The sequence below is a fragment of the Henckelia pumila genome, chromosome 1 (genome assembly GCF_033568475.1).
Source record: "Henckelia pumila isolate YLH828 chromosome 1, ASM3356847v2, whole genome shotgun sequence".
In the NCBI taxonomy this organism is placed as follows: domain Eukaryota; kingdom Viridiplantae; phylum Streptophyta; class Magnoliopsida; order Lamiales; family Gesneriaceae; genus Henckelia; species Henckelia pumila.
In genome coordinates, this window is record NC_133120.1 from 113,132 (window position 1) to 257,310 (window position 144,179).

The 144,179-nt window shown below is 39.6% G+C and overlaps 7 protein-coding genes and 2 long non-coding RNA genes across 24 annotated transcripts in view; 4 read left to right on the forward strand and 5 right to left on the reverse strand.

The window, feature by feature from the left end:
- LOC140881590 (pentatricopeptide repeat-containing protein At3g51320-like) overlaps positions 1-1,132 on the reverse strand; it is a 4,998-nt gene extending 3,866 nt beyond the window's left edge. For all 10 annotated transcript variants that reach the window (XM_073287084.1, XM_073287026.1, XM_073287067.1 and 7 more), the window contains exons 1-2: positions 871-1,132; positions 1-59 (exon numbers count right to left, since the gene is read on the reverse strand). The exon at positions 1-59 is cut by the window's left edge and continues 119 nt beyond it. The gene's annotated coding sequence lies outside the window, so the exon portion shown is untranslated. The remainder of the gene's footprint in view (positions 60-870) is intronic.
- Positions 1,133-21,878: 20,746 nt separating this feature from the next.
- LOC140875409 (uncharacterized) lies at positions 21,879-28,075 on the forward strand. Its single transcript, XM_073279088.1, has 7 exons — positions 21,879-22,152; positions 22,249-22,457; positions 22,602-22,820; positions 23,714-24,688; positions 24,781-25,197; positions 25,288-27,488; positions 27,616-28,075. Exons 1-7 carry the CDS (start codon positions 21,879-21,881, stop codon positions 28,073-28,075), a joined length of 4,755 nt encoding a protein of 1,584 aa, XP_073135189.1.
- A 4,623-nt stretch (positions 28,076-32,698) lies between these two features.
- Positions 32,699-33,220, reverse strand: LOC140875442 (uncharacterized). Its single transcript, XM_073279127.1, has 2 exons — positions 33,148-33,220; positions 32,699-33,003 (listed from the first exon to the last, which is right to left on the reverse strand). The coding sequence occupies exons 1-2, from the start codon at positions 33,218-33,220 to the stop codon at positions 32,699-32,701; spliced, it is 378 nt and encodes a 125-aa protein (XP_073135228.1).
- Positions 33,221-67,343: 34,123 nt separating this feature from the next.
- Positions 67,344-69,146, forward strand: LOC140875476 (uncharacterized). Its single transcript, XM_073279164.1, has one exon. It carries the CDS (start codon positions 67,344-67,346, stop codon positions 69,144-69,146), a length of 1,803 nt encoding a protein of 600 aa, XP_073135265.1.
- Positions 69,147-69,449: 303 nt separating this feature from the next.
- On the forward strand, positions 69,450-70,331 carry LOC140875275 (uncharacterized). Its single transcript, XR_012148390.1, has 4 exons — positions 69,450-69,620; positions 69,777-69,894; positions 70,042-70,115; positions 70,207-70,331. It is a non-coding gene; the product is annotated as an uncharacterized lncRNA (long non-coding RNA).
- A 24,044-nt stretch (positions 70,332-94,375) lies between these two features.
- LOC140875236 (serine/threonine-protein kinase PBS1-like) lies at positions 94,376-97,017 on the forward strand. 2 transcript variants are annotated; one of them, XM_073278870.1, is made up of 5 exons: positions 94,376-94,810; positions 95,291-95,478; positions 95,625-95,814; positions 95,891-96,282; positions 96,376-97,017. In XM_073278870.1, the coding sequence occupies exons 1-5, from the start codon at positions 94,690-94,692 to the stop codon at positions 96,847-96,849; spliced, it is 1,365 nt and encodes a 454-aa protein (XP_073134971.1). In that variant the 5' UTR covers positions 94,376-94,689; the 3' UTR covers positions 96,850-97,017. The 2 variants fall into 2 exon arrangements, with proteins under 2 accessions (XP_073134971.1, XP_073134972.1); XM_073278871.1 differs by having other exon boundaries at positions 94,377-94,810; positions 95,297-95,478.
- Positions 97,018-97,483: 466 nt separating this feature from the next.
- LOC140875237 (zinc finger protein CONSTANS-LIKE 14-like) lies at positions 97,484-99,627 on the reverse strand. Of its 2 annotated transcripts, none has more exons than XM_073278872.1 (4): positions 98,862-99,617; positions 98,310-98,507; positions 97,958-98,220; positions 97,484-97,876 (listed from the first exon to the last, which is right to left on the reverse strand). In XM_073278872.1, exons 1-4 carry the CDS (start codon positions 99,510-99,512, stop codon positions 97,750-97,752), a joined length of 1,239 nt encoding a protein of 412 aa, XP_073134973.1. In that variant the 5' UTR covers positions 99,513-99,617; the 3' UTR covers positions 97,484-97,749. The 2 variants fall into 2 exon arrangements, 1 of the variants encoding a protein (XP_073134973.1); XR_012148375.1 differs by having other exon boundaries at positions 97,739-97,876; positions 97,958-98,206; positions 98,862-99,627.
- A 41,749-nt stretch (positions 99,628-141,376) lies between these two features.
- LOC140880137 (uncharacterized) lies at positions 141,377-142,157 on the reverse strand. Its single transcript, XR_012149594.1, has 3 exons — positions 142,089-142,157; positions 141,954-141,985; positions 141,377-141,494 (listed from the first exon to the last, which is right to left on the reverse strand). It is a non-coding gene; the product is annotated as an uncharacterized lncRNA (long non-coding RNA).
- Positions 142,158-142,865: 708 nt separating this feature from the next.
- The window catches only part of LOC140884068 (protein NEOXANTHIN-DEFICIENT 1), a 4,280-nt gene continuing 2,966 nt past the window's right edge, over positions 142,866-144,179 (reverse strand). For 4 of the 5 annotated variants that reach the window (XM_073290733.1, XM_073290754.1, XM_073290747.1 and 1 more), the window contains 6 exons: positions 144,173-144,179; positions 143,970-144,008; positions 143,565-143,733; positions 143,381-143,453; positions 143,246-143,302; positions 142,866-143,172 (listed from right to left, as the gene is read on the reverse strand). The exon at positions 144,173-144,179 is cut by the window's right edge and continues 48 nt beyond it. In XM_073290733.1, the coding sequence (XP_073146834.1) occupies positions 142,986-143,172; positions 143,246-143,302; positions 143,381-143,453; positions 143,565-143,733; positions 143,970-144,008; positions 144,173-144,179 (532 nt within the window). In that variant the 3' untranslated portion in view covers positions 142,866-142,985. The remainder of the gene's footprint in view (positions 143,173-143,245; positions 143,303-143,380; positions 143,454-143,564; positions 143,734-143,969; positions 144,009-144,172) is intronic. The other variant, XM_073290758.1, reaches the window with a different exon arrangement.

The following is a 144,179-nucleotide window of genomic DNA, read 5'->3' on the forward strand; positions in this document are numbered from 1 at the left end:
CATTTCCAATCAACGAGCACTCTTCATCACTAAATCCATTAAGAGCCTCATTGAAACCCCTGCGAACAGCCAAAAAAGCTTTTAAAAATCGACAAAATAATACATGAGGTAAACAGAAGGAAACAACCCCATGAATTAAAGCATTAGCATCTGCCCAGTTGTTATTCAAGAATCATTAGGAGTTAAAGAAAGAAGCATAGCATTGTTATGGCCATTGTCGTCTTATGAGCAAGCACTGTTGATGATTCCTAGATTGACCGCAACACTTCTGGAACTTGGAAAACAAATCGTTGATACCAACAGAATCGAATTACAAACAAATGTATCGTTAGTAGGTCAACTCCTCTACATTAAACCATATTGATGGCAACTGTCAGGAAAGGCTAATCCTTTTCCAGAAAAAAAATCATAACAGAACGGAAATGTTTCTGCCCATTATTCAACACACAAACACAATATGGAATTATTTTTTAACACATTAGGTGTGCTCTAAATAACAATATAATCACTTCATGAGTTGTCCAGCATTAGGACCCACTAGTCGCCTTGGCTCTCCCCAACACCACATGTGTTAGTGCCACCACTATCTTAATCCTATAGTTTAAAACTCAAAGTAACACACAAAGAAAATACCGACAAATCAAAGCTAAAAATTCTAATTCAAAACCAACGAGAATAAAAATTTTCCAAAAAGAAATAGAACACTTGCACGAAACCGCAGTGCAGACAAGCATGAAATCGAAACGGAATTAAGTGTAAATAAATTTTGAGCGAGAAACAAAACACCATAAATAAAGGCTGGAGAAGTGGAGAGACGATGATAGAGCAAATTCTCAAAAAATTACAGATCTATTAATTATATGGCATTACCTCAAGATCTCCATCACCCTCGTTCAATGTCAGACCATGGAGCAGCATGCGGCCGACCTTACTGCCACTGCCACTGCCACTGCCTCGTCGCTGGAGTCGCCAAGTACCCGAGAAAGGTAAATCCCAAAAGTCTGTGAATAAGCTCGTCGCCGGAGTCGCCAAATACCCGAGCAGCAAAAATCGACGATGATGGAAAAACAGAAAGTTGGAATCGAAAGAGAGCAAAAGGGAAAGGAAGAAATCGCGACTAAGGGTTTGGGGATTTTGGGCTTTTTTCAGACGTGAAGGGGTTAAAATAATAATTATTTTAAGTTTTATTTTAAATTAATAAAAAAATGTTTATTTGTAACACTTTTTAAAAAGTGTTGTTGTACATTTAAAAAAAAAATGCTCATAAACAACGCTTAAGCGTTGTCTTTGACCTAAAAAAACGCTAGTAGACAACGCTTTTTAAAAAAAGCGTTGTCGTTTTATGAATATAAAATATATATGGACAACGCTTTTCACTAAAAGCGTTGTAATATAAAAGAAGACAACGCTTTTTACAAAAAATGTTGTCTTTTAGGTGTTGTGATTGACCATTTTTGTTGTAGTGTTATCCTATTGCCCCGAGATTGCTGACAGCTCTGGGATGAAGTATAATCTGTTCCTTCAGGGCCTTAACCCTGAGATCCATGACCGTGTGGCGGTTGGTGACGACATGTCCTATGAGGGTTTGGTGAGCCGTTGTCACCAGGCGGAGGACAGCATTCGGCGGAACAGGTCTTTCTCTCAATCGAGACCTGCTAGTTCTTTGGGTCTCCGTGCCCAATCTTTCAAGAAGTCTGGATCTACTTCTTCTTCCTTTGGCTCTGCTGGTATTGTCCGTTTCGGAAAGAAGGACAAGTGTGATCACTGTGGGAAGAATCATCCATCCGACAAGTGTCGTAGAGCTTCTGGAGCTTGCTTCCGTTGTGGAGAGACTGGTCATATCCGGAGGGATTGTCCACTATCTGGGGGAGGTGGTTCTGGTTTTGGTTCAGGATCTGGTTCTCAGACCACCGTTCAGCAGAGGTCGCAGGGACAGCCTGCTGGGAGTTCTCATTTGAGGCCACGAGCTTCTGGCCAAGTGTTTGCCCTTAGACATGATCAGGCAGTGGAGGAGAATGAGAAAGTCATCGCAGGTACATTTCTGCTTTATGGTATACCTGCTCTTGTACTTATTGACACTGGTGCATCTCATTCCTTCATTTATGCACATTTTGTTAAGAGGCATAAGTTACCATGCATTGCACTAGACGTAGTGATGTATGTTTCTACTCCGACGGGTCAATCTGCTTTGGCTAAGCGTCTAGTGATGGGTTGCCCTTTAGAGTTCGAGGGGAACATTCTGTTAGCGAATCTCATGGTTCTTGCGATGGACGACTTTGATTGCATTCTGGGAATAGATATGTTGACTACCTATCGAGCTTCAGTGGACTGCTACCAGAAATTAGTACGCTTTCATCCGGAGGGGAGTGATAGCTGGTTTTTCTATGGTGAGGGAGCGCGACCCCCGATGCCTTTTGTATCAGCTTTGAGAGCCTGTCGAGCTCTAGAGTCTGGCGGGGAAGGCTATCTTATCTATGCAGTTGATTTGTCCGCTGAGAGTATTGGGATAGAGAGTATTCCGGTCGTGGATGAATTCCCTGATGTATTTCCTGATGAGATTCCGGGTTTTCCTCCTGTTAGGGAAGTCGAGTTTGGCATAGAGTTGATGCCGGGTACTTCGCCTATTTCTCGAGCACCGTATCGTCTGGCTCCGTCAGAGATGCGTGAGTTGAAGAATCAGCTACAGGATCTTTTGGACAAGGGGTACATTCGTCCTAGTGTATCTCCTTGGGGAGCTCCTGTTCTTTTTGTAAAGAAGAAGGATGGGTCTATGCGGCTATGCATTGACTATCGGCAGCTGAATCGAGTCACTGTTAAGAACAAGTATCCTTTGCCTCGTATTGATGACTTGTTTGATCAGCTGCAGGGAACTTCAGTTTACTCCAAGATTGACTTGAGATCTGGGTATCATCAGTTGAGAGTCCGAGATCAGGACGTAGCCAAGACTGCATTTCGTACTCGCTATGGGCATTACGAGTTTCTAGTGATGCCATTTGGTTTGACTAATACGCCGGCTATATTCATGGACCTGATGAACCGTGTCTTCAGGGAGTATTTGGACAAGTTTGTCGTGGTCTTCATTGACGACATCTTGGTGTATTCGCGTAATACGGAAGAGCATGTTTCTCACTTGCGGTTGGTACTGCAGACTCTTCGGGATGAGCAGTTATACGCCAAGCTGAGCAAGTGTGAGTTCTGGATGGATCGAGTGGTCTTTCTTGGCCATATCATATCTAGGGAGGGGATTTCTGTTGATCCAAGCAAGATTGAGGCGGTGCTAAATTGGTCGCGTCCGACGACAGTTGCTGAGATCCGTAGCTTTCTGGGTCTAGCAGGATATTATCGTCGCTTCATTCTGAACTTCTCTCAGCTAGCTCGACCTTTGATGCAGCTTACCCGCAAGGGTGTGGATTTCGAGTGGTCCTCCGAGTGTGAGGAGAACTTCTGTGAGCTTCGACGACGGTTGACTTCTGCGTCAGTGTTGGCATTACCGTCAGGATCTGTAGGGTATGTGGAATACACTGATGCTTCTCTTCAGGGGTTAGGTTGTGTCCTGACTCAGAATGGGCATGTGATCACATACGCTTCTAGACAGCTGAAACTTCACGAGGACAACTATCCAGTCCATGATTTGGAGTTAGTAACCATTGTGTTCGCTTTGAAGATCTGGCGTCATTATCTGTATGACGAAAAATTTGAGATCTTCACCGACCATAAGAGTCTCAAGTATTTGTTCACTCAGGCGGAGTTGAACATGAGGCAGAGACGTTGGATGGACTTGCTTAAGGACTATGATTGCAAGATTAAGTACCATCCGAGAGCTGCTAATCTCACCGCTGATGCATTGAGTCGCTAGGTGCGACTATCCGCACTTCAGACTTGTTCGATGTCTAGTGCGATCAGTGACTGTTGTACTTCAGGATATACTTACAAGCATAAGAAAGGTATGCAGAGTATCCAGATGTTTGCGATATTATCTGAGCCAGCGTTGTATTCGCGGATTCGAGATGTTAAGATGTCTGATTCGAAGACCCAGCGTTTAGCTCGTCTAGCTAACGAGGGTAGCTCGTTTGGATTTCATTATCAGTCAGATGGCTTTCTGTGTTTGTCTGGTAGGCTTGTGATTCCGCAGGATGTAGAGTTGCGAGAGGAGATTTTGTCTCAGGCGCATCGCACTAAGTTGAGTATTCATCCTGGGAGCAACAAGATGTACAAGGATCTACGTACTCGTTTCTGGTGGAAGGGAATGAAACGCAGTGTTTATCAGTTTGTTTCGAGATGTTTGGTGTGCCAACAGGTCAAGGCAGAGCACCGACGACCTGGAGGATTGATTCACAGTCTGCCTATTCCTGAATGAAAATGGGAGTTTATCACAATGGACTTTATGACCCATTTGCCGGTATCCCCAAGGAACTGTGATGCTGTCTGGGTTGTGGTGGACCGACTCACCAAGTCAGCGCATTTCATTGCCTATAGCCGGGAGTACAATGTGGATCGTATGGCTCGGTTGTACATTCAGGAGATCGTTCGACTTCATGGAGTGCCTGTGAGCATTGTCAGCGATCGGGACCCCAGGTTTACTTCTAGATTCTGGGGGAGTGTTCAGCGTGCGATGGGTACTACTCTCAGTTTGAGTACTGCCTATCATCCGGAGACTGATGGTCAGTCAGAGCGCACTATCCGTACTTTGGAGGATATGCTTAGAGCGTGCGTCATGGATTTTGGTTCAGCCTGGCAGGATCATTTTCCATTGATCGAGTTCGCGTACAAAAACAACTATCATACTAGAATTGGGATGACACCTTTTGAGGCGTTGTACGGACGACGTTGTCGTACTCCACTTTTTTGGGAAGAAGTGGGGGAGAGACAGGCTGAGGGGCCAGAGTTAATCCAGCAAGCTACAGACATTGATGATCAGATCAAGAAACGGATTAAAATTGCACAGGATCGTCAGGCCAGCTATGCTAACACCAAGCGTAGGCCTTTGCAGTTCGATGTCGGGAAGAAAGTGTTTTTGAGAGTGTCACCTTTCCGCAGGATTCTCAAATTTGGCCTTAAGGGCAAGTTGTCTCCCAGGTTTATCGGTCTGTTTGAGATCTTGGAAAGCATTGGCGATTTGGCTTATCGACTAGCTTTGCCACCACATCTTTCCAGTATTCACGACGTGTTCCACGTATCTCTGTTGCGACGGTATGTGGCGGATGAGTCTCATATTCTGCAGCGGTCTGAGGTTCAGGTGAGCAAGGATTTGACCTATGTTGAGAAACCTATTCGTATCCTGGATTATAAAGATAAGGTTTTGCGAAACAAAGTCATTCCTATGGTTTTAGTTCAGTGGCAGCGCCGAGGCACTGAAGAAGCTACTTGGGAGCTTTAGGACAGGATGCGTGAAGACCATCCTGAGTTGTTTTGATTTCATTCTTAAGTTGTATTCAGTTGCAAACTCTGTAAACGTTTGATTTGAATAAAGAATGTTTCTGATTTTTGTATTACATTCAGTACTTAAGATCTGATTTCGAGGACGAAATATCTTAAGTGGGGGAGAATGTAGTAGCCCATAACCAAAATCAGTGATTAAAAAATTAATCATAATTACTTGGGAAGGGTTCGGAAGCTCCGAAGGCAGGATCGGAAGCTCAGAAGGTGAGTTCGGAAGCTCCGAAGGAGCGATCAGAAGCTCCGATCGAATTACGTCAGGCATGACGTGTGGCAGGATCGGAAGCTCCGATCAGGATCGGAAGTTCAGATCACGTCTATCCGAAGTCGACCAGTGAGATTTTGACGTGTGGCAGGATCGGAAGCTCCGATCAGGATCGGAAGTTCCGATCACCTTTATCCGAAGTCGACCAGTGAGATTTTGACACGTGGCAGATAAGTGAGATCGGAAGCTCCGATGTCGGGATCGGACGTTCCGATCGTGATCGGACGTTTCGATCGAGGAACGGAGGTTTCGATCGTCGTCTATAAATAGGGGGTGCCGAGCTCACATTTGAGTGCACCAATTCCTCTCTTCTCTCTCAATTCCTTAGCCTTCTAACTCATATCTAGGGAATTCTAGGCGTCCCGTGGGGAATCCGGAAGTGGCATAGCGATCCAGACGTCGTAGCGGAGCTGTGGCCTAGTTTTGAGGCACTCGACATCAAAGGGCTAACGACGGACGAAGGTATAGCTTTTGCTTCCTATAAATATTTAGGAGTATGCAATAGCTTAGTTAAGGCTTTTAGAGCACTATAATGATAGTAGTATCATTTGGCAGTGTAGAGCAGACTATAGGTGTGGACCTAGAATTGGTAGAGCTTGCACTGATTTGAGGTACGAAAGTACTGTTCGAGATATCCTGACTGAGTATGCATGTATTATGTGACTGCATGGTTTATATGTCATTGATTTATGCTGCATTCATTTGCATACTGAGTTATCTCCTTCGAGATGTCTGTTAGTAGGGTTTTTCCCTATCCTGTTAGTGGTTGGACTTCCATCGATTTGGGTCCGGCATATACACTGGTATTATGGTATAGGAGCCACCTCCTGAAGCGACGGCACAACATGCTACATACCAGGGCCCGGTCTGTATCTGTTATCTGATCCTTGACCTCGAGTTTATAGGGAGTTCACTTTGCATGCATGTATACTCATACTCTCGTACTGAGTGTTTTATGCTCACGTCTCGTACTCTGTGTTTCTAGACACCCTATTCCATGGGGCAGGTTTGCGATTGGACGAGGCGGGTGGATCCAAGAGGGGCTAGGCAGTTGTTGGCCAGCTGGAGCTTCTCTTATGTTTTATTCTGTTGTTATTGGATTGATACAACTATTCAATTTGGTTGTATTATTTTTGGGTATTTACAGATTCCTTTACTTAGGATTGTATAATGTCTATGGTTTCCGCAGTTTTATTCTGATATCCGTTTAATTAAGTTAATTGCATGCCTAAGTTCTGTTTAGTAGATGATCCAGGTAAGGGTCACTACAAGATTAATTTATGAATAATTTTTGAATAATTTCTGTTAAAAAGTTATGCTAATAACAAATAATTGAAACATCATATTTTTAAACAATTACAGCTACTATATCGGTTCCTTGCAACTGCGTCTATTGTGTCTTCTTCGTCCTTCTGCGACCGGGCTGACTACGCACAGAAAGAGCTTGGATTATATCGGATTCAGCAACACATGACTCACTGATGTCAAAGGTTGGGATAGGATTAATATTTCCTTTGTACGCAGCGCAATACGCTTCGATCTTGAAATACTTGTCACAAAAATCATACACAGACATAGATTTCGCCTCAATGGCAGAAATGGCGTGCTTGCACGAAATCTTATTGATATGCCAAACTCTACATGAATAAGTCATATCCAATAAATCCACGGAAAATGACTTTTCACCATCAACAACCTCAATCACACGAACGCTGAACTCTTAATGTTCGGGATTCCATATATGCGCTTACAACAAACTTTTCTTTTCTTGGACTTAATTCCTTGGTCATGCGTAGAGTTTATTCACATTGTCGGTGCATCATTTTCATTATTTGCACGCGTATGTGATCAACCATAGCAACAATAGGCAGATGACGAGCTGGCCTAACCCAACTATTCCAACACTCGGCTATATTGTTATTTATAACACCTCATCTATTGCCAACAAACAATGCATTGGCCCAACTTTGTGGATCAGAATTTACAATAAACCCTCTGGCAAGTGGCATTGACTCTAATATATTGTTTATATGTTGCTCGTACTCTTGAAAAGACGGAGCATACACAGCTTTCTTGAATACCGAAGACCAATGTTTTTTGTTATGTCTGGGATAACTTCTCAACACCTATAAAGATTAATAAAAATTTAGATCGAGCTTAAAATGATCAGATAATATGAAAAAATTAAAGTAAAATTGCTCAGGGATTCGTAATTTGGAATTTACCTGCTTAACGAAATTATCCACTAAATGTCTCAAAAAATAAGCATGGTGACTCCCAACAAATACTTGATTCACTGCCTTGATGATACTGGGATGTCTGTCCGAGAAAAATGTGAACTCGTCGAATGGAATGCATTGATAGTAAAGGAGCACACGACTCAAATGATAACAAAACCAATCTCAGTTCTCATCATTCTCCGCATCTACTATGGCATAAGCAATTATGAAAAGATCATCGTTCGCATCTTTCGACACAACAACTAAGATGCATCCTTTATACTTATTCTTTATATGAGTACCATCCAAAAATATCAATGGCCTACAACCACTAACAAAATCGACGACACATGCATGAAAACAAATGAACAACCGTCTGAATTTTTTAGTCAAAGGTTCAATCTCACACTCTACAACACTACCAGGATTAGTCTTTTTAACAGCATCACAATACCATCTTAATCTATCATAACATCCTTCATCTGTGTCATGAATATCATGCATTGCCAACTCTTTACCCTTCCACACTTTGCGGTATTCTAACTCTACCCCAAAATCTCTTTGCAAGTCCATCTGCATTGTACACGGACGATAAGAGGGCTCTCATCTCAATTTTTCTTTCACAACATTCGCTATCCAATAGGCATCGGCTCTAGGATGCCCTCTGCTACGTAGATTATTCTCACCACAATTATGTTGCAGTTTACATTTTTTGATGGCAAAAAGATTGCCTCTTTTATGTTTCGAAGCATAAATTCTCCAACCGCAGCTCTTTTCACTACAAATCACAATAACCTTCTCGCTGTCATTTTTTACATACATAAATGAACGTCTTGTGGCAACAGAAAAGTTTTTCAAATAATTCCTAAATTCACCAGCACCCTTGAATGTTTGTCCTACACCATGAATACAATTAATCCAGGCATCTATAGTATTGGCGCAAGGGGGCTGTTCAACCTCGTTGTCACTCTTCGACTGCGTGTCTTCCTCATCAACCCTTACCAGTTTAATATACAATTAATAAGATAAAAAGAACAATAACCACAAAAACAAATTTTAAATTTTAAAAAATTAATCTTGGTTTCAAATAGCTAATTGATAATTTATACAAAACAATCTACAATATTTAACCTTTAATTTTTTTTATTAAACATGTTACTAAACATATCAAAATAGGAGAATGAAAATACGTCTAATAATAAGTAAATGTATTTTACCTCCCATCATTCAAGTTGTTGAAGTGTTCATTTCTTTTCTCTGCCCTCAATTCAATTGTCATAAGCTTTACATACATATGAAGATGAATCATATTAAGGACATCATCATCATCATTCAAAGACACAAGCATCTTATGCAGTGGAGCTACATATTGAAGCATAGTGGATTCCGGAGATATTTCTGCACATTTTTTGCTCAGACTAGCAAAAACATCCATCAAACTACAATCACTGAAGATTGAGATGACAAACAGCTGCTTCTTGAATTTACAGCAACTAAAAAATGAAAGATTGCAAGGACCATTTACAGATTTCATTCTTAAACTACAAAAGGGGAATGCTCTTCAAAACAATAAATCGAAGCAATAATATATTTTTTCATCATATATTACACACAAACAGTACAAAATAACAAATTCAGAATACTATATTTTAATTCAAATAATTTAAATCACATTATAAATGTAATAGTACAGAACTAAAACCCCAAAATTAAGAATTAAAACATTATAATCGAGATTAATACAAAATATAAGCTAATATATCACAAATTCTCATGAAATGAACTGCATTCCCAGCAACAGACGTAAAAATTGATATTGGTAAGCTAATCTGTAAAACTCCATTCTCAAACTATAAAAGGGGAATGTTCTTCGATACAGTAAATCAAAGCAATAATATATTCTTTCATCATATATTACACATAAACAGTACAAAATAACAAATTCAATTCAGAATACTAGATTTTAATTCTAATAATTTAAATCACAGTATAAATGTAAGATTATAGAACTAAAACCCCAAAATTAAGAATTAAAACATTATAATCGAGAACAATACGAAATATAATCTAATCTATCACAAATGCTCATGAAATGAACTGCATTCCCAGCAACAGACGTGGAACCTGATATTAGTAAGCTAATCTGTAAAACTAACGCGATGCCCGAAAATTCAACATCACCTCTATAATCATAAAAAAGCTCAAACAATTCCATCAATTCAACATTTTAAATTTGTAAGACATACATCAAGCTGTGACAATAATTTATTCGCTCAAAATTTAAAAGATTTCTAATCTAAAAACTAACCTGCAAATATGTGAAAATTTTCGTTTGAGCACAAAGATGGGAAATTCCCTCAACCCACGTCAATTTAGATCTTCAACATTAACCGAGTAAACACATATCTGCGACATTTTTGTTGATGGATTAAACGTTTAAGATTGAGAGAGAAAGGTTCGGGAGAAGAGAATCAAGAAGAAGAACAGAGGGAAAATAACGATTACAGCGAAACCATCATGTTTTTTTTTTCCGTAAATCATTTTATTTAGGGACATTTTGGTAAATTGGCCACAATAGGGAGTTCAAACAAAGAGCAGGCTTTTGTCAGGGATTGGGAACAAATAATGTCTGAAACGGGGACTGAAGAGAAATTCAAGTTTGCTATTAGGGATTTATCACAAATTCCCCCTTATAATATCCCAAGTTCGGGATAAATAGCCGATATCATATCTTCTTGTTCGGTTTCTATGTCAAGTATGTTTTTTTGTCACTCTCTAGTCTCTACTGCTCGTGGATCAAATAATATCAATATATATTAACCATAAGGATTCGTTTACTTGTCTTGATAAGGAAGAGATAGCATAATTAATAAGGGTTAATCCTATGTTTAGTTGCAAAAATAAAAATCTTCTTAAATCCTTAAACCTTTTAATAATGGGATTCACACATGATTTTTAGTCTCAAATTTTATAAGAGATTATAAATATATAGACTATGATAAAAGAAAGAAATCTATTATACCCTTCCATTTTCTCATCCAGTCTTCCTTCTCAATTTGTCCGCTTATTTTCTTTCGGTTTGCTCGATTCTTCCCCTTAAATTTGCCGCGTCGTTTGCCCAAATTTCACTGCAATATATTTCACCTCTGAGGTAAGGTCGTGCCTAATTTTTTTCTGAGCAAGTTTTTATCATTCCAACTTTGTAAGGTTTTGAAATAAGGGTTAATTGTCAATCACTCCCTAAAACACTTTATAAATTATTTATAAATCCCTACATAAATAAAACTTACTTTCAACTCCCTGAAGAGAGAAACTTTTGTTTCTAAATACCAATTTTACCCTTATCTCTTAAAAATAAAAAAAATAAAAAAAATGAGAGAATGGATAATAAAAACAAAACTAATCCAAATAGTATATATATAAAAATTCAAATTAAAATCAAAGAACATAAAACATATCATATACATGTTTATGTTGATACAGGAACAAGTATGTGTTTAGGAAGCAAGCATATACTTCCAAATCATTATTGGAAGAAATATGATAAAGGATTAAAAGTTCGAATAGGAGATGGATCAATAATCATGCTTAATACAGTAGCAGAAAAATTAAAAAATAGAAATAGAAGAAACAAAATTTGTAATACCCATTATATATCAAATAGAATCAGGAATGGACATTATAATAGGAAATAACTTTTTAAGAGAATATCTTCCCTTTACACAATTTGAAGATCACATAACTTTAAACAAAGGATCATCAATGATTTACATTCCCAAAATACGAACAACATTTCGCGTAGGAAATGAAGGATTTACAAAGAATTTTCATAAACGAAATACAAATCCAATAGAACTAAAAATAAAAAATATTTTAACGATTAATCCTGAAAAAGAAATCATGAGGAAATTTCATGATATATGTTCTGAAAATCCTCAGGACAAAATTAAGAAAAGAAAACAATTCATTGCTTCAATAAAACTCAAAGACCTTAATATCACAATCCGTGAAGCACCAAGAAGATGTAACATGGATGATGCAAAAATATTTGAAAAAGAAGTTCAAGAATTATTAAAACTTAAGATAATCATCCCTAGTAAAAGTCCACACTCTTCACCAGCCTTTTATGTCAGTAAGAAAGATACTGATAAGAAAAGAATGGTAATTGATTATCGAAAGATGAATAAAGCAACAATTATGGATGGATATTATATCCCAAATAAGAATGATTTACTATCTTATATAGGAGAAATAAAATATTTTTTCAGTTTAGATTGTAAATCAGGATTCTGGCAAATTCAACTAGAACCACAAACACAATTACTTACAGCATTCAGTTGTTCAAAAGGACAGTATCAATGGACTGTATTACCTTTCGGACTTAAACAAGCACCAGGTATCTTTCAAAGATATATGGATGAATATTTTAAATCATATATAGATTTTTGTTGCGTTTATATAGATGACATATTAATTTATTCAAAAACACTAGATCAACATTATAAAGATCTCATGACAGTTTTAGATATTTGTCATAAAGATGGAATTATACTTTCTGAAAAGAAAGCACAATTATTCAAAACAAAAATAAATTATTTAGGATTACAAATAGAAGATGGAAAACATTGTTTACAACCGCATATACTTAAGAAAATTCATGATTTTCCTAGTGAAATCAAGGATAAAGATCAATTAAGAAGATTTTTAGGATTATTAACTTATTCTGGAAATTACATTAAGAAACTTGCAGAAATCAGAAAACCTCTTCAGGTAAAACTTAAACAAGACTATAAGTGGAAATGGTCGAAAGAAGATACTAATTACATAGACACTATTAAAAAAAAATAATTAGTAATCTTCCTCAATTATATTTTCCTTCAAATAAAGATATAATAATAATTAAAACAGACGCTTCAGATGAATACTGGGGAGCATGTTTAAAAGCTTATACTGGAGAAAGAAATTTAGAAGAACTTACTAAAACAACTACTAGAAATAATGAAGAATTATGCAACTATACATCAGGAACTTTTCAAGGTGCACAATTAAATTATCATTCGAATGAAAAATAATTATTAGCTTTAATATTCACAATTAGAACTTTTGAAATTTATCTTATTTCTAAACCGTTTTTAGTAAGAATAGATAATATGAATTTAACATATTTCAAAACAAGGAAAATATCAAGAAATGCAGGGAGAAATGCGGCAAGGCTAATTAGATGACAATTGGAATTGAACCATTATCAGTTCGAGATCCAACATGTCAAAGGAACGGATAATTCATTACCCGACGCATTAACCAGAAAACTTCATCCAAACTATACTATCCGTAGTAACGGAATAATAAAGGAGATCCTAAGTGATCCAGAAAATGACTGTGAGTCATCCGAACATGCCTCAGAAAGCATGGGGAATATAAATTGATGAAATGAGATTTATATTCAGAAACATGAATTATTTTATGACTTTCAGTCATCCGAACATGCCTCAGAAAGCATGGGGAATATAAATTGATGAAATGAGATTTATATTCAGAAACATAAATTACTCTTTGAGTAAAATAATCAATTTAAGATTGATTCAATTCTTGCAAAAGAATTTATAAATTCAATGATACGCATAATAAAACTATCCGAATTACTCACGAAAAGAGTTATTTTACTAACCATTATATATATAAATATGTTTTCTTGTGCAGAGTATAATCAAGATGGAGCAACTAAGTCAATTAAAAGAACAATTGATTGAATTGCAGGAAGAAATTCAAATTCTTCAAACTAAAAGAAAGGAATTTGAGTAGAAAAATTCAAAGAACAGAAGAAAAGATGATAACTTCATCATAATCATCCTCACCAAGAACACCAATCAAAATGGCAACTCCATTTGACAAAATAATGGAGATAAAAGAGAAACAGTCAGTGGTCACAGCCAACACTGGCAAAGAAAAAGAAAAGAAAAAAGAACCGGTGGATACAGCCAGCACCGAGAAAAATAAAAAAGAAGAAAGGACGTTTAAAAGTGCGCTTGAAAAGAAAGAAAGAAAGATGGTCAATCTGCGACCACAAAAACCAATTTTTGAGAAAACAAATTTTTCAGAAAAACTCAAGACTGAATTCTTTGAAACACTAAACTATTTGAGAATAGCCAAACCATCTGCAGAATCTTGGCTACAAACTTGTGACACACAGAGCATATCAAGAGCAAGAACACTGCAAGGTGCTCCAGCGCATGAAGTCGCAAGATTCTTTTCAAATGGATTATTAAGTGGATTGGAAGTCAGTCCCAACAATCAAGAAATAGAACTATTTCCATATCAGTTGAGAAATAGTATCATCCAGTTCAAGAAAGCAGTCTTTAAGGACGATCCAGTATTAACATTGAGTATTCACTCAACCCTTCCAGATTGGGATGATAACAAATTCTATCAACCAATGGTATATATTCAATGTCGAAAACAAAAAGACAAGTTCTTATTCGAAGGATCAAATGAAGAGAAACCAGTAATGGATATCTCAACACTTCCTGAGATAAGAATAAAGACATTGATTGATATGATCTCAAAGACAGGAAAGATTGATGGAAACTCAAAGGTTAAAATAAATTTTGCAACCAGTAAAATTTTATTAACCACTGGACACAAGGAGACAATCCAAAAGAAAGAACAAGCCATGTTATCTCAATTCGAAGCTCCAATATATAAAGCAAGAGTTGACATGACCCGAGAAACCCAACAAATGTTATGTCAAAAACTAAGAACAATGATATCCACTCACAAATGTGGACATTGCCAACCCATTCAGACAGAAGAAGCAGATGTCAAAGAGGACAAACCAGCTGTCAAAGAAGACAAACCAATAAAGAAATGGTCCGAATGCACCAGTGATTCAGAGAGTGACACAATGTAAAAATAAATGAAATCGTGGACCACACCACATGTTAAAGGCATCCACTCAGATGTAAAATAAGCTGTTTCCATTATGTAGTGTCGGGTGGTCCCCCTCTTTTCTTTTATTTTTAATTATGTATGTGTTTCTCCACGCCTATAAAAGGAGATGTTTTGTGCTGTAAAGAGGTAAGTGAAGTTTGAGTATCTCTCTCTTTTTAAAGTTTCTTGCAATCTGGTTCATACAAGACGTATGAAAACTATCAGAAAATAAGAACATAAAATCAGAAACAAAATAAGCCTTATGGCTAATAACTAAACAAGCAGGGCGTAAGGAGGATAAGGTTGGAAACCAATCATTGAATATTCATGGTTAAGAGTAAACCTGGAGATCCATAGAGCAAGTACCAGTTGATCAAGTGATCGTTAAGGGAAAGCAAGGATTTGGCCTCTGCTCAAAACCAAGATTCATTCAAACAAGGTAACCTTCCTAAACCTCCTGCAACCCTTAATTCAAAGAAATAGTCAAAATAAATTAATCATGTCATCATCCTTTATAAGAAATGGAAGATTAATAATAAAAAACTGGTTCGAAATAGAAGATGATCATGAATATGATACATTTCGTGAATATCGTTTAAATACTTCTGATTTAACCATATTTGAATCAATTTATCAACTAAAATTTGTATTAATAATCCATGAATGGAACCAAACTAATATGAAAATATTTATCTGTTATAAATGAATCAGATCTGAAAATCCATGAATCAGATCTGTAAATCCATGAATAAGAAAATTCATAAGAATTTGAAGAATTCCGCAACCTGGTATCAAAGCTTAAATAAAGCAAATTATTAATGCCTGGATTAAATTTAGATATTGAGATTAAAAATTTATCTGATAAAATAATCTTACTAAAAGATTTACGTCAAATAGATCAATTATGGAATAAAATAAAAGATCTCCAAACCTTTTATTTCAAAAATCATAAAAAAAAACATTTTTCAAGCAACTGGAAAATGATAATTCAAATTTCTGAAAACGATGAAATTGAAGACATAACAATATGTTATGAATAAGAACAAACTTTGTTATCAAAATCCGATCAACAAAAACAAAATAATAAAAGTAACAATTTTTACTAAATGGAAAATGTATGAAAATACAAAAATGAATATCTTTAATTTATATTCTCAAAATATAAATTTTGATATAGAAAATTGTGAAAACAATTTGAAACATCTTAAAAATTGTCAATCTTCAATTGATAGTTTCGAAGATTTTCAGAATTTATTAGAATAGGTAGATTCGACAAAAAGGCTTTTAATAGCCTTAAGAAAATTAAGAAGTTCTATCATCTGTTAAAATGACAGAAGTAACAATTCCAAATCAAAACAACCTGGTCGATGAATCTGAAGAATCTAAAGAAAACCAAGAGTATAATTTGAATATTATATTCAATCAAAGCTAGTTTGCTGAAATACAGAAATTAAGGTTTTCTAATTCAAAAACAAATCTAATAGACCAACCAGGAATACTAAGTAAGATTTCAAATTTTATTAATCCCAGGAAAAATTTAATTTATTATTCGATTCGTACAAAAGAACGATCTTGTAAAATAAATAACGAATCAAGGTCTAATACTCTGAAGTTATTAACAACTCAAGATATTAATACCATCATGGCAAAAGCCAGTGAAAAAGAACGATCTGAACTGAAATATGTTCATATCGGAGGAATTGAAATAATAATATCAGCTCACTACCGAGAAGGAATAGATACACCAATTGAAATAACAGTTCGTGACAAAAGAATACGTAATTTCGAGGATTCTATCCTTGGAAAAATTGAAGGAAATTTATGTTACAAAAAGATGAAATTTTGTATTTATCCACAATACAATATATCTCTTTTTGATAAAAACATAAATAACGTTTTAACATTAGATTATTACTTTTATAGAAATAATTTTATGTTAACAGGAAACCATCCGATCAATATAAACTATGTTGTCGGTTTAGCAATAAGTAATAATTCTCAAACAGGAATAATTTCAACAAAACCAACTATTTCTGTTGAAAGAATGTTTGAAAATATTACAAGAATTGAACACCCTCGAAAAGCATTTATTGAAGAAATAAATCCCTATAAAAGATGGAGTTCAGATGTCCTCCAAATCACAAAACAGTCTGTACCAAGAAGATCATTATCATTTGCTAGAAATGATGAAGATATTCTTGATAAGATTGAAACCATGAATCAAAATATTCTTAAAATAAACAAGCTATTGTTAATGAGTCAACCTCATCGCAATGACGTTCTTAATAAAATTAGAAAAAGATCTAGGAGATTTAGAAAATAATATTAATAAAATCAATCTATCAATACAAGAATTAGAGAAGAATTTCAAAGAATATATTGATTTAGCAACGACTAGATTAATAATTGAACAAGAAAGACATAGTAATGAAATATTAAACTATCTTAAGGAAGTTCTTCCAATAGATAAAGGAAAAAGAAAAATGGAAGAAGAACCACCATTCAAAATTGAATCATGGTATAGAAATCGCCTTAGTTATGGCAAACATAAGTATGGAGATGTTTAGTGAAACCGACTCATCTGATTTTGAACAAATAGGAGTAAATACAGAAGAATTATATCATTCAGAATTATATCATTCACATCAGGACTCAGAACAATACAGAGATATGGATATTTCAGAATCAGAATCTGAAGATGATTCTAGACCACGATTAAATCTACGAACGAATGTAGAAGGTAGTGGTGGAAGAGATGATGAAGAATTTAAATATAACAGAGACTAATACTCTGGATCTTATAAAGATGTTAGAGATATTCTTAGAGAATCAAAAACATCAGGATTTGTGAAACAAAATATCTTAGATTTAGGATGTTCAACAGCCAAAGAAAGAAAATCAAAGATAGATCATTGGGCAAATGAACTATCAGTACAAATTCAATTAACACCATTATTAGACAAAAGTGAGAATATTCAAGTTTTAACTGATGGGATGATAAAAATGACACTGGTAGGAGCAGTAAGAACTTGGGCTGAAAACCTAGTAATTACTAATCTACCACAAGGAATGACAGGACATTGATATTTCGAACTATTTGTTGATGCCTTGTACCAAGAATTTTTAGGAGTTTCTAATAATGATGCTAATTTGGTAGCTAAGAATATAGAACAAAATAGAGCAATCTTTATATTAGATAATATTAAATTATGCAATTTATTTACTTAGAAGAATTTATTTGTGATTATGAAACAAACTAGTATCAATTAATAGATGCTGATAAAAAGGAACATTATAAACTAAGTATCTTTAATAAGATACCTAATATACCTATACACAGTAAAGATGAATTCTTAACTAGTCCTTATGCTAAAACTTTAGGAGGAGCTATTAAATTCATCAAAGACATAATAACAAAGAAATGTTATGAAGTAACACTAAATAAAAGAATCTCTAAATCCTACAAACAAAACAATAAACTTTGTTGTGACAAAATGGAATTCACAGTAAAAGAATACGGTTGCAAAACAAACATGTCACACAAATATTTAAAACGACAGAAATAGAATAAATTTAATAAACCTTATAAATCTTTTAATAAGAAATTTATTCCCTATAAGAAAAAGAAATTTAAAAAGAATTTCTTCAGAAAACTTTATAAAAGAAAATTTTATAAAAAGTTTGATAACAAAAAACCACCTTGCCCAAAGGGTAAAGGAAAGAATTGCACGTTGGTTGTGCAACGAAGAAGGACATTATGCGAATGAATGTCCAAAACGAAACGAAAAGAAAAATAAAATTAAACTTCTTGAAGAAATATATACTATTGGATTCTATCCCGTAGAAACAATTGAATTTTCATCCGATGATGAAAATATTTATTATCTTGATGAATCAAGTGAATCAGATTTTGAATCCGATTCCACATTTGATAATTCAAGAAATAATAATGATTAAAATAACGACAAGGGCATTTTCGAAAAGACAAATATAGGGAGTAAATTGAAAGTTATGTTTGATTTAGGGAGTTATCTACAAGTTGCCCTTGAAATAAGTAAACGACTCATCATTGTTTTTTGAGATTTTTTTTCCTTTTTTTTTTGTGTCTTCATGCGCTTGTATTTTTTATTTTACTTTTAACTTTCTTTCTTATTTGTAAAATTTTTGTTTCTGTATCTGATCGTTTTTTATTGTTATTTCATATATCTATATTTATATCATAGTAATTAAATATTAAAGATTAAAATCGTAATTTATTTCTTAATTATAATTCAATCACAAACTTAATCCGCCAAAATAAACATATTATTAATTATCTATAACTACTCTATATCATATCAAATTAGTTTAATAATCATACAATTATTTATCTTTGCATAATTCATCCCTCAAAGTAAACACAACCTAAAAATATTTAAAACCTAATAATGCCATTATTTATATTATATTATAGTTTACATATATGATTAAGTTTGAAACACATATTATAGGTTGCACGGGCCTATTAAGGCTCCGTTTGATACACAGTTGATACTCACTAAAATTTGATGGTCCGGATCCCACTCAAGCCCAAAGCTTCAAGTCTAGAGATGAACCTGAAATCAAAAAAATAATGTTAGAGGGGGCCGGGAAGGTGTCCCAGCGTAGCCCCTCCGACGCTCAAGTCAGAGACGTGAACGAATAAGAAAAAGAGGATCTTGGGCGCCCCTCAAAATGGAAAATGAATTGAATTGAAATGGAAGGAGCAAACCCGTATTTATAGGAGGCAAAGTAGGGGACCACGAATATTTTGTAGGGGACCACGAGCCTGTATTTCACGTGCCTCTCTTTTAGAGCTCGCCCTCCAAAGACAACTCAAAGCACAAAATTAAGCTTACCACCCTAGAGCTTGTCCACCCTAGGGGTCGCCCACCCTAGGCGAGCCTCTCTCCACTGCCTTCATATACTCTTTCACATCTCCCTTTCAAATTGTCATAAGCTTTCGACTTACCTTAGAGACCTCATGTCTAAGGTCCAACTCGACGGGGCTCTCCTTCACCCCTTAGGATCCAACATACACCTTCTTCCATCATCCCCTGATGAGCCAGCCCTACCTCTAAAAGATGAGACTCGAACCTTAGTCTTTGGTTATGGGCCTTTATTGGGCTCAAGCACTTGATGGGCCCACTCATGGGGTATCACCAGTCTCCTTCTCTCAAGTCGAGTTGAATCGCAGGTTCAAAACTCGATTGTGTGAATTTCAGAGTCAGGACCTTTATTTCTTGCATTCATTGTTAAGTTAGGCATCTGGGGCTGGCGATTCAAAAATTTCTCTAATAGACCCAAAAAATTTGCGGTGCGACCAATTGACGACTTTTGCGGGATTAGTTTGGTGGAACCTTTCACGTATCCCTAGGCCCATCTCATACCCTTCACTTTTATATTTTGGATGGATGGATCTTCCTCATCTTCTTCTATAAATACTCAAAATTCCCTTCATTCTCATTTTTCTTCTCCTATTTTCACCCCAAGCTCGCCCCTGCTTGCCCAGCCCTCGCCTCATCTCATCACCCAAAGATCTCGCCCTATCTACTCCACAGCCTCGCCCCTACTTACCCAGCCCTCGCCATAGCATCGCCCAGCCCTCGCCTCATCTCACGCCACAACCTCGCCCCTGCTCGCCCCTCGCCACTTCGCCCAGCCCTCGCCTCATCTCATGCCACAACCTCGCCCCTGCTAGCCTAGCATCCTCCTCACAGCTCTCGCTCATCTAGCCCCTCGCCCTGCCCTTTGCAACCCTGCTCGCCCAGCATCCTCCTCGCAGCTCTCGCCCATCTAGCCCCTCACCCAGCCCTTCGCAACCCTGCTCGCCCAGCCCTCGCCCTCGCCCATCTAGCCCCTTGCCCTCCACGTGTTTGACGAATTGCTCAACTCAAGTTGTTCGTGTTGGATAGCTCTTGCCTCAACTTATCCGGTTTTTTTGCTCGTTCCTTAGCTTTTTGTTTCCGTGCAATTTTCAAATTATTCGGTAAGCATTTCCTCCCCTTTGAAAATTTGATTTTACTTGTGTTCCCTATACTCCCCTTGACAATCATCTTGAGCTAATGTCTTCCTCCGAATCTTCCAATTCTTCACATGATTCTGATGAACCTAGTGATTTTGAGGAGAGTAGTGAGACCAATAAAAGTAGTGAGTCTTGTGAGCCCGAGAAATTTGAGGAAAACATAAGCCATAGTCGTCCTGGAAAAGAAATTCGTCATGTCCAACGACAAATGAACATTGCTAATGCTGACACTCTTTGGTTTGGACACTTGACCTCCACCCTCAAGCCTAGTTCCGAATCCATCCTTAGGGCTTTAGGACACATTCCCGCCTCCCACCAGATCATAATCCCATCTTCGGAAGATTGCCCTTACCTAGCTCCCCCCGGGTATTATACATTTTTCCAGCAGCAGCTAGAGGCGGGTCTTAGGTTCCCTATGCCAGATTTCTTCATGGACCTCAGTAGTTACTATCAAGTGCACATCGGCCAGTTGTCACCCAATGCCTTCCGCACTATTTGTAGTTTTTCGATGTTATTCCACTTTTTGGGTCTTCCGGTGAATTGCACTACTTTTTCCTACTTCTTGATCTTGGGTCAATCGAAAGAGGGGTCTATTTATGTGGCTTATCGTTCCAATCCCAAACTTTTCGGCGGTGCTCCTAGTCACGTGAAAAGTTGGAAAAAATGTTTCTTTTTCATCAAACCCCCTGAAGAGTGGCAGTGCACCACTGAGTGGTATTCCTCCTTTACTAAGCCCGATCCTCCCGAAAACCTCAAGAAAAACAAAGAATATCTTCGCATGCGAGAGAAAATGGGAGATAGGTGTTTTAGCACTCCTCACCTTTTATCCGAAGATCTCTTATTCCACGCTAATCTTAGCCCTGCAGGTGTCAAGTTGGAGGGTGATGCCGGTAGCTACTTTACCTTTTAAATTTTATGACGAAAAGTCTTCCACATTTTATAATATTCTCATGCTTTCACATCCTCATCTTTGTACGGGACTAGAGTCATGAATGCCATATTCCTTCGTGAGCTTGAGAAGAAGGAGAAAGCTGGTGGTTCATCACCTGTTCCCAAGAAACAACTAGCTTCAACCGCCTCTAAGCCCAAGAAAGATTCTCAAGCTGAGCCACCCAAGAAAAAGCAGGCGAAGGCCCCTGCCACTGCCAAGAAAGATGAAGGTCCCTCATCCCCTACCAATAAGAAGCAAGCTTCGCCTAAGAAAGCCTCCAAGAAGTCCAATTCTCTTACCTCTCCGAAAGTCAAGACTTCTCGTGCCCGTGGCAAGGAGAAGATTCCCTCCAGTCCAAGCCCTTCAGTCGAATCCAAAGGAAAACAGAAGCTCTCTATGACTTAGATTGCATCTCTCTCCTCTTCAGAGGAAACAGAGTTCAGCCAGCCAGGCAGCCCTCACACGGGTCATAGCATATACCACTCATATACCCCAGAGTCGACCATCGTGGGATGCGGTCCCAATCGCATTGCGCATGGGCTCCTATATAATCTTCCATCTACTGCTGATGCCGCGTTTCTGAGCTCTCTCGAGTACTTCGACGTTGTCAGTCGCACTTGCAGTAGCATCACAGAAGTAAGCTCTGTTTCTTCCTTTTTTTTAAGTTCCTTATTTATAATCGTGTGCTATAACTTCATTTTCACACTGTTCATATTTGATCTTTTGTTTCAGGGTGCCATGTGTTTAGGAGAGTTGGTTGCACGCGTCAACTCCTTCTAGAAAATCATTCTCGAAAACTCAAAGAACAAGTCCATCATTGACGGGCTTGCGGCCAAGATTGAGGAGTCACAAAGAACACGCGACCATGAGCTGCAAGAGTTGAAGGCTCAATCTGACGAGCTACTAATGAAGAAGGAAGAGGAGCTCCAGCAGCTAAATAGGAGTCATGAGATGGAGATCCAGAAATTGAAGGAGGAGATGAAGTCTTCCCAAGCTAAGGCACAACAGGAACACCAAGAAGAACTAGCATGAAAGAGATAATCGTTCAAGGAAGAATTCCTCCAATTCAAGGAGTTCAAAGAGATTTGCGGTCCCAAGGCATTTCAGTACTTAGATGTGGGCTTCACGGGTGCATTGAAGCAGTTCAAGGACAATGGATACCCTCCTCCAGGCGCCTCCACTGATTTCATCAGCCTTAGAGATCTTTTGGCGAGCCTTCCATCCGATATCTAGGCTCATGCTGATTTATTTATGTTTTGTTATCATCGTCGTGGACGATGCGCGCCTTTAGGCGGTTATTTGGTCATGATGAATACTGTTTTATCTTCCGTCTTTACTTTTGACATGCAAGTATGACATGTATGACTTTTATGTTTCATCATTTTGCGTCGCAACATTCATGGATATATGAGCTTCCTCCTCTTGCTTTTCTTGCATGTATAAATTTTTCTCCATTTGCAATTGTTAATTTTCACATGGCGCACCACATACTACAACATTAATTCTAACCTCCAACATTCAAACTCATCTACTAGGTTATAACCTTAGTAGGAAAAATATGTTTTTCAACCTCCAACCCTCAAACTCCTCTACTAGGTTATGACCTTAGTAGGAAAATAATATTTTCAGCCTCCAACCCTCAAACTCCTCTACTAGGTTATGACCTTAGTAGGAAAAATATGTTTTTCAGCCTCCAACCCTCAAACTCCTCTACTAGGTTATGACTTTAGTAGGAAAAATAATATTTTTCAACCTCCAACCCTCATATTTGGGTTTTTTTGGTGGACGATGTGAAGGCGGAGTGTGTCTTTGATCACGCTCAGTTCCTCCATCTTTGCGTGTCGGCTCCCTTTTTGCCGACCCATGTTTTTTGCTCTTTCGTTTATTCCAAGTGTGACTACATTTTACGGCGCGACTTGTGGGCTTCTTTGCTGCAGTTCAAGCCTGATGGTGGTCCTTGGCTTGTCGGGGGGGATTTTAATGTCGTGAGGGATGACTCCGAGTGTCTTGGCTCTTCTGGTGGGAGGCAGCTCCCCATGGACGAGTTTAATCATTTTGTCTTGGAGTCTGCGCTGGTCGACGCTGGTTTTGAGGGCTCTTCGTTCACCTGGACGAATAAGTCCATTTGGAAGCGTCTTGACAGAGTCTTTGTCTCTGTGGATTGGGGTGATCATTTCAACTCAGTCAGAGTTGAACACCTCAGTCGCACGGTTTCGGACCATTGTCCTCTTTTGGTGTCTGCTCCTGTCTTTGCTCGGGGGCCGAGCTCGTTTTGGTTCCAGAGCATGTGGACTCGTCACCCGGGGTTCCATCAAACTGTCAGGCTTAACTGGAACATGCCCTGCTCTTTGCAAGGCATGCCCAGGATCTTTTCCAAGCTGAAGCGGTTGAAGGGCCACCTCAAGTGGTGGAACCGGGATGTGTTTGGGAACCTTTTTGATAAGATCGCTGAGGCGGAGAGGTCGGTTAAGCTGGCTGAGGCCGCCTGTGAAGCGGACCCCTCTAAGAATTGCTGGACCCTCTTGTCCAGGTGCAATGAGGAGCTGTCTAGAGTCACCGCTATGGAAGCGGATTTTTGGAAGCAAAAAGCTGCTTGTAATTGGCTTGAGGATGGGGAGAGGAATACGAAGCTTTTCCACAACTTAGTGAAGAAGAAGAATGTGGTCAATAAGATCTTTCGTATCTGGGAGGATGGAATTTGCCTCACCTCTCCTAGTCTCATCCAGCAGTCTGGGGCTGCCTATTTCGAGCGCCTCCTCACTGGAGATCCCTTTGCCCTGGATCTTCCGGATTTTTCTGGCTTTCCTTTGAGATTTCGGAGGAGGAGAACCTTAGCTTTGCTGCCGCACCTTCCTTGGAGGAGGTTCGTGCTGTCGTTTTTTCCATACCTCGGGATAGTGTGGCGGGCCCCGATGGGTATTCTTTGGTTTTCTTTCAGAGCTGCTGGGATTTTGTGCAGCATGATGTCATGGACGCCGTCCTTGATTTCTTTCGGGGCTCTCTTATGCCCCAGGGCTTCACTGCCACCACGATCACTTTGATCCCCAAGGTCGAGGGTGCACAAGCTTGGACGGACTTCCGTCCCATCAGCTTGTGTAATGTTTCCAACAAGATCATTTCGAAGCTTTTATACTCTCGTCTGAGGTCGGTGGTGGGGAGACTCGTTTCTCAGAGTCAAAGTGGCTTTGTGCCGGGGCGGATGATTGCTGACAATATCCTTCTCGCACATGAGCTAACTCACAGTCTTAATCTCCCTGCCCGTGGTGGCAATGTCATTCAGAAATTGGACATGGCTAAGGCCTATGATAGAGTTCAATGGTCTTTTCTTCTGGATGTCCTCCGAAGGTTTGGTTTTTCGGAGCAGGTTGTGAGGATGGTGAGGGCTTGCATTTCTTTTTGCAAGTTTTCGGTTAATGTCAACGGCACCCCTGCTGGTTTCTTTGCTTCCTCGAGGGGCCTGAGATAGGGTGACCCGTTATCTCCCCTCCTCTTTGTTCTTGGAGCGGAGTATCTGTCCCGTGGTTTGGACCGGTTGTTCCTCCAGCATGCTGATATGAGATATCGGTCTGGGTGTGATTTGCCGATGTACCATTTGGCCTATGCTGACAATGTCATTATTTTTGCCAATGGGGGATCCCGTGGTCTTCAGCGTCTCAAAGATTTTTTGGCTCACTATGAGAATTGCTCGGGCCAGCTCGTTAATGTGGCCAAGAGTGCTATGATCTTTCCTCCGGGCTGGACCGCTCATCGCCGCTCCCGTTTTCTGCGAATCACTGGATTTGCAGAGGGGCAGCTGCCCTTGAAATACCTTGGAGCTCCGCTTTTCCGTGGGAACCGCAAGTGCTCTCTCTTTGAGCCTCTTCTGCAGTCGGTCAGGAAAAAGCTAGAGGGCTGGGAGTCCCGTTCCCTTTCTCCTGGGAGTAGGATGATGCTGATCCACAGTGTGCTCCTTTCGATCCCGATCTTTCTCTGCCAGGTGATCCAGCCTCCTTTGGCTGTTTTGGAGAAATTGGAGCGTATTTTCAATGCTTTTCTTTGGGGCTCCAGACCCTTAGAGAAGAAGTGGCACTGGGCCCGCTGGTCTCGCGCCTGCCTCCCTGTGAAAGAAGGAGGCCTGGGTTTTCGCAGGCTCAAGGACATTGTTGACAGCTTTTCCATGAAGCTGTGGTTCAGATTCCGGCAGGGTTCCTCTCTCTGGGCGAGATTCCTTTCGAGGAAGTATTGCCGGACTGTCAGCCCTATTTGTGCTCCTTCTCGTGGAGCCATTTCCCCCACTTGGAGGCGATTGCTCCAGATTAGACCTCGTGCGGAGCCTGGTATCCGGTGGAGGATTGGTCCTGGGGATGTCTCTTTTTGGGATGATACTTGGTTGGGTGATGCCCCTCTGTCGAGCAGGTGTGATGTCAGAGGGGATCGGTGTGTGCGTGTTTCCAGCTTCATTTTGGAGGGAGACTGGGATTTTGATCTCCTCTGCGCTGTAGTCGCTCCCTCGGTGGCGGAGGAGATCGTCCAGATTCCTATTTTGGTGGATGAGCCGGATGCGATTATCTGGACCCACAGCACCGATGGTGCCTTTTTTGTGAGATCTTCTTGGGAGCAGGTCAGACCGAGAGGTTCGGTCTCGGATATCTTTACTCCCTGTTGGGGCCGCTGGATGAGGCCCACCATGCCCTTCTTTCTGTGGAGGTTTTGGCATCGGCGGTTGCCTGTGGATGAGGTGCTCCAGCAGCGGGGTTTCTCCCTTGTGTCCAAGTGCCAGTGCTGTGCGATGTCGGAGACATTCACGCACATTTTCATCGACGGTCCCATCGCCCGCTCTGTGTGGCATTTCTTTGGGGCTATCTTTAGAGTTCGCATCCCTCTCACTGAGAACTTCAGTCTGTTTCTCAGTTCTTGGAAAAGGGGTCGCGAGTGGTCTCCGGGGGGTAATGTGAGGGAATTCATTCCTTTTGTCGTGCTTTGGTTCCTTTGGACTGCACGCAATGATGCTAAGCACCGTCACTTACCCTCCTCTGTGGAGACGGTTAAGTTCCAAATTTTGTCTTATTTGAGACTTGCTCATTCCACAACTGTTATCAAGCCCCGTCTTTGGCTGGGGGCTTTGCAGGCTGCGAGGAAGATGGGCATTTCGGTCGGCCTCCAACGGATTCACAAGACTGCCATCGTCCATTGGTTGAGGCCTCCACCTGGGTCCTTCAAGCTCAATGTGGATGGGAGCTCGAGAGGTAACCCGGGTGAGTCGTCTGTGGGAGGGGTTGTCCGGGATTCTTTTGGTAGGGTCTTGGCATTTTTTAGTGAGTTCATTGGTTTGGGGTCCAATGTCCGTGCAGAACTTTGGGCGGTTTGGAGGGGTATTCTTCTCTGTTCTGACCTTAGCCTTTTTCCCCTTTGGATTGAGACCGATTCCCAGATTGCCATTCAGATTCTTAGATCTCAGAGGTGCCATTGGGATTTGGACCATATTGTTTCGAGGACTCGTGTTTTGGTGCGGAATAGGCCGGTTCATTTCTCGCATATCTATCGAGAAGGGAATTCGGTTGCGGATGCGTTGGCGCGGCAGGCTCATGATCATAGGCAGTGTTTGTTGGAGATTGGTGTTCCTTTAACCACTCCCATCGCTGCGTTGGCCCGTTCTGACTCTTTCGGGCTTCCTTACCTTAGATCTAGGTTTTCTTAGAGCCTTACGCTCGCTTATAGCCGTTTCTCTTGGGCTTTCTTCTTCTTTGTTTGCTCTCCTTTTTGGTCTAGGTCATCCTAGATTTAGATATATGCAGATATTTATTTTTTTTTGCAGGTACAGCTCTCCGGCCTTTTCCCGGAGTTTTTTGGCATTTCTTTGTCTCCCTGCCGTTTGCTTTGCTTCTTCAGGGAGATGGATTTTTCAGGCGTTCACTGTGGTTTCCCCTTTCCTGGTTCTTGCTGTTGGATTGCTGTCTCGTGGGCGACCTCTTGCGCCCTTCCTTTCTTGGTTTTCTTGGGTACTTGGATATATGGGTATGGCTCGTGTTCTCTTCGCCATACTCCTGATATTTTGCTCCGAATCTGCTGGTTTGCGGTCGTCCCCTTTTCCAGGCAGCCTCTGCTGTATAGTTACTCCCCAGCTGATCGTGACTTCTGGACATATTTCTAGCGTAGACCTGATCTTTAGTCCTGTCCTGGATGACGCCAGCCACTCTTTCGCGCCTCAGTGTCAGTTTTGGATTTTGCTGAGCTCGGGCTGTGGATATCTGCTGGTTTTTTGCTGCTCAGGATGACTGCTGTAGATGACTTAGTTAGTTGTCTAGGTTTTTTGTCTGTATTTACTTATTTCCTAGGGTTGTTTTGGTTGTATTTTTGCCGATACCCTAGTTGCTCTGATGTTACTATTACCTCTGTATAGCCTTTTGGGGAGGTCTTGGTCTAGTCTCCCTTCCCCGTTAGGTTTTATTTGTCTCGCTCTTTCATGTTTTTATATACAGGTAGGGGTCTGTCTAACCCCCCCGCTTCCGGAGGTGTTTCCTTTAAAAAAAAAAAAAAAAAACTCATCTACTAGGTTATGACCTTAGTAGGAAAAATAATATTTTTCAACCTCCAACCCTCAAACTCCTCTACTAGGTTATGACCTTAGTAAGAAAAATATATTTTTCAGCCTCCAACCCTCAAACTCCTCTACTAGGTTATGACCTTAGTAGGAAAAATATATTTTTCAACCTCCAACCCTCAAACTCCTCTACTAGGTTATGACCTTAGTAGGAAAAATATGTTTTTCAACCTCCAACCCTCAAACTCCTCTACTAGGTTATGACCTTAGTAGGAAAAATATGTTTTTCAACCTCCAACCCTCAAACTCCTCTACTAGGTTATGACCTTAGTAGGAAAAATATATTTTTCAACCTCCAATCCTCAAACTCCTCTACTAGGTTATGACCTTAGTAGGAAAAATATGTTTTTCAGCCTCCAACCCTCAAACTCCTTTACTAGGTTATGACCTTAGTAGGAAAAATATATTTTTCAGCCTCTAACCCCCAAACTCCTCTACTAGGTTATGACCTTAGTAGGAAAAATATGTTTTTCAGCCTCCAACCCTCAAACTCCTCTACTAGGTTATGACCTTAGTAGGAAAAATATATTTTTCAACCTCCAACCCACAAACTCCTCTATTAAGTTATGATCTTAGTAGGAAAAATAATATTTTTCAACCTCCAACCCTCAAACTCCACTACTAGGTTATGACCTTAGTAGGAAAAATATGTTTTTCAGCCTCCAACCCTCAAACTCCTCTACTAGGTTATGACCTTAGTAGGAAAAAATATGATTTCATGCCCCGGGCTACATATGCTTAGGGTTCACATAATTTAGGAACCCATGCAAAGTACCATTCACTTTTATAACAGAATGACACATATTATTTCAAAATAATAAATTGATTTCATTGAACTTGAAATGCTTACAAAAGTGATAATTCAAATCGAAATACATCAACAGGTAAACTAAGGATAATATTTTCTAAGATGATAGGCGTTCCAGGGTCTCTTCAAAGCTTTGCCATGTGTATCCTCCAAGTACTAGGCTCCTGAGCTAAGCTTCTCACTGACTTTAAAAGGACCATCCCACTTCGGGTCCAATTTCCCTCTTTGCTCCTCTTGCACCTTCTTTAAGACCAAATCACCCACTTGAAAGCTTCTCTGGACAACTCGACGGTTATAAGCTTGAGTCATACGACTTTTGTAAGCTTCCAACCGAATTGCTGCATTTTCACTCTTCTCTTCCACCAAATCCAAATCAGTAAATCTCCTTTCTCCATTATCTTCATCGTAAAACATGACCCTAGCCGATTCCATCCCGATTTCCACCTGCAACACCGCTTCATTACCATAAACCAAGCTGAAGGGAGTTTCCTTGGTTCCTTCTTTAGGTGTAGTTCGATACGCCCACAAGACACTTGGCAACTCGTCTACCCAATTCCCTTTTGCTTTCCCAAGTCTAGTCTTTAAGCCTTGCAGCAATGATCTATTTGTCACCTCCGCTTGCCCATTACTTTGAGGGTAAGCCATAGATGTGAAAGCTTGCTGAATTTTCATCTCCTTACACCATGCTTGAACCTTAGCTCCTTGAAACTGTCTCCCATTATCTAATATCAGCCTCCTAGGTACCCCATACCGACACACTATATTCTTCCACAAAAATTTCAACACATCTCCTTCAGTGATCCTAGCCAAAGGCTCAGCCTCTACCCACTTCGAGAAATAATCAACCGCCACCAATAAAAACTTCTTCTGAGCAGGGGCTACGGGAAAAGGACCCACAATGTCCATACCCCATTGATCAAAAGGACAAGAAGAGACGATAGCTTTCATCAGCTCCGCGGGTCGATGTTGCAATTGAGCATGTCGTTGGAAACTATCACATGATGTGACCAACTCTTGGGCACTCCCCAAAACGTTAGGCCAACAATATCCCCCCAACAAGACTTTTCTTGCCAAAGCATGAGCTCCCAAGTGATTCCCGCAACACCCTTCATGTACTTCTCTAAGCACATAATTAGCCTCTTGGTAACTTAAACACCGAAGGAGAGGTCCCGCGAATGACCTCCTATATAACACTTCCTCAATCAATTAATATCTTGAACTCTTTAATTTCAACCTCCGAGCTTCCCTAGGGTCCTCGGGCAGCTTTCCTTCCTTCAAATAATTAATTATAACGACCTTCCAATCCTCCTCCAGGAGTTCAGGTATAACCGAGCTCATATGAGGTGCGAGCTCCACCTGAAATACTACATCTCTAGTTTTCCAACTCCCCATAGAACCAGCCATCTTCGCCAAAGCATCTGCTCTCTCATTTTCCCTTCTAGGTATTTGTTCGAAGACCACCTCTGCAAATTGTTCTTTTGCCTTATCCATCTCTCGAGCATACTCAATAAGCTTTTCATTTTTCACATCATATGCCCCTTTCATTTGTTGTGCCACCAATTGTGAATCGAAAAAGACGTGTATCCGTACAGCTCCCATATTCCTGGCCGCTCGAAGTCCAGCTAAAACGGCTTCGTATTCAGCTTCATTGTTAGATGCCTTGAAATCTACTTTCACTGCCAATTTGACCTCCTCACCAGTAGGAGAGATCAGCACCACCCCTACTCCACTTCCCTCCATAGACGATGAACCATCAACAAATACCTTCCACGGATCCTCATTTTCCAAATGAACGGTTTTGGTTAAGAAGTCAGCCAAAGCCTGCGCCTTAATAGCAGTTCTTGGCTCATATTGTATATCATACTCTCCCAACTCAGTAACCCATTTTACCAACCGTCCTGACACATCTGGGTGAGTTAAAATCCTTCCTAGAGGGCTGTTTGTAAGCACCACAATAGGATAAGATAGAAAATATGGCCTCAAACGTCTTGCCGTCATCACCAATGCCAAAACCAATTTCTCCAACCCCGAATACCTTAACTCAGCCCCTTTAAGGGCATGCGACACATAATAAACAGGCTTTTGTGTGGAACCTTCTTTTTTAACAAGAACTGAACTAACGGCTCCCTCGGAAGCTGATAGATACACCCACAATCCTTCTCCAACTATCAGCTTGGCCAACACAGGTAACTCAGCTAAATACTTCTTCAATTCTCCAAAAGCTTTCTCACAATCCTCACCCCATTCGAACTTCTTGGCTTTCCGTAAGGTACGGAAGAAAGGCAGGCTACGATGAGCGGACCGAGAAATGAATTGCGCCAAGGCCGTGATTCTCCCGGTCAATTGCTGGACCTCCTTCGGATCCCGAGGAGACGTCCTATTTTGTATAGCTTGAACCTTCTCCGGATTAGCCTCAATCCCACGCTCGGTTACCATATATCCCAAGAATTTTCCACTCTTAACTCCGAACATACACTTCTGAGGGTTCAACTTCAATCCATAAGACTGTAGGGTGGAAAATGTTTCCACCAAGTCATCGATGAGGCCAATTGGATCTTTTGATTTTACCATGATATCATCCACATACACCTCCACATTTCTCCCTATTTGCTTGGAAAACACTTTGTCCATCAAATGCTGGTACGTAGCCCCAGCATTTTTAAGCCCAAAGGGTATGACCACATAGCAAAAAGTTCCCTCAGAGGTGATAAAGCTTACCTTATCTTGATCTTCCATAGCTAAAGGGATTTGATGGTACCCTTGGTAAGCATCCATTAGGCATAAGTATTGATGTCCGGCCGTAGAATCCACCAATTAATCTATTCGAGGCAATGAATAACAATCTTTTGGGCATGCTTTATTGAGGTCCCTAAAATCCACACACAACCTCTATCTACCCGAGCTCTTGGGCACTAACACAACATTCGATAGCCAAGTAGGAAATTTCACCTCTCGAATGTGCCCAGCCCCAAGAAATTCCCCTATTTCCTCTTTTATCACTTTATCCTTGTCGGGCCCGAAGTGCCTCTTCTTTTGTTTTACGGGGCGAACTCCGGACAAGATATTTAACTTATGCTCCATAACCGCTGGTTTTATACCTCTAAGCTCTTGAACTGACCAAGCGAATACATCAAGGTTAGCTTTTAGGCAAATAATGAGCTTTTCCTTGACCTCTGTTTCCAAATCAGCAGCAATCTTAAGCTTCTCTCCGCGAACCCCCAGTTCCACTACTTCAGGCTCCTCCTCTTCCAGGGTTTGAACCTCTCTCTTAGCCACTGTTAACATAGCCCCACCCCTCCGTATCATGCTAACTTCCACCCGTGTCTTTTTTCCTTCTTCGCGCACCACTCCGTCATAACATCGGCGTGCCACTTTCTGATCCCCACACAACATCCCCACTTCTCTTCCTACGGGAAACTTAAGCTTTTGATGATACGTAGAAGCCACAGCTCTAAAATCCTGCATAGCTGGACGACCCAAAATCCCATTTTATGAGGAAGGAGCATCTACCACCGTGAAACTCACCATCTTGGTGACCCGTCGAGGATCATTTCCCAGGGATACTGGGAGGAAAACCTGACCCAACGGTCGAATAGCATGGCCCGTGAATCCATACAAAGGTGTTGAGATAGGCTCCAATTCAAATCCTTCCATTTTCATTTGATCCAACGTCCCTTTGAACAACACATTCACTGAACTCCCACTGTCAACAAATATCCTCGCCACATCATAATTTGCGATTGTGACCGTGACCACCAAAGCATCATTATGCGGAGCCACAACACCACGAAGGTCTTAGGGTCCAAAACTGATTATGGGATCTTGAGGTAAATTCAACTCCTTAGATATTTCAAAGTTCTCCATCCTCTTTCCATGCGCTTTACGCGCCCGTTCGGAATCACCATCGGTAGCACCTCCTGAAATCATATGAATCATACCTCTGGTAGGGTTATTAGCCTCATCCACCCTCCTTCTTTGGTCAAGTCCTTGAGGAGGAACTTGACCATCCATTTGTCTTCTCGGTACCTCCGTTCTTGGATTCACCCAAGGAGGGCCCCGACCTCTCCGCGAAGGTGATCAAAATTCCTGATTGCTTCTTGGGGGAGTTCTCTCCCTCCTCGTAGGTGGATGGAACTTAGAGCCTTCATCAACCCTTTGTGAACTTCCTTGCCTCCTTCTTCCTTCATCTACCCCCATCACCTTGTTCCTATTTGGAGCCAAGGGGACATAAGGTGAAAACTGCCTCTTACCTTGAGCTCGATCATCCTCCTTCTCTGCCACCCCTCGTTTTCCGCCTCCCTTCTCCGCCCCTTCCACGGTACTACCCCCTGGCCTATATTCAGTCCTCCTATATCTTTGAGCATCCTCTAAATTCACATACTTCTTCGCTCGTGCCAAAAGATCATCGTAACTTGATGGAGGCTTCTTAACTAAAGACTTGAATAATTTACCTCTTTTCAACCCTTGGGTGAAGGCGCTGATCAGTATATCAGGGGTAGCAGTCGGCACTTCCAAAGCTGCACCATTAAAACGTTGGATGAATTCCCTTAAAGTTTCCTGATCTTGCTGCTTCATCACAAATAAACTCAAGTAGTTCTTTTGGTACTTCTTGCTGCTAGCAAACTGATGCATAAAGGCCACACGAAAATCCTCGAAAGACCTTATGGACTGATCTCAGCTACCCTTTGTTCAAACTGGTATTCTTATTTTGTTTTAAATATGATAAATGCATTAATTAATTGGTAACTTGTATTGAACCGAGTTATAAACATAAATTTAATTGAGTTTCATTACATGCTTTTTATTAATTAAATTGTGCATTTATATGTGAGATGAATCAATCACGTTCATATTTACAATAAAATATAATTTTTTTAACGAAAATATAATACTTTTGCATGGGTGACCCAAATAAGATATATGCATGCTTCACAAAATTGACCCGTGATACCGTTTCACAAGAGTATTTTTTTTGCTCAGTTTTCATGTTTTTGAGTCTCATATTTTCTACTAATCCTTTTTCGGTTTTTCCCCTTTCAAAATAGGGGTTTCCAAGATTAAGCAAAATATGTAAGGTACTCGATTAATTTTAGAGATGCAGATTATCTCATTTAAGTTGTTAATTCTAATGGACAAGGAATTTGGTATATTTATTATGCAAATATTTGTCCACAAAGGACTCGATTATATGTCTTCTCTTTATTATATGAGGTTTCCCGTGTATGTACGCATGCGGCATGCATGCGATTCTAAACCGAAATATTTTGCCATCTAGCCGAAATATTTTGCCATCTAGCTAGTAGCTACCACTCTAATTAAGAAAAATTGTCGGCATTTTTAGTCTTATATATTTATCTTACTAGAAAGATGCACATGTGCTGCACATGTATCACTAACAACCGAAAATAAGATTTTGAAATTTGGATAATATTTTAAGTAATTTATATAACATCGAATATTTAATCAATCTAAACAAATCACACACAATTAATTGAAAAAAAAACTATTTGTTCACTTATCTAAAGACAAATTTCAATAAATTTATTTTTTGATTTTGACATATGACAACTCTCTGAAATAAGAAAATACATGTTTCAACCAAATACCAACATATGGGAAAACAATAAAAAATAAATACCAAAATTCATGTGAGACTATCTAATAACAAGTTCATTTTATGAGACAGATTTTTGACCAAAATCTGGCTCAGCCCATGAAAAATATTATTTTTTATATCAAAAATATTGATTTCATTGCATGTATGAAATGAGTTGACACATCTCGCAAATATAAACCCATTAGATCGTCTAACAGAAGACAAACTAAAAAATGACGGCATAAATTCATAATAATGAATTTTATTGATGTCGAAACCACAATTAATTACTTAAATAAAACACACATAATTACAAGCGACCTATCGATATGGCTCAAATCTCATTATGTTTTCGAGTAATTTTAAAATACTGACAACTCTCTCAAATCAGAAACGGTATATTTTCATCCAAATACTAATCATATGGGATAAATAATAAAAATAAACACAAAAAACATGTGAGACCATCATGAGTTCATTTTGTGAGGTGGGTTTCTGATCCAACCAGTTCATTAAAAAATATTATTTTTATGTTGAAAGTATTGGTTTTCATTATTGTATGAAACAGGTCGACTCGTCTTCCAAATTTAAATCCGTGAAACTATCTCATAGACATACTAAAAAATAAATTAATGAAAACAATGAATTTCACCATTGTCGAAACCACAATTTAATTAAATAGAACACGCATATATACTATCAAATGATTGTCAAATAAAATTCTTTTAATTAACAAAATTATCACACTATTGTTAAAAATCAAAAGTAAACCCATAAAAACATAACTGCTAACATAAATAGTTGAGAAGATATAAGAGATTTCGGAATTGAAAGTGATATATTAATATGTATCAAGATATTTTAAGTTAGTTGTGAAAAAAAATAAGTTTTGCTTGAGACATTAATTACACAACACAATTTTTTTTTAAAAAAAATGAAAAAATAAAGTATTATATTGTCAATTCAACCAAATAATAAAATATTGTTCTAATTAAGGATGTTAAAGGCAAAATATGAGAGATTTTGAATTTTCCGTTCTAATTTAGAATCTATGAATTTGATTTAGGGTTTGAAAAGAATAATTATAAATGAAAATATTTTTTTATTTTTTTCATATAATCATTTTTTTCATGAAAATTTTTGGGAACAAAATATTTCTCAAAATAAATATGATATTGGTGTGATTTTTCAAATTTATTTTCGGAATCATAATTTTGTGGAAAGTGAAAAATATATATTTTATAAATTAACCGAACCCTAAAAAACAAGCAGAAAAAAACAAGAAATGAAAATAAACATAAATTATCGATAAATTAAATTAAGGAATACAACTTAACACTAGATAAACCAATAACTCACAGAAAAGAAAAATTAAATCAAGTAGAAATGGTTTCATTAATTTTTATCCCAAAAAAAATTCAATAAGAATCATATAAAATATTAGGAGTCCATTAAAAAAACAATTATAAAACATAAAAGAAGACAGAAAAAAATTCATAATTCAAAATTTATACCACATGAAAAAATTATGTATTCAATGTATACCATAATATTAATGCCCAAATAATTTACTCTCAACAATTAGTCATTAGTTAGTATCTTTTAATATAGATAATAAAATTACAAGGGAACCCATTTAAAAAACAACTAACTTAAATAATTAAGGGATACATGATAATTCACAAATAAACTTACATATTTATTTTTCAAATATAATAATGATCATTTGAGATGAATTTAAATATATTATCATTTGTCACAGCTATATATTAATAATTTTGATAATAAAATAAATTTAATGGAGACTTAACTAAATTTTCTCACGAAAACTAAAATATTAATTAGGAATTTAATCTAGTTCATAAGATGATAAAAACAATAAAGAAAAATCATATAAATAGTAAGAAGTCCATTAAAAAATACAGTTGTAAAACATTAAAAAAAAAGACAGAACATTCACAATTCAAAAATTATACCACGTGAAAAAATTATGTATTCAATGTATACCATAATATTAATGCCCAAATATTAATAAATTTAATCTCAAAAATTAGTGATTAGTTAATATCATTTAATATAGATAATAAAATTACAAAGGAACCCATTTAAAAAACAACTAACTAACTTAGAAAGTTAAGGGCATATATGAAAATTTAAACTCATATATTTATATACGTAATAGAAATAGATTATGAATTTGATATGTTATATCATCAAATTTCATTTTTAGATCGCAATCTCTTCTTCTTCTTCTTTGTTTTTCCTTCTTCTTCTTGATGTGACGATGTACATACCACGTAACGCTAATTAATATGTCACAAATATGGTATACGTTGTCATGTGTCGTGCTACATCAACACTTTCAATGAAAAATAAATAAAGTTATCAAAAATTGAAAGACATACGACTAAGACTGAAATGACAACAAACCGAACTAAGGTTGCAAAGAGGTAAAAATAGAAATAAAAAATATTGTTTTCCCTCTAATTAATAATTTTGATCTACATATGTTTCATGTGCGTACGTAAATAATTTAGGTTATATACAAAGATAAATTAATATTTTAATAAAATAAATATGAAAGATGTTAACTATATATAAATGATAAATAATAAATTTATCGAAATATGAAAGTAAGAGTGTTTTTGTTTAAATTTTAGAAGGACCAAATTAATTATTTTATGGCGTTGGTATACTATATGGTAAGATAAGTCTGATAAGAGCTTTAAAATCAAGATATTGTTTTTTATAATAAATGAGTATATATATTAATATATTATATATAGAGTTTTTCTATGCTGCCTATCAACCGTGACAACCTCTGTGTCCATCATGTACAATAGTTGAGTGTTTTATACATAATGGGCACAGAAATTGACACGGTTGGTGGGCAGCATAGCAAAACTCATTATATATATATATATATATATATATATATATATATATATATATATATATTTATATATTTGTTCTCTCGCATCCTAAAATGCAAGTGAAGGGTTAATTAATGAATATGTCCCCAAAGTTTTCTAACTTTCCCAAAAATATACTAACACTTTTTTCAAAGCCAATTATGTCCCTATTTTAACAAAAAGTTTCCCTGATATGTCTTCAAAACTAAAAATTTCCTATACTACCCTTATTTTGATATTTTTGTATTAAAGTTCCCAAGGGTTTACAAAATGGTATCAGAGCCTAGATAATTTTATTCAGACTTTATATTATTCTTTAAATCATACTTTTCTTTGTTGATGAAGAGATTTTCAACAAACCATTGATTCAAACGAGAGTTTGAACCAGAAGGATTTTATTTACATGAAATCTCATAAACAATTGAATCTATTTAAAATAGATTATTTACAACATAAGTTAAAAAGACTTGAGTCTTTTATACGTTCTAAAAAGAAATGATTTCTAATTCTCAATTTTTAGAAATTACACCAGATTTCTCTAAACTCTCCGAAGATCTTAGAGAAATTCAAAAGACGGTACAATATTACAGCAATCAGCTGTATGAAATACCTCAGCAGATTGAAGAAATCCTAAAGAAACAAGAAGAAATTCTTGGAACTCTAAAGGATCTTCAAACGAAAATCATAAATCTAGAACACACCTATGATTTTAAAAAAGGAAATACAGGAGGAAGGTTACCACTCTCGTTTGGTACCGAACTTTTGTTACATCAGAAAGGTAAAACCAAAATGGTACAAAAACCTTTAACTGATTAAGAAATGATGATTAATCTTATAAAAGCAGTATCAGAGAAAAACACTATCTGATGACTACTTTAGAAAGATTAAATCTCGAGGATCTACAAGATCTTGTAGATTCATTTGCGAATCTCAAAGTAGTTGATCTAAAAATGAATTCCCCTGAGGGTGAACAACCCATAGGAAATCCTCCAAGATATGTGGTTAAAACAGAAGAACTGTAGTGACCCTTACCCGGATCACCTACTAAACAGAACTTAGGCATGCAATTAACTTAATTAAATAAATATCAGAATAAAACTGCGGAAACCATAAATAGTTTACAACCCCAAGTAAAGGAATCTGTAATTTATCCAATAATATACAACCAAATCGAATAGCTGTATAAACCCAAACAACAGTAATAAAACCTAAGCGAAGCTCCAGCCGGCCAACCGCTGACTAGCCCCTCCTGGATCCACCCTCCTCGTCCAATCGCAAACCTGCCCCATGGAATAGGGTGTCCAGAAAATACAGAGTACGAGACGTGAGCATAAAACGCTCAGTGCGAGAGTATGAGTATACATGTATGCAAAGTGAACTCCCTATAGACTCGAGGTCAAGGATCAGATAACAGAGACAGACCGGGCCCTGGTATGTAGCACGCTGTGCCGTCGCTTCAGGAGGTGGCTCCCATACCGAGATAACCGTGGAAACGCCGGACCCAAATCGATGGAAGTCCATCCACTAACAGGATAGGGTACAACCCTACTAACAGACATCTCGAAGGAGATACAGCAAGATGCAAATGAATGCAGCATAATATCATGGCATATAAATCATGCGGTCACATAATACATGCATACTCAGTCAGGATATCTCAAATAGTACTTTCGTACCTCAATACAGTGCAAGCTCTACCAACTCTAGGTCCACGCCTATAGTCTGCTCTACACTGCCAAATGATACTACTATCATTAAAGTGCTCTAAAAGCCTTAACTAAGCTATTGCATACTCCTAAATATTTATAGGAAGCAAAAGCTATACCTTCGTCCGTCGTTAGCCCTTTGATGTCGATGCCTCCAGAACTTTGGCACAACTCCGCTACGACTACCGAACGCCTCGCCGACCTCCGGACCAAGCCTAAGAAGACTAGAACAGCTCCGAAAGGACTAGAAAGGAAAGGAGAACTCGGAATTGGCAATTGAAAGTGAAGTCTCGGCCTTCTATTTATAGACAACGATCGGAACTTCCGATCCTTGATCGGAACGTCCGAACCCCGATCGGAACGTCCGAACCCCGATCGGAACGTTCGATCCTGCCATCGGAGCTTCCGAAGATCCTGATCTGCCACGTGTCAAAATATCACTTGTTGACTCCGGATAGGGGTGATCGGAGCCTCCGGTCCTGATCGGAGCTTCCGATCCAACCACACGTCATGCCTGACGTAATACCATCGGTGCCTCCGATCGCTCATCGGAGCTTCCGATCCTGTTCGGAGCTTCCGATCGTGCCTTCGGAGCTTCTGATCCATCCAATACCCAATTCAATTAATTAGCATTAATCCTTTAATTACTCAATTAGGGTACGAGCTACTACATTCTCTTACACTTAAGATATTTCGTCTTCGAAATCAGATCTTAAGTACCGAATGCAAATACAGAAATCAGAAACATTCTTTATTCAAATCAAACGTTTACAGAGTTTGCAACTGAATACAACTTAAAGAATGAAATCAAAACAACTCAGGATAGTCTTTACGCATCCTGTCCTCAAGCTCCCAAGTAGCTTCCTTAGTGCCTCTGCGCTGCCACTGAACTAAAACCAAAGGAATGACTTTGTTCCGTAAGACCTTATCCTTATAATCCAGGATACGAAGAGGTTTCTCAACATAAGTCAAATCCTTGTCTACCTGAACCTCAGACCGCTGCAGAATATGAGATTCATCCGCCACATACCGTCGCAACAGAGATACGTGGAACACGTCGTGAATACTGGATAGATGCGGTGGCAAAGCTAGTCGATAAGCCAAATCGCCGATGCTCTCCAAGATCTCAAACGGGCCGATAAATCTGGGAGACAACTTGCCTTTAAGGCCAAATCTGAGAATCTTGCGGAAAGGTGACACTCTCAGAAACACTTTCTCCCCGACCTCGAACTGCAAGGGCCTACGCTTGATATTAGCATAGCTGGCCTGACGATCCTGTGCAGTCTTAATCCGTTTCTTGATCTGATCAACAATGTCTATCGCCTGCTGGATAAATTCCGGTCCCCAGCCTGTCTCTCCCCCACTTCTTCCCAAAAGAGTGGAGTACGACAACGTCGCCCATACAACGCCTCAAAAGGTGCCATCCCAATACTAGTATGATAGCTGTTGTTGTAAGCGAACTCGATCAACGACAAATGATCCTGCCAGGCTGGACCAAAATCCAAGACGCACGCTCTAAGCATATCCTCTAGCGTACGGATAGTGCGCTCTGACTGACCATCAGTCTCCGGATGATAGGCAACTGAGAGTAGTATCCATCGCACGCTGAACACTCCCCCAGAATCTAGAAGTAAACCTGGGGTCCCGATCGCTGACAATGCTCACAGGCACTCCATGAAGTCGAACGATCTCCTGAATGTACATCCGTGCCATGCGATCCACAGAGTACTCTCGGCTATAGGCAATGAAATGCGCTGACTTGGTGAGTCGGTCCACCACAACCCAGATAGCATCACAGTTCCTCGGGGATACCGGCAAATGGGTCACAAAGTCCATTGTGATAAACTCCCATTTCCATTCAGGAATAGTCAGACTGTGAAGCAATCCTCCAGGTCGTCGGTGCTCTGCCTTGACTTGTTGACACACCAAACATCTCGAAACAAACTGATAAACACTGCGTTTCATTCCCTTCCACCAGAAACGAGTACGGAGATCCTTGTACATCTTGTTGCTCCCAGGATGAATACTCAACTTAGTGCGATGCGCCTGAGACAAAATCTCCTCTCGCAACTCTTCATCCTGCGGAATCACAAGCCTACTAGACAAACACAGAAAGCCATCTGACTGATAATGAAATCCAGACGAGCTACCCTCGTTAGCTAGACGAGCTAAACGCTGGGTCTTCGAATCAGACATCTGAGCATCTCGGATCCGCGAATACAAGGCTGGCTCAGATAATATCGCAAACATCTGGATACTCTGCATACCTTTCTTATGCTTGAAGGTATAACCTGAAGTACAACAGTCGCTGATCGCACTATACATCGAACAAGCCTGAAGTGCGGATAGTCGCACCTTGCGACTCAAAGCATCAGCGGTGAGATTAGCAGCTCCCGGATGGTACTTAATCTCGCAATCATAGTCCTTAAGCAAGTTCATCCAACGTCTCTGCCTCATGTTCAATTCCGCCTGAGTGAACAAATACTTGAGACTCTTATGGTCGGTGAAGATCTCAAATTTCTCGCCATACAGATAATGACGCCAGATCTTCAAAGCGAACACAATGGCTGCCAATTCCAAATCATGAACTGGGTAATTGTCCTCGTGAAGCTTCAGTTGTCTAGAAGCGTATGCGATCACATGCCCATTCTGAGTCAGGACACAACCTAACCCCTGAAGAGAAGCATCCGTGTAAACTACATACCCTCCAGATCCTGACGGTAATGCCAACACCGGCGCAGAAGTTAACCGCCGTCGAAGCTCACGGAAATTCTCCTCGCACTCGGAGGACCACTCGAAATCCACACCCTTGCGGGTAAGCTGCGTCAACGGTCGAGCTAACTGAGAGAAGTTCAAAATGAAGCGACGATAATACCCTGCTAGACCCAGAAAACTACGGATCTCGGCAACTGTCGTCGGACGCGACCAATTAAGTACCGCTTCAATCTTGCTTGGATCAACAGAAATCCCTTCCCTGGATATGATATGGCCAAGAAAGACCACTCTATCCATCCAGAACTCACACTTGCTCAGCTTGGCGTACAACTGCTCATCTCGAAGAGTCTGTAGTACCAACCGCAAGTGAGAAACATGCTCTTCCGTATTACGCAAATACACCAAGATCTCGTCAATGAAGACCACGACAAACTTGTCCAAATACTCCCTGAAGACACGGTTCATCAAATCCTTGAATATAGCCGGCGCATTAGTCAAACCAAATGGCATCACTAGGAACTCGTAATGCCCATAGCGAGTACGGAATGCAGTCTTGGCTACGTCCTGATCACGGACTCTCAACTGATGATACCCAGATCTCAAGTCAATCTTGGAGTAAACTGATGTGCCCTGCAGCTGATTGAACAAGTCATCAATACGGGGCAACGGATACTTGTTCTTCACAGTGACTCGATTCAGCTGCCGATAGTCAATGCACAGCTGCATCGACCCATCCTTCTTCTTCACGAAGAGAACAGGAGCTCCCCAAGGAGATACACTAGGACGAATGTACCCCTTGTCCAAAAGATCCTGTAGCTGATTCTTCAACTCACGCATCTCTGACGGAGCCAGACGATACGATGCTCTAGAAATAGGCGAAGTACCCGGCATCAACTCTATGCCAAACTCGACTTCCCTAGCAGGAGGAAAACCCGGAATCTCATCAGAAAATACATCTGGAAATTCATCCACAACAGGAATGCTCTCTAACCCAATACTCTCAGCGGACAAATCAACTGCATAGATAAGGTATCCTTCCCCACCAGACTCTAGAACTCGACAGGCTCTCAAAGCTGATACAAAAGGCATCGGGGGTCGCGCTCCCTCACCATAGAAAAACCAACTCTCACTCCCTTCCGGATGAAAGCGTACTAATCTCTGATAGCAGTCCACTGAAGCTCGATAGGTAGTCAACATATCTATTCCCAGAATGCAATCAAAGTCGTCCATCGCCAGGACCATGAGATTCGCTAACAGAATGTTCCCTTCGAACTCTAAAGGGCAACCCATCACTAGACGCTTAGCCAAAGCAGATTGGCCCGTCGGAGTAGAAAGAGACATCACTACGTCTAGTGCAATGCATGGTAACTTATGCCTCTTAACAAAACGTGCAGAAATGAAGGAATGAGATGCACCAGTGTCAATAAGTACAAGAGCAGGTATACCATAAAGCAGAAATGTACCTGCGATGACTTTCTCATTCTCCTCCACAGCCTGATCATGTCTAAGGGCAAACACCTGGCCAGAAGCTCGTGGCCTCAAATGAGAACTCCCAGCAGACTGTCCCTGCGAAATCTGCTGAACGGTGGCCTGAGAACCCGATCCTGAACCAGAACCAGAACCGCCTCCCCCAGACAGTGGACAATCTCTTCGGATATGACCAGTCTCTCCACAACGGAAACAAGCTCCAGAAGCTCTGCGGCACTTGTCGGATGGATGGTTCTTCCCACAGTGATCACACTTGTCCTTCTTACCGAAACGGACAACACCTCCAGAACCAGAGGAAGAAGAAGATCCAGACTTCTTGAAAGTTTGGGCACGGGGACCCAAAGAACTAGCAGGCCTCGACTGAGGGAAAGACCTGTTCCGCCGAATGCTGTCCTCCGCCTGGTGACAACGGCTCACCAAACCCTCGTAGGACATGTCGTCGCCAACCGCCACATGGTCATGGATCTCAGGGTTAAGGCCCTGAAGGAACAGATTATACTTCATCTCTGAGCTATCAGCAATCTCGGGGCAATAGGATAGCAGATCAAAGAACCTCTGCTGATACTCATCGATAGACATGGCTCCCTGTCGCAGACTCAGTAGCTCGCCTGCCTTCGACTGACGGAGTGCAGGGGGAAAATACCGCTTTTGGAAAGCTGTGCGGAACTCGGCCCAGGTGGCCACTCCTCTCGCCGTAACAAAAGGTGCAGAAGTAAACCTCCACCACCTGCGCGCACGCCCATCCAGAAGATAGCCAAGGGTCTCCACCTTCTGCTCATCGGTGCATTGGAAAGTCTGAAAAGTCGTCTCCATGCGGTCTAACCAGTTCTCCGCATCCTCCGGAGACTCACCTCCAAATAAGGGCTTAGGACCCATAGCTAAGAATCGACGCACAGTGAAACGCTCGTCGTCATGGTGACGATGACGCCGTTCTCGACGAGGCTCCCGGTCGGCATCACCCCAACGCCCACCAACACTGCCATGAGAACTCTGGTCGTCACGATTTGACATCTACAAAAATACCTCAAGATGAGACTAAATCCCAAGAAATCTTTTGCATGCTCTGATACCATAAATGTAGTGACCCTTACCCGGATCACCTACTAAACAGAACTTAGGCATGCAATTAACTTAATTAAACAAATATCAGAATAAAACTGCAGAAACCATAAATAGTTTACAACCCCAAGTAAAGAAATCTGTAATTTATCCAATAATATACAACCAAATCGAATAGCTGTATAAACCCAAACAACAGTAATAAAACCTAAGCGAAGCTCCAGCCGGCCAACCGCTGACTAGCCCCTCCTGGATCCACCCTCCTCGTCCAATCGCAAACCTGCCCCATGGAATAGGGTGTCCAGAAAACACAGAGTACGAGACGTGAGCATAAAACGCTCAGTGCGAGAGTATGAGTATACATGTATGCAAAGTGAACTCCCTATAGACTCGAGGTCAAGGATCAGATAACAGAGACAGACCGGGCCCTGGTATGTAGCACGCTGTGTCATCGCTTCAGGAGGTGGCTCCCATACCGAGATAACCGTGGAAATGCCGGACCCAAATCGATGGAAGTCCATCCACTAACAGGATAGGGTACAACCCTACTAACAGACATCTCGAAGGAGATACAGCAAGATGCAAATGAATGCAGCATAATATCATGGCATATAAATCATGCGGTCACATAATACATGCATACTCAGTCAGGATATCTCGAACAGTACTTTCGTACCTCAATACAGTGCAAGCTCTACCAACTCTAGGTCCACGCCTATAGTCTGCTCTACACTGCCAAATGATACTACTATCATTAAAGTGCTCTAAAAGCCTTAACTAAGCTATTGCATACTCCTAAATATTTATAGGAAGCAAAAGCTATACCTTCGTCCGTCGTTAGCCCTTTGATGTCGATGCCTCCAGAACTTGGGCACAACTCCGCTACGACTACCGAACGCCTCGCCGACCTCCGGACCAAGCCTAAGAAGACTAGAACAGCTCCGAAAGGACTAGAAAGGAAAGGAGAACTCGGAATTGGCAATTGAAAGTGAAGTCTCGGCCTTCTATTTATAGACAACGATCGGAACGTCCGATCCTGCCATCGGAGCTTCCGAAGATCCTGATCTGCCACGTGTCAAAATATCACTTGTTGACTCCGGATAGGGGTGATCGGAGCCTCCGGTCCTGATCGGAGCTTCCGATCCAACCACACGTCATGCCTGACGTAATACCATCGGTGCCTTCGATCGCTCATCGGAGCTTCCGATCCTGTTCGGAGCTTCCGATCGTGCCTTCGGAGCTTCCGATCCGTCCAATACCCAATTCAATAAATTAGCATTAATCCTTTAATTACTCAATTAGGGTACGAGCTACTACAAGAACCACAAAGTGAGTTTCATGTTGGGAAAAATTCACATCCAGTAGGAACCAGATCAAGAAAGAGTAAGATACCACTACATCAAACTCCTTACGGAAAAACTGTTTTAGATCATATACATCCTTACGGGGTTATATTAAACCTTGATGTTTTGGACTTCAAAAACAGAGAAGATCTCATAGATGATTGGACATCAGCTATGAGAATAGCAGCAGGAACTTTAGATCTCAATAAAGAAGGATTTATCAAACTTCTGGAAATGAATCTAATGGGATCTGTTAAGATAGCTTGGGAAATGACAATGCCAGAGACTAAAGAATCAGTCTTAGTAGGAGAATCTCTAAGAAAAATTGAAGGAAGAATGGCCACCCTATTCAAGGCCCAATTTATAGGAGTGGATTATTTTAATAATCAAGATACAGAGAAGAAAAGAAGATATACTCAAGCTCTGTATAGTCTCGAATTGCACGATATCTATTTAGTTGATGAATACATTATGTTATTCACTAAATACAGATGGAATTCGGGAGTCGAGGAAAATATAGCTATTCAGCTATTTTTTGCAAAAATGCAAAGTCTCTGGAGAGAAATGTTGATGTCCCTGGAGAGAAATGTTGATAAAAGAATATGTTCCAGATAATCCAGATACGTTGGCAAGACGAGCCTCTTTTCTTAAAGGAAAATTAGCAGAATGGTGTCATATGGCAGCATTACAAAAGAACTACAAAAAGATAAGGGATATTAATAAGCATACTCCTCTATGTTGTAGAGAAAATGATCTCCCTACAGTTATTGGGAGCAGATCATAGGGATTTAAGAGGAAGAAATTCAAAAATAATCCCTACAATAAAAGAATGAGAAGTTCTTGGAAACCAAGAACATTTTGGTCCAAACAAAAGGCCAGATCTTATAGATCGTGAAAAAGAAGTGGACCTACAAGAACATCTCCAGCAACAATCTTGTCGCAAAGTAGGGGAAGAACACCATCTAGAAGAAATTTCAGAAGAACTCATACAAGAGCAAGTGAAAGTTTCAAGAATTGCAACTGCTGGACATGTGGAGCAAAAAGACATATATCTACAAACTGTCCAGAAAACGAGAAAAAAAAGAGTTAAACTCTTTGAAGCAACACCAGATATGGATGATGCGGTCTTCTTTCAAGATCTAGTCCAAGTATATCAATTGAAGATATCCCCTCAGATGAAAGTATATACGAAGAAGAGATAGTGTTTAGCCAAGAAGAATCTGATGATGAATCATAATCTGAATCAGAATAAAGAAGAGGTGTTTCGACATGAAACACATGAGAGTTTGGCTGGGTTTTTTAGTCAAACCACGATATCTCATAATATGGTCCAAAGAATTATGAGAGAAAATCCAACATTACAGAAGTACCAAGGATTTTCGGCAGGACAGGTAGAAAGAGTCTTAGGCAACCTAGGGCTTAGACAAAGAAGACATCATTTGATTTACAAAGTATCCAGAAGGGAAATGGCAATCCCTATGGAGTTAACGAGTAATCAAATAGAGATGCACTTAATTCCTTTTGAAGAAGTAAGAGAGGAATTGCAAAAGCTGAAAAGTGAGGTAGCAAAAACGATGTCCTGGATTCATATTGGAGCAATCCAAATAATGATCAAGGCAACTTTTAAAGAAGGAATAGATTCACCCATAGATATCGTAGTATGTGATAAAATAATGGTGAATATCCAAGATGTTGTTCTGGGTACAATCTCAGGAAATCTATGTGCAGGAAAAATTGTAGGAGTTATTTATCCTAGAATAGCCTACAGTTTAGCTGACAGAGACTTTAGTCGAGCCTTGACGTTGCATCAAAACTTCAAGGAAAAAAGATTAATGAAGGAAGGTAATAGACCATATTCTATTACTTATCAAATTTCATACGCTCTTTCTAATATTCACCATTCTAAATTATTTATTAGAAATGAGTTTATTGAAATTCCAGAAATCTTTGGGAAAGTTTCTCAAGCAATATACCTGGAAAAAATCGAGTTTCCTTTAATTCAGGAAACAGACATTCAAATACAAGATAAACCGGTTCTATACAGAGATCTAAAAATAAAACCCCGAAGGTTATCTTTCCAAGGTGACCGAATGACAAGTCGAAGGTGGAAAAAATCTCCTATTCAGGAAATTCCACTAGAAGAAAAGGAGTTTTCAATAATAGGAAAACTTAGATCTCCAGAAGGATGGAAAGAAGTCAAAATAGTATTCGAAATTACAAGTCACAGGAACCAATTTCCTTGTAACTCGATTTACTATTTAGAGCAGCAAGTGAAAGGAACTTACCAAGGATTAATAAATGTCGGTGAATTGGAAGTTCAAATTTCGGGGATCCCAGGAAAAGAAATAGATCAACTAATTCTTGGCTTAGAATTCCTGGAAGATCATAAACCATGAAAACGCCTTGAAAAAGGAATAGAGTTCATAGAAAAAGAAAAAACTTGGAGAATTCAATAAGAATCCTGCGAGATGGAAAAACAAGAGAAATGGATAAGGGACAATCACTTAATCAGATTCAAAAACTCTGTTCACAAACAAAGAAAGAAGAAACTTCTGAAATTAGTAAGTCATGAGCATGATTTACTAGAACGCATTGAAGAAGTAGAAAGGAGTAACCATACTCTACCTTCTGAGGCCTTAGAAAAACTAAAGGTGAATAGTCTTAATCGGATTACTGAGTTACAACACAGTTTGTAAAAAATGGCGGGGCCATTTAGTAATCCCTTTAAAAAATGACAACAAGTCCTTTCTCCATATACATTCCCATAGGGATGTTGTACGAACAATATAAGGCTGAATACTTTGCAGCCTATATTTATTCAGGAGCAGGAATTTGTACAGCAAAAAGAGGAGTCTTCCCTACAGACTGTGAAGAAGAATTGCCAAAAATTGTTGGACGAGATTTCTTGAAAAGAATTCTTATTCTTTGCAGAGGAATAAAATAAGCAGAAATCCTTATGGGAGGTGCAGGTCAGACTCCTTGGTACAAGGTAAAGACACCACCAATATATTTCCATGATACAGGAGCTGATATCTTGTTGGGAAATAACTTTTTACAAATTTTTAAAAAGTACACACAAGATAACGAGTTAAGACGACTTATGTTTACTACCATTTTTGAACATAAGATTATCGTTCAAAGACTTAAGATGACCTTTTATCGACAAATGTCGATAATGTTCCGCAGCCAGCGTGGTGATAAAGGACAACTATTTCACCCAAAAATGAAAGATACAAGAAGGTTTGGAGAAACTATGTTGAAAATAACAACAGAACAAGAACTCCAAACAGAGGATATGGAACTTCTTAAGGTAACTCTGAATCACAGGGATATATAGTTAGAAAACAAGGTATCTGTAAGGCCCGGGATTATTTAATTTTAATCCGAGAATATTTAATTTGGGAATATTTAGAGTTTAGAATTAAATTCTAATATTCTTAAATTGGAAAGGATTGAAATTGAATTAAATCGCTTTTTCGGGGACTGAATTGCAAATAGTCAAAAGTTCAGGGACTAAACTACAAATATGATATATATATCTCAATTTCCACTTGAATTAAGCTGAATACACGTACATATCAGATTTTGGAAAGGAAAAGAAACAGAGGAATCGTCCAAACCTTCAAGAACTCCATTTTCGTCCCGTTCAAGCTTCGATAACTTGCGTTCCGGTTATCAGAAATTCCAGATAAATATATATCTGCGATCACAGCTTCGAGACCTTCGATTTGGTACATGTTTTATTCAAATATCTCAGATTTTATTTTTATGTGAAAGATGGAAAATTATGATTTTATCATATATGCGTATATCAGCTGTACCGATTGTGTATTCGCAGACGGTTCGACAAAAGAATGTCGTTCGGATTTTATATGAATTTGGGAAGAATAATTCGAACACTACCATGTTTGATTGATACTGATTTTTTATGGTAATGAGATGATATGTTAGAGATTATAAGTTATTTGGATTGTTGGATTGATTTGGATATTGTTTGGATTGCCGGTTTTAGCCGTTATGCCGTCGATTTGCAAAATGTCAAGACTTTGATATTGTTGATTGAACGAAGCATGGTTTGAATGGCATCTGATCTTGTTAGTTATTCGATATGTAATTTATCAGCTTTCTATCGAATTTGTCGAACTCGAGATCTCCGAGTCAAACCGAGAAGGATTTGAAGCAAGGTTTGCTAGCATTTGCACTTGAGATTGAGTTGAGAAGTGGAGCAACCTTTTGATATGAATTTTCATTGATGTACTTGCAGATTTGAAGTACTTTCAGACGTGACATAGAAAGGTATAAATGACAGCAAATCCAAATGGGATAGAACGCTTGCAATAGCTTTCATTTCAAGTATTCCCATGTCAATCACATACTTGTTTCTTTATATTTCTTATGTGATTATTTGTTTGTACTGCTTTGTTTGCTTATATGCTTAGTTGTTCAAGATGTGTTTTATAGCTTTTAATGCATACAGCTTATGTTGCATTCATCTTGAACTCCAGCCTTAATAGCACAGAGGGCAGCCATCGCCTAGAGTGCAGATGACGTTTGGAGAGCTGTAGTGAGTGGCATGGACTGTAAATTTATTTCTAGAGTCAGCTTGACTCATGGCACAAAATATGGATTTATGTTCAGAGCCAGAAGACTCACTATAGTTGTACCAAAGTCAGAGGACTAAAATACTTGATGCCGCCTCGAATGGGAGTATCGGTGGTTTGATAGTTATTTTATTCCTCGGGATCCCAAAGAACTAAGTTTTATTGATATCAGCTTGATAGCCTTCCTTTGCCATTTGCATTGCATTCACGTTTATTATCTCGCGTTTAAAGTTGTTTATACTGGGATTTTATTCTCACCGGAGTTATCCGGCTATTGCTTTGTTTTGTATGTGTGCATGGCAATAGGTGGGGCAGGAGCTAGTCAGAAAAGACAAGGATAGCTCGAGATTGAGGCATAGCAAGTGAGGACACGGGCTTAAGTAGCACGACTTGTACTTTATGTTGTTGAACCATGCTAGAAGTGATACAAGAACTTTGTATATTATGGCTTGAATACATGCTAGTTTATGTTTATTATGTTTAGAAGCTTGTAAGACGTTATAAGATAGCATGTATTTGATTTTGTAGCATGTATAAAAGATTATGACTCTTCTTTGGCAGCAGATTTTTGATAGCATATTCCCCGATCGAGCGAGACCCTGCCTTTTTAAAACAAAATTTTTTTTTTTAGCTCTTGTTTCTTTAATTCTTTTAAGTACTTGTTTAATTGTTAATTACAATAAATTGCCCTAAGATAAGATTAGCAACCCGGGTCCCCACAATAGGTGGTATCAGAGCATAAGTTTCTGGATTTAGATAGAAGTTGATGAGCAGGGTAGTTTGAGTCTGTCTGATTGTTTAATATTGCATGAGAGTACATGTTATATCTGATTATGTGCATTATCTGCTAGCATGCTTTATATATAGCAATAATTATGTGATTGCATGATTATGTGCTTTTATTGCTACTGCATGCTATATATATGCAATTGTATTCCAGAATATCCTTAGTCAGAACCTGAATTCTCATGAGAATGCATGAGAATGCTTATCAGAGAAGGATGGAATAAATTTTTGCATATTATATTGTTTATGCACTAATCTGTTTGACAATCAGATATGCCTCCCCGTAAAGCACCGGTCATTAGACAGCCATTAGTGGTTCCTCCAGCTGAACCAGTACAAGTACCACCGCCAATTGTTGAAACTCAGAATGCACAGGGTAGTACATCTACTGACCCGTTGGATCCTACTGCTACTCCAATGGAGACTTTGTTAAAGCGATTTCAGTTATTCAAACCGCCAAAACTGAAAGGAACAGAAAACTCAGTTGATTGTGAAAATTGGCTTGAAGATATAGAACAACTATTTGAATCACTTGACTATACAGATGATCGTCGTATCCGACTGGTAATACATCAACTTCATGAAGTTGCCAAAAGTTGGTGGATTACTACCAAACGGGCATTGGAACAACGAGGTACGATTATCACCTGGACTGTATTTAAAACTGAGTTCTATCAACGTTTCTTTCCAGTCTCCTACAGGAAGGATAAGGGTGCTGAATTTGCCAATCTAAGGCAAGGTAATTTGAATATCGAGGAATATGTGGCCAAATTTTCAAGTCTTTTGAAGTTTGCACCACATATAGCAGCTACTGATGAAGCAATGGCGGATCAGTTTATCAATGGCCTTAATCCAGATGTGTTTACCTTGGTGAACAGTGGACGACCAAATACTTTTGCTGATGCCTTGAACAAAGCTAAGGGAGCCGAAGCAGGTATTTTGCGACAAAGAGGAACACCGTTCATTCCACAGCCATTTCCCCAGCCTGTATCAACTTTCATTCCACAGAATCCTCCACAGTTTCAGCAAACATCTCCCAGATTTGAGGGAGGAAGCAGTGGCAGAAAGGATTCTAGATTCAGGCCAAAGGGAAAGCAATTTAAGAAGCCAGGTAGTAGTTCTTCAAGTTCTAGTGGACAGAGACAGTTTGGGGCAGGTCAAAGAACTGGTGAATCAGGAGCATTCTGTTTTAAGTGTGGTGGAAAACATTCAAGTGATCAGTGCAAGGGTGTGACAGGTAATTGCAATATTTGTCGTCAACCTGGTCACTATGCCAAGGTATGTCCTCAAAGAGCTATAGGTGAAAGTTCTTCTCGACCAATACCTCAGGCCGAAAGGCAATCAGTGCATTCATTTCAGCCTCAGCAACCTCAGCAACAGACCAGAGGAGGAGGAAGCCAAACTGTGACTCAACCTCCTAGACAACAGGCTCGAGTTTTTGCACTTACTGAGGAACAGACACAGGCGGCACCTGACGATGTCATAGCAAGTAACTACTTTATTTATGGTTATCCTGCCTATGTTTTGATAGATACAGGTGCATCTCATACATTCATCTCTGAAAAATTTGTTATGATGCATTCTTTATCTTCTGAGCCATTGCCTACTGTTGTTTCTATTTCATCACCGTTGGGTGAAGGTATTATATCTGTTCGAATGATTCAAAATTGTGCGTTGCAATATGACGGGAATGTGATTAATATAGATTGTATAGTACTTGGATTATCAGATTTCGATTGTATTGTTGGTATCGACATGTTAACCAAGTACAGAGCAACTGTAGATTGTTTCCAGAAAGTGGTTCGATTTAGACCAGAAATGGCATCTGAATGGAAATTCTACGGTAAGGGTTCTCGAGCCAAGATTTCTTTGATATCTGTGTTATCTATGACCCATTTATTGCAGAGAGGGGCGAAAGGATTTCTGATTTATGCAGTCGATGTATTGAAATCCAGTCCAGCAGTAACAGATATTCCAGTTGTGCATGAATTTGCTGATGTATTTCCTGATGAAATTCCTGGTTTACCTCCAGTACGAGATATAGATTTCAGTATTGATCTCATGCCAGGTACGCAACCAATATCCAAGGCTCCTTACAGAATGGCACCTATTGAATTGAAGGAGTTGAAGGATCAATTGGAAGATTTGTTAGCCAAGGGGTACATTAGACCGAGTGTTTCACCTTGGGGTGCTCCGGTACTGTTTGTACGAAAGAAAGATGGTTCCATGCGCTTATGCATTGATTATCGTCAATTGAACAAGGTAACCATCAAGAATAAATATCCACTGCCTAGAATAGATGATTTGTTTGATCAGCTACAGGGTTCAGCTATCTATTCGAAGATTGATTTGCGATCTGGATATCATCAACTGAGAATACGAGATGAAGATATTCCTAAAACTGCTTTTAGAACAAGGTATGGACATTATGAATTTATCGTCATGCCTTTTGGTTTAACCAATGCTCCTGCAGTATTTATGGGATTGATGAATCGGGTATTTCAGAAATATTTGGATGACTTTGTCATTATTTTTATCGATGATATCTTGATCTATTCCAAGAATGTACATGAGCATGCTGAACATCTCCGACTCATTTTACAGACTTTGAGAAATGAGAAATTATATGCTAAGTTATCGAAATGTGAATTTTGGTTGCAGAAAGTTGTGTTTCTTGGGCATATTATTTCAGGTGATGGGATTTCAGTGGATTCAAGCAAGGTCGAGGCTGTATTGAATTGGCCTAGACCTACATCAGTACCAGAAATACGGAGTTTTATGGGCTTGGCAGGTTATTATAGACGTGTTATCAGAGATTTTTCCAGCATTGCGAAGCCTATTACGCAACTGAATCAGAAGAATAAGCCGTATGTCTGGACTGAAGCCTGTGAAACTAGTTTCTTGGAGTTGAAGAAAAGGCTTACAAGTGCACCTGTCTTGACGATTCCATCAGGTACAGGTGATTTTGTTGTATATTGTGATGCTTCTCACAAGGGTCTGGGTTGTGTGCTTATGCAGAGAGGTCATGTTATCGCTTATGCTTCGAGACAGTTAAAGCCACACGAGACTCGATATCCTATCCATGATCTGGAGCTTGCCGCTATTGTCTTTGCATTGAAGATATGGCGACATTATCTTTATGGTGAGAAGTTTGAAATCTTTTCAGATCACAAAAGTTTGAAATATCTGTTTTCGCAATCAGAATTGAATATGAGATAGCGTAGATGGCTTGATTTATTGAAAGATTTCGATTGCGAGATTAAATATTATCCAGGAAAATCTAATGCAGCTGCGGACGCCTTAAGTAGAAAGGTATGTTCTTTATCCTTGTCTACGATAGGTGTATCTCAAATGGTGGAAGATTGTTGTCTTTCTGGATTAATATTTGCAACAGATATGAACCCTATCTGTGTTTGTGCTATACGAGCTGAGCCAGAACTTTTGATACGAATCAAAGAAGCACAGAAAGAGGATCAGAATATTCAGAATTCGATTGTTATGGTCAGATCTGGACATCAATCTGAATATCAGGTCAGTGCTGATAATGTGTTATATGTGAATAACAGACTTGTTGTTCCAGATGTTTCAGCTTTGAAAAAACAAATCTTGAAAGAGGCTCACAGTAGTCGATTCAGTATTCATCCTGGTGGCAGAAAAATGTATAATGATTTGAAAATGCAGTATTGGTGGAAACAAATGAAGTCAGATGTGACTGAATTTGTAGCCAGATGTTTGAATTGCCAACAGGTAAAAGCAGAAAGAAAGAAACCAGGTGGTCTATTGCAGAGTCTATCAGTTCCAGAATGGAAATTGGATCACATTTCCATGGATTTCGTTACACAGCTACCACGTTCATCCAGAGGGTGCGATGCCATTTGGGTGATTATTGATCGTTTGACAAAATCAGCATGTTTTATTCCGTACAGAATGACGTACAGACATGATCAGATGGCAGAAATCTACGTCAGAGAAGTGGTAAGATTACATGGTGTGCCTAAATCTATTGTTTCAGATCGAGGACCTAGATTTACATCACACTTTTGGCATAGCTTGCAACAAGCTCTTGGTACTCAATTGCATCTGAGTACAGCTTATCATCCTCAAACAGACGGACAGTCAGAGCGGACTATCCAGACACTTGAGGATATGTTGAGAGCTGTAGTACTAGATTTTGGTACTAGTTGGCAAGATTCATTACCACTTGCAGAATTCTCTTATAATAACAGCTATTAGACGAGCATTGAGATGGCTCCTTTTGAAGCATTGTACGGAAAGAAATGCAGATCACCGTTGTACTGGGATGATATCTCAGATGTTCCTGATGTTGGGCCTGATATGATCCGAGAAATGACAGAGAAAGTAAAGCTTATTCAGAAAAGAATTAAAACAGCTCAGGATAGACAAGCAAAGTATGCAAATATCAGACGACGACCTCTATCTTTTGATCAGGGAGACAGAGTTTTCTTGAAGATTTCTCCGTTTAGAGGTACGGTCAGATTTGGAAAGAGAGGAAAGTTATCTCCACGTTTTATCGGTCCATATGAGATTATCGAGAAGATAGGCGATCTTGCTTATCGACTTGCTCTTCCTCCATCTTTGTCTGGTATTCATGACGTATTCCATGTCTCTATGCTGCGGAAGTATCAGCCTGATCCTTCCCATATTCTTCAGCCTGATGAAGCTGAACTTGACGAGACTCTTAGTTATTTTGAGCAGCCTATTCAGATTCTTGATCGCAAAGACAAACAGCTCAGAAACAAAATAATTCAGCTAGTCAAAGTTCAGTGGAGTCGACATGGCATCGAAGAAGCGACTTGGGAGACTGAGTCAGACATGAGACAGAGATTTCCAGAGTTGTTTCATTGATGTGAGTTCTTATTTTGTTTTATGCTATTTCATTATCTTATGTGTATACAGATTGTCTATACAGCTTGCTTGTGATTTCGAGGACGAACTCATGTCTTAGTGGGGGAGAAATGTAAGGCCCGGGATTATTTAATTTTAATCCGAGAATATTTAATTTGGGAATATTTAGAGTTTAGAATTAAATTCTAATATTCTTAAATTGGAAAGGATTGAAATTGAATTAAATCGCTTTTTCGGGGACTGAATTGCAAATAGTCAAAAGTTCAGGGACTAAACTGCAAATATGATATATATATCTCAATTTCCACTTGAATTAAGCTGAATACACGTACATATCAGATTTTGGAAAGGAAAAGAAACAGAGGAATCGTCCAAACCTTCAAGAACTCCATTTTCGTCCCGTTCAAGCTTCGATAACTTGCGTTCCGGTTATCAGAAATTCCAGATAAATATATATCTGCGATCACAGCTTCGAGACCTTCGATTTGGTACATGTTTTATTCACATATCTCAGATTTTATTTTTATGTGAAAGATGTAAAATTATTTTATCATATATGCGTATATCAGCTGTACCGATTGTGTATTCGCAGACGGTTCGACAAAAGAATGTCGTTCGGATTTTATATGAATTTGGAAAGAATAATTCGAACACTACCATGTTTGATTGATACTGATTTTTTATGGTAATGAGATGATATGTTAGAGATTATAAGTTATTTGGATTGTTGGATTGATTTGGATATTGTTTGGATTGCCGGTTTTAGCCGTTATGCCGTCGATTTGCAAAATGTCAAAACTTTGATATTGTTGATTGAACGAAGCATGGTTTGAATGGCATCTGATCTTGTTAGTTATTCGATATGTAATTTATCAGCTTTCTATCGAAGTTGCCGAACTCGAGATCTCCGAGTCAAACCGAGAAGGATTTGAAGCAAGGTTTGCTAGCATTTGCACTTGAGATTGAGTTGAGAAGTGGAGCAACCTTTTGATATGAATTTTCATTGATGTACTTGCAGATTTGAAGTACTTTCAGACGTGACATAGAAAGGTATAAATGACAGCAAATCCAGATGGGATAGAACGCTTGAAATAGCTTTCATTTCAAGTATTCCCATGTCAATCACATACTTGTTTCTTTATATTTCTTATGTGATTATTTGTTTGTACTGCTTTGTTTGCTTATATGCTTAGTTGTTCAAGATGTGTTTTATATCTTTTAATGCATACAGCTTATGTTGCATTCATCTTGAACTCCAGCCTTAATAGCACAGAGGGCAGCCATCGCCTAGAGTGCAGATGACGTTTGGAGAGCTGTAGTGAGTGGCATGGACTGTAAATTTATTTCTAGAGTCAGCTTGACTCATGGCACAGAATATGGATTTATGTTCAGAGCCAGAAGACTCACTATAGTTGTACCAAAGTCAGAGGACTAAAATACTTGATGCCGCCTCGAATGGGAGTATCGGTGGTTTGATAGTTATTTTATTCCTCGGGATCCCAAAGAACTAAGTTTTATTGGTATCAGCTTGATAGCCTTCCTTTGCCATTTGCATTGCATTCACGTTTATTATCTCGCGTTTAAAGTTGTTTATACTGGGATTTTATTCTCACCGGAGTTATCCGGCTATTGCTTTGTTTTGTATGTGTGCATGGCAATAGGTGGGGCAGGAGCTAGTCAGAACAGACAAAGATAGCTCGAGATTGAGGCATAGCAAGTGAGGACACGGGCTTAAGTAGCACGACTTGTACTTTATGTTGTTGAACCATGCTGAAGTGATACAAGAACTTTGTATATTATGGCTTGAATACATGCTAGTTTATGTTTATTATGTTTAGAAGCTTGTAAGACGTTATAAGATAGCATGTATTTGATTTTGTAGCATGTATAAAAGATTATGACTTGTTTATCCATTCTTTGACAGCAGATTTTTGATAGCATATTCCCCGATCGAGCGAGACCCTGCCTTTTTAAAACAAAAAATTTTTTTTTTTAGCTCTTGTTTTTTTAATTCTTTTAAGTACTTGTTTAATTGTTAATTACAATAAATTGCCCTAAGATAAGATTAGCAACCCGGGTCCCCACAATATCCCTTGAAGATGTCAAAAAGAGGCTGAAAGAAAGTTATAACGAGCATCCTTTGGCATGGTGGGATAGAAATCAACTCAAAGCCAGTCTTACTCTAAAGGAATGCAAAGAGCATGAATTCGTTAGGTATAAACCTATCCCGATGAACATAACAGATCAAAGGGATATGAGAATGATTATCAAGGAACATTTGGACCTTGGTTTAATCAAAGAAGAAGTTTCACCATATAGCAGCTCAGGCTTCCTAGTCAGAAATCATGGTGAAATAAAAAGAGAAAAACCCAGGTTAGTTATTAACTACCAATGTATTAATAAAATCCTGGAATTTGATGGGTACTTCATACCCAGTAGAGAACATCTAATTAGCTGTGTACGAAATGCTAGAGTGTTCTCAAAATTTGATTGTAAGTCTGGATTTTACCAGATTCGGATGGAAGAAAGCAGTGAAAAATTCACAGCTTTCTCTACACCACAAGGACATTATATCTGGTAAGTTATGCCTATGGGATTGGCTAATGCACCACAAATATTTCAAAGAAAGATGGATAATCTTTTTAAAGATTATTTCAACTTCATGTTTGTTTATATTGATGATATTCTTATATCATCAAAAAATATAGATGAACATGTTAAACATTTAGAGATTTTCTCTAAAATTTGTAAACAAGAAGGACTGGTTTTATCTGAAAAGAAAGCAGTCATAGCAACAAGGAAAATTGAATTCCTTGGAATTGAGATTGATGAAACTGGAATAATTCTACAACCCATATTGTGGAAAAGGTAAAGAATTTTCCAGATAAACTCAAAGATGTAAAACAACTCCAAAGTTTTCTAGGAGTAGTTAATTTTGCAGGGATGTTCATTAACAATCTGATAATGTACAGAAAGGTGTTTAGTCCTTTGTTAAAAAAAGATGCAAGGTTTATATGGACCGATGACCATACTAAAGGGGTAAACCAATTAAAGGAGATATGTAAGAATCTCCCAAAAATGGTTATACCCGTGGATGAAGATGATCTGGTGTTATTTACGGATGCCTGTGACGAATGGTGGGCAGCAGTCCTTACTAAGATCACTCTCGATGGAGAAATACCATGCAGATACTATAGCGGTCTTTTTTCAGAATCTGAGGCTATCAGATGGCATATCAACGAGAAGGAATTTTATGTAGTTAAAAGGGCTTTCGAAAAATGGCCATTATTTTTACTTGCTAATAAATTCACTTTGAAGGTTGATAGCACTCAGGTAAAAGCTTTCCTAAGAAATAAGATTAAATCTAAACCTGAGAAAGCTAGGTTATTAAGATGGCAAGCATTATGTCAAAATTATATTTTTGATATTGTTATTATTAAATCTCATGAAAATATTCTTGAAGATTTCTTAACAAGAGAGGGAAGGCAGTGACGTGAATTCCATCATGAAAATGCAGAGGCATCTCAGGGAACACCTTGGGTTGCTTCAAACCGAGTTCAACCAGCTTGTCATAAGTGTCAATATGGCGGGCAGGTTACAACAAGCTGATCGGATCAAAGTATCCAATCGAATCACAGGATGTATGCAAGCTCAAACTCAACTATGAGCTGCTATTCAAGGGTCAATTATTTGTGCCATAGAAAAACCATTGGTTTTTCAGAAACAAGAAATGTTAAAACCATTGGTTTTACAAGAACAAGAAATACAGTCACTTTTTGTAAAACAATATGTTGAGGATTTTAATACTCAAAAAACAAGCGCTAATCTATCATCAGCTTTTGATGATCTAGATAAAGCAACAATTAATGAGGATAACTCATCAAGTCAAACCTCCGCCTCTGGGGTAAAAGAGGAAGAGATCAATTTTAGGCCCAACACTGACAAAGGTAAATCTAAGATTGATACTAATCCAGCTGTCATTTCTCCATTTCAGGTTTATCAACAAAGATGAGAGAAATTAAGTACAAGAAGTGAAATCAACCCGACCACTTGCAAGGTTGATGTTGCAGGAATATATCCAAGGGTATGGCTAAAAAACAATGTCAATCCTAAGGATGTAAAGTTATGGTATGAATTTGGGGCTTTAGCCTCAGTTTATACAACTTCACCAGGCTTCCAGGAAATATCACAGCTACCAAAATGGATTCAGGAAGCAGTCCAAGAAACATGGGCAAATAATGATCATTTGTCCAGAGGAGATGTGCTCGAGTTATACTTTTTTAGTGCATCTCCAGAACCAACAGGAAAAGGATCACACGAGCCCTTTCATTTCATCAAGCTAAGGAGACCTGACATGAATAATCAAAGATTTATCAAGGATCCTATATCTGAAGAAATACCATTGGTGTCCACTTTTGGAGAAAATGAAATCTCAACCAGAAGGGCATGGGGTATTTGGGTTTGTCTCACCGAGATGGACAAGGTCAAGTTTTCGTTCAAATTTTATCAGAATTCTGTGAACGGATCATTCCTGTTAAACACAATGACAGGAAAAACTACGGCTTTTGCGGAAGAACTCTTCGAAAAGAAGAGGAACTTTCTGTGGAACAACAAGCTACCAGGGAGTAAAGAAACTCGCCGAAAATTTTGTAATATGGCTCATATCGGAAGATGGTCAGAGAATATCTACCCAGAATGTCCAAACTAGAAGGAGCCAGAATTCGGAAAAACCTTCAGACCCCGAACGGATCGAAAAGATTTTTCCGAGACAAGCAATGGTGGAAAGGGACCACCAAAACCGCGTTTTCCCAAGGGCCCATTGCAAAAGCAAAAGATGCCCCGACAACAATAAAGAAGGTATGTGAGGAGAATAAATCCAAAAGAAAAATTCAAGCATGTGACTCTTCCACTAGTAAAAGATGACATCGGGCATGTGACTCTCCCACTAGCAAAAGATGTCATCAATAATGACATAAAAAATTCAAGAAAACTGTAAGATTCCCTGAAGTTTCTCGGTGAAACGAGTGGAACTTCAGCTATAAATACAGGCATTTGAGGAAGCTGAAGACATCGATCATTCCCTTCAGTTTTCTTACAAATAAAATCATTGTAATATTTCTCTTTCTACGTTTGTATTAATTTTCTGTAATTTCATGTATTTCAAGAACAATGCTACTATGAGTAGCTAAACTAGTTATCTCCTCCTCTTCAAAGGAGGTTGATTTATGTATTAATATGTTGTCTGAATAAATTTCCGAAGCTCTTCCCTATCATGTTATTTTTATTTAAAATTAAGCTTTTACCATACGCCTTAAGGTAGGAAACGAAATAAGGCTATGCTAGTTGCTGCTGAAGGAGTCTGTGTCAGGAACCATCGGTTGCGGTCGCGTGGTTCGGTTGTGAGGAACAACCTGTAAAACCCGGTAGACATAACCCGGCAACAGTGTGGTCAAAGAGGTAATTTGCTTTAATTTACTTATGAAAGCATGATGGGCTAAAACTTATTATTAATAAATTTGGGAAATAAAGGGCATAATAGGTAATATTTAGTTTCAAGGACATGTTCGAGACACTTTTTAATTAATAAGGGATATTTTCAGGATTTGAAAAATAAAAGGGATATAATTGGCTCGTTAACGAAACTATACAGATATTTTTAGGAATTATCCCGCAAGTGAATGATAGGCGCCAGCTGATGCCCATGTGTCATTTTTTAAAAAAATTGTTGTATTTTTTTTAACAAAACGTTGGTCTTTTTTTATGGAAAAAGGTAAACGTGATTTTGTCGCGGTCCGGAATCGAGGAACAAATTGAGCCACACAAAAAAAAAGAAATAAAAAAATAGAATCCGTGGTTTGGTGGAAGAAACTTAGGTTGTGCTTGAATCGAAAGATTTCAAATCAATGGATTTTTTTTAGTACAATTACAATATGGAATCAGAGTACAACGATATAAGGAAATTGCCCGCACAACCGACGGAACTTGAGCATGAACTCGAGACTTACTTATCTCGAGCAAAGAAATTACAAATAATAAACTACTAAATCTACCTAAATAAATTAGGAAATCTACCCGCAATCAGCGGGAATCAAACCTGAGACCATATGGCTCAGGGAATCAGCCTTAGCCAGTAGACTAAAACCTCATCGGCAATCCATGGATTTCAAATATATTTAAATGTTTTTTTGTTGTTTAAAAAAGTAACAACATAAACTTCAAATCTATTATTTTCATTTTTATATGATATTTCATGTTAGCTGGATAGATTTCAAGTCCACCCAATAATTAATTCATTTGAAATACATTCTACTTTATATGACCAATTTGTAAATAAGTAGTGTATAGATTTAGGATTTGATATATTGTTTCATTGTTAATAATTAAATAGAATCGAAATCCATGAATTTGAAATTCTTCCATCCAAGCACAACCTTATGGATTGGTTCTAAAGAAAGCCAAAACCTTTGTATTTAAAAAAAATATGTGTTGGGTCTCACTACATGGAAATATTGGAGATGATCTTGGGAATTTTTCAATGATATCTTGGAGAATTCGGCTTGACAGGAATAATTTCTACCACGAGGGCATATCACTAACTCCAAGCAAAGTCTTTTTGTGGGCCAACTTTATCTGGACTCAATTTTTGGCCTGTCAACATATGGTTTCTGTTAGGTGGATGGTAGTGGTTGGGAGTAGGGGAAGTAATTAAATGCATCAGCATTTAATTAAGGCGTAAAGGACGCGTGAAGGGGCTCTATAAATAGAGCTCCTTCCCCTTCAGTTTATATATCCCACAGAGCAAGAGAGCAAAAGAAAAAAAAAGTTAAGAAAAAAAAGTTTCTTGGGTTTTCTTGAGTGTTCTCTTGTGTGAGTTAAAGAAATATTTTTCTCGGTAATACTCGGGTGTTGGGATCGAGAGAGAGATATAGTGTTTTGTTTACACTTGTAATATTTCTTCGGTAATAAATATTTGCAGCAGCTCCGTGGACGTAGCGTATATTGGGTGAACCACGTAAATCTTTAGTGTTCTTGTTGATTATTTTTATTCCGCAATTATTATTGTCATGATCGTTTTGGCATAATCCATAACAACTGGTATCAGAGCTGTTACGGTGTCCGGGAGCCTTGGTGAAAAATTTCTTAAAATTATGAGTATGCTCTATGATTGCATATTTGTCTGATCTTCCACATCAGAAAATATTTTTTGAAATTTTATTAAGGCAGTAGAAGCGATGGCCGAAAATGACGGATCGGGACCAGGAATCAATAAGTTCGATGGTACAGATTTCACGTTCTAGAGGTTACAGATTAAATATTATCTGTATAGCAAGAAGCTACATCAACCTCTATCCGGGATGAAACCAGAAAAGATGGAGATGATAAGTGGGAGCTTCTTGACTGACAAGTGTTAGGGGTAATACGATTGACCCTAACAAAAAACGTGGCACACAACGTGGCGGAGGCAAAAACCACGGAGGAGATGATGTCCATTTTATCGGACATGTACGAGAAGCCATCAGCAAATAATAAAGTGTTCCTCGTGAAAAAGTTATTCAACTTGAAGATGGAGGAAGGTGCTTCGGTGGTGGCACACATCAATGAATTCAACACAATTGTTTCCCAGCTAACATTGATTGAAATTAAATTTGATGATGAGATCCGTGCACCTATTCTTTTGGCGTCTTTACCAAATGCTTGGGAGCCGATGCGGACAGCGGTTAGCAATTCTGCTAGAAAAGGAAAGTTGCAATTCAATGATGTCAGAGATCGAATACTTGGTGAAGAAGTTCACAGGAGGGATTCGGGAGAAGCAATATCATCGAGATCTGCCCTAAATCTCGAAAACAGAAGTAGGGGCAGGAGTAGCGAAAAAGGTTCTAACCGATGGCGTGGTAGATCCAAATCAAGGAGTGAAAAAGACAAAAATACATTCGAAAATAAATTAAAGTGTTGGAGCTGTGGTGAAACTGGTCACATGAAAAAGGACTGCAGATCACCCAAGAATAATGCAAATGCTGTTACTGAGAATGTACATGATGCCTTAGTACTATCCATGGAAAGCCCGGTTGATTCGTGGGTTATGGATTCGGGAGCTTCATTTCATATCACCGGTGATCGTGAGGTATTCAGTAATTATATTGCTGGTAATTACGGAAAAGTTTTCCTGGCTGATAGAAAACCTCTGGAAATAGCTGGTATGGGTGATTTCCAATTGAAAATGTCAAATGGATCTATCTGGAAACTCAGCACATTGAGACATGTACCAAAGTTGACCCGAAATCTGATCTCAGTGGGACAGCTCGATGACGAAGGCCATAAAGTGACTTTTGGCGATGTCTCTTGGAAAGTAAGTAAAGGAGCCATGATTGTTGCTCGAGGACAGAAAACTGGAATCCTCTACATGAATTCCAGTTGCAGAGAAATGTTAGCTGTTGTGGATGCTGGAGCTAACTCAAGTCTATGGCACTGTAGACTTGGACATATGAGTGAGAAAGAAATGAAGATGATGATGTCAAAAGGGAAACTACCGGAGTTAAAAACTATCGAACACAAACTGTGTGAAAGTTGTGTTCTTGGAAAGCAGAAAAGGGTGATCTTTTCGAAAGGCGGTAGAGAACCGTGTAAGGACCCGATATTAATATGTTAATTAATTTGTGTGTTACAAATATGTATTAATAAATATCGGTTTATAGACGATATTAAAATGCATATTTAATTTATAGAGCACACAAGAGTTGAAATAATTCAAACCGGGTCAAGATTTAACCCCGAATGAATAAAATAGGACATACATTTAAACTAATATATATCGAATAGATATATGATATATACAATCTCTCTCCTCCAGATTTTTCCATCATCTTCATCATCTATCTGTGTCGTCTTCTTCTTATTTATTTCCAAAATTTTCCAAACACTTTAAATGCTCGTATCTTCTTCGTTTTTGGCCGGATTTCAAAAGTAAATATAGTTTCGGAATCCTCTCGGCGTAAGCTTTCTTTAGATACCGATCTTGCAAGTTTTCTCGCAACCTGTTCGAACGCCATTTCCGGCAGCCGCCGTTCATAGCCCCTGCTGCTGCCGTTCGTCGCCTAGGATAGAAGAAACATTGTTTGAGTGGTTTAGACCTTTAATTCGAAGCTTTGAGGTATAATTTTGAATTTAGGGTTTCGAATTTTGTGTATTTCGATTCAATTGACATCCGATAATTGATATTTGATTTATTATTGGTTGTAGGTATTATATCAGAGTTGATTGAAGGTATTGACTATTTTTCAAAATTTATTTGGGATTAATTGCGAATTTCCAGATTTTTAATATTGGGAATTTTTGAATTTTATTGTTGATTATTCATTAATGGAGTTTTTAGATGCTCTAGAAAATATAAATGCGAATTTTCGAAATTTGTAGGAATTTTTGGAAAAATTCAAATTGTTTTAATTTCAGTATTTCGACGTTTTAGAGTCGTATATTCGATATTTGGTCATTGATAGGATGTTTTAATATGAAATATGAATTTTAGGATTTATGAGCAATTTTTCTAGAATTACAGATTCTGAAAATTTGGGATTGGAATATTAGAGAAATACTTGAGATATTTCTGTGGTAAATTAAGTGTTGGTTGAGGTACGTATGAGCTGCTTATATTACGACGCCTATAATGGCATGTAATGATATTAAGTATTTTGTAATGAGTGATAACGTGCTTTATGTTCTTATGTGGATTATATGATTGCATTCACTCATTTACATTGATTGTTAATGTGCTGACTTGAGAATAATCGCAATTTTCTTGTAATAAAATAAAATAAGTTTCAAATATATTTTTATTGGAAATATTAAGGGATATTCTTCAAATAAGCATGTTAACAATTTTTCATAGCACGTTGAGCCTTGACTCCTTTGATTGCTATTGATATTGATCTCTTGAGATGTATTGAGTCATCTATGGAGCGAGTGATATTATTTAGTGTACTCCTGAGTTAGCACGAGACCGAGCGGGTAGCAACCATGCTCTCGATGGTACATAAGACACTCCTGATGATAGCATGAGGCTGGACGGGTCGCTCCTGTCACCCTCCGATGCTACGTGTATGGATTAGCAGTGATGATTCGAGGTCTGCTGCGTTCCTGGCACGGGTGGCCACTGAGATTATTGTGATACGATTATTTGGACTCCATTTGGTATCCCTTATTCCATTGATACCTGTCACGCATTGCATTGTATTTCATTGCATTGTACTTGATTTTATTCATGTCAGTTATATTTGTCGTAATTTTTCTAGTTTGTCGTACTGGGGTCCGACCCCTGTTTTCTTTTTATGATGTGGTTGTTTGTGATTCCATAGCAGGTTATCCAGGGGGATTTGACGCATCTGGTGGAGCGTCATCTAGTGGTACCTAGTGAGACGAGCGTGGAGTCGAGTTCCCAGATATATGTATATATCAGTTTAGCGAATTTTATATTTGTCGGGGTGATGCCCTGTGTATCTGTATTGATAGTTTTGGACTATGTTTTGGATTTGTTGGTGTGATCGAGCCTTGCCGGCTCTGCATGTGTTTAGTCGTGGCCAGTGCGGCTATAGGTTTGTAAATTGGTGTTGTGTCTCTATTTTTGAGTATATATTGCTGGTTGTGTTGTATAGGTTTTTGGGATGTCTTATTTACGAATAGGTCATGCCGAATTTTCTGTAGGCACAAAACGCAAATTTTTTACTCGTTTTCGCTGTTTACATTAATTAATCCTGGTTGTTTGATCATTAAATATTAAATCAGGACACGGTCCCTTTCATTTGGTATCAGAGAATAAACTGGGATATGCTCGAATTAGAGTCTAAGATACTCGAGTTTAGACACTAACAAAATGGTTGCGTATGTGTGTGACTACTTTTTATTACGTGACTTACTTGTTGTGTTTATTATTTGAACTTATCTGATTGAACCAGTAGTTCTTGGCTTTAGAACTTAGTTTATGAATTCTTATTAGAACTCTGAGTTCGTATAATAGTTTTGTATTCGTTAAGATCTTTCTGCCTATGTTTAAATCCTTGTGTCTTGTAGAATGGCACCGGGAGGAAGAGGTAGAAAAGGAAAGGAAGTTGTAGAAGAGTCTGCAGCAAAAAATATTAGAAATCTTGATGATATTGTCAGGGAAAGACGTGGTCGACCAGCTGTTCAGCCTTCGAAAGATGTGGAATTAGAGGTGGAACAACAGCCACGGGTAAATCCTGACAAGGGAAAAGCTATCCAGGCTGAGGCTGATCCAGTGGCCCAATTGACTGAGAAAATGGGAGAAATACGATTAATAATTTCTCAATTTCAGGAGTTGCGTCCTCAAAAGTTCTTTGGCAATGAAGGAAGTGAGAAAGCTGCTAGTTGGTTTAAAAGTCTCAATAATATGTTTAATGAACTAGAGTATCCTGATGATATTCGATTGAAGTTAGTTCCTTTTCAACTTAAAGATCGAGTGCAACTTTGGTGGGAAACGACGACAGAAACACTTTCTGATTCTGGTGAAAAGATTACATGGGAAGTATTTCGTAATCAGTTTGCACAAGAATATGCACCACCATATTATTATTCGGCTAAAGAAGATGAATTTAATCTGTTGGTGCAAGGTAATAAATCTGTTGCTGAATATTCTTCTCAGTTTTCTGCTCTTTTGCCTTATGTCCCACATGTTGCAAAGAATGATCGGTCAAAGCTTTCATATTTTTTGAAGGGGCTTACACGAACGATCCACACGTTGGTAACTACTGAAACTCCATCGACTTATCTGAAAGCAGTAGAAAAGGCAAAGAAGATTGAAGAGAGTTTACTCAGGGGTGAACCACAACCAATCCCAGCATCTGTTCCTCAAGGAGCTGGAAGCACTTCGCAAACACCGGTGGGTTTACCTTCATATCAGCCTATGCAATCTTCTCAGCAAGCGAAGAAGCCTTGGTTTAAAGCTAGAGGAAAGCCATTTAAAAAGAAGTTGCAATCTAGTTCATCCAGTTCCAGTGGTAGTCGTGGTGGAAGTTCAGCTGGATCTTCTAGTAGAGTGTACTGTGATAGATGTGGTGGTAACCATTTGAGTGCACATTGTACAGGATTTCCAGGAACTTGTTATACTTGTGGGCAGGCTGGACATTCGTCTAGAGTATGTCCAAATGCTGGAAGACAGCAATTTCAACCACAACAGTTTGGCCAGTTTCCTGGAAGACCCTTATTCAGGCCATATACTCCTGTACCACAGTTTTCTCCTACACTGCCTTATGTTTCGGTACAGCCAACTCAGCAGCCTAGGTATCCATCTCAGAGTCAGCAGCGTTTTCCAGGTCCACAGCAGGCTCAAGTGCATGCCATGACTCAGGATCAGGCACAAGATGCACCTGGGGGAGTTATTGCAGGTATTTGTTATAATTTTGAGTATCCTGCACATATCTTGATAGACACAGGAGAATCTCATTCATTTTTATCTGTTACAATTGCTTATGATCATGAGATTGCTTTTACTCCGTTGTTGGATATTGTGTCTGTTGCTACTCCTGCTGGTGTTTTCTTGATGTCTAATGAGATAGTTTTGAATTGTGTGATTAGATTTGAGGATAAGATCATGATAACCAATCTAATCAAACTAGCTATGTCTGGTTTTGACTGTATATTGGGTATGGATACACTGATTAATTATAGAGCTACTGTTGATTGTTTTCATGGAATTGTGAGATTTAGACCGTATTATGGCAATAAGTGGAATTTTTATAGTAATGATTCACAATCTCGCATTCCATTAGTATCGGCAATGGAAATGATTAGATTATTGTCGATAGGAAATGAAGGATTTATGATCTATGCTCTTGATGCGACGAAGGAAGAGAAATAGAAAGTGTCAGATATTCTTGTCATCAAGGATTTTCCTGATGTATTTCACTACAAGAAAATATGGAAACAACAACATAGATATAACAACGTTTTGATCGTGAAAGTGTTGTTAAATGATGTTTTTTGACCTTTCACAACGCTTTTTCTTAAAAGCGTTGTCTATAAGCGCTACTTTCACCTCAACGACAACACTTTTAATAAAGCGTTGTTAATTTGTGTTGTAATAAATATTTACAACAACGCTTATTATAAGGGGTTGTGGATGAGCGTGTTTTTGAGAGAGATATATAATAGATATAAATATATAAATTTAATAGATACATACACCACTTAAAAAAAACACATAATCGGTATCTTCTCTCTCCTTCCCAAAAGCCATTCTCGCGATCCCCTTTTCCTCAAACCCTAGCAGCCTCTCCATGCCGTCGATTCGCCGCCCTAGCCGCCGGAAAGCTACCGGTTGAAGCTAGAAAAGGTAAGAGCTCGTACTTGGCTTCAATTTAATTCCAATATATCTAGGAATCTCGGGCCAAAGATCAAATCGTCACGCCTAGCTCGTTCGCGATTGGAGCTGCGCTAGTTCTTGTTCTTTACGACTTTGATCTATTTCTTTTCATTCTTGGTTTTCTAGCTTCGCTCAATCGATCGTCTCTCCTCTTTGCTCAATCGATCGTCTCCATTACTCCGTGTTGCTCTGTCTGAAATTAGCCGTCAGAAAGCTACCCATTTCATAGTTGGTTCGACGCTGGGTAAGATTGTTCATTTGCCTCGAGCTCTTGTAGATTCTCTTTAGATGAAATCTGATTTCTGCTAATCCTTTAACGTTTTTCATATTGTACATTGTGTTTCCTGAAATGCGAATGTTATTTTCAACCTTAGATGTATTTTAACTTCAGCATCCAAGTTTTTACTCCCGATGCTTTTTTCTGTTCCAAGTGTTACGATGACGATGGTCGCCTCAAAAGAACTGGTATAGTTTCTTATATTCTCAGCCAATTTTTCTTTCATGTAAAGTTATGTTCTTGATTGAATGGTTTTCTTTTTTCCTCTGCCGTGAATAGGTACTCTCTGGACTGCAAGTGCTCATATCATAACAGCTGTGATTGGGTCTGGTGTTTTGTCCTTAGCTTGGGCCACAACTCAACTGGGGTGGATTGCTGGGCCAACTGTCTTGTTCTTGTTCTCTTTTGTCACTTATTACACCTCTTGTCTTATGGCAACATGTTACCGCACCGGCGACCCGGACAATGGGAAGAGGAACTACACTTACATGGATGCTGTCAGAGCCAATTTGGGTATGTTTTTCTTGATACAGGAAGCTTGTAGTTTTGTATTCATGTGAAGTAATTCTGCATAGACATCAAAATAATAGTCTGTTAAAATAGTGTCGAACGATGAAACACCATCTGCATAGCCATCAAAAGAATTGTGTTTCAATAATGATGCTAATGTGTTTCATTCTGATATGTTGCTACGCAAATATTCCGTTAGCTGTTGTCTTCGTAGATTAGAGAGCAAATATTCCGTTAGCAGCTCTTGATTTTTTCTCTGTTTTCTCTTCTCGTGTTTCGTATGTGTTGAACATTAGAACTGTTATTGAATCTCTTTGCATTCAAAATGAATTTGCTATTATATTTCCAACCAGGATGGGGACCAAGGAAGACTGCCTGTTCTAATATAGAAACTGAAAAATACTGGTGAGAAGAGAAGGCCAGCAATTGTCTTCTTACATAGTAAAAATAAATGCAAAGAGTGGTCGCGACCATTGCTCGAGGTAACCAGAAGTACTTTTTTAGATGCTCAAGGCATTACCAATTTTTTGATGCATTTTTTGAAGAGAAGGCTAGCAATTGTCTTCTTACATAGTAAAAATAATTACTGTGCAATCTATCAAATACTATGTAGCAAATGGTGATTGTATTGATGCATTTTAATTTGGAAATGCAGGTATCTTGCTTGTTCGCAGGTATCTTGCTTGTTCGCTGTATTTTTAGACCCACTGTTCTTTTTTCTTCTCTCTGTGAAGCAGGTATGCATGTTTGTTTTAATTTATTTTCAATTTTTGTTATCCAACAAACAAATAACTTTCCTTATATCGGTTTTTTATTCGAAGAACAAAACAGTTGTTGAAATCAAGCTGCAAATTCTGTCAAAATAAATGCTATAAGTCAATTTTAACAAAGATATATTATGGGTCGAGCATTGGGAAAGATTTTTCTTGATTTTATTTGTGCATACCTTAGCATATTGTTTCAAAGTCATATTTGTTTAGACTCCTGTTGAATGTGGTAGCACATGCAATGCTATGATGCCGGTTGTGCTCATTATGAATTGTTCCTGATTAACCATACCTATATTTTAACCCAAGGCATTCTATGAATATCTGTGCTTTTACTTGTCACTTGAAGAGGTTGATATAAATAAACTCGTCTCAAGTTTAATGTCATTACTTTTGACCAGGATAACAAGTGTATTGTGTTAGTTTGGCCCCTGACAACAACGATGGTGGTCTTGCGGAGCATGACTGACTTCATTTATTTGCTTCATATCCTTCTTCAGGTAATTATATGTACTTGGTGGAGCAGAGAGGCCTTATTCTTCGTTTATTTTCGCTAGTAGTTATATGAGCTGGAAACTAAAGTCAGTCATTTAATTTTACAGTAAGGATGTGTTTAATTTTTTTAATTCTCTTGCTGTAGGATATTAAAAAGACACGTAGAGGATTTTATAATTATTTCTGATGCTTCCTTTTTGACGAACATGTTTTACGAGTGAAGATATGTGTCAATTTTGCAGGTCCGATTGGCTTATGTTGCTCCTGAATCTAGAGTTGTGGGATCTGGAGATTTAGTTGATGATCCTAAAAGGATTGCCCGGAATTATCTTTATGGATATTTCATCATCGATGTCTTTGTTGTATTTCCTCTTCCACAGGTATCATACTCTGTCTTCCAATGATGATGTTAAAATCCAAGATTCCGTTCGATTTTGTCCCATGACGTTATGATGATTGAGGCATGTCAAGTTTTTAACATATAATGAATTCTTGCCATGATATTATCTTGATGGAGTATATCACATTGCTGCCATTCGCATTTTCTTTATGACGTTATGATGATTGAGGCATGTCAGCTTCTTCATCTTGATAAATGATATTTATATGTAAAACTTTGAGATATTTGGCTGATAGGGATGAGGTTTTGCTCAAAAGTATCATGCTATGAATGGAGTCTTTGGTTGGCCATCTGTAGCTGTTTAAGGTCATGGACACTGAGAAGAAGAAATTCAATGCTTTTAATTTGGAAGTCATTATTTTTTGGTCTTCTTTTCCTTGCAAAATATTATAAACTATATTTATGTATTAATTTCATGATTAGATACGATGTATGATATGTATGCTCTTGTATTATTACTCATGGTTAAATAACAGTTCTTTTAATGACATAAATGATCTATTTTGGTTAGAATATATATCACGTTTTGAACAGTTTCGAGAATAATTTGCGGATATTGGCGTTGAAGAATTGATTCGTTTGCTCTCATGCTTTGACAGCAGCTTTAGCGCTCGTGTAGCTTAGAAATTGAGTATAATGAACTTGAATAGTACAGATTCTGAATCTGCATTATGAAGAAAACTTGTAGTGCTCTGTGTTGTCTTTGATTTGGCACTGGAAACAGGTCATTTGAATTAAAATTTAAAGAGATATGCCCATTTTTCTGAAACTGCACTGTATGAAGAATAATGTTTTGCACCTACTGTCATTTCGACTTGTGTTATGATTTTCCGTTTTTCATTTCTACTTGATAGATCTCTGTTATTCTCTTTCCATTTGTGACTTTTATGTTATTTTTATTTCCTTGTGTCCAACGGTTAAAATTTTTTTACTGGATGCAAATTTTATTTTAATGACTGATATCTTCTTCTTCTCTCTCTGTTTTTTTTCAATAATCTGTTAACTAGTATTTGTTTTGGAAACAAGAGCAAAATGAGGCAGTAAAATTACTATGCAAGATGTAGAGATTGTTGGCGTTGGAATTGCTGGCCTAGCAATAGCCTTGGGACTTCAAAGGTATCTCTGATTTCGCTGTATATAAAAAATTAATCATGGGTTTTAAGAAAATTAAATCGAATCTTTTTTTTGTAAACTAGCTATTATATATTTGATTTCACAGGTTGGGAATCCGGAGTCTGGTGTTGGAATCGGCAGACTCCTTGAGAACAACATTCAACTTTCTTGGAATGTGGCCGAATGCTTGGAAGGCAATGGATGCACTTGGTGGCATTGGACAGACCCGTCGTGCAAAACACACACAGCTTACTGGGTGACTCTACTACCTGATCGAGTGTTAATTTACCATACTCCTTCACATTGTTTGCGTCTTTGGTTTCTTAAGAATCGTGTGTTTCCCTTTTGTGCAGCATCGTGACTACTTCTGTAGTTTCTGGTGAGATCACTGCAGACAGGCATATTAAACCCACAGACTTGGAGTAAGTACTTTGGTTTGCTTGACAATCAATTCAGAGTGTAATCTTGGTTGCAAGAGTCATAAACACAGTGGTTGTAATTGATCTCGTTATCAGACTTGGATATTACCTGTCAAAAAGTTACAAGTTAAATTAATTCGGCCATTAGAAAGCAGCGATCACTTCTAATTAAACTTCTATATATTGAGGGTTTATATATGTTTATGTACTTAATTGGCTCGAGTCGAACTAGAAGAGAAAGTTACACGACAGAGGGAGATTGGGTATCGACCAACGATGGTGATACCTCAACCATTGTTCACCATCAAGCAAAGGTACCTACTAACCACCAAAATATATTGTATATGTTTATGATAATTAATCTGTTTCCTGTTCTATTGAAAGAAGTTAAGATTATCATACAATATCTTGCATGAAAGTTGATTAACGATAAAACATGGGCCAGGATGAATCAGTTCGGCTATGGAACATCCATACTGGAATATGTATTTTGATATTTTCTGGTGCTGGGGGACATCGTAATGAAGTTCTTAGTGTGGTATGTTCTATCCGACCTTTTGTCTTCCCTATATTGCCTTTTTGTAAGAAAATGCTCTGAATATGGTGTAGGAACTTCAGGTAGAACTTACTCTGAGCATCTATCCTTTCATTTGTTATGAATATTGTATGACTTCCACCCTTCGGACATGTATCGTATTGCAAGCTGTGGAATGGATAACACTGTAGAGAAATTTTTGCTGAAATTTCAAAATAACTTCGTGCAAGGATCAAGCTCTCGAGCCCTTAAATTTCAAATAGAGGAATTTCATTTTAATTTATTTTATATTTTATCATAGTTTTGATTTTCCATTTCATCAATAAAATTTATGCTTCTTCATTAATTCCAATAATTGAGATTTGTGTCTAACAGTAATATAATCTGCTAACATGATTCTACCTGGACTTATGGTAGCTGACATAAATTGAATTTGATTCAAAATTCTGGACGTACGTGGAGAAATCATTTACTTGGACAGACCTACCTTCCAAGTTTCCCACTAAATATGTACAGTTCCCTGTAAGTAGTTTTTCTTCTCATCCTTTTTCTCCTTTTTTTCCCTTGAATGTCAGGTAGCTGGAGTGAGTTATTTTTCCCACTGATCTGAATCAACATTTTTGTGTTTCAGATATTTTTTGCATCAGTACACACTAATTATGTTGACTGCAATCGGTGGATTGGTGACTTTATACTGTCCAAGGTGAAGGGCTTAATGTTTTTTATAAATTTTTTATATATAGGAATTACATTCATCATCGGTCATATACATATGTGGCATTTTGTAACACGATATGTTATTTCGCATTGTCGAAGCGAGCTTAGAGAAAGAAGGAATTTTTATTGATCTGTTTGAATCACATTAAATTATGTTGTTGTTAGTGTTATCTATCTACAAGGGGGCACTACGCCTTTATAAAAAAATATGCATTGGAAGTTGTAAAATTAGCTTTTATGTTTCAGAGCCTTGTATGCATCAACCATATTTTGCATGTTTTGTGCATATATAGATTCAAGTATCTTCAGGACTGCCGTATATTCCTCCGCAAAGACATCAAGTGAGACACAAAGTAGCCCGTCTGACTTCTTGGCTGAATTGTGTTGTCAAATTTGTTTTCATTTTAATTTTCTTCTTTGATGTTTGATTTATTGTGTCATTCATAACCATGGCTTTGAAATTTTATTCTTGTTTGCTCCTATTGTTCAGCACATTCCCAGTCCTCCAAATGGATTTAGCATTCTGAGAGTTGGTCTGATCGTCGACTCCGTTTTGAGGCAGAAAGCATAGCGCACATGGCCGAGATGAACATGAAGAATTCGATTATTTGTTACATTTGAATGATTTTTGTTATATTTGAATAATTTATAACATTGAAATACTGTATATTAGATTTAATTTTCTAAAATTTTGAATATTGAGTGATTTATAATATTGAAAATTTGTGAATTAAATTTTATTTTTTTTGTTTTTTATTTGAGAAAAGACAACGCTTTTTAAACGTTGTCGTAGGTAGTTTAAACGTTGTCGTTGCTAAAAAAGACAACGCGAAAAAAGCGTTGTCTTTTTTAAATATCACAACGCTTTTTTCGCGTTGTTATTGTTACGAAAAAACGTTGTCGTAGCCAGTGTTGTGAAAGATCGCGGTCAAAGACAACGCGGAAAAAGCGTTGTCGTTTTGAGCAAAGACAACGCTTTTTATGCGTTGTCTTTGCTCAAAACGACAACGCTTTTTCCGCGTTGTCTACGCATAAAAAGCGTTGTCTTTGCTCAAAACGACAACGCTTTTTCCGCGTTGTCTTTGACCGCGGTCTTTCACAACACTGGCTACGACAACGCTTTTTCGTGACAATAACAACGCGGAAAAAGCGTTGTCGTTTGCCATTTTTCTTGTAGTGTTTCCTGATGAGATTCCAAGTTTTCCGCCTCAGAGGGAAGTAGATATTAGCATTGAGTTGATGTCAGGGACAAGTCTGATTTTTCGAGCCCCATATCGATTAGCTCCAGCAGAATTGAAAGAACTTAAGACGAAATTGCAAGATTTGCTAGAAAAAGGTTATATTAGACCAAGTGTGTCGCCTTGGGGTGCTCCAGTTTTGTTTGTGAAAAAGAAAGACGGAACGATGAGAATGTGCATCGATTATCGGCAATTGAATCAGGCTACTGTGAAGAATAAGTATCCTTTGCCACGAATTGATGGCTTGTTTGATCAGTTGCAGGGTACATCTGTGTATTCTAAAATTGATCTTCGTTCCGGATATCATCAACTTCGAGTTAGAGAGGAAAATGTTTCCAAGACAGCATTTCGAACACGTTATGGGCATTATGAATTCTTAGTTATGCCTTTTGGGTTGACTAATGCTCCAGCGATTTTTATGGATTTAATGAATCGTGTATTTCGAGAATTCATAGATCGATTTGTTATCGTGTTTATTGATGACATTTTGATTTATTCTAAGTCAAGGAAGGAGCATAAAGAACATTTGACATTAGTACTTCAGAAACTCAGAACATCACAATTATATGCTAAGTTTTCTAAGTGTGAGTTTTGGTTGGATAAAGTATTATTTCTAGGACATGTGATATCAGCTCAAGGGGTATCTATCGATCCTAGTAAAATTGAAGCATTTCTTAATTGGTCTAGTCCAACCAATGTGTAGTAACCCAGATACCATTTTAAGATAATAATATGTTAAACATGATTAAGGGTTGGTATTTAACCAATTTCGGAGTGTTATTGGACTTCAGAAGTAAAATTTGGGCTTTTTAATTTTGGGCCGGATAGTAAGCTCCGATCCTAGATAGTAAGCTCCGATCGAAACGGAAGCTCCGATCCTGGAACGGAAGTTCCGATCCCCAGCTGCCAGCAATGATCGATGACTCAGTCGCGAGTTTTGACAAGTGTCGATCATAGAGCAGATCGGAAGCTCCGATCGTAGATCGGAAGTTCCGATCCTGGCGTGGCAGACATGCACGCAATGAGCTGGATCGGAAGCTCCGATCCCGAAATCGGAAGTTCCGATCCTGGCCGAGAAATTTGGCTATAAATAGGGCCGTTCAGAGTTCATTTTCAATTACGAATTCCCGAGTTTCCTTCTTCAATTATATAAGTGTGAGTTATACACTTGAGGGCCCTATCGGTTATAATCGAAGTTCTGGAATAACCAAGTTGTGGTTATAGTCATCCCGGACTAGCATCTCCAAAGGTCTTACTTCGGACGAAGGTATGGTCCGGGAATCGATTTAAGTTTTGGGAGTACTTATTAGCTTAGTTAAGGCTTATAGAACTTGTGTAGTGATACGGTGAACTTTTGAATATAGGCTTGGAACCTAGGATCCTATTATACTTGAACTAGCCTAGAGGTACGTACACATTGACTGATATTGCCAGCGAGTATACATGTTTATATGTTGCATTTATTTGGCATTATTATATGGCATGATATATGATTTACCGCTTTCTATATTCATATGTCATGTGCATATACATGTTGAGCCTATATCTTGTTATACCTGACTATAGAGTCGCTCAGCTCTATACTCGATAGTCTGTCACTGAGAGTACCACGACGACAGGGGCATTTATGTCTGTCTACTCTGGTGTACTAGACGAGTGTGGTTGCACCCAGAGGTTGATCCGTGCGGTGGCAGCACTCATATGGCGCCGGTTCTGAGCATGACTTTTCAGATGACCCTGTACCAGTCATCATGTTGCATGCATTATATACATATGTTTACTCATGTCTATGTACTGGGCGTTAGCGCTCATGTCCTAGTTATTATCTTGGACACCCTATTCCATGGGGCAGGTCGCAGGATGGACGGAGCTGGTAGTTCAAGGCAGGACTAGGGAGCAGGAGCCTTGAGGATTTTATTATACAGCAGGATTCGATATAGCTGTATAATGTTTACTGTTTAAGTTTTCGATTTGGTTGTACCCCTACAGTATTAAGCCTGGATAATTTACTAAGCTGATATGTAAATTATGGATTATGTTTCCGCACGTTTTACTCTGTTAAGTATTTTGTTGTATTAAGTTTAATGCATGTTATTAGTTGCCAGTTAGTAGGTGATTCTATGCAGGGTCACTACATTTTTGGTATCAGAGCATGCATAGATTTTGGGATTGGTACTTGGGATTTAGTTTAGTCTTGAGTAATTCTTGCGCATTTGGGATTTTAATGTGCAATTCTTTTCAGGATATGGCTGACGAAAGTCACGGTAGTGTTGGCCAGGGAGGTGGTCATCATCATCGTCGCCATCATCATCAGGATGATCGACATCGTCCTCATGAGGGTCAACGTCGCTATACTATTAATAAGTTTATGCAGGTAGGACCAAAACCCTTAGTGGGAGGCGAGAATCCTGAACAAGCTAGAAGCTGGATGTCTAAACTTGAGAGCACGTTCCGAGCTTTCGAGTGTACTGAGGAGCAAAAACTGGAAGTTCTACAATTCGTTCTAGAGGATAGAGCACGTTTTTGGTGGGATGCCAAGGCTGCTCAGGCACGTACTGAGAGATGACAGGTGACTTGGGGGGATTTCTGTCGGGAGTTCCAGAAATTGTATTTTCCTCCGGCTGTTCGCCAAGCACGATCTATGGAGTTGCTTACTTTGAGGCAAGGATCAATGACTATTGATCAATATCAGCAACGATTTCTTGATCTGCTACCTTTCAGTCCTCATATTAATGAGAGTGATGCATCGAAGTATGATATCTTTCTACAAGGTTTGAACCAAGATATCTACTCTCAGGTTGTCGTCTGTGATGACCCGGTATCTTTTGAGACTTTGGTGAACCGTTGCCGTCTTGTGGAGACTAGCAACAGGCGTGCACAGTTGATGATGCCAGCACAGCCTAGTGGATCTTTTGAGCCTCGAGCTCAATCTGTTGTGCAATCTGGACCTACGTCTTCTTCTACTCCTACTACTTCATCTGGATCTCGTGGTTCACGAGGTATGTTCCGTTTTGGGAAGAAGAAGAAGAAGGAGGAGTTTTGTAGCCATTGTGGAGGGAAGCATCCTGCAGCTTCATGTCGGAGAGCTACTGGTGCTTGTTATATTTGCGGTCAGCAGGGACATCTGCGGAGAGATTGTCCTCAGCGCATGGGTTCTGCTAGTGGATCGGGATCACAGGTTGGATCTCAGGCTTCTATTGTTCCACGTCAGCAGCCAGCACCACAGAGTTCTTCTGGTTATCGTCCCCAGACTCAAGGGCAGGTGTTTGCTCTGTCTCAGGAGCAGGCTACTGAGGGAAGCGATCGCATGTTGGCAGGTAACTTCTTGTTATGTGGTATTCCTGCACTTGTATTAATTGATACTGGAGCATCGCATTCCTTTATTTCTAGTCGCTTCGTTAAGAGACATAGATTACCTCATTAGATATGTATTTAGTTGTATCTACTCCGTTGGAGCAAGAGATAGTAACTAAGCGTCTAGTGATGGGTTGCCTTCTGGAGTTTGAGGGTAATGTGTTAATAGCTAATTTGATGATATTAGCGATGGCAGATTTTGACTGTATCTTGGGAATAGATATGCTGACTTTGTATCACGCTACTGTGGATTGTTATCAGCGTCTGGTACAGTTTCATCCCGTTGAGGGTGATAGCTGGTACTTTTATGGTGAGGGTGCGCGACCTCCGATGCCACTTGTTTCGGCTTTGAAGGCATGTCATGTCTGGGAGTCAGGTGGGGAGGGCTACCTCATCTATGCAGTTGATATGTCCATGAGTAGTACGGGTATTGATCAGCTACCGGTTGTCAGCGAGTTTCCTGACGTATTCCCTGATGAGATTCCTGGTTTTCCTCCGGTTCGAGAGGTTGAATTTGGTATTGATCTAGTACCAGGAACTACGCCTATATCCCGAGCACCTTATCATCTGGCACCGTCAGAGATGAGGGAATTGAAACAGCAGTTGCAAGATCTGCTTGATAAGGGATATATTCGTCCGAGTGTTTCTCCGTGGGGAGCACCTGTTTTGTTTGTCAAGAAAAATGATGGATCGATGCGATTATGTATTGATTACAGGCAGTTGAATCGTGTCACCATCAAGAATAAGTATCCTTTGCCGCGGATTAATGATCTGTTCGATCAACTACAGGGTACTTCTGTTTATTCGAAGATAGATCTGAGATCTGGATACCATCAGATGCGGGTACGAGACTCAGATATATCTACGACTGCTTTCAGGACCAGATACGGGCATTATGAGTTTCTGGTGATGCCATTCGGTTTGACGAATGCACTGACAGTCTTTATGAATCTGATGAATCAGGTATTTCGAGATTATCTGGATAGATTTGTCATCGTCTTCATAGATGATATTCTTGTCTATTCTCATGACAAGGATGAGCATGCACAACATTTGAGGATTGTTCTACAGACGTTACGAGATAAGCAGCTATATGCGAAATTGAGCAAGTGTGAATTCTGGCTTGATCGGGTAGTATTTCTCGGTCATGTGATTTCTAATGAAGGGATATCTGTTGATCCTAGTAAGATAGAGGCAGTGCTGAACTGGTCTCGACCGACGACGGTTGCTGAGATTCGTAGTTTCTTGGGTCTAGCTGGATATTACCGTCGGTTCATCGAGAATTTTGCACAGTTGGCAAGGCCTTTGACTCAGCTTACACGGAAAGATGTTGCCTTCATTTGGTCCTCGGATTGTGAGGAGTCATTTCACGAGCTGCGTAGACGTCTTACTACTGCACCTGTGCTAGCTCTACCTTCTGGATCAGGAGGTTATGTTGTCTATACTGATGCTTCTGGTCAGGGGTTAGGATGTGTTTTGACACAGCATGGACATGTTATTGCTTATGCTTCTCGACAGTTGAAGTCGCATGAGAGTAATTATCCAGTGCATGATCTCGAGTTAGCCGCCATTGTATTTGCGCTCAAGATTTGGAGACATTATCTTTATGGCGAGAAATTTGAGATATTTACGGATCACAAGAGTTTGAAGTATTTATTCACTCAGGCAGAGTTGAATATGCGACAGAGACGCTGGATGGATCTCCTGAAGGATTATGATTGTGAAATCAAATATCATACAGGTTCTGCTAATCTTACTGTTGATGCCTTGAGTCGGCAGGTGAGACTGTCTGCACTTCAGACTAATGAAATATCTCATATGATTCAAGAGTGCTGTTCATTGAGTTTTACGCTCAAGCACAAAAAAGGGAGGAATGGGATTCGTTTGTATACTATTCTATCTGAGCCAGCATTGTATTCTCGGATCAGAGATGCTCAGATATCTGATGTTAAGACTCAGCGATTGGCACGTCTAGCCAATGGAGTTAATACATCTGGATTCCATTTTCAGGCAAATGGTTTATTGTGCCTATCCAATAGAGTGGTTGTACCTAACGTTGCGGAGCTCAGGAATGATATTCTATCTCAAGCTCACAGGAGTCGATTATCAGTTCATCCTAGAAGTATGAAAATGTATAAGGACTTGCGAACTAGATTCTGGTGGAAGGGGATGAAGCGAAGTGGGTATCAATTTGTTTCGAGATGTTTGGTTTGTCAACAGGTCAAAGCTGAACATCGACGACCAGGTGGATTACTGCAAAATCTTGAGATTCCCGAATGGAAGTGGGAGCACGTGACTATGGATTTTGTTACCCACTTGCCTATGACTTCACGTCAGTGTGATGCTATCTGGGTTGTCGTTGACCGTTTGACAAAATCAGCACATTTCATTCCTTATAACCGGGAGTATTCTTATGATCGCATGGCACGCTTATATATCCAGGAGATTGTGCGATTACATGGGATTCCAGTTAGTATCGTCAGTGATAGAGATCCGCGATTTACTTCACGTTTTTGGGGTAGTTTTCAGCAGGCGTTGGGTACCACTCTGAGTTTGAGCACGGCGTATCATCCGGAGACTGACGGGCAGTCAGAGCGCACTATTCGTACGCTGGAGGATATGCTACGTTCTTCTGTCATGGATTTTGGCTTATCTTGGCAGGATCAGTTACCTTTGATTGAATTTTCCTACAATAACAGTTATCATCGTAGTATTGATATGGCACCTTTCGAGGCATTGTATGGTCGACGGTGTCGTACTCCGTTATTCTGGGATGAAGTCAGGGAACGGCAAGTCGAGGGTCCTGAATTGGTGCAGCAGATTGTAGACAAGGTAGATTTGATCAAGCATAGGATCAAAGTTGCTCAAGATAGACAAGCCAGTTATGCGAATATTCGCCGCAGGCCACTTCAGTTTGAGCCTGATGAATATGTTTTTCTGCGAGTATCACCTTTCAGGAAGGTGATGAGATTCGGTTTGAAAGGCAAGTTGTCTCCTCGTTACATTGGGCCTTTCCAGATACTGGAGAAGATCGGAGATGTTGCTTATCGTTTGGCTTTACCGCCATCTCTTTCCAGTATACACAATGTTTTTCATGTGTCGTTGCTTCGACAGTACATAGCTGATGAATCTCATGTGATTCAGTCTACTGATATTCAGCTAGAGCCAGATCTGTCTTTTGTTGAACGACCAATCTGTATCCTAGACAGGAAGGAGAAAGTTCTTGGGAACAAGACTATACCACTTGTGATGGTACAGTGGCAGCGCCGAGGCGTTGAAGAAGCAACTTGGGAAACTGAGAGTCGTATGCGAGCAGAATATCCTGAGTTGTTTGCTTTGTATTTTTGATTACCATGTAAGATGTACTTACAGTTGTTGTAATAAGCCATGGTTTGATGTTTCATATTGTTATCTTTATTGTCTTTAGATGTTATTTCGCGGACGAAATATCTAAAGGTGGGGAGAATGTAGTAACCCAGATACCATTTTAAGATAATAATATGTTAAACATGATTAAGGGTTGGTATTTAACCAATTTCGGAGTGTTATTGGACTTCAGAAGTAAAATTTGGGCTTTTTTAATTTTGGGTCGGATAGTAAGCTCCGATCCTAGATAGTAAGCTCCGATCGAAACGGAAGCTCCGATCCTGGAATGGAAGTTCCGATCCCCAGCTGCCAGCAATGATCGATGACTCAGTCGCGAGTTTTGACAAGTGTCGATCATAGAGCAGATCGGAAGCTCCGATCGTAGATCGGAAGTTCCGATCCTGGCATGGCAGACATGCACGCAATGAGCTGGATCGGAAGCTCCGATCCCGAAATTGGAAGTTCCGATCCTGGCCGAGAAATTTGGCTTTAAATAGGGCCGTTCAGAGTTCATTTTCAATTACGAATTCCCGAGTTTCCTTCTTCAGTTATATAAGTGTGAGTTATACACTTGAGGGCCCTATCGGTTATAATCGAAGTTCTGGAATAACCAAGTTGTGGTTATAGTCATCCGGGACTAGCTTCTCCAAAGGTATTACTTCGGACGAAGGTATGGTCCGGGAATCGATTTAAGTTTTGGGAGTACTTATTAGCTTAGTTAAGGCTTATAGAACTTGTGTAGTGATACGGTGAACTTTTGAATATAGGCTTGGAACCTAGGATCCTATTATACTTGAACTATCCTAGAGGTACGTACACATTGACTGAGATTGCCAGCGAGTATACATGTTTATATGTTGCATTTATTTGGCATTATTATATGGCATGATATATGATTTACCGCTTTCTATATTCATATGTCATGTGCATATACATGTTGAGCCTATATCTTGTTATACCTGACTATAGAGCCGCTCAGCTCTATACTCGATAGTCTGTCACTGAGAGTACCGCGACGGCGGGGGCATTTATGTCTGTCTACTCTGGTGTACTAGACGAGTGTGGTTGCACCCAGAGGTTGATCCGTGCGGTGGCAGCACTCATATGGCGCCGGTTCTGAGCATGACTTTTCAGATGACCCTGTACCAGTCATCATGTTGCATGCATTATATACATATGTTTACTCATGTCTATGTACTGGGCGTTAGCGCTCACGTCCTAGTTATTATCTTGGACACCCTATTCCATGGGACAGGTCGCAGGATGGACGGAGCTGGTAGTTCAAGGCAGGACTAGGGAGCAGGAGCCTTGAGGATTTTATTATACAGCAGGATTCGATATAGCTGTATAATGTTTACTGTTTAAGTTTTCGATTTGGTTGTACCCCTACAGTATTAAGCCTGGATAATTTACTAAGCTGATATGTAAATTATGGATTATGTTTCCGCACGTTTTACTCTGTTAAGTATTTTGTTGTATTAAGTTTAATGCATGCTATTAGTTTCCAGTTAGTAGGTGATTCTATGCAGGGTCACTACACAATGTCTCTGAGATTCGTAGTTTTTTGGGTTTGGCTGGATATTACAGGCGTTTCATCAAGGGATTTTCCGAAATGGCTAGGCCTATGACCATATTGACGCAAAAAGATCGACGTTTTGTGTGGACTGAGGAATGTGAAGCTAGTTTTCAGATTTTGAAAGAAAAATTGACTACGGCTCTAGTACTAGCATTACCTTCGGGCTCAGGTGGATTTGTTGTCTGTACAGATGCTTCTTTGAATGGACTGGGTTGTGTTTTGATGCAAAATGGACGCGTGATTGCGTATGCATCTCATCAATTGAAACCACATGAGACTCGTTATCCAGTTCATGATTTAGAATTGGCTGCCATTGTGCATGCATTGAAAATATGGCGTCATTATCTGTACGGTGAATAGTTTGTGATTTATTCCGATCATAAGAGTCTCAAATATTTATTCACAAGTCTGATTTGAATATGAGACAACGCCGATGGTTAGAATTGCTTAAGGATTTTGACTGTGATATTCAATACCAGCCAGGAAACGTGAATCAAGTTGTAGATGCTTTGAGAAGAAAAGTTCATACTAAGATGTTGGCATCTTTAACTATTTCTAAAGTTCATGAGCATTTGAAAACTTCAGGATGGACTTATCGAGCTAAAGGTAATCATTTCATAGTTTCATCTATTCAAGTTGAACCACGAATAATTTCGAAAATCAAAGAAGCACAAAAGACTGATCCATACATTCATCACTTGAAAAAATTAACTCCAGCTGGTCAGTCAGGGAAATTCATTGTTGCTTCTGATGGATGTTTGCGTTATAATGGTAGACTTGTGGTTCCAAATTTGATAGATTTGAAAGAAGAAATACTACGAGAAGCTCATTGTAGTCGACATAGTGTACATCCTGGAATTAAAAAGATGTATCATATTTTGAAAGCCCATTATTGGTGGGAAGGTCTGAAGAAAGATATTTCTGACTTTGTGGCTAAGTGTCTGACGTGTCAACAAGTGAAGGCTGAAAGAATGAGACCAGGTGGTATGTTACTTAGTCTTGAAGTAGCACAGTGGAATTGGGAACACATTAATATGGATTTCGTGACACACATACCTCGTTCTAATCGCGGTTGTGATGCCATTTGGGTTATTGTGGATAGATTGTCTAAATTTGCCCATTTTATTCCATATGATCGTACTTGGACATATACGAAAATGGCGAAAATGTACATTGATCAGATAGTGCGATTGCATGGTGTGCCAGTTACTGTAGTATCAGACCGTGATCCCATATTTACTTCTAAGTTTTGGTCTAGTTTGCAATCTTCTTTGGGTTCTAAATTGGCCGTGAGTACTGCCTATCATCCACAGATAGATGTTCAATCTGAAAGGACTATTCAGACGCTTGAGGATTTATTACGAGCTGTTGTGATGGATTTCAGTGGTGGTTGGCAAAAATCTTTAGCTTTGGTGGAATTCTCTTACAACAATAATTATCAAGTATCTATCGGGATGGCACCATTTGAAGCCTTGTATGGCAGAAAATATAGATCTCTGATATGTTGGGAAGAAGTAGGAGAACGACAATTGTCGGGACCAGATTTTATTCAAGAGATGAAAGAAAAAGTTGAACTGATCAGGAAAAGAATGAAAGCAGCCCAGGATCGTCAAGCCAGCTATGATAATAACATGCGTAGACCTTTAGAATTTCAGGTTGGCAATTTTGTTTTCTTGAAAGTATCACCATTTCGTGGTACTATAAGATTTGGGCGTAAAGGGAAATTAGCTCCTCGTTATATCGGTCCGTATGAGATTGTTGAGAAGATTGGTATTTTGGCGTATCGTTTGAACTTGCCGCAGAGTTTGTCTGCAATACATGATGTATTTCACGTATCTATGCTGTGAAAGTATGAACCAGATCCTTCTCATATCTTGAGGGCTGATGATGTGGAGTTGGATAGTTCCCTTAGCTATGTTGAGTATCCAGTGCAGATTCTTGATCGTAAAGAAAATCAACTTAGGAACAAGACGATTCCTTTGGTTATGGTGGAATGGAGTAGACATGGGGGAGAAGAATCTACGTGGGAATTGGAGTCTAGAATGCATCAAGAATGGCCTCATTTGTTTGACAATGTGGTGACTTATTCCATGTACTCTGATTTTCCTATGTATTATCAGTGGTAGATGTTTGACTACTTTGTATCGAAGTTTGATGTGTGTTAATTTCGAGGATGAAATTTTCTTTTTAGAGGGGGAGAAATGTAAGGACCCGATATTAATATGTTAATTAATTTGTGTGTTAAAAATATGTATTAATAAATATCGGTTTATAGACGATATTAAAATGCATATTTAATTTATAGAGCACGCAAGAGTTGAAATAATTCAAACCGGATCAAGATTTAACCCCGAATGAATAAAATAAGACACGCATTTAAACTAATATATATCGAATAGATATATGATATATACAATCTCTCTCCTCCAGATTTTTCCATCATCTTCATCATCTATATATCGAATAGATATATGATATATACAATCTCTCTCCTCCAGATTTTTCCATCATCTTCATCATCTATCTGCGTCGTCTTCTTCTTATTTATTTTAAAAATTTTCCAAACACTTTAAATGCTCGTATCTTCTTCGTTTTTGGCCGGATTTCAAAAGTAAATATAGTTTCGGAATCCTCTCGACGTAAGCTTTCTTTTGATACCAATCTTGCAAGGTTTCTCGCAACCTGTTCGAACGCCATTTCCGGCAGCCGCCGCCGTTCACTGCCCCTGCTGCCGCTGTTCGTCGCCTAGGATAGAAGAAACATTGTTTGAGTGGTTTAGACCTTTAATTCGAAGCTTTGAGGTATAATTTTGAATTTAGGGTTTCAAATTTTGGGTATTTCGATTCAATTGACATCCGATAATTGATATTTGATTTATTATTGGTTGTAGGTATTATATCGGAGTTGATTGAAGGCATTGACTATTTTTCAGAATTTATTTGGGATTAATTGCGAATTTCCAGATTTTTAATATTGGGAATTTTCGAATTTTAGTGTTGATTATTCATTAATGGAGTGTTTAGATGCTCTAGAAAATATATATGCGAATTTTCGAAATTTGTAGGAATTTTCGGAAAAATTCAGATTGTTTTAATTTCAGTATTTCGACGTTTTAGAGCCGTATATTCGATATTTGGTCATTGATAGGATTTTTTAATATGAAATATGAATTTTAGGATTTATGAGCAATTTTTCTAGAATTACAGATTCTGAAAATTTGGGATTGGAATATTCGAGAAATACTTGAGATATTTCTGTGGTAAATTAAGTGTTGGTTGAGGTACGTATGAGCTGCTTATATTACGACGCATATAATGGCATGTAATGATATTAAGTATTTTGTAATGAGTGATAATGTGTTTTATGTGCTTATGTGGATTATATGATTGCATTCATTCATTTACATTGATTGTTAATGTGCTGACTTGAGAATAATCCCTATTTTCTTGTAATAAAATAAAATAAGTTTCAAATATATTTTTATTGGAAATATTAAGGGATATTCGTCAAATAAGCATGTTAACAATTTTTCATAGCACGTTGAGCCTTGACTCCTTTGATTGCTATTGATATTGATCTCTTGAGATGTATTGAGTCATCGATGGAGAGAGTGACATTATTTAGTGCACTCCTGAGTTAGCACGAGATCGAGCGGGTAGAAACCGTGCTCTCGATGCTACGTACGACAATTCTGATGACAGTATGAGGCTGGATGGGTCGCTCCTGTCACCCTCCGATGCTACGTGTATGGATTAGCAGTGATGATTCGAGGTCTGCTGCGTTCCTAGCACGGGTGGCCACTGAGATTATTGTGATACGATTATTTGGACTCCATTTGGTATCCCTTATTCCATTGATACTTGTCACGCATTGCATTGCATTTCATTGCATTGTACTTGATTTTATTCATGTCAGTTATATTTGTCGTAATTTTTCTAGTTCGTTGTACTGGGTCCGACCCCTGTTTTCTTTTTATGTTGTGGTTGTTTGTGATTCCATAGCAGGTTATCCAAGGGGATTTGACGCATCTGGTGGAGCGTCATCTAGTGGTACGCAGTGAGGCGAGCGTGTGGAGTCGAGTTCCCAGATATATGTATATATCAGTTTAGCGAGTTTTATATTTGCCGAGGTGATGCCCTGTGTAACTGTATTGATAGTTTTGGACTTTGTTTTGGATTTGTTGGTGTGATCGAGCCTTGCCGGCTCTGCATGTGTTTAGTCCTGGCCAGTGCGGCTATAGGTTTGTAAATTGGTGTTGTGTCTCTATTTTCGAGTATATATTGCTGGTTGTGTTGTACAGGTTTTTGGGATGTCCTATTTACGAATAGGTCATGCCGAATTTTCTGTAGGCCCAAAACGCAAATTTTTAACTCGTTTTCGCTGTTTACATTAATTAATCATGGTTGTTTGATTATTAAATATTAAATTAAGACACGGGCCCTTTCAACCGAAAGCAGCAAAGTTGGAGCTGGTTCATACTGACGTGTGGGGGCCATCTCCTATGACATCCCTTGGAGGCTCACGATATTATGTCACATTTATCGATGATTCGAGCAGGAAAGTTTGGGTTTATTTTTTGAAAAATAAATCTGATGTTTACGAAACCTTTGGGAGGTGGAAAGTAATGGTGGGGAATGAGACCAACTTGAAGGTGAAGTGTTTACGGCTTGATAATGGTGGAGAATATGAAGATTTTGAGTTCAAGAAGTATTGTGCACAGAACGGGATCAAGATGGAGAAAACCATTCCCGGTACTCCTCAACAGAATGGTGTAGCTGAGAGAATGAACAGGACCCTGAATGAACGATCCAGGAGCATGAGATTGCACGCTGGGCTGCCGAAATCATTTTGGGCTGATGTAGTTAACACTGCAGCTTATCTGATCAATAGAAGACCTTCGGTACCACTAGATTGCAGAATACTAGAGGAGGTCTGGAGCGGCAAAGAAGTAAACATTTTGTCTTTGAAAGTGTTTGGTTGTCTCTCATATTTTCACATCGATTCAGCCAGCAGAACGAAACTTGATCCGAAATCAAAGAAGTGTTTCTTTATTGGTTACGGAGATAATGAATTTGGTTATCGGTTCTGAGATGACCAAAATCGGAAGATCATTCGGAGCAGAGATGTAATCTTCAATGAGTATGTGATGTATAAGGACAGGTCAATCGTTGGAGCTGGTGATGAATGTCCTGAAGTCAAGAAGACGGATGAAATACCATTGATAGATATTCCTGTGAATGAGTCGGAAACCAGTAACCTGAAAGATAAAGAAACTGTTGCACAAGATGTTGATCCACAACTCCGGTGATTGAACTCAGGAGATCGTCGAGAACAATCAGACCACCTCAGAAATACTCCCCTGCACTTCACTGTATTTTGATGACTGATAAAGGTGAACCGGATACCTTTGAAGAAGCGATGCAAAATGATGATTCAATCAAGTGGGTGTTAGCCATGAAAGACGACATCGACTGCAAATATAAGAGAAAATGCATGAGCTGTTGTATTGACTGTGTGAAGCCATGATTGAAATCAAGTCTTTAAGTTGGAGATTTGTTAAGTGGATGGTAGTGGTTGGGAGTAAGGGAACAGCATTTAATTAACGCGTAAAGGACGCGTGAAGGGGCTCTATAAATAGAGCTCCTTCCCCTTAAGTTTATATATCCCACAGAGCGAGAGAGCAAAAGAAAAAAAAAGAGTTAAGAAAAAAAAGTTTCTTGGATTTTCTTGAGTGTTCTCTTGTGTGAGTTAGAGAAATATTTTTCTCGATAATACTCGGGTGTTGGGATCGAGAGAGAGATATAGTGTTTTTTTTACACTTGTAATATTTTTTCGGTAATAAATATTTGCAGCAGCTCCGTGGACGTAGCCTATATTGGGTGAACCACATAAATCTTTGGTGTTCTTGTTGATTATTTTTATTCCGCAATTATTATCGTCATTATCGCTTCGGCATAATCCATAACAGTTTCACCAAGGATCTCAATCCATTCTCAGTCTTCTTGTTGGCTTGCACCTCCGTCTGGATTTATAAAGGTTAACATGGATGCGCGTGGTGGTACAAGGGATCTCCTCGAGTGGGTTTAGGGGTGGTAGCAAGGGACGAGCACGAACAGTTCTAAAAACTCAGTTCATGAGTGTTGAAGCAACCTTTACAGCACATGTAGCAGAACTCCTGGCTTCTTGAGAGGGAATGTTGCTGGCTTCAAAACTCCAATGGACTCACGTAATTCTTGAGTCCGATTCTAGCAACGTGATAAACTCCATCAATCTTAATATCCAGTTTGCAGATGATGAACCGATAATCTCATGCTTTCGGCTACTTGGATCAAAGTTTTTTGGATTCCAAGCCCAACATTGCAAGTGCAAGGCTAATGATGTTGCACACTTTTAGCCTCGCAAGGACTTTACGGGGATATGGATTTCAAAGATCGTAACGCTTTGCTTATTAGTAAACTAATTGTGATATGTGATATTATTGGTTCTTAATGAAATCAATGTTATTTTCAAAAATAAAAAGTGACTCATGGGCGCCATGTTAGGTGGCGCGAGTATATATATGTGTGTATGTTTGTATATGTGTGTATATATACACACACACTCTCACACTTTTGAATCTCAAGTATCAACAATAACTTAGCAATACGTTTATTGGTGCTGATTAACTACTAATTTAGTGTACATTAATGAGTTAATCATGAAAGCATGTGTTAACTTCAACTCGGTACTACAGTTCAGTGAGTTCAAACTATTATATTAATAAAACAAATTAGTGATTTGAAATGGTGAGCACCTATATTAACATCAGCGATGAGGATTTGTACATCTCATAAGTAGACATCATCTCAATATGCGTTTACAATGTTTATGATTAATGTTCACCGTATGGAAGTAGTTGTGTGTATAAATGTATATGTACACACACACGCGTATGTATGTATGTTGTGTGTATAAATATATATGTACACACGCATATGTATGTATGTATGTATGTATGTATGTATGTATGTATCTTGAATTAATTAATGGGCAAAGAATTGGTGATGCTGCATATAACTAAATTCATATATCTAACATACGTACATATAAATATACCACTTAAAATTTTGTTTTTTTCGTACTCTTCATTTTTTACTTTATTATTCTACAATTAATTAATCATATTGTGTTTTAATTAATATTATCAATCAAATATATCTTATCTTCTCTATTATGTATTAGATATTTAATAAACATATATTTAATTATAAATTTTTCATGCATCACACGTGCTTTTTCCAGACTTTCTAGTGTGTGTGCATATGTATGTATGTATGTGTATGTGTATGTGTGTATATGTATATATATATATCTATCTATATAATCACGGGGGCTCACTATAACTGGAGAGGCCCAATACCTCAAATCCAAACTTTGTTGTCGGGCCATTACAATGTTATTGTAAGAAAAGACCACCTGCTGATATTCATATCATCCTTCCGCAATCTTTCGATTAAATCTATACAATATCAATTATATTATAGTGCGAGAAGCTAGGTCACATAATAATCGTTTTTTCTAAAAAAATTTTAAAAAGTTATACAAAAATATATAAAAGATAATTTGCATTCGACTAACCCAAAAATATTTAAACATCATCTTAAGTTGCTTGATTTATAAATTTGAAATTCATTATTATTTGGACGAACAGAGAATTCTATTTAATTTTATAACTCATTATCTATGAAGCTAATAAATTTCGAACAATAACCGTGATGGACAAGATAATACGTCCTCACGACACGAGGATGTTTAGGTAAAATTATTAAAACATTTTATAAGCCTTTATAGTTTATAATTAAGTGAGTGTTTACAAAAAAATTATGATTTTGTTAGAAGTGATTTATATAAAAAAAATTATGATTTGTTAGAAGTTATTTATATAAAAAAAATTATGATTTTGTTAGAAGTGATTAATTTTATAGATTGTGAAAAGGTCGAGAAAAATAATAAATGCGTAGTGTTTGAAAACAAAAATGAAAAGCTGCTAATAAAAAGTAAGTAGTGTTTGACCGAGCGTATAAGCTCCATAAAATAACTTATAAACTGTTTTGGAGCTTATAAGCTCTTCCAGTTTGTTTGGAAACAATTGGATTAAACAGCTGATAAGCAATCAAAATAGACTGTTTGACCGTTTGTAAGCTTTTTTAAAAAAAAAAATTGGGATGATCCTTTTTTTCTTAAAAAAAATATCTTATTTTAAAATTTTACTTCTCCAAATTTTTCTAATGTATTATTTTCTAAGTGAAAGAATGAGAGACGTTGAAGGATTTTATTTTCGAACTTCCACATATCTATGTCATTTATTTTACTACTTTTTATATTATTGTCTTTGCCTGAATTGAGTGCTGTATAGTTTCATATTAATCTTTTGGATCATTTTTCGCATTATTTGTGTTCCGATCATTTTTAAAGAATTGAAAACTTTGGTTTTGTATAGCTGACCCTATCAAGACTGATCACGTTATTTGACACTGTTTTTAGAGAGAATTTTAAAAGTGTTTATTTACCTCTTTTAACATATTCTTGATCCTGACAAATATGTTTGATATTATAAGGCTCCGTATGGTTTATAAAACATTTTCATAAAAGTGTTTTTTTTTAAAAAAAATTATAAAATATTTTAAAAGTTGTTTTAAGAATAAATATGTACTCGAACAAGTACTTTATAAAAATATTTTAAAATTTCAAAATAATGTTGTTTTGATTTTCATCACTGTCTTTTGTTATTAAAACATCTAAAAACACCTCTCGTATATTATTTAAAAACTAGACTTTGAGAACGTTTTTTTAAAAAAATTATTTTTCAAAAATCTTGTCTAAAACACATACGTTAAATGTTTTTTTTTTTTTTTTACTTTTAAAACATTAAACAGGTTTTTAGAGTAAATGCCTAAACAAAATCTAGATTATTTTATTGTCCAAAGAAGGTGGAATGTTATGAAGTTATAGCTATGTATATACAAAAAATATTTTAGAATAAATCTATATTAAAAAAAATTATTTTATACTTTATTTTACAAAAATTGATTTTATTTGAAATTTTTTTAAAAAGTAATATTTAATATTAAATTGGTGCAGGCCTAGGTATAATGGGGATTTATAAAAATATGCTAGGATATTTAGAAGAAATAAAATGCTAAAACAATATTTTTTTAAAAAAAAAATTAGGTCGCTCTCACTAGGGTTGGAATAACGAACGTACCATATCGTACCAAAAATCGTATATCATATACCATATCGAAAATTATGTTATAAAACAAATATTTTTTACCAATATCGTACCAAAACTCTTAATATATCGACATTTTTGGTACATATAAATAGCATACAGATAATACCAAAATTTTACAATATACCAAAATTTTTGTACGTTATCGCTATACCGTTTTATACCCAAAAAAAATTAATAAATTTATTATTTATAAAAATAAATATTATATATTTTCAAATGTTTTATATTGTTTCAGTATTTCGATATACTTGTATATACCGAAATTTTTAAATTTCATACCGTTGCCATACCGAAAAATTCAGTATTTTTATCGTACCGTACTGAAAATTCGGTATTTTTTTTTCGGTACGATAACTTCGGTATACCAAAAATTCGATATGTTTTCCATCCGCTGGCTCTCACTTTTGAAAAACATCTTGTTTGTAACATGTTAGAAAAAAAAATTACCAAAATATATTTTAACAGTTTATAAGTTTCAAAACACCTTCTTTTTGTTTTTTTCTTTTTCCCAAGCCAAACACCATCTGATAAGTAATATCAAATCAATTTTCATGGAGATATTATTTAAAATATTTTGTACATAATATTATTATTTTTCCTTTTATAAAATGGAAACCCATGACAGCTGTGCAAACCAGATTTACGATGTTCCACAAAATGAGCATAAATATCTCCTCGACTCGAATTTTCTTTTCAAAGCCGGCAAAAACCGTGTCCCTCAAATACTTGCTGTCATCTATGGACACTCCACTCCACTCCAATCTACCGAAAACTTTACAGTTTTTTTGTTTCTTGCAATTCCCTTTCTGTTTGTAGCTCCTTAACTCACGTCTTGAATATTCTTCTTGTTATTCAACATATGAAATCTTATCTCTTGTCTAATTAGCTCGTAGAGAGAGTTGAGATGGGACAACCATTTAATTTAATGCATACCCTGTAGATTCCTATATTTCTAGAGCCATTCAACTTGTTCAAGATTTGATCTTTGAGGGAGGTAAATGGGTTGCTTTCCTTGCTTTGATTCCAAGGAAGAGGAAAAGCTCAATCCCCATAAGGAGAGTGATGATCGCAGAGAAATCTATCCCAAGATCCCTTCAAATCTATCCAAATTATCGTCTGGTCAGCGCGTTTGTCTTTGTTTCTATGCTCGTTTTTTCTGCACTTTGCCTTGGTGACAACACTTGATTCATCTATGGGTTTTTTATTGATTTTTGGTCCACCTGATTTATCTGTACGTGTTGAGTTTGATGTAGATCCCATTTTTTGATTGAAATAAAACTAATATTTAGATGTTTAGTGATCTTTCTATAGTTTATAGATTTTTAACTGTGTCAGTGTGAGCACTCCTCATTGAATTTATGGGTGGCCCTTTTTTTGGTTTGATCGCCGTCTCTCCATTTTAAAATTAAAGTACCAACTTTAGTTTTGTAGATAATTCAGATTTCAGTGGCTTGTATTTTTGGCAATGAGAGTTTTCAGAATCCTGGTGTTGTGTGTGTGTGTGTGTCTAGCTATATTTTGCTAGTACCTAACACAGAGCTAGGGAGGACTTCCCAAATTAAGTGTGCTTAAAGGATCCATGCTTGGTTTGGTTTCAAGTTGCAGGTGCTGATAGACTAAAAAGTAGGAGTAACATTGCGGTCAGGAGCGAGCCAAAAGACTTACCTGATGCACAGATTTTTACTTTCCGCGAGCTAGCAACTGCTACGAATAGCTTTAGGCCAGAATGTTTCTTAGGGGAAGGAGGGTTTGGACGTGTGTACAAGGGGAGGCTCTCAAATGGTCAGGTAATAATAATTTTATAAATGTTGAAATTAGCTCTCTTTGTCATATATATAGTGATTTTATGAGTTTGCAAAGTATGGAGGTTTAGTTAATTTATATTGCAAGCATAACATAGAGAATTAAGTATGATTTTTCACTGCTTGTGTAGGTTGTTGCTGTCAAACAGCTGGATAGGAATGGGCTTCAAGGCAATAGAGAATTTCTGGTTGAAGTTCTGATTCTCAGCCTTTTACATGATCCTAACCTAGTGAATTTGATTGGTTACTGTGCCGAAGGGGAACAGAGGCTTCTCGTCTACGAATTTATGCCCTTGGGATCTTTAGAAGATCACCTCTTTGGTAACTTTTGTTTTACAGCTCTTGCCTTGTGACCATCATTAACAATCGATGACACTTGAATTAAATCTTTTCCCAGATCTTCCTCTCGATAAAGAGCCATTGGATTGGAGCACAAGGATGAAAATAGCAGCTGGTGCTGCCAAAGGGTTGGAGTATCTCCACGATAAGGCGAACCCTGCAGTGATCTATCGTGATTTCAAGTCATCCAACATTTTACTGGGCGAGGGATATTTTCCCAAACTCTCCGACTTTGGACTGGCAAAGTTAGGTCCCACAGGAGACAAATCCCATGTGTCCACACGAGTTATGGGAACTTACGGATATTGTGCTCCTGAATATGCCATGACCGGACAGTTGACAGTGAAATCCGACGTTTACAGTTTTGGAGTTGTCTTTTTAGAACTCATCAGCGGACGCAAAGCCATCGATAGCAACCGCCCACAGGGAGAACAGAACCTTGTGTCATGGGTAGAAACAAAGTTTGTGTTTTAAATTACATAAAATACGCGAGTCAACTTTAGTCTGCATTTTTTTTTTTTAATTTTTTAATCGTAAATACAGGCACGGCCTCTGTTCAATGACCGCAGAAGATTTGCTAAACTGGCGGATCCAAAGCTTGAAGGTAAGTTTCCTATTCGTGGGCTTTACCAAGCGCTGGCAGTGGCATCCATGTGTATTCAAGAACAGGCTGCTGGTCGTCCCTTGATTCGGGATGTGGTCACGGCCCTCTCATATTTGGCGAATCAGCCGCATGATGCGAGCATAGCATTTGGTCCTAGCAGCAGAAGTGCAGCGGAGAAGGATGATTACAGAAGCAAAGATGAGAGAGGGGGGACATTACTGAGATGCGAAGAGGGGGGATCAGGACGCAGATGGAACTTGGAAGGATTTGAGAGGGAAGATTCTCCTAGAGAAAACACGAAAATGTTGAACCGAGATTTGGAGAGAGAACGAGCTGTTGCAGAGGCTAAGATGTGGGGTGAAAACTGGAGACGACAGAAAGGTGAGGGGAATTTCCATGGCAACAACAGGTAGTAACTAGTACTACAGAACACATTCAATGGATGGATGTATGGATGGATGGATGCTTCTGAAAAAATGTTGTAATATTTTCACCATGGATGATGAATCAAGTTCTTAATCAACCAAGTATAATCAGATTCATTCTTTCCTCTGGAATAAACACAATACATTATTTATTTATGTTCGTATGTGCATATTATTATATAGAATGAACCTTCGTACGTACTACTTTGTATTATATAATAATTATTATTATTATTAAATGCGTAGGATCATATAATTTTAAAACATAACATGTAATTTATTATTTGTATCAAGAAACTATACGAGGACTGCAAACATTCTATCAAGATCGATACCTTCATGCAATTTCTGGACCTCTAATGCCACCATTAATTAACCCCTAAATATGTCGCATCGTGAAAACTAAGCACCATCTCCAACAATACTCAATACGCATATGATAAGGTAATAACTTATGCTCTCCTTTTAATCCAGACAGTAAGTTGTGGCATAACTATGTCCTCAAAATATTATCATTCGGCCAGATGACCTTCCCTAAAAAAATTTTGTCATTCTTTGAGCTGGGTAATTTCTTTTTATTAATTTCACAAAATTAAACACCCACTTTTACTGACCAGATATTTCTTAATTTGATTCGCAGACGAATAAACCATCACTACATGCCATGGATATAACTCAATGCAAAACAAAATTTTGATAATATAAGCCTACCCTTAGTTGGCCGCCGCCATTTCATTCCTCACATTTTGTGCAACTGTAACTTCCTCTAATTCGTGGACAAATTGCCACACAGTTGTTTAAAAGAAAGCCTGATGGCTAGGCGAAATTATGCATATAGCGTGAAGGAACAAAAAATATGTACACAGACAGCAGTATAAAATCCGAGATTCAACTACGGCTAGTACCATTCACCCCTCCCGTTGGAGCTTCAAACGCCTTAACAAAACGGCCCTTGACTCGTTTCCTAGTATCGGCTCTAGCTTTTCTTGATTCATACCGGATATGCTTATCATATCTAGGCACAATACAAATGAGATAATCAGAAACATGGGATTGGGATATCGTGTAAAAGAAAAAAAGAGATAAGATAACCTACCTCCTAGTTTTCTTTTTTTCCTTATATCGTTGCATCGCATTGCCTCTGTTCTTCGCCAGGAGCTCCAAATCGGCCTTGGTAATTGCAGGAGCCACACTTTCGCTCTTAATCAAAATAGATTGATCCGTAAACTGGATCTCTTTCGAACCAGCAAAACATTTGGGTTTGTTTAAACATGAGCCTGATGGTTGCTTGGAGAATGGTAGGTTGCTCTCGGATGTCGCAGGCCCTTGACTGGATGTTGGATTCCTAGAAGGGGTGGTCTATGTTTCAACAAACATTTTACAGAGTAGAGTTATTATGAATGATAAATTATTTTTGCGAAACATATCCAAGCATGAAGTTGTCTTACGCTGAATGGCATCATATCCTCGTGTGCTATCAAGCAGTCGACACCAGGTGGTGGTATTTCCACCCCTCTTTTCGTCCCATTCAGTAGTTCACCGTAACTTTTGACGGTGTAGAGCATTTCACTTCCACCATCTTCCAATTCTAGTGCGTTTGCCTGATCCTCGTGGCCCCTCAGCTGCCCCAAATTGAAGTCCCATATCTGTAAAATCTTAGTAATCAGCGGAGAAGGAAACAGGCATATCAAGGTAATGAGATGAGATTGTTTGTCGTTTAGATCCGCTGAAGCAGCAATAAGATGGAGTACTTAATTCTTGATATATCAGGAAACGATAAGTTGCAAAAATATATAGCACACAATGAAAAAGAAGAAATACTAAGAATAAAATAGCCAAGGAAAGCTTCTTCCTTTGTTTTTAAGGATTATATATATAGAATGAAGAAAAGGATTACCGGAGATCATAGCTGATACCACATTGAACAAGCCGGACATAACTAAAACCACCAACTTTAAAGAAAACGATTTAACAGAATAGAAGAAGATTTGACCCAAAACCTGCGTGCCGGTGTTCCACATCAGGTTCTCATCATCTACTCTCGCATTCGCATTTTGCTGCTTATTACTATCTTGCGGCTGCTCCTCGTGATATTGAGCGCAGAAATTATCGTGGCCCCACGCGCCGCCACTCGGTGCTACCTCGTCGCCGTCGCCGTCTTCCAACATCGTCAATAACTGCTTCAAAATCACCTGCTTCTGTTTTCCACAGCTAGGAGTTTTCCTCTTCAGCTCAGAATCGGTATAGCTAGCGTTAGGCACCATGAGTTCCTCCAGCAAACCGGCCCACCCAAAAGAGGCCGTTTTTTTCTCCTGAAGCTCGAGACCCCAAGCAGCCGCCAAATAAAAAACCGAGGGGCATCCCGAAAAGCCCTCGACAGGACCGCGCTGGTGGGAGGAAGAGACCGCGCAGGCAGCATGAGCGTCCCAATCGCAGTCCTGGCAGAGCAGGAGGTTGTCGGTGGCACATCGGACGGCGGATGGTTCGGCAGCGCAGTTGTCACAGATCTGGGAGCGGAGATGCTTCTTGGATAGAGCGTTGGCTTTGTGAACTTGATGGTCGCAGGGCAAGCAGAGCTTGGCGGAGTCGGCTCGGCAGTAGAGAATGGCGGCCCGGTCGCCGCAGAAATCACACGCCACCACCATACCCATTTTCTAAAATCAACCAACAAATAAATCTCTGTCTACTTTTCACTCCAATATAATATAAACAAAAATCGAATCGTCGTATAAATAAATTATTTAGTATCCCAAACATCTCATTCTATTTCTATCAACATATTTCATTTATTTATTTATATTATTAAATTCAAGAAAATTTTATTTATTGGTGAAAAAAAAAACAAAGAATCATTTCAATTTACGAGCGAGACATTTTTTTTACGAAATTAAATATGAAATTTGACCATAAAAGCTTGCTTTTGTCCATATTGGGTATTGCAATTCCGATATTTATTTGTTGTTTATTGCTTATAATCTTTAGTTATTATTTTTACATATATAGCCATCATTTTAACATTTTATTTTTCTTTTCTGAAATGACTTTTGTTATAAGTCCTTCAATCCTATTATCAATAATAATTATTTTTAAAATAATAGTAAGAGTGAGATGAAAAGTAGGAGTATTTTGGATTCAAACAATAATGCGACAGTAGTTTTGAAAGAGGAAACAAAAAAAATTATTTTATTTTATATATATATAAATGTTTGAATAGAAGATGGGATAATATTATGTATACTTACAATGAAAATAATTTTGTGATAACAATATTTTCTTATAAATTGACTCAAATATGTTGTTATATCAATGCGAGTTTATGCTTCAAAAAAAAATCAATGCGAGTTTATGCTTAATTTTTTTATTACGGAGATGATAGACGTGTGGACCATCCATCGAATAATTACATTACATCGTAATTAAAGAATAAAAAAATTAATCACGTGCAAGTCAAGTATTGCGGCTCCCAAGGTACTATGACGCCACGCGTGACATAATATTTGTGCCCTTTTTCGTCAATTCATTCTCTCACTTTTAATAAATCAATTAATCAATCCCCTTACCATTATTAATTACAAATTTAATATCTCCAAAATCAAAATCATTACTACACAAATTCCTAATCACAATTACAAATACGGTCCATGTCTAAAAATAAGGAAATCTTTCATTAAAAAAAATTGGAAATGAGCTCCAATAATAAATTAATAGAAAACATATAACATTTTTTTTACATCTAAACTAATAAGGTAGTGTTTGGGAGAGCTTCTAATAAGTATTTTTCAACTTTTCTTTCACAAAATTTTGAAAGAAAAGTTGTGAATTGTTTTTTAAAAACTCTCTCAAACACTATATAAGTTTTATCTAATGATGTGATCAAAAAATTCGTTAAACATGATAGCGGTTGGTGGTTCTCACTTTATAAAAAAAATTGGCACATATATTTTTAAAATGCCTAAAATGGGTTTTTTTTAACTGGTGATAACCTGAACGAAGATCAATCTTCGAAAAGACGGATGCACCTTGCAATTGATCGAAGAGGTCCTCGATCCTAGGTAATGGGTACTTGTTCTTCACAGTCACTCCGTTCAAACCTCGGTAGTCTATGCACAGTCTTAGACTACCGTCCTTCTTCTTAACAAAGAGGACTGGTGCGCCCCAAGGGGAGAAACTAGGGCGAATGAATCCCTTGTCAAGCAACTCTTGAATCTGCTCTTTTAACTCCTTCATTTCGGTAGGAGCCAACCTGTACGGTGCCTTGGAGATAGGCACATTACCGGAAACCAAATCTATAGAGAACTCCACTTCTCTATCGGGCAGAATTCCCACAACATCGCTAGGGAACACATCCTCAAACTCCCTGACGATAGCCATATCAGAAATAACTGGTCGCTCTGGCAGCTCTGTCAAAGATAAACTGGCTAGAAATGACTCGCACCCACTAAGTACAAGCCTCTAAGCTTGCAAAGTAGAAATGACTCGAGTCTTCCTCAAGCTCTTAGCAGCCTCAAACCAAAACGGTTCCTCGCCCTCAGGCCTGACTAGTACTGACCTCTGCTGAAAATCTATCATCACCGCATTCTTCGTCATCCAATCCATCCCAAGAATCAGGTCAAACTCTGGCAAAGGTAGCACTATGAGGTCTGCTACCACTGACTGACCCTGCAAAAGCAATACAAGGTCTCTCACCAAGCTCCTGGTGGATAGCTCTTCTCCTGAGGGGATAGTAACTGAGAATCCAACCTCCAATTCCTCGCTCTGAATGCCCCTCTCAAGGGCAAAAGACTCCGATATAAAGGAATGGGTAGCCCCTGAGTCTAATAAGGCCCTCGTGGCTATGCCTGCCACAACAATCCTACCTGCATAGCAGTAGTTACAACGACAAAAGGTTGAAGTTAAAACCACGAGTTCTACTTAGGCTCATTCTAATTCAACAATTCCCAAACAAGATACTATTCAATCAAAACAGTCAAAGGACCTAAGACAAACAGCAAGATACTTAGAGAAAACCTCAAACAAGCAAAGACTTAGAGTCACATGCATCTACAAATCTTTAACTGCTCTAACCCAAAAGTTAAGATATTACCTGTGAGAAGAGTAGTGTCTGGGTCGGCCTGCTCGGCCTCCATCACGAACACTCTGCCCTGCACGGGCCTCCTCAGCTCTGGACAATGGGTAGACATATGTCATGGCTTCTTGCACTTGAAGAAAACTCCAGCATCCTTCAAACACTTCCCAAAATGCGGACGATGGCAAAACTGACAAATAGGCTTCTCCCCAGCCTTGGGAGGAACCTGTCTCTGGGCCTGACGCCCCTGCGGTGCCTGCTGTCCCTGCTGTCTCGGGGGTCCATGATATGGCTTCTTGTCGTGCTGCTGCTGCTGAGAGTGGCCCTGATGAGGGAAGGGCCTCTTGCCATGCGCCTCCGCGCTAATATCTCTCAGCGTCTGCTCGGACCTCAAGGCACGCCTCAGTGCTGAAGCATAATCAGCTGGCTCCGCCATAAGTACATCCCTACGGATGGCGGGTCGAAGCCCCACAAGAAAGTGCTCCAGCTTCTCCTTCTCGTCATCTCCAATCAAAGGCATGAAATGGCAGCCCCTCTCGAACTTCACCACAAACTGTGCCACCGACAAGTCTCCCTATCTCAAGCTCATAAACTCCGTCTTCAAACGGCCTCTCACATCAGCAGTAAAATACTTCTCAAAGAACAGCTTCTTGAACTCAGTCCAAGGTAGAGTAGCTGGGTCCACAATCTTCTCCATTCCCTCCCACCAGAGGGCGGCATCATTCTGGAGGAGAAACACAGCACACGTCACTCTATCTGGATCTCCCAGCTTCATGTAGCGAAAGATCACCTCTAGTGAGCGAATCCAACCCTCCGCTATCAACGGATCAGTGGTGCCAGCGAAGTCCTTCGGGTTCATCTTCCGGAACTGCTCATAAACAGTCCCCATCCCAGCTCTAGGAGCATCCACATGACGCTCGCGAATGCGGGCCAATCCCGCTAGCACCTGTCCTCCTACATCCACCTGCGGCGGCGGTGAAGGCGGCGGCGGTGGAGGCGTAACTGCACGCGGATCACGACGACGAGCCATCTAAACGCATTGAGAAAATCCAACATTCAAATTTCATGCCTTAGAAAATATTTTTACTTCAAATTTAAACTTCTCAATAACTCAAGAAACTAATACATCAAAACTTAAACAGATAGAGACATTAAACTTAAATCTTACAGACTTTGAGGCGAGATTCCCTGAGTTTCAGCAACCGGCAGTAGGCTCAGCCCAAACCAAGACCGTGCTTTGATACCAACTGAAACGACCCTAACTACTCGCTACTAGACTATAATTAAAATAAAGGAAAATTACGGATTTTTAAAAATTTTTCCATGACCTATTTGTAAAACAAATAAGCCATCAAGACTCAAACAGCAATTTAAATAAGGAAAGAAAATTGACTTCAAAACTTAAGTGCGTTAAACATAAACATGCAATCCTAGTAACCACCTCCCGGTTACAGCATAAAGTAAACTAAAGCATTTAAAATTAATTCCAACGATAATCATAAACTTGCAAAAGCGGAAAACGTACTTCAAAACATAAGCTGTAGCACAGGGAATGCACATCCTGGCTATAAATACTACAAGATCTCAAATAATACTTCATTATTACAAATTCGATAACTGTGCGGAAAAACATAAACTAAAAGGAAGCAACGGTCACTGGGCCTCGCACTACCGATGGCCTCATCCCAGTAGATCACGACCCTCCGTCTCCTCCACAAAATCCTCACCTGCAAACATTCAAGCATAGTGAGTCTAAAGACTCAACAAGCATAACTAGGATAATAACAAGGGTTTAAAATACGTGATTCAAAAACTCAACTTAAACTGTAATATGCATGAAACTAGAAAGATATAGAAATCATGCATTAATGAACTCACACTATGATAAACTTTAACTTTCATAACATTCAACTTAGACTCATGCATAACTGAAAGACTGACATCAATGCAAAACGAGTCAACTAAAATTGTGAAACTTTAACTTTTAAACTTTTCTTTACTTTTTCCTCTTAGAAATCCGATCCCTGATTTGTGACCCTCTGTTTCGATCATGATCATGGCTGCAGTGCACTATGCCGGCAAGACGACAAGATTTCTCCCGACGAACTTAACCCCTCTATGGCAAGGAGACTGAGATGCCTCCCGATCCCACATTGCCCCTCTGTGGCAAGGGTAAACAAGATGTCTCTTGCTCCTTGCCTAACCTCTATAACCTCTTGGTGAGTAGACCGAGGCATCCCCCGGCCTAGCAACACCCCTCTTGTCACAAACAGATCACTTCATTCAAAAATATTTGCTTTCTTTTCCCTTTTCATTTATAAAGACTCAACTCATACATTAAATGGCATGCAAACAAGTAAACTTCCTTTTTCTTTATTAAACTCAAGAACACGTCAAATGCACACGAATAAGCAATATTTAAGACATGAGACTCGACTCGAAAATGTGAGTTTAAGGTGGATGAGTGGCTGCCCCTAAGTCCAAAGAAGACAACTTACCCAACAAAATCCTCAAACTTGACTTAACTCGAGCAAGTAAACCGAAAAGCCCTTAACTTTGTCATGCCTTATCCAAAACCCGTCCCGCTTGAACCGACACTCAACAAACACTCCAAATCATCCCAAGGAATAGGTGGTATCATCAAAAGATCAAAAGAGCAAATTTTCAAAACACAAAAATCGGACAGCCCCTATTCAAAGGAAAAATCTGCACTTACACCCAATTTTGAAAAATCCATAACTCACTCAATTCTTATCCGAATCGAGCCTATTTTATATCGACGCGACCACAACGACACGAACTTTACTATGGTTCAGACCAAACACTGCCCAGACCTCAGACCAGCCCTGCCCTGCCCCGTGAACAGTACTGCCCTGCACCTCACACACCTCCAATTCCAACAATTCAAACACTTAGCCCACTTTCCTCAACTTATCTCCACACCAAACACCCAAACACCTCAAATAACCTCTCTTAAGACTTTTCTCAAACACTTGGGCTACACTCAATCCACACTTTCACAACACATATCAAGAACATCAAGAATTAACCATCAAAACTCCAAAATGCTGAACAATCAATCAAGACCAATGCAAGACCATTAAATACTTCAACATCAATTAAATTTCAGCCCCTACACATGCAAAATTTCGAAATTTAGGTCCTTATACATTCTGAAAATTCGAATTTTGGCAAGAACATCCATATAAATCCATGTCATTGCACATATACTCAACATTAAATCACATAAACTCAACCCCATAACACATTTAGCAAAATCAGCCCCTTAAATGCCCAAATTCGAAACCCTAACATCACAACATCATGCATTTTCGAAATTATTGCAAGAAGTCTTAAGGGTGGGGTAGATATTGCTTGAATGTTAGCCCAAAGAAATAGTTACACTTGCCTTCACCAATCTACCAACAAATTTCGAACAAGAAGAGGAGATGAGAGTGGAACTTCAACCAAACACCAAGCTAAGCATCTAGGGGAGCTTCTCCGGTGGCTGGGACGGCGGCTGGGCGGCGGCTGGAGGGGTTGGACGGCTTCTTCAAGGGAGAGGGGAGAAGTGGGCGGCTAGGGCTAGGGTTTGGGAGTTAGGGTTTGTGTCTTGATTTTAATTGAAATGTTTTAATGATAGTGTAAATTAAAAGTGTAGTGTATTGTGTGTAGTGTTTTAAAATTTCACTTGTACTAGCAAAAGTACTACTTGTACTATTAAAACTTTTTACCTCAAACTTTTTGCTATTTTCAAACTTCTAAATTTAAAATTTCAACTCTCAACATTTTAATTGAAATTACACTAACCCGGATTTAATAAAATCCTATTTTATGGAAAATTTAGGAAATAACCCAAGAAAATGATAAAATTGCTTTTTGACCCCTAAAAATTCAAAATTTGCATTTTTGGCCAAAACCCCTCTTTTACCTCTAACTTAAAATCTTAAAATTAAAAATCTTGAAAATAAACCACCGAAGCCCACCGTCGTCGCCTGCCTGGATAAAAATTACTAACTAAACAGTTCAAGGCATTTAATTCAAATAAGTCAAGCAAGGCTAACTTTAACTGAAACTTAAACAATTAACTTCAAGAAATTTAAAATATAAATACTGAAAATAATTTTTAGGCATGATTTTCAAATTTTAGAAGTTCTTGGTGCTACAATTCCTCCCTCCCTAAGAAGAAATTTCGTCCTCGAAATTAAAACTTACCAAAAAGCTTCGGATATCGAACTCTGATATCTGCTTCTGCTTCCCAAGTGGCCTCTTCATCCGAATGGTTCTGCCATCTCACCTTGATCATTGGAATCGACTTGTTACGGAGTCTTCTCTCCTGTTTATCCAAAATCCGGATGGGCTTCTCCTCATAGGTCAAGTGAGGAGATAGCTGAAGCGGTTCCGAACTAAGCACATGGGATGGGTTCGAGATGTACTTCCTCAACATCGAAACATGGAAGACATTATGGATCTTATCAAGGTTAGGCGGCAAGGCCACTCTATAAGCCAGTACCCCTACCCTATCCAAAATCTCGAAGGGCCCTATGAACCTCGGTGCCAACTTCCCTTTCTTTCCAAACCTCATCACACCCTTCATGGGTGCAATATGGATAAAAACATGATCACCCACCGAGAACTCCAAGTCTCTCCTCCGGTGATCAGCATAGCTCTTCTGCCTACTCTGGGCAGCCCTCATCCTATCACGGACCTTAGCTACTACTTCGGTGGTCAACTGAACAATCTCCGGACCAAAGTCTGATCTCTCACCTATCTCATCCCACAACACTGGAGATCTACACTTCCTCCCATAAAGCGCCTCATAGGGAGCCATGCCAATAGTGGACTGAAAACTGTTATTGTACGCAAACTCCACTAGTGGTAGCCTCGACTCCCAACTTCCTTGAAAATCAATAGCACACGCTCTCAAAAGATCCTCCAAAATCTGAATCACCCTCTCCCATTGGCCATCGGTCTGCGGGTGAAAGGCGGTACTAAAAAGCAACTTAGTACCCAAAGCGGAATGAAGACTCTTCCAAAAAGACGAAGTAAACCGCGGATCTCTATCAGACACTATGGAGACTGGAATACCATGTAGTCTGACTATCTCCCGGATATACAACTCCGCAAGCTGAGTCATCGAGAAAGACATCTTCACTGGAAGAAAGTGAGCCGACTTAGTGAGACGGTCTACAATCACCCAAATGGCATTCGAACCTCTCAATGTCTTCGGAAATCCCACGACAAAATCCATGGAGATATTCTCCCACTTCCACTCTGGAATAGGGAGAGGCTTAAGCAAACCGGCGGGTCTCTGATGCTCCGCCTTAACCTGCTGGCATGTCAGGCATTCTGACACGAATCGGGCAATGTCACTTTTCATGCCTGGCCACCAATAAAGCTGCTGAAGATCCCGATACATCTTCGTACTACCAGGGTGGATGGAGTACGGCGTCGTATGTGCCTCTGCCATGATAGTAACTCGCAGAGTATCACCTTCGGGAACCCAAAATCTGCCTCTGAACTTCACAATTCCATCTACCACAGCATACAAACCACTGCCTTTCTCCTCATCTCTCTGCCTCCACTTTCTGATCTGCTCATCAACTGACTGCGCTGCACGGATACGATCAAAAAGTGTAGTCTGCACACTTAGGGTAGACAATCTGGGAGCTCTACCACTTGCATAAAACTCAAGACCGTACTTCTGAATCTCAACCTGCAACGGTCTAGCTACTGAGAAGGAGGTAAGCACTGCGGTCTTCCTGCTCAAAGCATCTGCAACCACGTTAGCTTTACCCGGGTGGTAGCTAATATCGCAGTCATAGTCTTTCACCAACTCTAACCACCTACGCTGCCTCATATTCAACTCCTTCTGGGTGAAGAAGTACTTGAGGCTTTTGTGGTCTGTGAAGATCTGACTCTTCTCTCCATAGAGATAGTGTCTCCAAATCTTAAGAGCAAACACTACCGCTGCCAACTCTAAGTCATGAGTAGGGTAGTTCTTCTCGTGCTCCTTCAATTGCCTAGAAGCATAGGCTATAACTCTGCCTCGCTGCATCAAAACTGCTCCCAATCCTAACTTGGAAGCATCAGTGTAAACCACAAAATCACCTTGCCCGGACGTCATGGTCAACACTGGCGCTGTCGTAAGAGCTTCCTTCAAAGCATCAAAGCTCTTCTGACACTCGGCACTCCAAACAAACTTGGCGTTCTTCTTAGTCAACGCTGTCATAGGCACAGCAATGGAGGAAAAACCCTTGATAAATTTTCGGTAATAACCGGCTAATCCAAGAAAACTGCGAATCTCAGACGCGCTCCTCGGTATAGACCACTCCTTCACTGCTTGAACCTTTGAAGAGTCTACTTCCACACCGCTCTTAGAAATAATATGACCCAAGAAAGCAACTTTCTCCAACCAGAATTCACACTTATCAAACTTTGCCAACAACTTGTGCTCTCGAAGCACCTCAAGAACGGTCCTCAAATGCTGTTCATGCTCCACTCTATCCTTCGAATAAATGAGGATGTCATCGATGAAAACAATGACAAAGCGGTCCAAGTAAGGCTTAAACACGCGGTTCATAAGATCCATGAAAACCGCGGGCGCGTTCGTCATCCCAAACGGCATCACAAGGAACTCGTAATGACCGTAACGAGTCCTAAAAGCTGTCTTCGCCACATCTGACTCCTTCACCTTCAACTGGTGATAACCTGAACGAAGATCAATCTTCGAAAAGACGGATGCACCTTGCAATTGATCGAAGAGGTCCTCGATCCTAGGTAATGGGTACTTGTTCTTCACAGTCACTCCGTTCAAACCTCGGTAGTCTATGCACAGTCTTAGACTACCATCCTTCTTCTTAACAAAGAGGACTGGTGCGCCCCAAGGGGAGAAACTAGGGCGAATGAATCCCTTGTCAAGCAACTCTTGAATATGCTCTTTTAACTCCTTCATTTCGGTAGGAGCCAATCTGTACGGTGCCTTGGAGATAGGCACATTACAGGGAACCAAATCTATAGAGAACTCCACTTCTCTATCGGGCAGAATTCCCACAACATCGCTAGGGAACACATCCTCAAACTCCCTGACGATAGCCATATCAGAAATAACTGGTCGCTCTGGCAGCTCTGTCAAAGATAAACTGGCTAGAAATGACTCGCACCCACTAAGTACAAGCCTCTGAGCTTGCAAAGTAGAAATGACTCGAGTCTTCCTCAAGCTCTTAGCAGCCTCAAACCAAAACGGTTCCTCGCCCTCAGGCCTGACTAGTACTGACCTCTGCTGAAAATCTATCATCACCGCATTCTTCGTCATCCAATCCATCCCAAGAATCAGGTCAAACTCTGGCAAAGGTAGCACTATGAGGTCTGCTACCACTGACTGACTTTGCAAAAGCAATACAAGGTCTCTCACCAAGCTCCTGGTGGATAGCTCTTCTCCTTAGGGGATAGTAACTGAGAATCCAACCTCCAATTCCTCGCTCGGAATGCCCCTCTCAAGGGCAAAAGACTCCGATATAAAGGAATGGGTAGCCCCTGAGTCTAATAAGGCCCTCGTGGCTACGCCTGCCACAACAATCCTACCTGCATAGCAGTAGTTACAACGACAAAAGGTTGAAGTTAAAACCACGAGTTCTACTTAGGCTCATTCTAATTCAACAATTCCCAAACAAGATACTATTCAATCAAAACAGTCAAAGGACCTAAGACAAACAGCAAGATACTTAGAGAAAACCTCAAACAAGCAAAGACTTAGAGTCACATGCATCTACAAATCTTTAACTGCTCTAACCCAAAAGTTAAGATATTACCTGTGAGAAGAGTAGTGTCTGGGTCGGCCTGCTCGGCCTCCATCACGAACACTCTGCCCTGCACGGGCCTCCTCAGCTCTGGACAATGGGTAGACATATGTCCTGGCTTCTTGCACTTGAAGCAAACTCCAGCATCCTTCAAACACTTCCCAAAATGCGGACGATGGCAAAACTGACAAATAGGCTTCTCCCCAGCCTTGGGAGGAACCTGTCTCTAGGCCTGACGCCCCTGCGGTGCCTGCTGTCCCTGCTGTCTCGGGGGTCCATGATACGGCTTCTTGTCGTGCTGCTGCTGCTGAGAGTGGCCCTGATGAGGGAAGGGCCTCTTGCCATGTGCCTCCGCGCTAATATCTCTCAGCGTCTGCTCGGACCTCAAGGCACGCCTCAGTGCTGAAGCATAATCAGCTGGCTCCGCCATAAGTACATCCCTACGGATGGCGGGTCGAAGCCCCACAAGAAAGTGCTCCAGCTTCTCCTTCTCGTCATCTCCAATCAAAGGCACGAAATGGCAGCCCCTCTCGAACTTCACCACAAACTGTGCCACCGACAAGTCTCCCTGTCTCAAGCTCATAAACTCCGTCTTCAAACGGCCTCTCACTTCAGCAGTAAAATACTTCTCAAAGAACAGCTTCTTGAACTCAGTCCAAGGTAGAGTAGCTAGGTCCACAATCTTCTCCATTCCCTCCCACCAGAGGGCGGCATCATTCTGGAGGAGAAACACAGCACACCTCACTCTATCTGGATCTCCCAGCTTCATGTAGCGAAAGATCACCTCTAGTGAGCGAATCCAACCCTCCGCTATCAACGGATCAGTGGTGCCAGCGAAGTCCTTCGGGTTCATCTTCCGGAACTGCTCATAAACAGTCCCCATCCCAGCTCTAGGAGCATCCACATGACGCTCGCGAATGCGGGCCAATCCCGCTAGCACCTGTCCTCCTACATCCACCTGTGGCGGCGGTGAAGGCGGCGGCAGTGGGGGCGTAACTGCACGTGGATCACGACGACGAGCCATCTAAACGCATTGAGAAAATCCAACATTCAAATTTCATGCCTTAGAAAATATTTTTACTTCAAATTTAAACTTCTCAATAACTCAAGAAACTAATACATCAAAACTTAAACAGATAGAGACATTAAACTTAAATCTTACAGACTTTGAGGCGAGATCCCCTGAGTTTCAGCAACCGGCAGTAGGCTCAGCCCAAACCAAGACCGTGCTTTGATACCAACTGAAACGACCCTAACTACTCGCTACTAGACTATAATTAAAATAAAGGAAAATTACGGATTTTTAAAAATTTTGTCATGACCTATTTGTAAAACAAATAAGCCATCAAGACTCAAACAGCAATTTAAATAAGGAAAGAAAATTGACTTCAAAACTTAAGTGCTGTAGTGACCCTGCATGGAATCACCTACTAACTGGCAACTAATAGCATGCAATAACTTAATAAAGCAAAATGCTTAACAGAGTAAAAACGTGCGGAAACATATCCATAATTTACATATCAGCTTAGTAAAATAAGTCTAGGCTTAATACAGTAGTGATACAACCATATCGAAAATCTTAAAAGTAAACATTATACAGCTAAACAAATCTTGCTGTATAAAATCTCATCAAGACTCCAGCTCCCTAGTTCTGCCTTGAACCACCAGCTTCGTCCGTCCTGCGACCTGCCCCGTGAAATAGGGTGTCCAAGATAACAACTAGGACGTGAGCGCTAACGCCCAGTACATAGACATGAGTAAACATATGTATATAATGCATGCAACATGATGACAGACGAAGGGTCATCTGAAAAGTCCTGCTCAGTACCGGCGCCACATGAGTGCTGCTACCGCACGGATCAACCTCTGGGTGCAACCACACTCGTCTAGTACACCAGAGTAGACAGACATAAATGCCCCCGCCGTCGCAGTACTCTCAGTGACAGACTATCGAGTATAGAGCTGAGCGGCTCTATAATCAGGTATAACAAGGTATAGGCTCAACGTGTATGTGCACATGATATATGAGTATAGAAAGCGGTAAAACATACATCATGTCACATAATAATGCCAAATAAATGCAACATATAAACATGTATACTCGCTGGCAATCTCAGTCAATGTGTATGTACCTAACACCGAAGTCTGAATTAAGCTGGAAAAAGACAACCCCTAGCTGTCCTAGGTCAACTCCCGACCCGACCTGGTCTTAAGCCCGACCCGACCTGGTTTCTTGGTCCGACCCCGAACTATTCCTTCCCGAGCTCCCGAGCTACTCTTTCCCGAACTCCCGAGCTACTCCTTCCCGAGCTACTCTTTTCCGGGCAGAGATATGAAGTGAGATGGAAGTGTGTGAAATTACCTGAACCATCAGCCCCTATTTATAGACAAAATAAACTAGGGTGTTCGGTATTCTCGAGTCGATGTCGAGACGTCCAAGCTCATGTATGCACGCCACGTATCAAAGGCTTGAGCTGAGTCACTATCATTTTTGACAGCTCATGCTTAGGCGCCAGCAGTCACACATGCAAGCGTCCACACACCTGCCTGCCTGTCCTTGAGGGTTCAGGCTTGTTTTTGTTGACAAGTGTTCATTCCCGACCTGAACACAATGTGCTCTTCCCATGACCGAACACTACCTTGGCCTTGCACAACACTTTATTGAACTCCTAGACCCGACCTGAGCTACAAATTCTCTTGGCCGAGATCTTAAGTCCAAACCCTCCATTTTCTTGAGCACCCAAGTCCCGACCCGAGCCATGTCCTTCCTTGGCTGAACCCCTCATGGCCGAACCCTCCTTTGGTTCCCATCATGACCGACCTGAGCCCCCAAAGGAAGACCCGAGCTCAATCCAAGCTCCATGCCCGAGCTCTAGCTCAATGCCCGAGCCCTAGTCAAAGTCACACACACGGCCAAGCTCTTGATGCCAACCATGTCCGACCCGAGCCACTCCTGACCGACCCGAGCCCATGGTCAAATCCATCAACCCTGGCTCATTCTCATACCATGTGTTTTTTATCTTGACTTGTGCTCTGGTTTGTTTAATTAATAACCCTTAATCATGTTTAGCATATTATTATCATAAAATGGAATCTGGGTTACTACATTCTCCCCACCTTTAGATATTTCGTCCGCGAAATAAAATCTAAATACAAATTAAGATAACAACATGAAACATCAAACCATGTTTTATTACAACAACTGTAATTACATCTTTACATGGTAATCAAAAGTACAAAGCAAACAACTCAGGATATTCTGCTCGCATACGACTCTCTGTTTCCCAAGTTGCTTCTTCAACGCCTCGACGCTGCCACTGTACCATCACAAGTGGTATAGTCTTGTTCCGAAGAACTTTCTCCTTCCTGTCTAGGATACGGATTGGTCGTTCAACAAAAGACAGATCTGGCTCTAGCTGAATATCAGTAGACTGAATCACATGAGATTCATCAGCTATATACTGTCGAATCAACGACACATGAAAAACATTATGTATACTGGAAAGAGATGGCGGTAAATCCAAACGATAAGCAACATCTCCGATCTTCTCTAGTATCTCGAAAGGCCCAATATAACGAGGAGACAACTTGCCTTTCACACCAAATCTCATCACCTTTCTGAAAGGTGATACTCGTAAAAACACATATTCACCAGGCTCGAACTGAAGTGGCCTGCGGTGAATATTAGCATAACTGGCTTGTCTATCTTGAGCAACTTTGATCCTATGCTTGATCAAATCTACCTTGTCTACAATCTGCTGCACCAATTCAGGACCCTCGACTTGTCGTTCCCCGACTTCATCCCAAAATAATGGAGTACGACATCGTCGACCGTACAATGCCTCGAAAGGTGCCATATCAATACTACGATGATAACTGTTATTGTAGGCAAATTCGATCAAAGGTAATTGATCTTGCCAAGATAAGCCAAAGTCCAAGACAGAAGGACGTAGCATATCCTCCAATGTACGAATCGTCCGCTCTGACTGCCCGTCAGTCTCCGGATGATATGCAGTGCTCAAACTCAGAGTGGTACCCATCGCCTGCTGAAAACTACCCCAGAAACGTGAGGTAAATTGCGGGTCTCTATCACTGACTATGCTCACTGGAATCCCATGCAATCGCACTATCTCCTGGACATATAAGCGTGCCATGCGATCATAAGAATACTCCCGGTTGTAAGGAATAAAGTGTGCTGATTTCGTCAAACGGTCAACAACGACCCAGATAGCATCACACTGACGCGTAGTCATAGGCAAGTGGGTAACAAAGTCCATAGTCACGTGTTCCCACTTCCATTCGGGAATCTCAAGATTCTGCAGTAATCCACCTGGTCGTCGATGTTCAGCCTTGACCTGTTGACAAACCAAACATCTCGAAACAAATTGATATACACTTCGCTTCATCCCTTTCCACCAGAATCTAGTTCGCAAGTCCTTATACATTTTCATACTTCCAGGATGAACTGATAATCGACTCCTGTGAGCTTGAGAAAGAATATCATTCCTGAGCTCCGCAATATTAGGTACAACCACTCGATTAGATAAGCACAATAAACCATCTGCCTGAAAATGGAATCCACCTGTATTAACCCCATTGGCTAGACGTGCCAAACGCTGAGTCTTAACATCAGATATCTGAGCATCTCTGATCCGAGAATATAATGTTGGCTCAGATAGAATAGTATACAAACGAATACCATTCCTCCCTTTCCTGTGCTTGAGCGTAAAACTCAATGAACAACACTCTTGAATCATATGAAATATTTCATTAGTCTGAAGTGCAGAAAGTCTCACCTGCCGACTCAAAGCATCAGCAGTAAGATTAGCAGAACCTGGATGATATTTGATTCCACAATCATAATCCTTCAGAAGATCCATCCAGCGTCTCTGTCTCATATTCAACTCTGCCTGAGTGAATAAATACTTCAAACTCTTGTGATTCGTAAATATCTCAAATTTCTCGCCATAAAGATAATGCCTCCAGATCTTGAGCGCAAATACAATGGCGGCTAACTCGAGATCATGCACTGGATAATTATTCTCATGCGTCTTCAATTGTCGAGAAGCATAGGCAATAACATGTCCATGCTGTGTCAGAACACATCCTAACCCCTGACCAGAGGCATCAGTATAAACAACATAACCTCCTGATCCAGAAGGTAGAGCTAGCACAGGTGCAGTAGTAAGACGTCTACGCAGCTCGTGAAATGAATCCTCACAATCCGAGGACCATATAAAGGTAACATCTTTCCGAGTAAGCTGAGTCAAAGGCCTGGCCAACTGTGAAAAATTCTCGATGAACCGACGGTAATATCCAGCTAGACCCAAGAAACTACGAATCTCAGCAACCGTCGTCGGTCGAGACCAGTTCAGCACTGCCTCTATCTTACTGGGATCAACAGATATTCCTTCACAAGAAATCACATGACCGAGAAACACTACCCGATCAAGCCAGAATTCACACTTGCTCAATTTCGCATACAGCTGCTTTTCTCGTAACGTTTGCAAAACAATCCTCAAATGCTGTGCATGCTCATCCTTGTCATGAGAATAGACAAGAATATCATCAATGAAGACGATGACAAATCTATCCAGATATTCTCGAAATACTTGATTCATCAGATTCATAAAGACTGCCGGTGCATTCGTCAAACCGAATGGCATTACCAGAAATTCATAATGCCCGTATCTGGTCCTAAATGCAGTTGTAGAAATATCTGAGTCTCGTACCCTTATCTGGTGATATCCCGATTTTAGATCTATCTTAGAATAGACAGAAGTACCCTGTAGTTGATCGAACAGATCATCAATCCGCGGCAAAGGATACTTATTCTTGATGGTGACACGATTCAACTGCCTGTAATCAATACATAATCGCATCGATCCATCCTTCTTCTTGACAAACAAAACAGGTGCTCCCCACGGAGAAACACTCGGACGAATATATCCCTTATCAAGCAGATCCTGCAACTGCTGTTTCAATTCCTTCATCTTTGACGGTGCCAGACGATAAGGTGTTCGGGATATAGGCGTAGTTCCTGGTACTAGATCAATACCAAATTCAACCTCTCGAACCGGAGGAAAACCAGGAATCTCATCAGGGAATACATCAGGAAACTCACTGACTATCGGTAGCTGATCAATACCCGGACTACTCATGGACATATCAACTGCATAGATGAGGTAGCCCTCCCCACCTGACTCCAAGACATGACATGCCTTCAGAGCCGAAACAAGTGGCATCGGAGGTCGCGCACCCTCACCATAAAAGTACCAACTATCACCCTCAAGGGAATGAAACTGTACCAGACGCTGATAACAATCCACAGTAGCGTGATACAAAGTCAGCATATCTATTCCCAAAATACAATCAAAATCCGCCATCGCTAATATCATCAAATTAGCCGATAACACGTTACCCTCAAACTCTATAAGGCAACCCATCACTAGACGCTTAGTCACTACCTCCTGCTCTAACGGAGTAGATACAACTAAATCCATATCTAATGATACATAAGGTAATCTATGTCTCTTGACGAAGCGACTAGAAATAACTGAGAATCAGGTCAAACTCTGGCAAAGGTAGCACTATGAGGTTTGCTACCACTGACTGACCCTGCAAAAGCAATACAAGGTCTCTCACCAAGCTCCTGGTGGATAGCTCTTCTCCTGAGGGGATAGTAACTGAGAATCCAACCTCCAATTTCTCGCTCTGAATGCCCCTCTCAAGGGCAAAAGACTCCGATATAAAGGAATGGGTAGCCCCTGAGTCTAATAAGGCCCTCGTGGCTACGCCTGCCACAACAATCCTACCTGCATAGCAGTAGTTACAACGACAAAAGGTTGAAGTTAAAACCACGAGTTCTACTTAGGCTCATTCTAATTCAACAATTCCCAAACAAGATACTATTCAATCAAAACAGTCAAAGGACCTAAGACAAACAGCAAGATACTTAGAGAAAACCTCAAACAAGCAAAGACTTAGAGTCACATGCATCTACAAATCTTTAACTGCTCTAACCCAAAAGTTAAGATATTACCTGTGAGAAGAGTAGTGTCTGGGTCGGCCTGCTCGGCCTCCATCATGAACACTCTGCCCTGCACGGGCCTCCTCAGCTCTGGACAATGGGTAGACATATGTCCTGGCTTCTTGCACTTGAAGAAAACTCCAGCATCCTTCAAACACTTCCCAAAATGCGGACGATGGCAAAACTGACAAATAGGCTTCTCCCCAGCCTTGGGAGGAACCTGTCTCTGGGCCTGACGCCCCTGCGGTGCCTGCTGTCCCTGCTGTCTCGGGGGTCCATGATACGGCTTCTTGTCGTGCTGCTGCTGCTGAGAGTGGCCCTGATGAGGGAAGGGCCTCTTGCCATGCGCCTCCGCGCTAATATCTCTCAGCGTCTGCTCGGACCTCAAGGCACGCCTCAGTGCTGAAGCATAATCAGCTGGATCCGCCATAAGTACATCCCTACGGATGGCGGGTCGAAGCCCCACAAGAAAGTGCTCCAGCTTCTCCTTCTCGTCATCTCCAATCAAAGGCATGAAATGGCAGCCCCTCTCGAACTTCACCACAAACTGTGCCACCGACAAGTCTCCCTGTCTCAAGCTCATAAACTCCGTCTTCAAACGGCCTCTCACATCAGCAGTAAAATACTTCTCAAAGAACAGCTTCTTGAACTCAGTCCAAGGTAGAGTAGCTGGGTCCACAATCTTCTCCATTCCCTCCCACCAGAGGGCGGCATCATTCTGGAGGAGAAACACAGCACACCTCACTCTATCTGGATCTCCCAGCTTCATGTAGCGAAAGATCACCTCTAGTGAGCGAATCCAACCCTCCGCTATCAACGGATCAGTGGTGCCAGCGAAGTCCTTCGGGTTCATCTTCCAGAACTGCTCATAAACAGTCCCCATCCCAGCTCTAGGAGCATCCACATGACGCTCGCGAATGCGGGCCAATCCCGCTAGCACCTGTCCTCCTACATCCACCTGCGGCGGCGGTGAAGGCGGCGGCGGTGGAGGCGTAACTGCACGCGGATCACGACGACGAGCCATCTAAACGCATTGAGAAAATCCAACATTCAAATTTCATGCCTTAGAAAATATTTTTACTTCAAATTTAAACTTCTCAATAACTCAAGAAACTAATACATCAAAACTTAAACAGATAGAGACATTAAACTTAAATCTTACAGACTTTGAGGCGAGATCCCCTGAGTTTCAGCAACCGACAGTAGGCTCAGCCCAAACCAAGACCGTGCTTTGATACCAACTGAAACGACCCTAACTACTCGCTACTAGACTATAATTAAAATAAAGGAAAATTACGGATTTTTAAAAATTTTGCCATGACCTATTTGTAAAACAAATAAGCCATCAAGACTCAAACAGCAATTTAAATAAGGAAAGAAAATTGACTTCAAAACTTAAGTGCGTTAAACATAAACATGCAATCCTAGTAACCACCTCCCGGTTACAGCATAAAGTAAACTAAAGCATTTAAAATTAATTCCAACGATAATCATAAACTTGCAAAAGCGGAAAACGTACTTCAAAACATAAGCTGTAGCACAGGGAATGCACATCCTGGCTATAAATACTACAAGATCTCAAATAATACTTCATTATTACAAATTCGATAACTGTGCGGAAAAACATAAACTAAAAGGAAGCAACGGTCACAGGGCCTCGCACTACCGATGGCCTCATCCCAGTAGATCACGACCCTCCGTCTCCTCCACAAAATCCTCACCTGCAAACATTCAAGCATAGTGAGTCTAAAGACTCAACAAGCATAACTAGGATAATAACAAGGGTTTAAAATATGTGATGCAAAAACTCAACTTAAACTGTAATATGCATGAAACTAGAAAGATATAGAAATCATGCATTAATGAACTCACACTATGATAAACTTTAACTTTCATAACATTCAACTTAGACTCATGCATAACTGAAAGACTGACATCAATGCAAAACGAGTCAACTAAAATTGTGAAACTTTAACTTTTAAACTTTTCTTTACTTTTTCCTCTTAGAAATCTGATCCCTGATTTGTGACCCTCTGTTTCGATCATGATCATGGCTGCAGTGCACTATGCCGGCAAGACGACGAGATTTCTCCCGACGAACTTAACCGCTCTATGGCAAGGAGACCGAGATGCCTCCCGATCCCACATTGCCCCTCTGTGGCAAGGGTAAACAAGATGTCTCTTGCTCCTTGCCTAACCTCTATAACCTCTTGGTGAGTAGACCGAGGCATCCCCCGGCCTAGCAACACCCCTCTTGTCACAAACAGATCACTTCATTCAAAAATATTTGCTTTCTTTTCCCTTTTCATTTATAAAGACTCAACTCATACATTAAATGGCATGCAAACAAGTAAACTTCCTTTTTCTTTATTAAACTCAAGAACACGTCAAATGCACACGAATAAGCAATCTTTAAGACATGAGACTCGACTCGAAAATGTGAGTTTAAGGTAGATGAGTGGCTGCCCCTAAGTCCAAAGAAGACAACTTACCCAACAAAATCCTCAAACTTGACTTAACTCGAGCAAGTAAACCGAAAAGCCCTTAACTTTGTCATGCCTTATCCAAAACCCGTCCCGCTTGAACCGACACTCAACAAACACTCCAAATCATCCCAAGGAATAGGTGGTATCATCAAAAGATCAAAAGAGCAAATTTTCAAAACACAAAAATCGGACAGCCCCTATTCAAAGGAAAAATCTGCACTTACACCCAATTTTGAAAAATTCATAACTCACTCAACTCTTATCCGAATCGAGCCTATTTTATATCGACGCGACCACAACGACACGAACTTTACTATGGTTCAGACCAAACACTGCCCAGACGTCAGACCAGCCCTGCCCTGCCCCGTGAACAGTACTGCCCTGCACCTCACACACCTCCAATTCCAACAATTCAAACACTTAGCCCACTTTCCTCAACTTATCTCCACACCAAACACCCAAACACCTCAAATAACCTCTCTTAATACTTTTCTCAAACACTTGGGCTACACTCAATCCACACTTTCACAACACATATCAAGAACATCAAGAATTAACCATCAAAACTCCAAAATGTTGAACAATCAATCAAGACCAATGCAAGACCATTAAATACTTCAACATCAATTAAATTTCAGCCCCTACACATGCAAAATTTCGAAATTTAGGTCCTTATACATTCTGAAAATTCGAATTTTGGCAAGAACATCCATATAAATCCATGTCATTGCACATATACTCAACATTAAATCACATAAACTCAACCCCATAACACATTTAGCAAAATCAGCCCCTTAAATGCCCAAATTCGAAACCCTAACATCACAACATCATGCATTTTTGAAATTATTGCAAGAAGTCTTAAGGGTGGGGGTAGATATTGCTTGAATGTTAGCCCAAAAAAATAGTTACACTTGCCTTCACCAATCTACCAACAAATTTCGAACAAGAAGAGGAGATGAGAGTGGAACTTCAACCAAACACCAAGCTAAGCATCTAGGGGAGCTTCTCCGGTGGCTGGGACGGCGGTAGGTGGCGGCGGACGGCGGCTGGGCGGCGGCTGGAGGGGTTGGACGGCTTCTTCAAGGGAGAGGGGAGAAGTGGGCGGCTAGGGCTAGGGTTTGGGAGTTAGGGTTTGTGTCTTGATTTTAATTGAAATGTTTTAATGATAGTGTAAATTAAAAGTGTAGTGTATTGTGTGTAGTGTTTTAAAATTTTACTTGTACTAGCAAAAGTACTACTTGTACTATTAAAACTTTTTACCTCAAACTTTTTGCTATTTTCAAACTTCTAAATTTAAAATTTCAACTCTCAATATTTTAATTGAAATTCCACTAACCCGGATTTAATAAAATCCTATTTTATGGAAAATTTAGGAAATAACCCAAGAAAATGATAAAATTGCTTTTTGACCCCTAAAAATTAAAAATTTGCATTTTTGGCCAAAACCCCTCTTTTACCTCTAACTTAAAATCTTAAAATTAAAAATCTTGAAAATAAACCACCGAAGCCCACCGTCGTCGCCTGCCTGGATAAAAATTACTAACTAAACAGTTCAAGGCATTTAATTCAAATAAGTCAAGCAAGGCTAACTTTAACTGAAACTTAAACAATTAACTTCAAGAAATTTAAAATATAAATACTGAAAATAATTTTTAGGCATGATTTTCAAATTTTAGAAGTTCTTGGTGCTACAGAATCTCTGGCCAGAGTACATGATGTATTTTAGGTTAATGGGTTATCCTAGTAACACATGCGATGTCACTAATAGATCTCCAAGATGTTATGCATAGTTATCGAATCTCGAATGACTCTCGATATACCAATGGTTGTTGATTCGATCGGGATATTTGGTTGAAGGGGCCGTACTGTACGCTAACCAAAATCTACTGGTTCTTGCAGGCACTATCAGTAATACCTAGGGAATCATGGGGCGATGTTGCTAGGCGCTCTTACCATGATTCGATGGGTAAGTCGGAAATTGTTGTTCCGAGTCACAAGGAGTTGTGAGCCCACGGCTAGCTGTATTCCTGAACCATTGAGGGTTACACAAGTAATGGATTACTAAAATCCCGTAGAGATAGTTAAATTTAAAGAGTTAAATTTAATGAAAGAGAAGTTGGACTTCTTAACTAAAAGGAGTGAGATTTCCTAAAATGACATAGGGATGGGCATTTTTGGAAATCACTGAATTCGGATTCAGAAAAATTATCTTGACTCTAAAAGATGCAGAAATAATTTATGTGCACATTGGTGAAATCAGTTTATCAATCGGAGTCACGATGAATTTTATATTAATTTCTATAACAACAGGCTTGGCTTGTTGGGCTTAAGTTATGGATTGTGGGCTTTAAAGAGTTAGAGTCCTGATACAATTATAACTAGAAATTATCTATAAATATATGTGCAGTGTTCGAAAATTGCATGCAATTCATTATTAGAATTTTCGAAAAACACTACGAAATATTTCAAGAGGATTTTCGAAATCTTCTGTCCCTTTCGGAGAAAATTCGGCTTGTGATTTTTATGAAAAATTACAATCTGAATTAACAGATCATATCTGTTTATTCTCTACGCAAACTTCTGATTGATTTCTAGTGCAGTCAATCAGAGGGTTTTGTTTTCTATTCGTGGACCTGATTGAAGAAACGTTCGTTCATCAGTTCCTGGGATATACAACAAGAGCAGATTAAATTCTGTTGGTGTCCATAATCTCGCTTCGAGATTTTAAGGTAAAATATTTAATTGTGATTATTTATTTTACTTACACAAATTTAATCGTAAAAGTTTTGATACCCAGATATGGAATCGTTCCATATTAATAAAATAAAATTTTTAAACTTCCGCTGCACCGGGTATCAATTCTAATTGATCTGAACACCGATTTCCAACAGTGGTATCAGAGCCAGGTTGCTCAGATCAAACGATTAAATTAATCGATTGTACAAAATTTTTAAGCCTCGGTTTTTGAAACAAAACAAATTTTTAAAAAAACAAAATTTTGACGGGCAAAACACGGGCAGCGACTGTCGCTGCACATCGCTGCCCAATGGGCAGCGACGGGCTGCCCGGGATTGTCCCGGGCAGCCCGGAAAATTAAAATTTTATTTTTTTAAAAATTTTGAATTTTTGAAATTCTAGTGTTTGATCCGATCAAAAATTGTTTTTGATTAGATCACGAGGCATCGGATCGAATTGTTCGAGTCCGAAAATTTTAAAATTGATTTTTGGATAAATTTGAATTTTTGGAAAATTTATAAATTTTATCCGTTAAATTAAATTTTATAAAATTAATTATTTTGGTACAATTGATGATAAGATATGATCTTATGGATGGATAAGATAAAATATGATTTTATATTTTAAATTATGATGCCTTTGCATGTTTATCCAATTATTTAATTATTGAATTAATTAATGGATAAAGGATGATCGATTGCCATAACCAATGTTTTAGGTGTATGTTAGGTGATTTACATTTGTCTTATTGTTGTTGGTGTTTATTAATGGGCTTGGTTTATAGCCCAATATGATTGTCATATGTAATAAAAGTGGGCCTGGTTTATGGCCCGTTCCCACCCCTAAAAATGTATCTCATATTTGTCATCGAAATTTATTGTAAATTTATTAGACTTAGTGGGAGACAAAGATTTGAAGAAATGGTGGGCCCAGCAGACAATGAAGACCGAAGAAATGTAAATTAGAAGCACAATGTAATAGGATTGCATTGCATACTTACACATCACCTAGGATTGGACTTAGACTCGTGATTGGAAACCACGGGTCGATTAGTTAATGGGATCGATCATCCTTAAATAATATATGATATTATTGATGTATGCATGTTTAGACTAAATTGTATGAATCCCGCAAGCATACATAAATTGCATGATGAGACAAATTTTCAAAATTAAAATCCCTCATTTTAAATATGATTTAAAATTGATATCAAGATTAATAAAAAGGGAATTTAAATATTGTTTAAATATTCCTACCTTTCATCAACGATCAATGTATGAGATGCTACCCGCGGATACGGTCCGGCTCATATTATTGGGGGGGCCCGTTCGTCGGAAAGCTGTACATTGGATCGACACATGTTGTAAGTTGGGTGGAACTCCCATGGGATTGGCTCATATTATTGGGGGATCCACATGGCGACCGTCCATCACAACTTAATATTGATGGGTTATCTTGACGTGTCACAATAAACGGCGTCATATTATTGGGCCCTTATTGGACATGAGGTAAAAAAAACATGGGGGTTACTTTGGAAGTAATTGGGCTCTACCTTTTGAAAATTATGGTTGGCTGATATTATTTGGGATCATGATTTGTCAATTGGACTCCATGTTCTCACTAAGGAAAAAGTTTCCCGTTTTCACTAGAGGGTAGTGAAATCGTTAAAATAGTGGGAGTGTAATTCATAAAATAAAATTCGCCATATTTTATGTCTTAGTAAATTAATTAAACAATCATTGATTATTGTCTGTTTCCTTTTCAGTATACTATTACAATGACTTCTCGCAATCCACTGTTTTCAATTCTCGAACAAAACAAATTGACTGACGCAAACTATATGGAATGGTTCCGTAAGTTGAAAATTATTCTTACTTCGGAAAAAGCTTTCTACGTGTTAGAAAAGCCTCCTCCGAAGGAAGCCCCGGCTAATACAAGTCCGGAAGAGTTGGCCAAACTTGATTTATGGTGGGACCATGATATCAAGGCCAAATGCTACATGCAGGCTTCGATGTCTGATGAGCTTCAAAGGAGATTCGAGGATGCCGTGAATGCTGCTGACATTCACAAGAACCTCAAGGAACTCTTTGGAGCTCAGTCAAGGTCGGAGAGGTATGCCACCATCAGAGAGCTCATGACGAGCCGCATGCGAGATGGGACTTCGGTCCGTGAGCATGGGGTGCGCATGATTGGGCTCATTGAAAAGTTGGTAACACTCGACTTGACTTTGGAGCATGAACTTAGCGCGGACTTGTTGCTTCTATCACTTCCTTCATCGTTTGACGGTTTTGTGATGAACTTCAATATGAACAAGATAGAGGCCACCCTTGAAGAGATGGTCAATATGCTTGTCACATATGAAGCCATACTAAAGAAGGATAAACCGGTACTCTTGGTTGGCTCCTCTTCTAACTCTAAGAAAGGACCAAGTGGAAAGGGTAAGAAACGTTCTGCCCCGCCCAAGAAGATTGTACCAAATAAGAAGGGAAAGGCCAAGGCTTCAATTGGGATAAAAGATGAAAACGTTTGCCATTACTGCAAGAAACCCGGTCATTGGAAACGTAACTGCAAGGAATACCTCGAACAGTTGTGAACTGCAAAGGGTATGTTTTACATTGAAATAAATGTTTCGCTTAATACTTCTTCTTGGGTATTGGATACCGGATGTGGATCTCACATTTGCAATGATTTGCAGGTGATGACAAGAAGTCGTAAGCTAAGGATGGGTGAGACCCAGCTAAGGCTCGGGAATGGTTCTAGAGTCGAAGCCAAAGCTATAGGAGACATTTATTTAGTTTTGCAGAACAATTTTAAGTTATTTTTTAGAGATGTTTTATATGTTCCGGATTTGGTCAAAAACATTATATCTATTTCTATGCTTGATAGAGATGGTTTTTCTTGCAATTTTGTGAATGAGATTTGAAATATTTACAAGAATGAATGTTTGATTGGAAATGGACAACTTGAAAACGATCTATATAGCTTAAAATTAAAAGACGTTCCAATTAATTATGTTGATAAACCGGTAACAAAAATTAAAAGGAAAGACTCAAAACCCGGCAAACTTTTGGCATGCTAGGCTAGATCATATTTCCTCAAGGAGGATGAACAAGCTAGTGGGAGAGGGCATGTTTGATATGTCTGATATTAACTCTCTACCTACTTGTGAGTCCTGCCTAAAGGGAAAAATGACTAAATCTCCTTTCAAAGGGAAACCTGAGCGTAGTCAAAATCTGTTGGATTTGATCCATACAGATGTTTGCGGTCCATTTAGGATTGGTACTAAATGTGGCAACACCTACTTCATTACCTTTACTGATGATCATTCTAGGTATGGGTATTTATATTTAATGAAATATAAGTCTGAAGCATTTGAAAAGTTCAAAGAATTCAAGGCTGAAGTAGAAAATAAACTAGGTAAAAGTATTAAGGCACTTCGATCGGATCGAGGTGGAGAATACTTAAGTACCGAGTTTTTGGACTATCTAAAAGAGAATGGGATTCTCTCTCAGTGGACTCCTCCTATGACACCTCAGCTTAATGGTGTTTCGGAGCGTCGCAATCGAACTTTTTTGGACATGGTTCGATCCATGATGAGCTTCACTGAGCTCCCACCTTCGTTTTGGGGCTACGCGCTTGAAACGGCGGTATTGTTGTTAAACAACGTCCACACTAAAGCAGTAAATAAAACACCATACGAGTTATGGAATGACAAAGCTCCTAAGTATTCGTACTTGAGGATTTGGGGATGTCCTGCTTACGTGAAGCAGACAGTGGGAGATAAATTGGATAGTCGATCCACTTTATGTTATTTTGTAGGGTATCCGAAGAATTCAATCGGATATTATTTCTATCATCCTGCTGAAACAAAAGTGTTTGTTTCAAGGAATGCCACCTTCTTGGAGAAGGAGTTCTTATTGGATAAAAAAGGCAAGATGATGGAACTCGAAAAAATTCGAAAAGAACCCGAGATACAAAATAGTGATCCTACACCTCAAGAATCATCACAAGACACGCCTATTACTAGGAGATCCGAGAGGACTTCTAGGCCTCCTATTAGATATGGTCTTCTTCTTGAAGGGGATCAAAGTGAACCCGACATTGGATGTGATCCAAGAAACTTCAAGGAAGCAATTTCTGATGCGGATTCGAATTTATGGCTTGAAGTTATGCAATCGGAAATAGACTCGATGCATTCTAACCAAGTTTGGTCTTTAGTAGATCCTCCCGATGGAATTGTTCCAATTGTGTGCAAATGGATCTACAAGAGAAAGATTGGGCCTGATGGAAAGGTATTGACCTACAAGGCACGATTGGTGGCAAAAGGTTATACTCAAAGACAAGGAGTTGACTATGATGAAACTTTTTCACCAGTCGCAATGTTCAAGTCCATAAAAATCCTTATTGCCATAGCAGCATGGTATGACTATGAGATATGGCAAATGGATGTAAAGACTGCATTTCTTAATGGAAACATTAAGGAAAAGATCTATATGATGCAGCCTGAGGGATACACATCCATGGGAAGCGAGCATAAGGTATGCAAGCTTCAGAGATCAATCTATGGTCTCAAACAAGCATCAAGAAGTTGGAACCAGAAATTTGATGAAACGATAAAGGATTTTGGTTTTATCAAGAACCCGGAGGAACCATGCGTGTACAAGAAAGTAGTTAAGAATGCGGTAACATTCTTAGTACTTTATGTTGATGACATCCTACTCATGGGGAATGATGTAGGGATGTTGCAGTCAACAAAGATATGGTTATCAGGTAGATTCTCGATGAAGGATTTAGGTGAGGCATCCTATATTCTAGGAATTCAGATCTATAGAGATAGATCTAAAAGAATGATAGGACTCACTCAATCAACCTACATCGACACCATATTGAAAAGGTTTTCTATGGATGAGTCCAAGAGAGGACATCTACCTATGTGTCATGGAGTTTCTCTATCCAAGTCGATGTGTCCCAAGACTGACGAAGAGATAGAGAAGATGACACACGTGCCATATGCGTCAGCCATAGGTAGTATCATGTATGGGATGATATCTACCAGACCGGATGTGGCCTATGCTCTGAGCGTCACGAGTAGATACCAAGCCAATCCCGGTCAAATGCATTGGAAAGCCGTGAAGGATATTCTTAAGTACTTGCGAAGGACTAAGAATTTATTCATGGTTTATGGAGGGAGAGAATTGAAGTTGGAAGGATATACCGACTCTAGCTTCCAATGTGACGTGGATGACTCGAAATCAACCTCTGGATTTGTATTCGTGCTCAATGGCGGTGCTGTCTCTTGGAAGAGTTCCAAGCAGGACACCACAGCGAATTCCACCACTGAGGCAGAATACGTTGCAGCATCAGCTGCTGCTAAAGAGGCGGTTTGGATAAGGAAATTCATCCAAGAGTTGGGTGTAATTCCTGAAGCTGTTGGTCCAGTCCCGGTGTACTGTGACAACACGGGTGCCGTTGCTCAGGCAAAGGAGCCAAGGTCTCATCAGAAGTCCAAACACGTACTGAGGAAATACCACATCATCCGGGAGATTGTGGAAAGAGGAGACATCAGTGTCGAGAGAGTGACCTCTACAGACAATATCGCTGATCCGCTTACTAAGCCCTTGCCAGGACCATTGTTTGACAAACATCGCGAAGCAATGAGATTACGTAGTATTACTAGTTGGCTTTAGGTCAAGTGAGAGATTGAAAGAGTGGGTGCCCGGTTAGCCAACTTGTGGCTAAGGGCTTTTATGACTCTATGTAAAACAATCTTTTGTTTAATATAATTTACACTTTTATAATGGCATTGACTTTATCTTTCTTCATATTGTTATATTATGATATACTATTGTTGTTTTGATAAAGACCTTGAATATACTATAGTGTATGTAAGATGTGGTAGCACATGGGGATGGCTATCATGAAACACATCTTATAGTCACTGTATATTCTAAACAGTTCCTAGTCAATTGAGCCGTCCGCAAATAAGGATAAGGATCGCTCGAGATTGAGACTAGAATTTGCGATGCCGAGTACCACGTTTCATTGGTATGGAACATAGAGATGTTCAAAGCATGCAAATTAATATTCATATGATGAATGATCGAACTACCCTATTCGGACTTTCCAAGTGGTTATCACTTATCGAGTGGATAAAGTCCGCGGTTTTGGTTGTACACCATTAGTCCTTATTACTTGAAACATCATTGAGACTCTATATGCTAGTACTGTACTTTGACTCGTTTACCGACTCTATTGGGGTCATCAGGTGTCGGGATTGGGTACAGTTACGACACATATAGGAGTCGATGCTTTGTTGTCAAGGATTCACCACATACTTGCGAGTGTGGATATCCTATGCGATCTGAGGAGATATTAGTGTGACGAATCTCTGGCCAGAGTACATGATGTGTTTTAGGTTAATGAGTTATCTTAGTAACACATGCGATGTCACTAATAGATCTCCAAGATGTTATGCATAGTTATCGAATCTCGAATGACTCTCGATATACCAATGGTTGTTGATTCGATCGGGATATTTGGTTGAAGGGACCGTACTGTACACTAACCAAAATCTACTGGTTCTTGCAGGCACTATCAGTAATACCTAGGGAATCATGGGGCGATGTTGCTAGGCGCTCTTACCATGATTCGATGGGTAAGTCGGAAATTATTGTTCCGAGTCACAAGGAGTTGTGAGCCCACGGCTAGCTGTATTCCTGAACCATTGAGGGTTACACAAGTAATGGATTACTAAAACCCCGTAGAGATAGTTAAATTTAAAGAGTTAAATTTAATGAAAGAGAAGTTGGACTTCTTAACTAAAAGGAGTGAGATTTCCTAAAATGACATAGGGATGGGCATTTTTGGAAATCACTGAATTCGAATTCAGAAAAATTATCTTGACTCTAAAAGATGCAGAAATGGTTTCTGTGCACATTGGTGAAATCAGTTTATCAATCGGAGTCACGATGAATTTTATATTAATTTCTATAACAACAGGCTTGGCTTGTTGGGCTTAAGTTATGGATTGTGGGCTTTAAGGAGTTAGAGTCCTGATACAATTATAACTAGAAATTATCTATAAATATATATGCAGTGTTCGAAAATTGCATGCAATTCATTATTAGAATTTTTGAAAAACACTACAAAATATTTCAAGAGGATTTTCGAAATCTTCTGTCCCTTTCGGAGAAAATTCGGCTTGTGATTTTTATGAAAAATTACAATATGAATTAACAGATCATATCTGTTTATTCTCTACGCAAACTTCTGATTGATTTCTAGTGCAGTCAATCAGAGGGTTTTGTTTTCTATTCGTGGACCTGATTGAAGAAACGTTCGTTCATCAGTTCCTGGGATATACAACAAGAGCAGATTAAATTCTGTTGGTGTCCATAATCTCGCTTCGAGATTTTAAGGTAAAATATTTAATTGTGATTATTTATTTTACTTACACAAATTTAATCGTAAAAGTTTTGATACCCAGATATGGAATCGTTCCATATTAATAAAATAAAATTTTTAAACTTCCGTTGCACCGGGTATCAATTCTAATTGATCTGAACACCGATTTCTAACAAAAAGTGCGAAGTAAATCTAGGATCTCGATCAGATACAATCGACTTTGGCACACCGTGTAGTCTTACCACTTCTCGAATATAGAGATCTGCCATTTGATCATGACGATAAGTCATTCGGTAAGGAATAAAGCACGCAGATTTCGTCAATCTGTCAATGATCACCCAAATAGCATCACATCCTCGGGATGATCGTGACAATTTCATCACAAAGTCCATGGAAATATGGTCCCATTTTCATTCAGGAATAGACAAATTCTGTAATAAGCCACCTGGTTTCTTCCTTTCAGCCTTCACCTATTTGCAATTCAGACATTTTGACACAAATTCAGTCACATCAGACTTCATTTGTTTCCACTAGTACTGATTTTTCAAATCATTGTACATTTTCCTGCCTCCAGGGTGAATACTGAATCGACTACAATGAGCTTCCTTCAAAATATTCTGTCTCAATTCTGAAAGATCGGGAACAACAATTCGGTTATTAACATACAAGATATCATCATCACTAACCTTGTACTCAGACTGATGTCCTGATCTGATCATTTCAATCGACTTCTGTACATTCAAATCAGATTTATGTGCTTCTTTGACTCGAATCAACAATTCAGGCTCAACACTGATTGCACAAATTCTCATCGGTTTTCTATCTGTCTCAAATATATATCCAGAAATACAGCAATTTTCAATCAAATTAGATGCACCTATAGTAGACAAGGATAAGGCACATACCTTCCTACTTAGGGCATCAGCTGCTGCATTTGACTTCCCTGGATAATATTTGATTTCACAATTGAAATCTTTCAATAAATCGAGCCATCTTCGTTGTATTATGTTCAGTTCAGATTGTGAAAACAGATACTTCAGACTTTTGTGATCAGAAAAGATTTCGAATTTCTCACCATATAAATAATGTCGCCAGATCTTCAATGCAAACACAATAGCTGCCAATTCAAGATCATGAATTGGATATCTGACTTCATGTGGTTTCAGTTGTCGAGAAGCATAAGCGACAACATGTCCTCTCTGCATCAAAATACATCCCAAACCTTGGTGAGAAGCATCACAATAAATAACAAAATCACCAGTACCTGAAGGGATTGTCAAGACTGGTGTTGTAGTCAACCTCTTCTTCAGCTCAATAAAACTAATTTCACACGCTGCAGACCACACAAACGGTGCATTTTTCTGAGTAAGCTGTGTAATAGGCTTCGCAATAGACGAAAAGTCTCGGATAAACCGACGATAATATCCTGCCAAACCCATAAAACTTCTGATTTATGGCACAGATGTCGGTCTCTGCCAACTAATCACAGCTTCAACTTTACTTGGATCAACTGAAATACCATCTCCTGATATAATATGACCCAGAAAAACCACCTGTTTCAACCAAAACTCACATTTGGATAACTTAGCAAACAATTTCTCCTCTCTCAACGTCTTCAAAACTGTTCTCAAGTGGTCAGCATGATCACATAAATTCTTCGAGTAAATCAATATATCATCAATAAATATGATCACGAAATCATCTAGATATCTTTGAAACACTCTATTCATCAATCCCATAATTACTGCTGGTGCATTCGTTAGACCAAAAGGCATGACTATAAATTCATAATGGCCATACCTGGTTCTAAATGCAGTCTTAGGGATATCTTCATCTCTTACCCTTAGTTGATGATAGCCGGATCGCAAGTCAATCTTTGAATATACTGACGAACCCCGCAATTGATCAAATAAATCATCGATACGAGGTAAAGGATATCGATTCTTTACCGTTGATTTATTCAATTGCCGATAGTCAATACATAATGTAGTAGCCCGTACCCTAATTGAGTAATTAAAGGAATTAATCATAATTACTTGGGTAGAGTTCGAAAGCTCCGAAGGTGAGTTCGGAAGCTCCGATCAGGATCGGAAGCTCCGAACAGGATCGGAAGCTCCGATCGGTATTACGTCAGGCATGACGTGTGGCAAGATCGGAAGCTCCGATCAGGACCGGAAGCTCCGATCACCCCTATCCGGAATCAACAAGTGATATTTTGACACGTGGCAGATCAGGATCTTCGAAAGCTCCGATGGCAGGATCGGACGTTCCGATCGAGGTTCGGACGTTCCGATCAAGGATCGGAAGTTCCGATCGTTGTCTATAAATAGAAGGCCGAGGCTTCACTTTCATTTGCCAATTCCGAGTTCTCCTTTTCATTCTAGTCCTTTTGGAGCTGTTCTAGTCTTCTTAGGCTTGGTCCGGAGGTCGGCGAGGCGTTCGATAGTCGTAGCGGAGTTGTGCCCAAGTTCTGGAGGCATCGACATCAAAGGGTTAACGACGGACGAAGGTATAGCTTTTGCTTCCTATAAATATTTAGGAGTATGCAATAGCTTAGTTAAGGCTTTTAGAGCACTTTAATGATAGTAGTATCATTTGGCAGTGTAGAGCAGACTATAGGCGTGGACCTAGAGTTGGTAGAGCTTGCACTGTTTTGAGGTACGAAAGTACTGTTCGAGATATCCTGACTGAGTATGCATGTATTATGTGACTGCATGATTTTATGACATGATATTATGCTGCATTCATTTGCATCTTGCTGTATCTCTTTCGAGATGTCTGTTAGTAGGGTTGTACCCTATCCTGTTAGTGGATGGACTTCCATCGATTTGGGTCCGGCGTATCCACGGTTATCTCGGTATGGGAGCCACCTCCTGAAGCGATGGCACAGCGTGCTACATACCAGGGCCCGGTCTGTCTCTGTTATCTGATCCTTGACCTCGAGTCTATAGGGAGTTCACTTTGCATGCATGTATACTCATACTCTCGCACTGAGCGTTTTATGCTCACGTCTCGTACTCTGTATTTTCTGGATATCCTATTCCATGGGGCAGGTTTGCGATTGGACGAGGAGGGTGGATCCAGGAGGGGCTAGTCAGCGGTTGGCCAATTGGAGCTTCGCTTAGGTTTTATTACTGTTGTTTTGGGTTTATACAGCTATTCGATTTGGTTGTATATTATTGGATAAATTACAGATTCCTTTTCTTGGGATTGTATATTTGTTTATGGATTCTGCAGTTTATTTCTGATTTCTGTTTAATTAAGTTAATTGCATGCATTAGTTCTGTTTAGTAGGTGAACCAGGTAAGGGTCACTACATTTATGGTATCAGAGCATGCAAAAGAATTCTTGGGATTTAGTCTCATCTTGAGGTATTTTTGTAGATGTCAAATCGTGACGACCAGAGTTCTCATGGCAGTGTTGGTGGGCGTTGGGGTGATGCCGACCGGGAGCCTCGTCGAGAACGGCGTCATCGTCACCATGACGACGAGCGTTTCACTGTGCGTCGATTCTTAGCTATGGGTCCTAAGCCCTTAGTTGGAGGTGAGTCTCCGGAGGATGCGGAGAACTGGTTAGACCGCATGGAGACGACTTTTCAGACTTTCCAATGCACCGAGGAGCAGAAGGTGGAGACCCTTGGCTATCTTCTAGATGGGCGTGCGCGCAGGTGGTGGAGGTTTACTTCTGCACCTTTTGTTGCGGCGAGAGGAGTGGCCACCTGGGCCGAGTTCCGCACAGCTTTCCAAAAGCGGTATTTTCCTCCTGCACTCCGACAGTCGAAGGCGGGCGAGCTACTGAGTCTGCGACAGGGAGCCATGTCTATCGATGAGTATCAGCAGAGGTTCTTTGATCTGCTATCCTATTGCCCCGAGATTGCTGATAGCTCAGAGATGAAGTATAATCTGTTCCTTCAGGGCCTTAACCCTGAGATCCATGACCGTGTGGCGGTTGGTGACGACATGTCCTACGAGGGTTTGGTGAGCCGTTGTCACCAGGCGGAGGACAGCATTCGGTGGAACAAGTCTTTCCCTCAGTCGAGGCCTGCTAGTTCTTTGGGTCCCCGTGCCCAAACTTTCAAGAAGTCTGGATCTTCTTCTTCCTCTGGTTCTGGAGGTGTTGTCCGTTACGGTAAGAAGGACAAGTGTGATCACTGTGGGAAGAACCATCCATCCGACAAGTGCCGTAGAGCTTCTGGAGCTTGTTTTCGTTGTGGAGAAACTGGTCATATCCGGAGAGATTGTCCACTGTCTGGGGGAGGCGGTTCTGGTTCTGGTTCAGGATCGGGTTTTCAAGCCACCGTACAGCAGAGGTCGCAGGGACAGTCTGCTGGGAGTTCTCATTTGAGGCCACGAGCTTCTGGCCAGGTGTTTGCCCTGAGACATGATCAGGCTGTGGAGGAGAATGAGAAAGTCATCGCAGGTACATTTCTGCTTTATGGTATACCTGCTCTTGTACTTATTGACACTGGTGCATCTCATTCCTTCATTTCTGCACGTTTTGTTAAGAGGCATAAGTTACCATGCATTGCACTAGATGTAGTGATGTCTGTTTCTACTCCGACGGGCCAATCTGCTTTGGCTAAGCGTCTAGTGATGGGTTGCCCTTTAGAGTTCTAAGGGAACATTCTGTTAGCGAATCTCATGGTCCTAGCGATGGACGACTTTGATTGCATTCTGGGAATAGATATGTTGACTACCTATCGAGCTTCAGTGGACTGTTATCAGATATTAGTACGCTTTCATCCGGAAGGGAGTGAGAGCTGGTTTTTCTATGGTGAGGGAGCGCGACCCCCGATGCCTTTGGTATCAGCTTTGAGAGCCTGTCGAGCTCTGGTTTCTGGCGGGGAAGGCTACCTTATCTATGCAGTTGATTTGTCCGCTGAGAGTATTGGGATAGAGAGCATTCCGGTTGTGGATGAATTTCCAGATGTGTTTCCTGATGAGATTCCGGGTTTTCCTCCTGCTAGGGAAGTCGAGTTTGGCATAGAGTTGATGCCGGGTACTTCACCTATTTCTAGAGCACCGTATCGTCTGGCTTCGTCAGAGATGCGTGAGTTGAAGAATCAGCTACAGGATCTTTTGGACAAGGGGTACATTCGTCCTAGTGTGTCTCCTTGGGGAGCTCCTGTTCTCTTCGTAAAGAAGAAGGATGGGTCGATGCGGCTGTGCATTGACTATCGGCAGCTGAATCGAGTCACTGTGAAGAACAAGTATCCGTTGCCTCGTATTGATGACTTGTTTGACCAGCTGCAGGGCACGTTAGTTTACTCCAAGATTGACTTGAGATCTGGGTATCATCAGTTGAGAGTCCGTGATCAGGACGTAGCCAAGACTGCATTCCGTACTCGCTATGGGCATTACGAGTTCCTAGTGATGCCATTCCGTTTGACTAATGCGCCGGCTATATTCATGGATTTGATGAACCGTGTCTTCAGAGAGTACTTGGACAAGTTTGTCGTGGTCTTCATTGACGACATCTTGGTGTATTCACGTAATACGAAAGAGCATGTTTCTCACTTGCGGATGGTATTACAGACTCTTCGAGATGAGCAGTTGTACGCCAAGCTGGGCAAGTGTGAGTTCTGGATGGATAGAGTGGTCTTTCTCGGCCATATCATATCCAGGGAAGGGATTTCTGTTGATCCAAGCAAGATTGAAGCGGTACTTAATTGGTCGCGTCCGACGACAGTTGCAGAGATTCGTAGTTTTCTGGGTCTAGCAGGGTATTATCGTCGCTTCATTCTGAAATTCTCTCAGTTAGCTCGACCGTTGACGCAGCTTACCCGCAAGGGTGTGGATTTTGAGTGGTCCTCCGAGTGCGAGGAGAATTTCCGTGAGCTTCGACGGCGGTTGACTTCTGCGCCGGTGTTGGCATTACCGTCAGGATCTGGAGGGTATGTAGTTTACACGGATGCTTCTCTTCAGGGGTTAGGCTGTGTCCTGACTCAGAATGGGCATGTGATCGCATACGCTTCTAGACAGTTGAAGCTTCACGAGGACAACTACCCAGTCCATGATTTGGAGTTAGCAGCCATTGTGTTCGCTTTGAAGATCTGGCGTCATTATCTGTATGGCGAGAAATTTGAGATCTTCACCGACCATAAGAGTCTCAAGTATTTGTTCACTCAGGCGGAGTTGAACATGAGGCAGAGACGTTGGATGGACTTGCTTAAGGACTATGATTGCGAGATTAAGTACCATCCGGGAGCTGCTAATCTCACCGCTGATGCTTTGAGTCACAAGGTGCGATTATCCGCACTTCAGACTTGTTCGATGTCTAGTGCGATCAGTGACTGTTGTACTTCAGGTTATACCTTCAAGCATAAGAAAGGTATGCAGAGTATCCAGATGTTTGCGATATTATCTGAGCCAGCCTTGTATTCACAGATCCGAGATGCTCGGATGTATGATTCGAAGACCCAGCATTTAGCTCGTCTAGCTAACGAGGGTAGCTCGTCTGGATTTCATTATCAGTCAGATGGCTTTCTGTGTTTGTCTGGTAGGCTTGTGATTCCTCAGGATGAAGAGTTGCGAGAGGAGATTTTGTCTCAGGCGCATCGCACTAAGTTGAGTATTCACCCTGGGAGCAACAAGATGTACAAGGATCTACGTACTCGTTTCTGGTGGAAGGGAATGAAACGCAGTGTTTATCAGTTTGTTTCGAGATGTTTGGTGTGTCAACAGGTCAAGGCAGAGCACCGACGACCTGGAGGATTGCTTCACAGTCTGCCTATTCCTGAATGGAAATGGGAGTTTATCACTATGGACTTTGTGACCCATTTGCCGGTATCCCCGAGGAACTGTGATGCTATCTGGGTTGTAGTGGACCGACTCACCAAGTCAGCGCATTTCATTGCCTATAGCCGAGTGTACTCTGTGGATCGCATGGCACGGATGTACATTCAGGAGATCGTCCGACTTCATGGAGTGCCTGTGAGCATTGTCAGTGATCTGGACCCCAGGTTTACTTCTAGATTCTGGGGGAGTGTTCAGCGTGCGATGGGTACTACTCTCAATTTGAGTACAGCCTATCATCCGGAGACTGATGGTCAGTCAGAGCGCACTATCCGTACGTTAGAGGATATGCTTAGAGCGTGCGTCATGGATTTTGGTTCAGCCTGGCAGGATCATTTGACGTTGATCGAGTTCGCTTACAACAACAGCTATCATACTAGTATTGGGATGACACCTTTTGAGGCGTTGTATGGGCGACGTTGTCGTACTCCACTCTTCTGGGAAGAAGTGGGGGAGAGACAGGCTGAAGGACCGGAGTTTATCCAGCAGGCGATAGATATTGTTGATCAAATCAAGAAACGGATTAAGACTGCACAGGATCGTCAGGCCAGCTATGCTAATATCAAGCGTAGGCCCTTGCAGTTCGAGGTCGGGGAGAAAGTGTTTCTGAGAGTGTCACCTTTCCGCAAGATTCTCAGATTTGGCCTTAAGGGCAAGTTGTCTCCCAGATTTATCGGTCTGTTTGAGATCTTGGAGAGAATTGGCGATTTGGCTTATCGACTAGCTTTGCCACCGCATCTATCCAGTATTCACGACGTGTTCCACGTATCTCTGTTGCGACGGTATGTGGCGGATGAATCTCATATTCTGCAGCGATCTGAGGTTCAGGTAGACAAGGATTTGACTTATGTTGAGAAACCTCTTCGTATCCTGGATTATAAGGATAAGGTTTTACGGAACAAAGTCATTCCTTTGGTTTTAGTTCAGTGGCAGCGCCGAGGCACTGAGGAAGCTACTTGGGAGCTCGAGGACAGGATGCGTAAAGACCATCCTGAGTTGTTTTGATTTCATTCTTAAAGTGGTATTCAGTTGCAAACTTTGTAAACGTTTGATTTGAATAAAGAATGTTTCTGATTTCTGTACTTGCATTCGGTACTTAAGATCTGATTTCGAGGACGAAATATCTTAAGTGGGGGAGAATGTAGTAGCCCGTACCCTAATTGAGTAATTAAAGGAATTAATCATAATTACTTGGGTAGAGTTCGGAAGCTCCGAAGGTGAGTTCGGAAGCTCCGATCAGGATCGGAAGCTCCGATCGGTATTACGTCAGGCATGACGTGTGGCAAGATCGGAAGCTCCGATCAGGACCGGAAGCTCCGATCACCCCTATCCGGAATCAACAAGTGATATTTTGACACGTGGCAGATCAGGATCTTCGGAAGCTCCGATGGCAGGATCGGACGTTCCGATCGAGGTTCGGACGTTCCGATCAAGGATCGGAAGTTCCGATCGTTGTCTATAAATAGAAGGCCGAGGCTTCACTTTCATTTGCCAATTCCGAGTTCTCCTTTCCATTCTAGTCCTTTTGGAGCTGTTCTAGTCTTCTTAGGCTTGGTCCGGAGGTCGGCGAGGCATTCGATAGTCGTAGCGGAGTTGTGCCCAAGTTCTGGAGGCATCGACATCAAAGGGCTAACGACGGACGAAGGTATAGCTTTTGCTTCCTATAAATATTTAGGAGTATGCAATAGCTTAGTTAAGGCTTTTAGAGCACTTTAATGATAGTAGTATCATTTGGCAGTGTAGAGCAGACTATAGGCGTGGACCTAGAGTTGGTAGAGCTTGCACTGTTTTGAGGTACGAAAGTACTGTTCGAGATATCCTGACTGAGTATGCATGTATTATGTGACTGCATGATTTTATGACATGATATTATGCTGCATTCATTTGCATCTTGTTGTATCTCTTTCGAGATGTCTGTTAGTAGGGTTGTACCCTATCCTGTTAGTGGATGGACTTCCATCGATTTGGGTCCGGCGTATCCACGGTTATCTCGGTATGGGAGCCACCTCCTGAAGCGACGGCACAGCGTGCTACATACCAGGGCCCGGTCTGTCTCTGTTATCTGATCCTTGACCTCGAGTCTATAGGGAGTTCACTTTGCATGCATGTATACTCATACTCTCGCACTGAGCGTTTTATGCTCACGTCTCGTACTCTGTATTTTCTGGATACCCTATTCCATGGGGCAGGTTTGCGATTGGACGAGGAGGGTGGATCCAGGAGGGGCTAGTCAGCGGTTGGCCAGCTGGAGCTTCGCTTAGGTTATATTACTGTTGTTTTGGGTTTATACAGCTATTCGATTTGGTTGTATATTATTGGATAAATTACAGATTCCTTTTCTTGGGATTGTATATTTGTTTATGGATTCCGCAGTTTTATTCTGATTTCTGTTTAATTAAGTTAATTGCATGCATAAGTTCTGTTTAGTAGGTGAACCAGGTAAGGGTCACTACACATAATCTTATCGATCCGTCTTTCTTTCTCACAAATAATACTGGAGCGCCCCAAGGGGAGACACTTGGTCTGATATAACCTTTGGCTAACAGATCTTCAAGCTGTTCTTTCAGTTCTTTCAATTCGATTGGTGTCATACGGTAAGGTGCTTTCGATATCGGTTGCGTACCTGGCATCAATTCTATGCTGAAATCTACCTCTCGAAATGGAGGCAATCCCGAAATCTCGTCAGGGAAAACATCAGCGAATTCATTAACAACTGGCAAGTCAGCCAATTTCGGGCTAGTTTTCATCATATCTACTGCATAAATCAGTCATAGCAAGAACAGATATCAAAGGAATTCTAGCTCATGAACCCTTACCATAAAATTTCCACTCATCAGCCATCTCCGGTCTGAACCTTACAATCTTCTGAAAACAATCAACTGTGGCTCTGTACTTGGTTAGCATATCGATACCAATGATACAATCAAAATCAGACAACCCAAGCACAATACAATCAATCTCAATCTCATGACCCTCAAACTGCTACAATTTCTGACAGACTTCACTGATATAATTCCTCGTCCCAAAGGAGATGAAATAGACACTACAGTAGCTAAGGGTTCAACAGGCAATTCATGTAATGCAACAAATTGCTCGGAAATAAACGTATGTAATGCACCAGTATCAAATAAGACATAGGCAGGATAACTAGAAATGAAGCAGTTACCTACAATCACATCATCTAGTGCAGCTTGTGCTTGCTCTTCAGTCAATGCAAACACTCTAGCATGTTGCCTCTGCTGCTGGCTCCCAGCTTGACTTCCTCCAGTACGGCTCTGTGATGATGGCTGAGGTTGAAATGAATGCACTGAGGATGCTTGCCTCTCTGGTTATGTCACTGATCGAGATGATCCAGCACCCTGAGTACTTCCAGAACCTTGTTGTGGGCATACTCTCGCAAAATGTCCCGGTTGCTGGCAAATGTGACAGGTGCCAAACACTCCTCTACATTGCTCATTGGTGTGACGTCCTCCACATTTAGTACAGTACGCATCAGAAGTACCGAATTTCTGTCCACCTCTCAAATGTCTATACCCACTCGAACTCGAAGAGCTACTACCAGACCTCTTATATTGTTTACTCTTTCCCTTAAAGAAATTTTTCTTACCACTACTTCTACCTCCAGAATCAAATCGAGGTGGTGGTGGAATCTGTGGCTGCTCTTGTGTTTGTTTCATCGGTTGTGGCACAAACTGTGCTCCTCGTTGCCTCAATATACCTGCTTCAGCTCCTTTTGCACGATTCAAAGCATCAGCAAAGGTATTCGGTCTTCCCGATTTTACAAGAGTGAACACATCTTGATTCAAGTCATTTATAAATTGATCGGCTTGAGCTTCATCACTTACAGCGATATGCGGTGCAAACTTCAGTAGACTGATGAACTTTGCAACATATTCTTCAATATTCATCTGACCCTGTTGCAAACTTGCAAACTTCGCTCTCTTGTCCTTTCGATAAGAAACAGGAAAGAATCGCTTATAGAAAGCAGTTTTAAAGACATCCCAAGTAATAACAGTACTTCGTTGTTCAAATTCTCTCTTCGTCGCTATGCACCAACTTTTCGCAAGGCCATGTAGTTGATGAATTATCAGTCTAACCCGACGATCATCTGTATAATCTAGGGACTCGAATAACTGCTCGATGTCCTCTAACCAGTTCTCACAGTCAACAACATTTTCAGTTCCTTGCAACGTTGGTGGTTTGAATGACTGGAATCGTTTTAGAACTTTCTCCATTGGATTAGCATCACCAAACACATTAGCAGAAGTACTACTCTATCCAGGTTCAGGTGTTGTCACTGGTATCTGTGCAGCATTAGTCTATTCAGGCTGATTTACTGCCAATGTCTGTCTAACTCTCGGTGCTGGTCGGGGAGGCATATCTGATAATCAAACAGATTAGTGTATAGTTCATTATCATATCATAACACATTTCTGTTTCAGTCCCTCATCTGATTAGCACTTTCTAGTCAAGAGATCGAGTTCTGATTCATACTCAGTCCAACATGATTCCAATCATATCAGATAACAAGTAGCATGCAATTCTTAAAGTTGTAAATCATTTCAGATAATAAACATGCTTCAAGAATAAATAGACAATCAGACAAGAAGACTCGATCTACCCCGCTCATCTATTCTTAGTCCGAGAAACTTAAGCTCTGATACCACCTGATGTGGGGACCTCGGGTTGCTAATCTCATATTAAGACAATTAATGATTAATAACACAAGTAATCAAGTCTTTAAAAGAATACTAACCAAATAAATTTTTTTTTTTAAACTTGCACCTCGCTCGATCGGACGAACTCGCCCGATCGAGCGAGCCCCAAAAGCTCAAATCTCGGGTTTGGAAATTCTCAGGCTGCGCTCGATCCCACGTACTCACGCAATCGAGCGCACCCAAATTTCTCAAGGTTCTGTTTTTCAATTTCAAAGTCGCGCTCGATCCGACTAATTCATGCGCTCGAGCGCGCAAGACCTGTTCGAAAATCTGCAGAATATGTTTTGCTGTCAAGTGTAGAAACTCAATCAAAATCACTACAAAACCAACTCAAGTCATGGTTTAATAATTCTCAAACATGCATATACACATGTAGTAAATTCCTAGCATCAATCCATGCGATTAATACATCAAACTAGTCGTTTAAAAAGCGATAAACAACACAACTATAGCAATTCTCAAAAGTGTACTTCCAAACTACACTATGCTATCATGTTTGATGTTTCTAGACAATACAACTTCAACTAAAACCCGAGTCCTCACGTGCTAAACTCACTCCTGAGCTGTCAATGTTGTCGCTGACCAGCTCCTGCCCCCTCTGTTGCCATGCACACATACAAAACAAAGCAACAGCCGAATGAACTCCGGTGAGAAATCATTCCCAGTATAATCGACATATAGAAAGCGTTAAATAAATCATATCAACTCTATTCATAATCGACTCAACAATAGAGTAACTAACGCATATATCGATTAAGAATTGATTCATATAACATCGTTGCCATCAAGATTCGTAACCGATCTTGACATGAATATCCATCTATCGTAGTCATTCTTAACTCGAAAATAAGGCCGCCTCGGACCTTGGCATAGAATCAATTCAATAGCATATCATATCATCATCATATCGACTCAAACTCAAAAATCCACTACCTGTGATGGATCGACAACATCATATAAAATCAAAGCGATAAACAAGTATGTGATTTTGGCGGGACAACTCAAGAAGCGTCATTCTCGAGTTTCAAATCCCTGACTTGCGATGTCGTCATTATACCTTTGTTTCTCTCGGTTCGGAATACTTCAAATCTGAAACACAATATCACAAGACACATCTCAAACTTCGTACAAGTATAGTATTTCAAAATCGAATCAAAACCATCAAGAATCGTCAATCAAAACCACTTCAAACCTTCGTCACTTCTTCCTTTAACTTGAAGTTGAGGTTCTTGAGTCAATAGTCTCCGAATAAACTCTGAAACTGAGAATAACATTGCTACAATATCAATAACATATCAATTAACGTCTCAGCTCAATCATCGGCTATCAAAGCGGTCTCAAAACACGAATCGACGGCGTAGCGATTAAAAATCGGTAACCGACGAAATATCGAAATCATTTCTAACTTCATATACAATTCACCACATAATAAACCAGCAAAACATCATTCACATCTTCTTATCAGCAGCTATAACAATCGATATACATGCTGGGATCATAATTGACTACCATTAACATGAACTCTTCAATCCGATTTCGATATCGAATCATATAAACGTTGAAAAACATGATCAAAGTGTAAAATCTAATCTCTGCTCATATACTGATCTCGAAACCTATAACAAAACATCATAATACTTACACGAGATCGAAGCCCTCGTCACAAGGATTCCAGAACAATTTACGAAATCGAAATCGGACGATCGGATCAAAAGATACGACGATTTGAAAATCGGAAAATCAAAAGAAAAAAGAAGGGTATCGAATTGCTTCTGCAGATTTCTGAATTCAATATGCATTTCACACGTGACATGCTGACACATATATTAAAAATCGGATATGTATTCAAATAATTGCAATTTAGTCCTTGAAACTTCATAAATTGCAATTCAGTCCTCAACCCCTTTTTTTAATTTAATTTCAATCCTAAATAATTTAAGAATATTAGAATTTAAATCGAAACTCTAAATATTCCCAAATTAAATATACTCGGATTAAAATTAAATAAGTTCGGATTAATTTAATTAATCCCGGCCTTACACAACAAGTAACCACAATCGAAAAATAAAAATATTAGGGGACGGTGGGGCTATTGAGAAACCACAGTGGGTGCTTCCACCTTCATTTTCAGAGAGTTGAACTCCACAGCTAATAACGGCTTAGACAGCATCACAGCAATGCTGAGGTTTCTTTGGTATTCCTCCTTTGTATCCTTGTCCTTGTCAAATGTACAAGGGCCTGGTCCTGAAACTCTTGCAGCCGACACAGCCCTTAACCTGAAAAGCCACAACTTCGAATTCAAAAACAACCAACACACAGAAAATATGGCATCCTATTCATATCCGAAACCTGCATTCGATCTCGCAGCAATACTTGAGTAGGTGCGGATTATATTCTGTGCGCCCACTGCACATCCAACCCATCAAAAATAAATAAAAACACACATATCTTAAAAAGTAGTCGTAGAATAACAATATTAGTTACCTAAAGCTTGGAAGGGAAATTTTGATTGCTGGGCCCATCCACTTTTTTGAGTCGTCCTGAGGTTTTGTCACTACTTTTTTTTGGAGAAAATCGAGCATACATACATGAAGAAAAACAAGATCAGAATGAGTAAGTTAAATGGCAATTCACAAGTGCATATTCTAAAATCTCGCTAGCCTCTCACCAGAAGAACTAAGGTTGATACTGCACATGTTGATTGTCGTGTGATTATTCATCTCTTTCACTTGAATATCTATGCAATTCTTTGAAGTACTAGGACAATCCTTCATGCTGATCTTGCTAAGAAAGTTGCCAAACCCACCTTTCTTTGTCCCAGTAACTGCTGTAACTTTCTGGTTTTACAGAAATCACTTCACATTCAACGACAGCAGTTTTACAAATACGACTGAACATAGTGGCATAAGAAGGAATGCCTCAAACATCTATCTATCTTGGTGTGAAGAAACTCTGGACAAAGACCGAAAACCATCATACACCTCTCACAAACACCATAAAAATGTGATCTATTTGGTGTAAAATCCTAGTTTAGTTAATGCACTACCGTGCAATCATCATGCCTGTGACTCACCTTTGTGAAATTGGCAACTTGACTGGGAAGTCCGACATCCTGCGAATACAAAACCTGTTACTGGAAACTTTTTGACGTGATGCATGTGTATGCAATTGTGATCAACATTCGTATCAATCGATTTGAAAAGTTATCCCCTTAATTGAAGACATTTCCTTGAAAGAAGTTACGATAAATGTTGAATCCGCGATGCAAAAGATTACCTTTCGT

Bases quoted from the DNA above. Each gene is read 5' to 3' on its own strand.
- LOC140875409 (XM_073279088.1), top strand. From the start codon at position 21,879: ATGAATGCCATATTCCTTCGTGAGCTTGAGAAGAAGGAGAAAGCTGGT. The intron at 24,689-24,780 runs GTGCTGTCGTTT...GATTTTGTGCAG, and splicing joins ACCTTCCTTGGAGGAGGTTC to CATGATGTCATGGACGCCGT. The intron at 25,198-25,287 runs GTGAGGGCTTGC...GGCCTGAGATAG, and splicing joins CGGAGCAGGTTGTGAGGATG to GGTGACCCGTTATCTCCCCT.
- LOC140875442 (XM_073279127.1), bottom strand. From the start codon at position 33,220: ATGGATGGTCAAGTTCCTCCTCAAGGACTTGACCAAAGAAGGAGGGTG. The intron at 33,004-33,147 runs GTATGATTCATA...TTGGACCCTAAG, and splicing joins GGCTAATAACCCTACCAGAG to ACCTTCGTGGTGTTGTGGCT.
- LOC140875476 (XM_073279164.1), top strand. From the start codon at position 67,344: ATGGCACCGGGAGGAAGAGGTAGAAAAGGAAAGGAAGTTGTAGAAGAG.
- LOC140875236 (XM_073278870.1), top strand. From the start codon at position 94,690: ATGGGTTGCTTTCCTTGCTTTGATTCCAAGGAAGAGGAAAAGCTCAAT. The intron at 94,811-95,290 runs GTCAGCGCGTTT...TTTGGTTTCAAG, and splicing joins TCTATCCAAATTATCGTCTG to TTGCAGGTGCTGATAGACTA. The intron at 95,815-95,890 runs GTAACTTTTGTT...ATCTTTTCCCAG, and splicing joins TTTAGAAGATCACCTCTTTG to ATCTTCCTCTCGATAAAGAG.
- LOC140875237 (XM_073278872.1), bottom strand. From the start codon at position 99,512: ATGGGTATGGTGGTGGCGTGTGATTTCTGCGGCGACCGGGCCGCCATT. The intron at 98,508-98,861 runs GTTTTGGGTCAA...AAGATTTTACAG, and splicing joins TGTGGAACACCGGCACGCAG to ATATGGGACTTCAATTTGGG. The intron at 97,877-97,957 runs GTAGGTTATCTT...TATTGTGCCTAG, and splicing joins GAAAAAAAGAAAACTAGGAG to ATATGATAAGCATATCCGGT.